Source organism: Magnolia sinica, chromosome 16, assembly GCF_029962835.1.
Source record: "Magnolia sinica isolate HGM2019 chromosome 16, MsV1, whole genome shotgun sequence".
NCBI classification, from domain to species: Eukaryota; Viridiplantae; Streptophyta; class Magnoliopsida; order Magnoliales; family Magnoliaceae; genus Magnolia; species Magnolia sinica.
Window position 1 is genome coordinate 72,403,514 of NC_080588.1, and position 144,179 is coordinate 72,547,692.

At 39.8% G+C, this 144,179-nt stretch overlaps 6 protein-coding genes and 1 pseudogene across 25 annotated transcripts; all 7 read right to left on the bottom strand.

Annotated features, from left to right (window-relative positions):
* Nucleotides 1-8,289: 8,289 nt before the first annotated feature.
* Nucleotides 8,290-10,481, bottom strand: LOC131229499 (arabinosyltransferase RRA3-like; annotated as a pseudogene).
* Nucleotides 10,482-12,319: 1,838 nt separating this feature from the next.
* LOC131229078 (HVA22-like protein k) lies at nucleotides 12,320-26,490 on the bottom strand. 3 transcript variants are annotated; one of them, XM_058224940.1, is made up of 8 exons: nucleotides 26,333-26,490; nucleotides 24,030-24,088; nucleotides 22,970-23,067; nucleotides 20,029-20,080; nucleotides 18,346-18,409; nucleotides 15,818-15,913; nucleotides 14,926-14,998; nucleotides 12,320-12,698 (listed from the first exon to the last, which is right to left on the bottom strand). In XM_058224940.1, exons 1-8 carry the CDS (start codon nucleotides 26,375-26,377, stop codon nucleotides 12,577-12,579), a joined length of 609 nt encoding a protein of 202 aa, XP_058080923.1. In that variant the 5' UTR covers nucleotides 26,378-26,490; the 3' UTR covers nucleotides 12,320-12,576. The 3 variants fall into 3 exon arrangements, with proteins under 3 accessions (XP_058080923.1, XP_058080922.1, XP_058080924.1); XM_058224939.1 differs by having other exon boundaries at nucleotides 24,030-24,103; XM_058224941.1 differs by lacking the exon at nucleotides 15,818-15,913 and having other exon boundaries at nucleotides 24,030-24,103.
* A 14,355-nt stretch (nucleotides 26,491-40,845) lies between these two features.
* LOC131229859 (probable protein phosphatase 2C 55) lies at nucleotides 40,846-52,079 on the bottom strand. 2 transcript variants are annotated; one of them, XM_058225899.1, is made up of 5 exons: nucleotides 51,867-52,079; nucleotides 50,033-50,961; nucleotides 46,039-46,363; nucleotides 45,281-45,430; nucleotides 40,846-41,416 (listed from the first exon to the last, which is right to left on the bottom strand). In XM_058225899.1, the coding sequence occupies exons 2-5, from the start codon at nucleotides 50,785-50,787 to the stop codon at nucleotides 41,120-41,122; spliced, it is 1,527 nt and encodes a 508-aa protein (XP_058081882.1). In that variant the 5' UTR covers nucleotides 50,788-50,961; nucleotides 51,867-52,079; the 3' UTR covers nucleotides 40,846-41,119. The 2 variants fall into 2 exon arrangements, with proteins under 2 accessions (XP_058081882.1, XP_058081881.1); XM_058225898.1 differs by having other exon boundaries at nucleotides 45,281-45,433; nucleotides 51,867-52,078.
* Nucleotides 52,080-57,411: 5,332 nt separating this feature from the next.
* LOC131229512 (cytochrome P450 734A1-like) lies at nucleotides 57,412-66,220 on the bottom strand. The gene is made up of 4 exons (XM_058225487.1): nucleotides 65,645-66,220; nucleotides 61,717-61,961; nucleotides 59,541-59,901; nucleotides 57,412-58,032 (listed from the first exon to the last, which is right to left on the bottom strand). The coding sequence occupies exons 1-4, from the start codon at nucleotides 66,137-66,139 to the stop codon at nucleotides 57,619-57,621; spliced, it is 1,515 nt and encodes a 504-aa protein (XP_058081470.1). The 5' UTR covers nucleotides 66,140-66,220; the 3' UTR covers nucleotides 57,412-57,618.
* Nucleotides 66,221-68,877: 2,657 nt separating this feature from the next.
* Nucleotides 68,878-87,917, bottom strand: LOC131228578 (uncharacterized). Of its 3 annotated transcripts, none has more exons than XM_058224335.1 (16): nucleotides 87,726-87,917; nucleotides 81,295-81,506; nucleotides 80,263-80,399; nucleotides 80,065-80,175; nucleotides 79,845-79,946; nucleotides 79,549-79,657; nucleotides 79,262-79,462; nucleotides 78,782-78,950; nucleotides 78,541-78,622; nucleotides 78,356-78,446; nucleotides 77,942-78,038; nucleotides 74,919-75,012; nucleotides 73,513-73,585; nucleotides 70,058-70,231; nucleotides 69,826-69,948; nucleotides 68,878-69,150 (listed from the first exon to the last, which is right to left on the bottom strand). In XM_058224335.1, exons 1-16 carry the CDS (start codon nucleotides 87,736-87,738, stop codon nucleotides 68,989-68,991), a joined length of 1,950 nt encoding a protein of 649 aa, XP_058080318.1. In that variant the 5' UTR covers nucleotides 87,739-87,917; the 3' UTR covers nucleotides 68,878-68,988. The 3 variants fall into 3 exon arrangements, with proteins under 3 accessions (XP_058080318.1, XP_058080317.1, XP_058080319.1); XM_058224334.1 differs by having other exon boundaries at nucleotides 78,356-78,449; nucleotides 87,726-87,916; XM_058224336.1 differs by lacking the exon at nucleotides 87,726-87,917 and adding an exon at nucleotides 87,432-87,558 and having other exon boundaries at nucleotides 78,356-78,449.
* Nucleotides 87,918-98,822: 10,905 nt separating this feature from the next.
* Nucleotides 98,823-117,491, bottom strand: LOC131228520 (uncharacterized). 3 transcript variants are annotated; one of them, XR_009162996.1, is made up of 5 exons: nucleotides 117,341-117,491; nucleotides 116,930-117,037; nucleotides 115,469-115,541; nucleotides 99,108-99,200; nucleotides 98,823-99,005 (listed from the first exon to the last, which is right to left on the bottom strand). XR_009162996.1 is itself a non-coding variant. In XM_058224216.1 (2 exons), the coding sequence occupies exons 1-2, from the start codon at nucleotides 117,012-117,014 to the stop codon at nucleotides 115,465-115,467; spliced, it is 162 nt and encodes a 53-aa protein (XP_058080199.1). In that variant the 5' UTR covers nucleotides 117,015-117,296. The 3 variants fall into 3 exon arrangements, 1 of the variants encoding a protein (XP_058080199.1); XR_009162995.1 differs by having other exon boundaries at nucleotides 99,118-99,200; nucleotides 117,341-117,489; XM_058224216.1 differs by lacking the exons at nucleotides 98,823-99,005; nucleotides 99,108-99,200; nucleotides 117,341-117,491 and having other exon boundaries at nucleotides 115,465-115,541; nucleotides 116,930-117,296.
* Nucleotides 117,492-122,903: 5,412 nt separating this feature from the next.
* On the bottom strand, nucleotides 122,904-135,630 carry LOC131229365 (splicing factor U2af large subunit B). 13 transcript variants are annotated; one of them, XR_009163288.1, is made up of 14 exons: nucleotides 135,223-135,630; nucleotides 133,862-134,079; nucleotides 132,901-133,038; nucleotides 129,257-129,330; nucleotides 128,593-128,663; nucleotides 128,446-128,490; nucleotides 128,287-128,346; nucleotides 127,541-127,601; nucleotides 127,345-127,457; nucleotides 126,199-126,645; nucleotides 125,068-125,203; nucleotides 124,717-124,784; nucleotides 123,722-123,800; nucleotides 123,169-123,328 (listed from the first exon to the last, which is right to left on the bottom strand). XR_009163288.1 is itself a non-coding variant. In XM_058225306.1 (14 exons), the coding sequence occupies exons 1-13, from the start codon at nucleotides 135,325-135,327 to the stop codon at nucleotides 124,324-124,326; spliced, it is 1,611 nt and encodes a 536-aa protein (XP_058081289.1). In that variant the 5' UTR covers nucleotides 135,328-135,630; the 3' UTR covers nucleotides 123,169-123,328; nucleotides 124,321-124,323. The 13 variants fall into 13 exon arrangements, 9 of the variants coding, with proteins under 9 accessions (XP_058081287.1, XP_058081288.1, XP_058081290.1 ...); XR_009163290.1 differs by having other exon boundaries at nucleotides 124,717-124,935; nucleotides 135,223-135,629; XM_058225306.1 differs by lacking the exon at nucleotides 123,722-123,800 and adding an exon at nucleotides 124,321-124,398.
* Between the last annotated feature and the right edge of the window lie 8,549 nt (nucleotides 135,631-144,179).

Sequence of the window (144,179 nt, forward strand, 5' to 3'; positions counted from 1 at the left end):
AATCTGTCCAAACTTGGAGAACCATAATCAAGTGGGTTAATGTTTGTAGAACGTTGGTTCACACCATAGAACTTTTTGGAGCCCTACTCTCATCTAGACCATTGGATCGGCAAAAGACGTTTGTGGTCAATGGTTGGCAATTGAGAATGGATCAATGGACCTAGAAAATCATGTTAATAGTTTCCGCCTACACCACCCGAATCACCTTATGAAAGGGTTGAGGGGAATATCAATGTCATGATATCCCAGTTAGATTCAAATGGTGGGCCTTTCCATCCCATTCATGTGGTGTGGCATGTTTACACCCATATATGATCAGTCAAACATCTATCCAAGGACTCTATACAGCCAACAACCAGATCAATAAAATTAGTGTATACATATATGGTCCAGATTGTAGACATGTTTCACTCTCAACATGTGTGAGATCTAGACCACTGATTGGATGCACTGTGCATTAAGAACTCAGAAGTTAAAGTCATTTCTCCACGGTATACGTGGCAGGTAGATTCACCAATCACTGCCGTCCATCTAGCAATCTTTAGTCTCTTTTTCAACAGCCACATATGGGAAAACTCTATCCGTTAATTTTTCTTTAACTGTACTGTGTCTGGAGAATGGTGAATTGGAACTGTGCAAATAGAGGTCCCTTCCACGGATGGCTCACGTTTAAAAAATCGAACCGATCAGTTGATCCTAGCTGTCCAACCATTGTCCTTGAAATTAGCAGTGAACTGAAAATGGTTAATGATCTGGATTCAACCGGGAGAAAGAAGGTAGCACCGACAGCTCGGATCTTCTTATTAGCCTGGATTTTAACTGGTGGCCATCTCAGGTGAGGCCCACTAGATGACCATCCTGATACACCACACTTTGCCACGTGTTGAGTGGAAGGTACGTTGGATGGAAGGTGAGTGGATCCACTAAATCATTCTCCTGATAACCAGACCCTACAACTAATAGCTGCTCGAGTGAACCCCACGTTTAATAAGCTACTCCGCGACGGCACTTATCTCGTAATTTCTCACAATAAGTGAGACGATGTGACCAAATTTCCACCATGACCCTGCTAATGGGGATTACAGAGTTGGATGGATGTGACCAAATCATCGCCGCTCATCCATCTAATCTGTCTTTTAGATGGGCCCTCATATCACTGTGGGCCCTAGGAAGGTTTCAACGGTGAATGCCATTTTTTCATTATTTTTTGTTATGTGGTCCACTAAAGCCTTTTGATATGCTTCAATCTTGGGCTCATACCTATAATGAGCTAGCAAAACAGATGGATGGTGTAGATAAAATCTGCTTTGAGAATTAGTGATTTAGAGATCATTAGTGATCTAAACGATCATCAACCATGATGATCAATGTTGATGATAGGATCCATCATCAATAATGATCATTAACGGTAATGATCAGATCCATCGCTAATGGACATGATAATTGGTGATGATAGAACTCTCACTCTCTTTATATCTAAGCACTTCAAAAAAATAATAATAATAATCTAAGGATAATGTTTATATGTGTGACATAATTAGGCTTGATGTGATTAGATCTAAAGCCCATTTTTCATTGAAAAATTAAAAAAATAAATAAATAAATAGTGCTAGAATGCTCCCTATATATAAAAGTTGTGCATAACCTTTTTTTTTTTTTACACACGCACACACCCCACCATACACTCACGCCGTAGTGGGATTTCACCAACTATGGGTACTCGAACCCTCAACCAGGTGTTGAAACTCCTGAGAGTCTACCACTGGAATAAGAGCAAGGACCCAGTTGTGCATAACCTAAGTGGGAGTTAATTCTGCTCCACCAAATAATGCACGCAACCTGTAATGGAATGTTGTACGTTATATAAATATATTCTTATAAAAGCATTAAATTCATCTTAAAAAGAGAACTTGATTGATCTACATCGCTTATTCAGGTATGTGGACTTTCAAATTTCGTTAAGATGTATTGACTACTTTTATACCTTAAAAAATTGAATAACATGTAGAAATGCTGATGATTAGTGTCAATACCTTAGATCATAGCTAAGTAGTGATACTTGATATAATATAGAGATGGCCACAAAAACATTAATCACTGAAAGCTCAGATGACAACAATTCGACGGTAACAACTATGAAGACTGATCCCACGCAATGTGAAGCCTTCTGGATGAGGATGACATATCTCATACACTCGATGAGGTTCAAGAGGAACCATATTGGCTGAAAATGAAAATTTAGGAGAACATAGGGCTGCAATGAACCGCTAAAATAAGTGGCGTAAACAGAATCGCTATGCCCATAATGTCCTAATTAGAACTATGCACAAAGAACTCATACCAACGTATGAAGTGCATGATACCACTAAAGGAATCTGGGAAACACTAACAAATGTCTATGTGCAGAAGTCAGATGCAAAAGTTCGGGTAATGGAATTAGAATTCCAAGAATATAGGATGTCAGTCGACTACCCTATCAAAAATCATATCCGTAAGATGTAGCAGATGATAGGTGCCCTTAAGAATGTTGGGTACAAATAGACTGAAAATCAAAAGATAATAGCAATGCACCATTTCTTGCCCGAATCTTGGGCCCCAATCAAAAGAATTCTAAACCACACTAATTCTATCACTATGTTTAGAGACTTTTGTGGCCATTTGGTATGAGAGATTGCAATTCAGTCAAGTGCGGCCAAGGCTTTTACAACAGAAACTCAAAAATGAAAAGCTAACAAGAAACGATACAAAACTCACAAGAAGGCAAAAAAGAATGACAAAGAACAAAAGTCCGCAGCACCTCCTCCAAATCTTAAGAAGGAGAAGGAGAATGGAAAGAAGCAGAAAAAGGCTAACATAATCTACTTCATCTGCGATAACTCCGACCATTATGCTCGACAGTGTGCCCATAAAAAGGCGGTAATTCTTAAGTCACTATATACTTTGTATGTAGGCGTTTATTTTGAAATCTTTTCCATTAATATCACATCTAACAAGTGAATTTTGAATTCAGGCACAACAAAGCACGTGACACGAAGTCGTCAAGGACTCGAGGAATTTCGACATATATATAATCACGGGAAGTTACAAAGTATATATGAGAAATAATGTTGTTAAAGATATTCTAGAGATTGGCGTTTATCTCCGTACAGGCATAGGGTAAACAATAATCCTCCGTGATACTCTTTATGCATCGGGCATGCATCGGAATTTAATTTCTGTTTCTAGGTTATTATTTGATGGTTTTGATATTTATTTTTCCGGGACATGAGTTTCTTTGAGACTAAATAACCTCATCTTTGTTTGAAAAATTTTAATTTCAGATTTATTTATTCTGGACATAGATAGTGATAATGCACATTTTGTTTTATCTGCTATGTCGAATGAAACTATAATATTTGAATCTCTAAAATGGCACGCGAGGTTAGATTACATCGGAAAGGATCGTATGACAAGACTGGTACGTTCTAGTCTATTAGATTCCTTATCACAAGTTGATTTGTCATTTTATGAACATTATGTGTTCAATAAAACTTCAAAGAAACCATTTCCTAAGGTGGCTAGGTCCAAGGGCCACTAGAGATAATTCATTCATATATCTGTGGACCCTTTAATGTACATGCCAGAAATGGATGTCAACACTTTGTCACTTTCATTGACGATTACTTGCGCTATGGATATTTGTATCTCATCTCATACAAATCTGAGGCTTTTGATTGTTTTCTTAAATATAAAGATGAGGTGAAAAATCAGTTTGAGAAAAAGATTAAAATCCTTTGATCTGATAGAGGTGGCGAGTATACATCTGAAACGTTCAAATCATATTGTAAAAATGTTGGCATTGGGCAGTACACAATAGCTTACATTTCACAACAAAATGGTATTGCAGAGAGAATGAATAGGACACTATTAAACATGGTTAGATTGATGATGGCATAAGTCAATCTCTCTACCACATTCTGGTGAGACGCACTACTAACAGTCGTCTACATCCTTAATAGAGTCTCATCCAAATCCATTCCTAAGACCCCATATGAGATGTGGTCTAAGAGGATTCTTTCTGTAGTCAACCTACGCTCTTGGGGATCTTTGGGATATGTTTTGTTACTTGCTTCGCATAGAGGTAAACTTGATAGGAAAACCATTGAATGCGTATTCATAAGGTACCCCATGCATTCAAAGGAATATGTTTTAGTTTATGAGGAACATGGATAATAGATTGAGATAGAATCTCAAAACGTGACTTTCGCCGAAAATAGATACCCCAGCCGAATGAAGCAAAAGGTTCCAATAGAACTTTTTGAAATACCCGATGTATCTCAGGAAAGTGGGAGTTCTGCTTATCAAAATGACAGTGAGAGAACATCTCAGCAGGCTCCTGAGTTGCGTCGAAGTGAATGAGAATTGATTTCTCAAAGATACTTCGATATTGAGGGGCAGACATTCTCTTGTATTGCGGTTGATGATGATAAACCTGATTCTTATCATAATGCATTATTATCTTCTAACTCGGCCAATTGGGTGATTGCTATGGACGAAGAGATAACTTCTATGGAAAAGAATAAAGTCTGTGAACTTTTAGATTTGTCTTCCAATCATAAAGTAATAGGTAATAAGTGGGTACTCAAGATCAAAAGAAAGACAGATAGTATAGTGGACAAGTACAAAGCATGATTAATTGCTAAAGGTTTCACACAGAAAGATAGTATTGATTACGATGAGACTTTTTCACCTGTTGCAAAGTTCTCCTCAATCCGCATAATCATGTCCATTGTCACGAGTTTAAACTTAGAGTTATATCAGATAGATGTAAAGACCGCATTATTAAATGGTGACTTGGATGAAGAGATATACATGCAACAACCCATGGGTTATGTGGATAAAAAGCATTTAAAGAAAGTCTGTAAGTTATCGAAATCTATCTATGGGCTGAAGCAATCTTCAAGACAGTGGTACATGAGGTTCCACTTAGTCATCATTACTTTTGGATTCACAATGAGTGAAGAAGATCATTGTGTATACATGAAACGGTCTGGAAGATCTTTTTTAATATTATCTCTATATGTAGACGATATCCTGCTAACTAGTAATGACATGCAATTGTTGATATTAACTAAAGATTGGCTATTCTTGAACTTTGAGATGAAAGATTTCGGTGAACCCAACTTTATTCTTGGGGTAAAAATCATCAGGAATCATCCTAAGAAATTTTTAGGCTCGTCTCAAGCCACATATATTCAAAAGATCTTAGAGCGGTTCAGGATGAAAAATTCAAAAACTGTTGAAACCCCTACAAACAAAGCTACCAAGTTAGATAGAAAATCATGTCCCCAGACTAAAGCCGAGAAACTGGTAATGTCCTTAGTACCTTATACAAGCGTAGTAAGGAGCTTAACGTATGTTATGCTTTGCACCAGACCGAATATTAACTATACAGTTGGCATAGCCAACCGTTATTAGAGTAACCCGAAACAGTCTCATTGGCAAGCCATCGAACATATATTCCACTGTCTCAGAAGAACAAAAGACCTAATGTTGTGTTATGAAAGCATGAGCCTCGAGCTCAAAGGATATTTTGATGCTGCTTGGGGTAATGACGCCGATGAAGGAAAGTCTACTTCAGGATATGTCTTCTTACTCAGAGGGAGAACTATCTCATGGTCGAGTAAAAAACAAACATGCACAGCTCTTTCCTCTATGGAGGCCGAGTACATTGCATGTTGTACTGCAATTCAGGAGTGTGTATGGGTTTGCAAATTTTTACTAGGTCTGGGTATTGTACCAAGCGTTCTTCAGCCTATATCGCTGAAGATAGATAACACTTCTGCCATTGACTTGGCAAAAGACCCTAAACACCACCAGAAGTTTAAGCACATTGAGATCAAATATCATTACGTCCGTGATCAAGTGAAAGATAAGAAGGTCGCCCTCAGCTACATTTCTACTAAAGAGATGATGGTTGATCCCATGACGAAACCTATTCTAAGAGATCTATTTCAAGTTCACGTTAGGTAGATGAGATTGAGGAAAGCTTGAGTGATAAGTTTGTATCTAGTACCTTTAATCTTTCATTAATGAATAACACATTCCATTAATTTGGTATTGAGTACTTATATTAAGTAGATAAGTAAATTATCAGCATTTACCATGAGATCATGTAGGATTTCTTTTTTTTTTTTTGTCGGCAAGCCGGTCACTCACTCGCACGAGTTGACTAACCTTAAATGTACAAGAGAAGTACATCTGAAGCGATGTTCATACACTGAGGTATGGACTTCTCTTTATTCTAAATAATAAATTATGAGGATATGAGTGAGTCATATCCGCCTACAATCCTAAAAGATTGAAGATGAAACTGATCAAGTCGAATAACATAATCACACCATTCATTTTCATGCGATCAATATTATGACCTGAATTAATAACCAGGTTGTGAGATTATAAGATGAGTCGTACCTCATGTGGAATGACCTGCATATTGTAGACCCGACATATACCTAGTATTGTCTACTTTACAATATGAATTGTAGCCACGTGCCGGGACACATTTTACCTACAGATTGCTTTGATTCGATTTAATTATTGTAACGTGGGAGTAGCGCGCCGGTCCCGTAGGTGACTCTCTGTGTCCTTGGCTACCCTCTTCTTGTGTATAGGAGGATGAGATTGAGTGTCGCTACTTTAGTATATTATGACGAAAGGTCCTTAATTGGCCAGACTTAGTTACACTAGGAAAGTAGCTTGATTGATTCCAAATTACACATCTGCGTGGGAAGATCTCATGACAGCTACACAAAGTTTCTAGAAATATGAATACGCACTTAAAGACTTATCCGTCGGCAGTATCGAGTTTTTTATTAGACTTTTGCAAACAATATTATTTTTTAAAAGTATATATATAAGTATTGTTTTAAATTAATTTTAGTTGAAGTTTATGAAAAATAGAGTTTTCAAAATAACTCGATAAGTTGGATAAGTGCGTATGTTAGCCGAGTACTCCATATCGGGAGTTGACTCCATCCGGTGCAGTTATGCGAACTAGGACAGGCATTACAAAGCTTGGGTTATTAAGTACTAGTTACGTGGTCGCTTAGTACTTATACACTTGTGAGAAGATTACGGTGATCCAGCTGGTCCCACGCCTCTTATTCTTTTGATCACGATGTTTGGCTTTACTTGTTATTAGGCGAGTTAGATGGACAATTTTTATTTTTTTATGCTTATCCCACAACGTGATTAAGTGAGAGATGTTAGACAGAGGCCAGTGGGGCCCACTGGTAGGCAATCGCTAGTGAGTGGGTCCCATGGGTTTAGGCCTCTTTCGGCCTCTTCCGTTAAAAGATGGTTTTCAAATTCAAGTTTGAATGAGGATTTAGATGAGGAAATAGGGATAAGACCGAATAATTTATGATCTCATCCAAACTCCCCATCCTTTCCTATAAATATGACATGAAAATATATTAAGGAATAACGAGAATAAAAAAATAGAAAAAGTGGTATATTGAAATTTATCTGTTTAGCTTGTCCTTGGGGCGATCTAAGCCACAGATCATAATCCGGGCCATCTATACAGTAGAATCAGAGAGGTGATTAGATCCATATACTCCAGTAGTGGTTAGGCGGACCACTAGATCTGAACCGTTCATCTTCAGCTTTGTAGAGGTTTCATATCGTGTAGATCGTCAGATCTTGAGGGCTCACTCTTCTGCACTTCTCATCAGGACGCAACAAAAATGTTGATGGAGGATCGCCTTATCACGATAGGGTGTAACTCTATGAGTATTACCCATCAGGGATGGGTGGGACATTTGGATCAGGTGACCTCCGGAAACGGTGGTCTTTTGTAAGGAAAATATATGCAATGATAGGAATTGAGATTTTTTCCAATACATTGCAGGAATTCCATGCTACAAAAATCACCCGGCACCATCTCAACTGGTGCCAGATTTCAAATCTACATTCCTAGGAATTTTTGCCGAGTTCGCTTGCATGGCCTGGCATGGTTTCAGGTTTTCCTCGAGTTCTTGATTGGCTTCTTTGATTTTTTATTTTTTATTTTTTATTTCGCTCAGATTGAACTCAGTCAAGTTCTCTGTGTTTCACAAAAATGAAGTCACCCCATTTAACTCAACCCTCGTCTTGGAGTTGAACCTAACTCAGTAGATTCAGTGTCAATTTGAATAATTGCATAGATACTCTTGCCAGGAAAAAAAAAAAACATAATATCATTTGGTGAAATCTTCTCCCTTCTAAAATGCAGAGGAAAAGAAGGATGGAAACTGCAAAAAGGAAGCTTGGTGTTTGAGCATGATGCCCTACCAGTCCGAACCGTTTGGAAAATATGTGAGTGCATCTTCCCTGCCTTCAATGTAAAACTCCAATATCGCTTCCATTCTCTGAGTCTTAACCGGTTGGAAATTCACATGCACAGCCACCGGCTTTAACTTCTGCAGTTCGGCATTCCCCCTCACAGTCTTGAACAGCACCTTGCTGTTCATGAAGAGATAGAAATCCATCTTCCGCTTCGAAGCATGGAGCCCATATACCCTGGACATGATGGGAAGAACAGCTCCACATTGAAGTCCTGTTGATCCCATATCCGCCGCTTTTGAGAGAGTCGATCGACAACACGATCTAGAAGCTCGATAAACGCAACTGTAGGCCTTATGTAAAAGAAGCCAGTGTCGTAAACCCATATCCGCATTGAATAGGTGTGCCGACCCCAACCCATTTGAGGATAGTCGAATTCCTCACCATACCCATAGGCCGTCAAGTTATCGTGGCCGTCAGTCATGCATTCCACATCAGAATCCCGGTACAGATAATCAAACGGGTTCTGCAAGTACACCACATCAACGTCGGAGAGTAGAATGCTATAGCCAAGCTGCAAAAACTCCCTCAGGATTTGGAATTTCAGTGCTGAAACTTCATGGCTGTTGCCTGTTCGACCAATCAAATTGACATTCTCATCAGAGAAGACTCATCTGGGTCTTCTCTTCTATACACCGGAACGCCATTCAATCTGCAGAAATCCGCCATTTCATCTTCCAACGCTACGACTAGATAATTCGGTATACCTGCTTTTTTAATGCTATCCATCCATATCTTGAATATCGATTTCACGTTGGAATTCACCAATGCAACAATCAGCTCTCTCCGGACAGCCACTTTCTTGAGTATGTTTGCCAGTGTAGGATTCACAGATTCGTAGGGAATGATAATTGGGTTGGTTCTTAGAGGTTTTACAGTGCTGAAAGGCTCCAACTTCTGCTGTTTCAACAATGTTAACAACTGTTTCCCTGCATGATCCTTCTCTTGTGTGGCCCACTCAAGCTTCACGGTCAGATCTCTGATATGCCTTTCCAGTTCACCATTTTTCTCTGATAATGACGCTAGTTCTGATTTCAACATGTTAATCCGCTCTGTTGATTTGTATTTGGATGGATTAAGCTAGCAACCACAGAGAAAAACAAAATAAGAAAAAGAAATCGATGCTTCCCGAGAATCGTATAATATGTACAGGTCGAGAGAAACCATTACAACCTGAACCTTAGAAAGATCACATGCGTTCGAACCCATGGTAATTACCATACACTGGAGCCATGTGGAGCCCACCATGATGTGTATGTAGAATCCAAACCGTTCATCGCGTGAGACTCCTCATCTGCACTGCATTTCCGGAGAATTATTAATCAAAAACTTAGGTGGAACACACACATGGGATCTGTACAATCATGCTGCATTCTATATATCAACTTGTTGTGGCACACTTAAATTTCTGAATCTTTTAAATTTTGTTGTATTTCTTAATACTTGATGGATGCACCTGATGAATGGGTTGGATGAAATATAAACAACATGGTGGACCCCACATTCCATATGGTAATCCATATGGTGGATGTCAATGTCCCCCATTTTCCTTTTGCGATGGCCGCCTAAGTTATGGATGAGGGTGGATTTTGAGATGAAGCCTAACATTGGGGACACATACAACTGACGGATTGGATGCCACTCAAACATCACGGTGGGCCCCACACAGCTCGAGCGTATTGTAATTCCAAGACGTTGGATGGTATGTGATCATTCCCCAGGTGCCAGCTTAGCCCGCTAATGTGAGATCCACGCCGTTCATCAGGTGAGGCCACCACGTATTTTCTTATAGTGGTGTACCCGACAAGAGGAGTGGCCTGATTTTTCGACCAGGAACATGGGCGGTGGGGCCCACCTGATGAATGGTCTTGATCTTGAAAATTGTTAAAATTACAAAAGAACCACGCACCGCAGCATGAAAGAACCGGACCTGGATAGAGGTCAAGTTCGAGATTTTGATGCTCTGGCGGATCAGACCCGATTAATCCATTCGGATACATGAAGGCAAATGCACAGCCGATGAGAGCGCCAATCACGACCACAGCAGCAATTCGCGATCCTCGAATCAACGGTCCGCTGCTTCTCATTAGTGGGCCATCGTGACGCCCCATCATCGCCTGATTTTCAAATTCCAACCAAAAAAGGCCAAATGACACTTTTTCCTAACCTCACCGGACAAAAAAGAGGGAGAGAATCATCCATTACAACTCCGATGTGTCTCCATCATGTGATGGACACGTGGACCGTTCTGATCATCCATATGGAATTTCCTGGCCCCACAGAACAACTCTGGTAGGGTAGAATTTTCGCTGTTGGATGAAGAATGTCCAAATAGAGTCAAGCGATCGTTTCTCCTTTAATAAATTAAGAATTTTTTAATACTATGGCAGATGATGATAATCTATGTGCAGGAACATACCCCACTGTACATATGGCATACATATACCCCAATCCAAACCATTCAAGTAGTGGGTCCCACTGTTTCTCATTAGCATATCACCTTAACTGCCCGATCAATGGCCACAAAATTGAAAATTAAGGTGAATGACAGGCAGCAGACTGAATTCAACCAAGACCTTAGGATCGTCTGATCGGTCCGATTTTGAAAATTTTCTCCATCTACGGTGCAGGCTAAATTTTGGACACTTTGATATACATACACGTATGCCACGTGTACGGCATCTGTGCGAATGTACATGGATGTTCGTACTCCCTCAGCATATCAAACAAATCCACTGGCAAACATTAGATGAACGGTTAATAAAGATAAACCCCTCATTAATTGATGAGTTCTGAAACGTGTGTTGCTCCATTAGGGCAAAGATTGCAGAATGGTCCACGACTGGAACCATCCATCTTCGGATGATATTGTATATGGGCCACAGTACAAAAACTCATGCTGAATGGGTAATCTGGACCATTGATATATACAGTTGAGTAGCATGTGGAAGATATTTGGTTGTATCATCTCCACATGTGGGCCCATGACCGACAAATGATCGTGGGCCTCGAATGCAACAAGCCAAAAGAGCCCTTGACTGGTATTTGCCAAGATTTGTAGGCCGCTTAAAAATCCTGCCATAATGAGGGATGAAGCTGTGACCGTAGCCTGACCCAAAAAGAGTGGGCCACTTAAATAGGTTTTATTTTCTGACCATCCAAGCAGGATTTTCGCATAATGTTTGGACAAGGTGACCACCTCCGCTGTAGGGCCACTCAATTAACGACCAGATCTCCAATGCATGCCACTTTGACAAATTGATTGGAAAATCCTTGTTCTTTGAAGATTTTTAACCGTCCATTTGTAGGCCACCAATCAGTTAAGAGGATAATTTGATCAGAGAAATGTTGTCTTTTGAACTACCCATCTCCAAAGTGGGGCCTACTAACCACCCACATTGGGGTCCACATTTGTTCTAGGTTTGCCAAGCATCAAACCATCAAATAATTCTTACCTAAATCTTTACCAAGATTTTTTTTTTTTTTTTTGGTGACGGATTTCGGGATTCTCGGACCACTGATCCCATGATTAAATGGTACAGACTGTTGATCCAGCGGACGCCAAATTGGATAAACAATGCCCTGTATATCCCCCAGATAGGAAGATCCTCACCATTCAATTTTTGGCCATCATCCATTTTGGATATTACAGTAAGTTTCTCCTTTTTAACTGCCTCTTTGGAGACGCCACCAATAGAATGGTGAAGATTTTCCTAATTAAAAGGAGATTTTTTGGATTGGGTGTTCCCTAGGTTGATCCGATGCTGATCATAAAATTCCTCTGTTAAGACTGCATTTAGTTGCACCAGATATCGTGATATTTCATTGATTAATCAGTCCAATTTGATTCAATATATCATGAAATTTATGATATTTGGTGCAACCAAACACAGCCTAATGCATTGTTATCTATATTTTGCAACTGAGAACTACTAGGAGAAATCACGACAACTTGAAAATGATGATGCGATAATGAAACTAACACATCAATTCATCTAACCCACAGGTTAGGACGTACAATGGGAGATCATCGTAGAAATATTAAACACAACCAGGCACGTGAACAAGGCACATAAACACGCATGAGCGCCTGCAACTGTAAATAAGTACAAAGACATGTTGGTTGTATTGAACAACTTCCCATCAAGGAAATTTATGGGCATGTCGTGGTGCTCCTATGCTGATCTAACAAGAAGAGGTGGGACATCATCAATCATCATGGTCAGATTCTGAGTCTTCAATCTGTCTTCTTTGTTGTCTTCTTGGGCCTTCTATTGCAGCACGTCCCGGTGGTTGTACTGGCTGGATCACATCCTTCACCATTTGATGTGCTGATTCAGAAAAATAAAATTTTATTATGTATGGATATCAAAACTAATTTTGAATTAGGGATGCTCAAGAAACTGATTTTGCATGACAACTAAATACCCACAACCCACTTGAGGTGAACTACGGCCCATTTACAAGCATCTTGCCCTAGAAAATATCAGATACTTGAGATTTTCGAGGGCAAAAGTGGGAAAAAATCAGAAGGCATTAAAAAAAATTAATATGGGCCATAGCCTATAACCATTAGTAGGTGATGGGTTATCTTTTGCCAAAGGGTACCAGAGAAATTTACACAACAAATGAAAGAAAAGAAAAAATAAATAAAAGAGAAGAAACATGGCTGTATAACAATCACAAGCACGCGCACCCACTAAAAAGGTGGGATAGGGCTCCAAATTAGGTTCGGGTCAACACGAACCTCATCAACCCAACCCGAGTTGGGTTAGGCCCAGATTGGATCAGGTTGTCATCCTCAGATTGGATTTGGGTTGGAAAACACCAACCGGATTTGAAATCGGGTTGGGTTCAGGTTGAGGAAATTCGGGCCAGGTTAGGTCGGATTGTGAATAATCACATGTATTAAGATCAGGTTGGGTTGAGTATAAAGGAATTTGGGTTGGCAACTAACCTGACCCAACCCATTGAGCTTCACCCCTAGGTGGGAAAACATTTGTTATTCAGTGCTTTTTCTTTCTTTCTTTCTTTTTTTTAAAAAAATATTTACTTCAAATTTTATTTTTTTACCTATGCCGCATTAGTGTAGTGTGGTAAACTTCACTGACCTTCACTGGCACATGTCAGTGCTGTGCTCATCGATACAATTACAGCTGAAAAAGTTGAAAACTATTGACCATCAATTAATTGACAGTGTAGGCACAACCATTGGGTCGCTTTTCCAATCTGGATTTGAGGCAATGGCCTATCAAAGAAGCTATTTTAATGGACGGCTTGGATCAATGAACACGTTCAGCTATGAAGGTTGACATATTTGCCAACATTATGAAGGTTAACAAAACCCTTATATATACCATTTTTGTATGCTTCTAAAGAATATCTATATCTAGATACAATTTCTGTCTTATGCTTTTTTATATACAATTTCTATTCATACATCGTTCAAAAAAATTCTATATCCTATGTGCTTCAGTGAATCCAGTGAGAATTCTCACCAGAATACAGTGAGAAGCCCTTTTTGGGGCAACAGTGGGCATTAGGAGGCCATTATGACTTGTACCCCTACCGTCCTAATTGGACGATCATATCCAGGCAATTACGGGCCTGCAAAATGGACCGCAAACAAGATATGGCCATACTATTGCTATCACATTTTGGAGGCTCTGATAGCAATGTTCATCTCATGAAGGTGATTTTGGAGCCATGTACAGCCAATGGGTGGGCCCCTATCTACCAGTTGACCTCTAAAGTAGGGCCATGCTCTTTGCACTGTAATAAACTGCAAAGAATTATCAATGACTAATTGCCCTCCTCTGCTGTTACTAACTGATATCTGGATAAATAAAACATATTTCAACATCATCACATGACAGTTTTTTCTTAAATAACTCGCACACTCGCACACCCCACAATGGGCACTCAAACCCATGACCTCAGTGTTAAAACTCAGAGAGTCTACTACTGAGCCAAAAGTAGGGACCCATTATCCCATGACAGTATGAAGCATAGGCATGTAAGATTTTCAGATGTTACTGTCTGACATCCCTGTGTTCCTGTAAACAACTGTCTGACTACAAAATTTCATGTGCATGATCTTGGAAAAATAGCCTCAACAAGATCCATCCATGCATCTGTCAAGGGAATGAGTTGTGTGCATGGATCGCTGTAAAATACTTGTGCAAAGATCAATCATGTAAATTTGGTAAAAATGGGTTAAGTGCTGTGTTATCAAGACCCAAGAGAACACAGCTATTGTGTGTGGGTGTAGGCATTAGAATGATAGGGTCCTTACCCTTGCCTCGGTGGTAGACTCACAAGAGTTTCAACACGAGGTCATGCGTTTGAGTACCCATTGTGGTGAAATTCCACCGTGTGGTGTGAGTGTGTGGGGTGTGAGTGCGTGTGTTATAAAAATAAAAAATAAAAATAAAAAAAAAGGCATTAGAATGATCAAAAGGTTCCATACCTGATTCATGTCCAACACGGGTAGTTGAATACGAACAAAATAACAAAGAGCAAATAAAACTAGCCATTGGAGAGGGGTCTGATGCATACCTGCTATAAAAAACCTCCCAAGCAAAGCCCTCACAAATTGGATTTCTGCCTGGTGTGCACTGACGAACTTGGCCTGAAAGTTGGAAAAATCCTTCTAGTCATTTGATTGTCATCAAATTATTTAAGGGGCATGCTCCAGTGGTACCAATACCACCATCATAGCCTTACTGTGGCACCAACCATATGCGGGTCCCAGTGATGTGTTTGTGGAATCCAACCCGTCCATCAGATGCTTACCTAGCCCCCAGAAACCAGCCCAATCCAAAACTCAGGTGGGCCATAGTACTTGGAACATGTTGAGAGGGAACACGAACCATTGATTAGAGTGGAGGGCTACTGTGTTGTATATATAGAATGCAATTTATATAAGACCCTTCATCCAGGACAAGTGAAGGTTCAGGCCAAAAATCAGGCTTGTTTTACAGTATGCCCTCGTTAAATTTGAGGGTTTGCCTTCCCTCTCAGCTTGTTTCTGGGCCACTGCAGTTTGTATCAGGATGATTATTGGGCCTTAAGTGTTTCTGACGCATCTGATTAAAGGGTTGAATGGTGCAATATATCACGTGGGCCCAACTTATAGGTACCAATATAAGGGCAGTGGTGGTACCGGTAACACTAGAGCACGCCCCATTAATACTCAAGTCAACCTAAACCCCACATAGGATACTATTTATGATTCACAGTTTTGTTTTAATATGGCTGGTGAGAATGACAAGTGGAAGAACTAGAAAGAAATAGATATGGGTTGGACATAGTTTAAACTTGAGATAGGTCAAGAAGGGAAAAACCAATGTTTTTTTGGTACCTTGGGTAGATAATAGATTGTTGCAAACCTCATTTTCCTACCATTCAGTAAATGGAAACAAATCATGGACATGTTCAAGAAGCTTACTATTTCACCAGAAGCAGAATCCACTACTTGATCAAGTCGAGCCTGATGCCTTGTGAGGAATGGGCGCAGATGCCTTGTGTACAATTGCCTTGACCCCTGACAACAAGGCAAACACATCACTGACCCGTCGAAGAATCTCTGTGGGCTCTGCCCCAATCTATCTAAAAGTTCATCTCTAACAAGTTAAATTAGAGAAACCATCGCAGAAACACAGATGGAAATAAATTGAAACAGACAGAGACTGAAGTGGAAGGGTCTAGCATCTAAATAGAACATGAAGCATGAGCCATTATCTGAAAATCTATAACTGAAACAGAAAACAGTGAAGATGTGCATTGGGCCCACCAACTGCAACTCAAATGTTTTCAATGGTGGCAATGGCATGCAGATGATTTTGGCTTTCTTGGACCCAGCAAAGGTCGAACGTACAGACCAGGAGGCCGCTTTTGCTATCAGGGAGGCCGTTAGGCTGGTCCCCAAGCAATTCCAGCAGCAGGAAATCATCATTGAATGTCTCAGTCACTGGGAGAAAGGGAAGTCTGATATTCCTTGGTCTTTATCTTCTGTTTTTAGGGTAATTAGTGGTCTATCTCAGCAGGGGCTAAACATTTTGTTTGCTCTTGCTAATCTAGAGATTTATTCATTGGTGTGGAATTTGGCATCCAAGGTGTGCATGCATCCCTTCCTTTGTATAGACTGCATCCTCTCTGATCTCTCTCCCTCTCCCTTCCTCTCTCCACGTGTTGCACATGCTATACCCTCTAGAACAATTATAAGTATCTGACAAACTTGGATAACATTTGAGTGCATCTATTGCACCCCTTGGAGAGCCAGTGCACTACGTAATACATTGAACTTCACATATTTAATCAAAAACTTTGTTTGCACACTGCTTAGCACGCTTTGCAAAACCTAGCTCTCTACCACTCCAGACTGAGGATGCTACCCTTGGCTATCTTCCGTTGCAAAGGTGCCCTAAAAGCAAACCATCCAGATCCTTAATGGGCTAACCTTCATCATACATTTGGAATTAAATCCCAAGGTGCTTCTTCACCATTCCACCCTCCTTAAGTACCTCACAAGTGACTAAATTTGAGGCGATCACAACCAATGTTCCAAATATCGGCGATATTATGGATTATATCGCCAATACTATCAGTATCGCTAGGTCAGCAACACCGAAATTGCTGGAATTGTAATATCGCCAATATTTTCAATAATATCGGTGATACTTGGCGATATTATCAATACCAGCAATACTTTGAGAAGAATCCTTTATAAAAGTTTCCTAGTATCGGCAATACCATTGATAATATCCCAAATACCAGGATCGGTAAATGGGTGCAACGAAGATGGCCGGAACTCAAAAGGTGACAAAAAAAAAAAAAAATCATAGAAACTTCCTTTTTTTTTTCAAATGTTAGTATGGATTGTAATAGAAATCCATATCTATGCATGATTCTCATGCATTGACATGGATTTGTGGGAAATAAAAAATTTTAAAAAAATAATAATAATAACATTTAAGCAAACAATGGGGAAATTGAGGAAATCTTATTTTTTTTCATTTTTATATTGAAAATTGTGTTCTTCACTCTTAATTAACGTGGAAATTTTATATATTGAGAAGTGTTGGCCAATCTATTGATTGGCTACAAATATTATATATTTATTTTATAATAATTTTATCGAAAACACATGGTTAGGCCACTATAAAATGGAAACTTACTATGCAATTTTGATTCCTATGTGCGTAAACATGTGTCTTTTAACATCTCCTGAAGTTTTACCGAAAAATTCCACCTTTTACCCAACATTACCCCAAATGTTTCCCTCAGACAATGATATTTTTTCGAGACTAATATATGTTTCTATATCCCCGGTCATCGATACATGTAATAATACCAATACTTCAAACACTGATCACAACACAATACTCGTCTTTGTTGACGTATGGGACCTGCCTGGCTGGCAACCTACCCCACCCACCTCAGTAGATACAGATGCCAGACCAGCTTGCCACTCCGGCATTGCTCTTGATAGGCATGTACAGGACCTATAATGCCTGGAAGGTGTGCTTTCTTCAACATGTGTTGTGTGCAATAGGTGTCACCCTCCCTCACTCATACCATAAAAGATTATGTACTCTGTAGTTGGCAGATAAAATCAGTATCTTAAAGGGAAGGATCACATGGTTCATTCATCTGATACACACGATTTTTACAACCATATGGATCCACCGAGAAAAGAAAGTTCCCCATGTAAAGAAAAGAATAATTAATACATTATAGATGATAAATACATGTAACTTCTCTCTGACACATCTACCATGCATTATCATCATCAACTGCCACCAATACGTCCAAACATTTAGTAAATTGTGAAATTTATAGCAGCTCTTCCATGCAACATTGAGTGAAAGAAACATCATGTTGGCTTAGTGACTTTTTTGCTTTTCTTCTTCTTCTTCTTATGTGTGTGTGTGTGTCTGGGGGGGCAGAGCATGCTCAAGGTTCAGAGAAACATACATCAGCAGGTGGAAATTGGAGCCAAACAAGAAACGCAAACTTCACATAGTAATATGGCGGAAACCTGCAAACATCACAAATAAGTGAATTTTAAAAGACCAAGTATAAAGTTCATTATCATTATAAAATATTGTCAAATACTTGAGTACAAATGCACAAGGTGAAACTACCTAAAGACAAAACCTTCACACTAGGTGAAAAGGAAATTTTTATAATTCAGGAATTGTGTAACACAGATATAGGTGAGCATGACATCATGATACAACAGCAATCAAGACCCAAATATTCATTGTGAGCAGGTTAACATTTGTTTTCCAAAATATCGATTTACCAATCAAGTAAAGAACTGTTTCAGCAAGGAACCACGAAAAGCAGTTCAAACAACTGTCTGCATCATGCCTAAGTGTTTAATTAGGCGAACTGTTGCATTTAAACCCTTCTTATTTTTTATCTAAGGCCCACCTAATAAACCCGCTATTTATGGTATTCTCAGCATAGGACTGATGGGAAGCTCTTTTAGGATCAAAGAAACATCCAACTTCTTCTCAAGTGGATTTGCACTCTTCAAAGACCAAAATTGCTAAACTTCTATGTCTTTTTAGTAAAGTCCGTAAAGAAAAAAGGTGGCCTATTTTTATTTTATATTTTTCTATTTAGTTTTCCATACCCCTAGGCCCTCTATGCTATCAATTCATTTAAACAGTAGATTGTCAACATCAAGAGGTTCAACTTTTTACATTATCATCCCTCATAGTTCATTCCTCAAGAGTCGAGAGTGTATTCATTTGACCAATAAGCTGATGCCTGATGCACACTCCTTTTTTTGTGAAAAGGACTTGCATCTGAACACCAGCAACCATGCAATTGTGCACTATATTTGGAACAGAGAGGTGATTAAAAGAACAAACTCGTTGACTGTAATAAACTTGTTGATTGTAATCAACCATGTAATAGACTATTAAATAGTGCTTGATTGCAATCAACCTATGTAATAGTCAATCACATTGCGCCTGTGGGAGTTTAATGCTCTCATCACCCGTCCCCAACGTGGAAAAAGTAGGAGGGTTGCCATAACTTCCAACATAGCCGACCCCAATTAGTTGGGGTTAAGGCTCAGATGATGATGATGTCATGAGGGGATTAGAAGGAAAATATGGGCACACCCATATAGGGTGGTTGTAAAAGAATTTTCTCAAAATAAAACTTCACAATGTATTCCAGTGAAGTTTTATGAGATTCCAGGAATATGGACGACAACCATAAGATTTTCGAGGAAGTAACGACCGATCCATCTGTCCGCAACAGAAAAGAATTGCAGACTTTAGTGCAGTTGAGTACATAATGGTAAGTGGTGAATGATTAGTCTCGAAACCCTGTCCTACAAAAATACCAAGAGATGCTTCTGATTTTCAATATACCCTGGATTCAACCAACATAAGCAGAAACCTGACGTTTGCATAACTAACTGATGTAAAATATCATGTCATTAAGAGATTGAAAACACGAAAAACCTACATGCCTGGTACAGGTTATTAAAGAACTGGCAAAAATAAGGGGCAATAGACTCATGTTGTCAGTTGCAATTAGAAGTACACAGTTACTAAGAGAAAAATGCCATCCATCCCCATGAGTTACCAAGGTCACTGACAATAGAGAATGTCAAAAAGGAACTGAGACCCATACCAGGAGAGAATTTTGTCAGAGAAAACTTCTGCAAGGCTGAAAGATCCGTATGCTGCCAATATGAAGCAGAAACAAATGTTCTATCATTATCATACAGCATGCAGGCTAGGGGCCCGTTTGGCACGTGTCATATAGCTGTGTAGATAACGTAGTCTGGATATGGCAATATTTTATGATAATTACAATTACGATGATAATATTCATCTATTGTTTGGCAGTAATACTAATAATAGCTATTGGTAAAAGCTTGTATGGTTAGTGAACAGCATTCAATAGCAGATACTGTCTCGCATCACTGCATGTGTCTCGGGCTAGAGAATTTTTTGTAATGCTCCATTGTGGCTGAGTCAACAATTTAGATGGTCTGGATTATTGTATAAGTATAACCTTGAGACATATAATTTTATGAGGGGATGTGTATCAACCATCATACTCCAAAGCTGTAATAATCCCCATGCCCTGTGAAATCAGTAAACCCAGCAACACACAATGACTTGATGATAGGCATATGGAAGCATGCCTACCTATGTCTAACATGGGGGAACTACTTATGTTCATGAGATCAACACCATCCATCAGGTGAGCCACCCCATGCTTGACCTTGACCCAAAACTTAGGTGGGCCAAACCATAGGAAACAGTGAAATTCATTCATTGAACCTTTTAATTCACCGTGGTGGACCCACCTTAGTTTTGGAATGGCCAGATATTTTGGGATTCTCTTCATCCTCATAGATCTCATCATATGAACAAATTGGATTTCATATAAACACCACGGTGGGCCACTCGCAAAACCAATGGTAGATATTCCCTTTCAAACTGTTTCCCATGGTAGGGCCCACCAAAGCTTTGGATTGGCCTGATTTTTGGGATCCATGGTGAACATGAGGCGGTGTATCCATGGCGGTTTAGATCCTACACACAACCCCTCTTCCTGCCCCCCTATGTGGCTATGCAAGGATGCTACCATGGTCATTACAAAATAGTTGGATTCACTTCTTTCTCAGAATCCAGCTATTAGTAATAATCTATAGCGTAGCAATTAACAATGAGCCTGTTTGGATTCATGGAAAGCATAGGGAAGGAAATAGTGTTTATTGGAAAACCTATTTTCTAGGAAACTGTTGGAAAGGAAACATTGTTTTCCTCTTTTTTTAAACAAGATTTTCCAAGAAAAATTTAGGATCTTCAAATTTGTTGTTTGGCAAAACAAAAGATTTCTTAGGAAAAAAAGCTCTAGGTAGTCACTAGCATGTGCCAAATTAGCACATGTAGTACACGTGGGATGCTTGAAGATGGATAGTGGCACATGGCATACGCAGCATATGTGGGCTCTTGAAGCTGAATTGTGGCATACGCAGCATATGTGGGCTCTTGAAGCTGAATTGTGGCACACGCGATACATGTGAGGTGCTTGAAGTTCTACAGTGGAACAGGTTGCACAAGACATACATTGGCACATTTGACACGTGAGCACTTGAAGCTAGATGGCAACACTTGTGCACATTGGCACCATTGGCACATGTGGCATATTAAGAGAGATTGAAGATGGATGGTGGTAGATGTGGCACATTGGCACATGTGGAGTCCTTTGCACACGTAAGGTGCAAGAAAAGATGAAAGGTGGTACATGTGGCATGTTGGCAGTAGCACGTGAGGGGCAAGAGAAGATGGATCGTGTCACATGTGGCCCCATTAGCACATGTGAGATGCTTTACACATGTGGGGCACAAGAGAAGATGGATGGTGACATGTAGCACATTAGCTCATGTGGCATAGTGGTACATGTGGGGCATAATTGAAGGTGGACAATGGCTCATTTGGCACATGTGAGGCAATTGAAGATGGACGGTGGTACATTTGGGCTTAACCCTTGAGAAACCCATTTTCGTTCCATTATAGGTAAATGCAATCATGAGGTGGGAAAATAAAGAAAGTGTTTCCCACAAAGAAAGACTTCACAAACAACAAAGAGTGAGTTTCATGGGAAACAATGTTTCACTTCCTTTCCTTTCCATGAATCCAAATTGGCCTTAAAAAAAAAAAAGGCAGGAATAATGCTATCTTACTAACCGTGCTGTCTGCATAGAGATTTTTTTTTTTTTTTTTTAAAAGATGTCCACATAGAGATTTAGCAAGCCAAACAAGAAATTGTCTGTGTTGGCAGCACTATTTCTACACGAATAGTGCTATGACGCACACCAAACGGGCCCTACAGCAAGTAAAATTAAATAAAAAGGTAGAAAGGTTTAACATGAACCTAATATCCATTTTTTGCACGCGTAATAATAATAACATGCATGGACCTCAATGCTAAAGTGAGAGGCCAAAATAACAGCAGAAGCATGAAGTATGCTATGCTACTAGTTAGCAATGTGAAGTCTTCATAAAAGGAGGCTTTTATGTTTTTTTATTGGGAACATTTTTTTATTAATATAAAATAAAACATATAAACGATAAATAAAGTCAATGGATAAGAGTTAGTAATGCATATAAAAAGAATACTTAAACCCTTGGTGAGGATATTTGTCATTTCATTCGCCTCTCTAGGAGTAAGATTAAAGGATCCCTTTAATACCTCAAGGGATTTAATCTGATTTATTTCAAAATATAATTTCCAAGGTTTGTCATATTGTAATAAAATGCAATTCGGCTAACAGATTTTTTTATTTTTATTTTTTTAAAAGGATATCTGTGCAATACTATCAGATTTATATGCTTGCTGATTGTAAATTGAGGACAATGTTGTCCCATAGGCTTATAAAACATCTTCCATGAGAACATGAATTATGGCTGCCATGGTTATGGTACACTGCCATATCCTCAAGGCTCAAGGGCCTGGCTTGTTAGCTAAAAGCACACGGTGAACCTTAGGAACATATAAGCAAGAAGATTTCCAATCTTAAGTAGAGAACCCAAAAACAACCAAGCAGACTCATCACCTGCCCAGTATACAAGCCACCGTTCTTGCTCGCTCTGATCTTTCCTCTCTATGGCCTTGAATGTAGAGTATACAGGCAAAACAATTCCCACGGTACAGCTGAAGAAGCCAAAAATAATCAATAACACCAGCTGTTATGTCATTAAAAATAAAAATAAAAATAAAAATAAAAAGCCAACCTAAAATTTCCCATGGCTACTACGATAGAAAGCATAGTATTCAAATATCAAGAGACATGCTAATTGTGAAGATTGGCATTACTCCTGATATATAATAAAAATAAAAATAAAAATAAGAACTTTAACAATAGAATAGAATGCCAATTAAAAAGTTTATAAACATATTGAGATTGCTGACCAAGAAGTTTCCCAAAATGACCACTTTCGATGCCTTGGGTTAATAGTTCATGAAAGTGGAGAGATTGAGAAGGATGTTGCCCATAGAATTCAAGCTGGTGCAAGAAATGGAGATGCAACTCTAGAGTTTTATGTGATCGTTGTTTATAGCTCAAGCTGAAAGGGAAATTTTACAGGATGATTGTAGCTATAAGACAAGTCATGCTTTATGGGACAAAATTTTAGCAGTTAAGGAACAGCATGTTCATAGGATGATTGTAGCTGAAATGAGGATGTTGAGATGGATGATGGCAAGACGAGAAAGGATAAAATCAAAAATGAATGCATTCGAGGAACCTATCAGTAGCACCGATAGAAATAAGATGAGGGAAAGTAGATTTGGATGGTTTGGTCATGTGCAATGGGGACCAAGAACCACACTAGTTAGAAGTGAGTTAACACAAGTTGAAGGCTCTAAAAGCGCAAGGGAAAGGCCCAAAAGGATGTGGATGGAGGTAGTAAGAAAAGACTTGATGACCTATGGTCTAACTGAAGGTATGGCCGTCGATGGATTGGCATGCAGAACAGGATTCATGTAGCCAACCCCAATTAATTGGGATAAGGCTTAGATAATGGTGGTGGCGGTGGTGGTATATCTTAACAATAGAATGAAGAAGATTCTTTACAAAGTTCTCTTGTTTGAAACTGCAAGAATCTAGAGCTTACCATGCAGTTCGAATAACAACATTGGAACCAAGTGGGCAGAGCAGCAACCGCAACCCAACCTGCAAAGATTGAATCTTGAAGCAAATTAAACATCAATGTGGAATATACTTTTATTGTCCATAGGTAGACTACAATAAGAACTTCAATTTCTCATCATATCACAACTCATCCACAGAAGCACCACTGGTCATCACATGTACGATATATGCTAAACTAAAACCAATTGGCATCTAATGCTACGGATATCGATTGTTGCATTTAATGATCACTTACGACTAAAAAATTCTCTTTGTTGCAAGTAGTCAAATCTAAACCAATGCAAATGAATAGAATCAATCCACTCAAGAAGAAAACAATAGCACTTAGCACTTTTTTTCTTTGTTTTTATATTTCTTCCTTCCTTTTTGTCATCTTTCTTTCTAACAAGAACCAATGTTCCATCGGTGCAGGTCCCATACAAACAACAAAAAAAACCTACAGAACTAAAATTCATTTAGTTGCAACTATTAAAACCAACCCACTTAAGAAACCAACAGCTCTTTTTTCACCTTTCTTTCTAAGGACCAATGGTCACTGGTGCAGGCTCCACACAAAGAAACACTAAAAACAATGTGTGTGCAATATGCATTTGCGACTTTACACAATTAGAACACATAAAGATCAGAACAATAAACAGCCGAGTGACAACCTCGTGATCCCTACCAATTAAAACTGGACATCCATACCGTGCATTTGGCGAGTCCCCTCTAGGTTATGGGATATCCCAGAAATCAACCGTATCGAAAACTCAAGTGGGCCATACCATCTGAAACCATGTGAAATTGTGCCTAAAACCACTTGGTGGGGCCCAACTGAGTTTTTGACATGGCTGAAACTTAATGTGACCCCCCTCAACCAAGTGAGACACACAATCGATGGGTTGGATGTCTGAACCACATCTCAAAGGGCCCTATAAATGATCATGAATGATAGGTGGGTATCCACTTTCAACTGTTGCCTGTGGTCTGGCCCACTTAAGTCATTGATTGGCCTGCTTTTTAGGCCCATGGCCCACCACTGCATCTGATTGATGGGGTGGATGTCCACAATAGATCACAGTAGGGCCCACACAGCTCGACCTCATGGGAAGCTCCCCAAATAATCAAACCAGGTACAAGAAAATCACAACAAGATCAAGAACAAGAACAACAATGTCAATAATTATGTTAGATACTAAAACCAATAATAAAAACAACAACAACAATAACAACATAGACAGCCACTACTTAACATCCACCATAGATAAACCCTTTCTTTCTACTTCTGGTAAAACAATACTATGAAAGTTAAACAACAACCTTAAAATAAGTAGAAAAACAAGGGTATATCTAATAACCAGGGTGGGTACAGATATCAATCCCCTAATAATAGAAGTGAAAAACTTTGATACTCTGGCAGAGTGTAATGATTGATACACAGGAACTTGGAAATTACTTAGAAATTGGATATATGGCATACAAGTGATTCAAACTGAGCTGTCCAAATTATGGGTCCCAGTTTAGATGTACCATGAACCAAAATTTAGACTTATTTGATTGTTTGAAAAATCAGATCGACATTTATTGGACAGTTAAAGATGAATTTAAAAAAAGGAAAAAAATCCAATAGCCATATTTTGACAAACAAGTTTCAATTGAATGAGAGGTTATTGAATCAATCTGACTTTAGGAATCTAATTTCACGTCAGTGGGTTCCACAATTTAGCCAGTTTAATTTGAGATAAGATGTCATATGTAAAATTCCAGAGTGTACCCGTATCGAGTGCCATACACAGCCACAGTATCAAAAACCTCTCCGTAACAAAGTGAAAACTGACTAGGTAACGCTGGAAGGACACTAACTTGTCGCCCAAACAGCAATTTCCAGCCAAAAGTGCCAGCTGTGTATTACGTCCGTACTTGCAAATGGTACGCCCCACCATGAAGATCATCTGGCAAAAAAATCATGCCAGTCCGCTCATGGGTGGGCCGCACCGTTCAATCGTTCGTATCATTTCACAATAGATACTGAAGAAGAAGAAGAAAAATTTAAAAAAACAAACAAGGCCAGCATTCCCACGCTCCCAAGAAACGATTACCGGGTCTTTTTTTAACCAAAATATCAGGTATTGAGAGAGAGAGAGAGAGAGAGAGAGAGAGAATCCTTCCGAATAGCAAATACAGAAAACACAAACGAACGAACTAATCAGATTCCGATTGGAGAAAACAGTGTTCGATTGCATGAAGAAATCGAGAAAGTAGAGAGGGGTTAAAAATCCAACGCACCTCGCCGGTGATTGTGGATCCGAGAAGAGCAGCAGCATTCACCATTAGATCAAATTTTCAAGAGAATATAAGGAGAAATTCTTGAGAAATCACGCGATTTTTACATGATATTCAAGGCGATTCTTCGCAAACCCTCTCTCTCTCTCTCACAGGAAAAGAAGGGAGGCGGCGACGTTGCTCGTAGCCTTCTCAGCCTGTGACGGGATTTTAATTTTGGGGGGTTAATTTATACTCTGGCGGAGTATGACGCATGATACGCAGGTACTCAAAATCTGCAAAAAGAATACATTATGGAACGCACCCTTTCTATTCATTCGTGAACAATCCTCACGTCTGATTCGTCGAAATATACCGTTGGATTTTTATCATGCATTTACCGTCCAATAAATGACCAAATCTTGGTTTCTGCTTAGATTATGTTTTTTAAATGGTATAATTACAGGGCAAGAAGAAAAAAGGTTTGTTTGTTTCAAAGAAAAGCATTGAATCCGGATCCTCTGCTTGCCACGAGCAGGAAAATATTGCTTTTGCCACATTATCACGCGACTGCATTTAATGCAATTTGACAACCTCAAAAATGATGTGGACCAATCACAATGCAAGAAAACATAATTTTCCTGTTGGTGGAGATTCTGAAACATTACCTATGTAATTTTTTAGACCTCTTTAATCGGTCTCACTTTTTCTTCTCTCCTTTTCAATTTCTTTTTATATCTCTTCTATTAAAATTTTTAAAAATTTTTACTTATTCACGTGGACTCCACCTTTAACATCCACCATCCATCATATGAGGCCAACTTTTTCATAGGTTGAAAATGCCCCTACTTTTACCCGACGCACCTTATTCACGCTATTAGCCGCATCTCCTCTCAAAAAACTGGTTTTTTCTTCTTTCCTCTCCTTGATCCTTCATCATAGTCCTCAAATCTCATTTTCTGATTACTTCTCCTCCTCTCTGACTGTCCAACCTAACAGTAAAACCCTCATTTTACTGCTTTCCTCTTTCCCCTTTATCTGGTCAATAATACACACCTACACACGTCCTTTTCGACTTTTGTAAGCCTAAGATAAGACGAAAAATGGTCCCCCCATCTAAAAAGCTTCAAACGGTAGGTATATTCAAATCCCTGCTTTCTTTTTGTGGACCCCACTGTATATTATAGTATATATGCGCACGGTCCACAATCCATTTTCAAATACTGAATGGTATGTCATGTCCTGATAAATGAGCAAAATCAATGCTTAAATGGCCCATATTGAGGGTTTTTTAAACAAAGAATGAAATAAGATGTGAAACTAAACGAAGACTGTAAAAGAGACCGAGCACCGACTGAGTTAACAGACCGAAGAGTCATACGTAAAGGTAACGGTGACAATCATTACACGTTATGGAGTCGTAAAAGCTGTAATGAATGTTATAGAAAAATGACTCATAAAAGCCATTATAGCCCTCATAACGGCCCGTTATGCTCCCCATAAAGGCCGTAACGACCCCATGTGGACCGTTATGGGGTCGATACATGTTTTTCAATTTTATTATTTTAATAAAAAAAGAGACCGTTACAACCATTACGACCCCTATAATGGCCGTTATACCCCATATCGTAAAGGTAATGGTGGCGGCCAGTACAATTACTATTACCATTACTGTTACAGAATACCTTGATGAAGAAGGCCAATGTAGGCTTATCAAATGCATTAATGTGAACATTGTTGAATTCACTTGCTAAGGAGACTCTTTGAAGCTTCACATAAACATTTGCCATTGAGGGAATATAAGCTCCTCCCAAAATTTGATCCTCGACCAATTTGTACTCTTTTGGTAGTCCAGACAAAAGTTTCACTACTTTCATATCTTCCCATTACTTCATGAGAGTTACATATGAAGTTATAAGAAGAAGGCACATGAAAAGCTCTTCCCACATTCCAGTCAATTTTGTGAAGTACTACCAGGGGGCTTATTCTTCTTTTGAAAAGAGAAGATCTCATATTAATTGATGCATATGAGATATTTTATTTTGTGGAGTACATCCTTCTTACAATATCTTAGACTCCATGTTATTTCACAACCATGATCGAATCCTCCTCATGCATCCATTGCCAGTATTTATGATCAGATTTTCTTCGGTTTTAAGATCCGTGAGGAGCTTATTATTTTTATGGGCAAAGAGGAATACCTTGACAGACTTGGCCCATAGAAGATAATTCTTCCCATTCAACTTCATAGAAGTTATTGACGCATTGAAGGAGGGTGCTTGCATTTCCCCATCTACACTTTTGGGCTTCATAGACATTTCACAATTAACTTCAACACCAATGAGGAATGTTGATCTTAGGGGAACATCCGCATACAACTACATGTCCAAAATCACATTACATTGAATTTTCAGGCCTAAATTTACCTCGTTCCATGTCAAAACCATTCCCACTATGCATGCAACTTTAGGGGTAAGAATATTCAACAAGAAACTGCATCTTACACAATGCGACCAACATAAACGAACAACTTTAAACATCACCTTACGAAAAAATCAACTAGCCTTAATTATCTGACAAGACATCTACGTTCCTTTTATGAGTGTTTCCTTCTGCTTGAAGAACGATGCAGAAAACATGTTTTTTTTTCACACAAAAAATGTGATTTCCCTTAAGGCATGATCAGTTCCCTGCGTTTCTAGAAGATCCCCAAATCTAGATCAACCACTTGGGGTGACTAGCCTTCATTATCTGGCAAGGCATCTACGCTCTTTTTATGATTGTTTCCTTCTACTTGAAGAACAATGCAGAAAACATGTTTTTTGCACACACAAAAAAAAAAGTGATTTCCCTTAAGGCATGATCAGTCCCCTATGTTTCTAGAAAATCCCCACATCTAGATAAACCACTTGGGGTGGAATGGAGAGGATTTTGGAGCCCAAACAACTTCTAACCTTGTTCTGATACCATGTAGGCTTGCGTAGAGATGGAAAAAGAAGAAAGAAAGAGCAAAGGAGAGAGAGAGAGAGAGAGAGAGAGAGAGAGAGAGAGAGAGAAGATAAGAGTAGATGGGATTAGGGTTACATGCTCCCACTCCTCTATTATATGTAAGTAATAGAAAGTAAATATGATCAAACTACCCCTAATACACTAAACATAATGTCTAGCATATCCCAAGACCAAAGACACTAAGCAACAAGTGAGTTATAGGCCCAAACCTATAACTGTTAACAATAGAGAAATGATCACATGCACGAAATGTATGTGAGATCATGCAGCCCATCTTTCCTGCCAATGTGTACTGTGATGAACACCTGAACCATGCAACCAACCATGAAGATCACTTGGGAGAGAAAGAAGATTGATATACTCAATCAGTGGCTGATACCAATTCATCACGTGTGCATGCATGTGTGTGTAGACATTACACACATAAAACATGCATACTATTAGGGGTGCACATTTAACCGGTAGAACCGTAGAACCGGACCAGAACCGACCAAACGGTCCGGTTTGGTCCGGTTCTAGAGTGCACCGGTTCCGGTTCCGGTTCCAAAAATCAAAGAACCGGTGACAACGGTTCGGTTCTCGGTTTGGGGGTATGTAGAACCGAACCGAACCGTGAACCGATCCGTAGAACCAAACCGTGGATCCGATCCGTAGAACCGAACCGTGAAACCGAACCTTGAACCGAACCGATGTATTTTTGCATATCTTATAATTATTTTCTCTAGAATAATTATTTTCATAAATGTATTTTTGAACACCTTATACAACATCTAAACCATTCATCAAATGGACCACAACATGGATGGACATGGGCTTGCAATTGGGTTGGATTATAAAAAGCCAAGAACCGTAGAACCGATCCGGAACCGAACCGGTTTTAACGGTTCGGTTCCGGTTCGGTTCTAGGGTGCCAACGGTTCGGTTCCGGTTCCAAATTTCCTAGAACCGTTAGGAACGGTTCGGTTCCGGTTTCACCCCAAAATCGGACCAAACCGAACCGTGTGTACCCCTACATACTATAGTGAAATGATCACATATATGCAATGTTGTCATATCCCATATGTGCAATGCGATCGCACAATTGCATATATATATATATATATATATATATATATATATATATAGGGAAAAAGGTTCTATACGGTCGAGCTCATGGGAACTCCCCATCGTCATCATCACCATCATCATCCGAGTCATCTTCTTCTTCCACGTACACTTCTTCTTCTTTTGGTTCTTCATCATCTATATGTACTAATACTTCATCAACACACAATGGTGGATTTTCAACTTGATCATCATCATCTCCTCATATCTCTCAATCTCTTCCACGTGTTGACTACTACTACTCACCCCTTGGCTCCCCCATACCCTTCACCTTCGAGTGGAAGTAGTACCTTCTTCAGGTGTCAATCCATATGCGACATCTTCAACTTGTACTCATGTCGGGTCCTCCCCAGCAAATATCAGGTCTTCCGCCTCTACGAGCATTTCATTATCTGTATCCAGCTCATTTAAGCAGATAGGGTCAAAGAAATGCTTTTCATTCCTAATCTGAAATCGTTATAACAATTTCTGATTGTATTGGACAAAGACTAAATCGTTGAGCTTCTTTTGCTCAAGGCAATTCCTTTTCTTGGTGCGAGTATACATGAAAGAAAGTGCATTTGTCATTAACTATTTAGTTAATTAGCTTACACTTATAACTTATAAATTGAAGTTACAAACTTACAATTACTAAATTGTAAGTCTATAACAAACTAACATATTATTATATTAACATTTTCATTTTAAACTTAACACCTCGAATGTGCTCCAGTTGCTCTTCTTGCTCTTGTAGAACGTAAATTCTTGCATTTGAACTCTTACTTAATTATTGAAAGTTGAATCTTATAAATCTTCTTGTAAGTTGTAAGTTGCAACAAACTAAAAAATATATATATATGTTTTAAGTCTCTTGACTCTTGAATGTAAAAAAAGAGAGAGAGAAAGAGAGAGTGTGTATGATTATGAATGAGCATTAAGTAATATAATAAATAAGAGAATGTAGAAAATGAAATGAGTGAGAATTATGAAATGTAAGAAATGAAATGATATTTAGAAGAAATTAAAAACAAATAGATTTAGAAAATGAAATGATATCTCGAAGAAACTAGAAAGAGATGGATGTAGAAAATGAAATGTGCGACATGTGTTGACTTGAAATTCAATTTCAATGTATTCTTGCTTGCTTTACTTTCTTGAATCTTGATTGGAACTTGAAAGAAATATGGAGCATGGGCCTTGGAGGCTTCAAATTTGAGAGTTGAAAGATGGAGAATGTAATTATGTAAGAGAGAATGAGAGATTTGAGACTTTAAGAGTGCGTGTAGTATGTAAATAGGACGATATATGTGCCTTTTTATAGGAAAAAAATGCTGTTTTTTTTAAAAAATTTTAATTCCAACGGTCAAAAAACACTCAGATTTCTAATTGTTAGCCAAGCGATCGCATATGCTGTATGCGATCACATACATCGCATATTCTCGCACGAGTGGCATATGCGATTGCATATGTGCAGAAATCACATATGCCACTGTCGCATATGCGATTTCTGCTCCAGTGTGCACATATGCGAATGTGCGGTCACACATGATAACAATCCATACACGGGATATGTGGACTTTTACATGCAGCCTTGTCTTTCCTACCAATCGTGTCACTTGTGTTGAACATTTGAACCATGCAAACGAAAGGTGAGCCAATGACGCAACAATGACGGATATGGATTGGCTCAAATCATTAAAAAAAAAAAAACAGGAGTCACTACTAGTTCTTTGGTACTGGTGTAAAGAGCTATTAGAAAAAGAAAAAAGGAAAATAGAAAAAAAGAAAAGAAGTTGTATAGTGTCACGCCCCAAACCCAAAAATCAGATTCACAGGAATCCCGATCACCGAATCTGGTGCCGACGGCCTCCGTAATACCCCATTCTCAGCTCCCAGAGCTCGTATGTCAGGTTCCGATCCTGGGATTCTACAAGGTGGATTTTTTTTCCAACGTACATTTATCTCGTAAGAAGCATAACCACAAGTTTACCCAAATCACAAAAGCAACATCATCATCACATATCCACTAATATAACCAGTTGAATACAGTGATGAAAGAGAAATACATATGTTAAAAATCAAAGCTCCATAAGTCCGCTACACGCTCCAAGCTCAATGCTGCTGCAACCTAATATTACCTGCACACATCTATCGTATCCTTATCCCTGGCCAGCGAAACTTGTAGAGATACCGATATTTCCAGTTACCAGCAATATTATCAACGATAATGATATTGTTTCCGTACCCCTGACAAGCGAAACTTGTAGAGATTGCGATACTTCGAATACTGGTCTTAGAACTTTCTCTAGCTGGAAAGCCTTACTCAAATAGTTTATGGGTTTTTATAGTTGAATGTGGACCATATGAAACTCCGGTAGATTCTAAGACAAATCCCTTGAAGTGACTGACTTGACCATGAAATGCATGGAATTAACTGTAAACAACGGGGAATTGACCATGAAATGCATGGAATTGACCGTGAAGTAAAGGGAAATGACCGTGAAATACATGGAATTGACCGTGAAGTGAAGGGAAATGACCGTGAAATGCATCGAATTGACCGTGAAGTGAAGAAGGACCACCAGAATTGACCATGAAATGCATGGAATTGACCGTGAAGTGAAGGAAAATGATCATGAAATGCATGGAATTGATCGTGAAGTGCATGGAATTGACCATGAAGTGAAGAAGTATAGCCGGAATTAACCATGAAATGCATGGAATTGACCATGAAGTAAAGGGAAATGACTGTGAAATGCATGGAATTGACCGTGAAGTGAAGGGAAATGACCGTGAAATGAATGGAAATGATCGTGAAGTGAAGGGGATTGACCGTGAAATGCATGGAATCGACCGTGAAATGAAGGAAATTCGTAATTTTAATGAAACCAAAATATGTATTACAAGAAATGTATAACATTCACAGTCGTATTACAAAAAATGTATAACATTCACATTCGTATTACAAAAAATGCACTACAAATTACATTACTCGGAGGTATTGAAAATTTGCAACTTCGACGATTATGCCCTGTTTGTTTGCAATGTCCGCATTTTTTTGTTGTTCTTTTCTCGCCACGGGAAAGGATCTGTGCCTTCGTCGGTCTTCCAACTGACCTTGTCTGTAGCGGGGGCTTGATACTCGAACAATACTCCTTGAATCCAGAAAAAAAATTCCATTGACTCTTGTCCCATAATAGGTACACGGAATCTTCATACGTGATCTAGTAATTCATCACCGTGTACAACGGGGAGCAATACGAATAATGGGGAAGATTATATTTTATACATGCTGAAAGAACATGAAAACAAGACAATCCCTTTACTTCAAACTCACGACATGTACAAGAAAGCTCATTAAGTTTGACGGTATCATTGTAATATCCCACAATATAGTATTCATCCCGAGAAATTGCATGGCAACGAACATCTCATGCCTTCGGTATGAGATCTTTTAATTATTTCTCAACCCACAGTGTCAACGGTCCAATGAATAATGACGCTGATTCTGTTCTCTTATAGAACATCTCCTCAATTTTTATTATGACTGTCTCTATCAACATAATCACGGGATATTCTCGTGCTTCTCTGAATAGAGCATTAACACACTTAGCTATGCTGTTAGTGACCAAATTAAATCTTTTACCTGGGAAGTGCAAAGATGCTCACTTTTCATAACCTATTTCCCTCAGCCATGCATGTACTGGGGGGTTGGCAAGTTCGATATCATGCATTAACTTTTCAAACTCAGCCCTCCTACAAGTCTTTACAGTTTACCAGTAGTAGATTTCTAACGACTTATCTTTGAATGTGTCTATCAAGTTTCGGTATATATGGTACGCGCAGTAGCCATGGATTGCTGCTTGGAAGACCTGGGGAACTTCTTTCATTAAAACTTTGTGCCGGTCTGATATGATCACAAGACCAGGTAGATCCCCTAACAAATCGCTGAGGTAGGTAAGGAACCAGTTCCAACTACTATTATTCTCTGATTCTCCGATACCAAAAGTAATTGGAAAGATATGATTGTCGTTATCCAAAGTCATAGTAACGAACAGAACACCCTTGTACTTACCTTTTAGATGCGTCCCATCAACGGCCAAGACCCTTCGCAGAGATGCTTGAAAACTTCTGACACACTGTCCGAGCTCAACAAAACATCTCTCGAACCTCATCGTCTGTTGATTCATAAGCAAGGTAGTCACTGTCCCTGGGTTCGCCATCCTCAACTCATGCAAGTATATCGAGAGTTCTTTGTAAGAGTATTCATAAGACTCCATTACGTGATCGATTACAATCTTTTTAGCGTGTCATACCTTCTTATAGCTAATAAGAATATTATACTTCTCTTGCATTATGAATATAATGTCCTTCGGCCTTAATCCCAGACGTTGCTTAATGCGATTGACAACCAGTTCTCTGGCCAGCTTACTGCTTGCTTGACGATGATCGCTCTTCATCCATGACATTCCACATGTATGTATGGACCTGTAAGTCTTAATCTTGAATATCCTCGCATCATTCACCCTAAATGCGTGTACTCTTCATTCACACTTATCTTTCATACACGTCACAGTGAATTTATTGGATGTGGAATACAAGACCTTGTATTGAAAGTTGTTGCGAATTGCAAATTGGCTCAAAACATACTTATACCGGCTCTTGTCCTTTAAACGTCTAGCCAACGGCTATATCAATCAGGTCATCAAGTGGATATGAATACAGTGTCAAGTCTGCATTGGTGAAACCAACATCCTCAAAAGGCACAATGGGAAGGCTGATGGTGAAGTCCGATGTTCGAGCCTGCTCAAGCAATGGAATATCGCTTCCACTTACGTTTCTGGCATTAGATGTTGGGGGCAAATCTACTCTTGTAAATGAAGGTGATGTCGTATATTGACTTTTGAGCTTGAAGTCAGCCGATGCGCTCACTTGACTTGTCATGAAGTTTGATGTCTGAGCCGGCTCTGGTACTGGAGTGTTGCTTAGAAGAACATGTGAAGGTGATGTCATATATTCATATTTCAATCCACGTTCCTCACTCAAACTTCCAACAATTAGGGCATCATGTTCGAAACTACTATAAGCCACCGGGTCTTCGAGAACTGTCTCATTAACGCGCCGCGTTTTCTCGATGAATAAAGGGATGTAGTGATCTGGATGCTTTGTGTTGTCAGGAACATTCTCACATCTTCATCGTCTTCAATTACAGCTGGAGGGACTGATTCGTTTGTGTAAGGATACAGTACTTTCAACCTTATATTATAATCCTCAGGTATACTCTTCGCAACTCTATACATTTTCGACAGAAGCTGTTCATATATACTATCAACTCCCACAATAGTAGGTTTCGAGTTTCCACCCTTGTACATGTATCGATTATTTTCGCTAACTAACTCCCCACCATATGAGCATATGATCATTACCGAAGCCATTTTCTAAAAACAAATACAATAATATAACTCGTTTAGTATTCACATGTATAAGGTGGATTTGACCGAATAGTAGGAAATCTACCATTGTACTATGTCAAATATAACAGACTTAGCGGTCGGATTTTCAAAGTTCTAAATTGCAGATATGTATGCCACTTAGTTCGCGATGATTTTCCCTTCACTTCGCAGTCAATTTCACTCACTTCTAGGGCAGGTTCACTCACTTCGTGATAAATTTCATTCATTTCTCGGTCCTGAAGTGATTGAAAATGACTGCAAAGTGAGTGAACTCACGAGCCTATCTGATTTTTGGGCTCAACTGTAATTACCGTGTAAATGGGTAACAATTATTCACCTAGGTAATTACCACATCTTTCTCAATGTAGATGTGACAGCTTACTTTTTTAACACTTAAATCGAGAAATTTACAAAATCAATGTGGAGCCCACCGTGATGTATGTGACGTATCCACACCGCTCATTTGTTATGCTAGCTGATTTTAGGGCATGATAAAAAAATGGGGCGGATCCAAAGCTTAAATGGACCACACCATAGGAAACAACGAGAATCGAACACCTACCATTAAAAACTTTTTGGGGCCTTTAAAAGTTTTGCATATAGCTAATGTGTTTTCCCCTTATCCATGTCTATGTGACCCTATGAACGGGTTAGATGATGAAAACACCTCAATATGGGCCCAGTTAAGGAAATAACTTTCAACGGTATAAGAATTATGGTCATGTTTCCTTTTGTGTGAGCCATTTGAGTGTTGGATCAGCCTCATTTTTATCTAATGCCTCAAAAAGTTATAATAAAATAGATGGACGGTGTGGATATATTATATACATTAGAGTGGGGTTCACATATTTAAGTCAACATTTTTTTGTATCGCTTTTTGAGTTGGAATTACTCTCACCTTTTCAAACTAGGTGAAAAAGTAATAATTACTTATTTACCATGATTTACATGTATCATGGAAATCAAATAGGCCATAAGGGAATTGAATTGACCATAAAGTGAAGGGGAAATGACCGTGAGAAGTGAAGGGAATTGACAGTGAAGTGAAGGGAAATGACCGTGAAACGAATGGAAATGACCGTGAAGTGAAGGGGAATCGTCGAAAATAACCATGAAATGTATGGAAATGACCGTGAAGTGAAGGGGATTGACCATGAAATGAATGGAAATGACCATGAAGTGAAGGGAATTGACCGTGAAATGAATGGAAATGACCGTGAAGTGAAGGGAATTGACCGTGAAATGCATGGAATTCACCGTGAAGTGAAGGGAATTGACCATGAAATGCATGGAATTGACCGTGAAGTGAAGGGGATTGACCATGAAATGAATTGAATTAACCGTGAAGTAAAGGGGATTCGCATGAAATTGACCGTGAAATGCATGGAATTGACCGAGAAATAAATGTCTTAATGAAAATTTGAATCGTAGTGGCAAGAAATTCACAATTTCAAAGAAAGCAACAAATGTATTTAATATATAACATTCACAGTCATATTACAAAAAAATACACTACAAATTCTTAATCGTATTACAAAAATGCATAACAATTTGACAGTAAAATACGTGAAATTGACCAAGTAGTGCATGAAGTTGACCGATCAATTCAGTATATTGACCGAGAACTAAGTGAAATTGACTGCGAAACTTCGTTGACCGCAAACTTATTAAAGTTTATTGGATAGCCACAGAGAATTGACTTAGCAATGTATGAAATTGACCATGTGAAATTGACCATAAACTTCTAGGTAAACACTTAAGAATTTACCTAGAATTTAAACTTTAAGGTAATTGACCACGAAGTCCAATCACTCCCTAACACTCAATGAAATCCATGTTCGAAAAAAAAGAATAAGAGTGCGTTGATGTAAAACACGTTCTTCAGAGAAAGGTCTTTAAGATTTCACGTTTATCAATGCATCCACGTCCTCTCAGGAAAAAATGCACTTAGGCTTGAGTAGAATATAACATAGAAGATGTAATGTGATAGTATGATGGAGATTATATGGAGATTTAATGAAGAAAATGAGTGAAAATAAGAAATACGGATGATAGAAATGACTTCGGATGTATATTTGGGCGTAACGGAGAGAATGGAGTGAAATTGATAAAGCAAGGGCATTTTCGACCTGTGAAAAGTCATCCATACATATGGGGCTTATTTTGGGGAGCTAAAAGAAGTGGGCTTAAAAAGGTTAGTGGGCCATAAATGGGTCGTACAGTAGGAAAATTCTCTTTGACTTGGGTTATTTATTATGTTGGCCCTACCTTTACCATGTCTTCAACATGAACAACCCATCATGTGGGGCCTACCTTTAACATGGACCATCCAACTAGCTTGACTCACCTTTGATGTGGGCTATTCATCAAGCATGGCCCACCTTAGATGTGGATTGTACATTGGATGCGGATCATCCATCATGCAGAGCCCATCTTTAACATAGATTGTTCATAGATTGTTCATCATGCAGGCCCAACGTCGAAGTGGGCTGCTGTCCATGCAGGACCCGCCTTGGATGTGGGTCATTCATCATTAAGGCTGATCTTTGATGTGGATTGTCCATTATATAGAGCCGCTTTGATGTGGGTCATCCATCATGTGGGGCTAACCATTATGTTAATTGCCTATCATGTGGAGCCTTCAATATCCACTACCCATCATGTGGGGCTGCCTTCAATATCCATCGCCCATCATGTGGAGCCCACTTTGATGTGGATCATTCATCTTGTTGGCCCCACCTTCGATGTGAGTTGTCCATCATGCAGGCCCACCTTGGATGTCAATCATTCATCATTAAGGGCTAGCTTTCGATGCGAATCATCCATCATATGAGGCTGAACTTGATGTGGGTTACCATCATGTGAGGGCCACTATCAATGTTAATTGTCCGCCATATGGGATCCACCTTCAATGTCCACTGCCCCATCATGTGAAGCCCACCTTTGGTAAGGACCATCCATTATCTGTGCCCTGCCCCACCTTCGACATGTGCCATCCATCATGTGAAGCCAGCCTTGGATGTGGGCCATTCATTATTAAGGACCAACTTTTGATGTGGACCATCCATTATGTGAAGCCAACCTTGATGTGGGTCATCCATCATGTCCAGCCCACCTTTAATGTTGATTGTCCATTGTGTGCCCCCACACCCAATGTGAGCTGTCTACCATGCCATGTCACCTTTGATATGAACTATCCATCACATGGAGAGATGAGAAAGAATAGGGAGTAACAGTAAGCTACTCTTTAAAAAGGTGCTAATCAAATTGACTGTTTTTAAATAAATAGTTTATCTGCGGCTATAAGCAAGAAAAGCTAATTATGGGGCTGAATTCAAACGGGTCCTAAGATCTTCGAAGGGCCCACATTATGAGCAGGATGGATGGGCAAACAACGAACACATATTGATCGTTCTCAATAGTGAGCATCCTCCTCATTGTGAGCCACTTTAGTGGTTTGCCCCGATTTCTTAGGCTAAGGTCATGTAGAGGGGGTAGTGCGACCGGCGGAGCGCATCCTCTATGAACTCTCCACAAACCATGCAGCGGTGACTCCGTCTGAATTGTCCGGACTAATCCCAGTCGACCACCTATGAGGAGCCCTTTTTTGCGTATGGTCAATCGAGGTATAGCAGGTTCGATCAGATCCAAAACCGGTGTCCATGGGATGACACACATCAGCATATTAGCCGGCATCAAACTACACGTGTGAGCATGGCATGCGTGCACAACAATGAGGCTCCCGTGAACATTACATGGCTCAAAAATCAAGCAATCTCTGATTAAAGTGGGCAGCAAGTGTTAGGATACATCATACATACTCAAAAGGAAAGGGCCAGAATGATTTTTTTATTTTTATTTTTGGACCCCCTATGAACAGGGCAGATAGCAGTTAGTCGTGTACACACAAGGAGGCATTTGAAGAAGATGGCGCATGAATGAAACTCATTGCCCACCATATGTTGATGGTCCCGCTGAAATGAACATCTAATATGACCACATCATCAGCACACACAAATGAAATAATAAAATTTGCAAAACTCCTTACCAACTGGGGAGTATCAGTGAACACTGTAATTGTCATTTGAAAAAAAAAATTATATATATATAGCTCTCAATTGGTGGCTCATCTCAATCACAAGTAACTGAAACCATCAGCTCGTGGATCTCAGTTTAGACACAGGCGGATTGCATAGTGATTTCTCCATCGCTGGGTGTGGATACTGTGGGGCCCATGATGATGCGAGTGTTTTATTCACATCGTCCATCAATTTCTCCATCTCATTCTAGGGCATGACCCAAACTTGAATCATGTCCAAGGCTCAAGTGCACCTCACCCCAGGAAGCAGTGGGAATTGAACCCCTATCCTATCATTGAAAACTTATCGAAGGCCACAAGTTTTGTATCAAGCTAATATCTTGTATTTTCCCTTCATCCGGGTCTGTGTGATCTTACACGTTGGATGACAATTGAACATCACCATGGGCCATCTGGAAGGTTTCAACATTGGCGGACGTCATCATCCACGTTTTCTGTGGTGTGTTCCACTAGAGCTCTATAGCTCTGGATATGCTTCAATTTTGAGCTCATGCCCTAAAATGAATGGTATGGAAAAAAAAAAAAACACATACATCATGGTGCTCCCCAACGGTAACCACACCACACTGCAGCGTGGTGAGCTCCTCACTACACAATCCCGTCTGGCTCTGACAAATAGCAATGGGCCAGGCCCAGTTGAACAGTAATCAATCATCCAATAGAAATAGCTGTGAAACATGAAACAATGAGATTTTAGCATCGCAGCCCATGCATCCATCCAAAGAAGCATAGCATAGATTGTAAAATAAAAAAAAAAAAAACTAAAACTTAAAACTGTAGGACACAGATTGCCTGTAACCAAGACCATGTGCGAGTGTCAAAGGTGGAGCCCAGAATGCAGAGGAATCTTTGCGGAGTCACAGGCAAATTCGTGTCCAAAACTAGGAGACAAGTAGAACAATCTTTTCTTTAGATTAATGGCAAAAAGCCTCCTAAATTGTCAAAATGCATTTGCTGTTCCAATTTTTTCAAAAAGGAAAAAGAAAAAATCACACTCCAAAAGCTCCAATTCTATACATGGAAGGGACCCATCCTATTACATCTGACATTGAGGGACTACGAGTAGCAAGAAAAAGCTCTACCCCACTGCATTCTATATACTTTCTAAAATTGAAAACTTTACATAGACATGAGCAGTAAGGAGAAAGTGATGGCAAAAGACAGAAATCATGCCGTGGAGCTGCTGGTGATGTAGGAGACAACAACAGTAATGTCGTCGAGTTTGCCGCCATAGTAACGGTACCCTGCATCTTGGGCTGCAGTCGAGAATGGCGTTTGACGATCCTTATCCTGCGCTCTCTGGCGTGCAAGGGCGGCGATCTTTTGTGCCGTCACCTGCGGCCCCAAGCCTGCTCGAACAGCATGGACGACAACAGCAGTCACCTCATTGTTATACAAGTTGTCGAACAATCCATCCGTACCCGCAATGATGACATCCCCCGGTGCGACAGGAATGGTGAATATCTGGTTTGGCAATCCAAACAAAAGATTATTCAGAAAATTAAAAGTTTCAACATGTAGCACACCTCATAATATGGGCATTCACTACCCACCGAGTCGAGCCAAGACAGGCCTAGCCTAGGGCCAAGCAAAACAAAATTTCCAAATGGGCCCAACCCTACTAATTCTAAGACCAAGCAAAACCCCACCCAAGCCCAGTAGGCTGACAGTCCTACCTCGGTCAAGCCTAAAGTTCCGAATCCAAGTCCAGAGTTGAGATTTCCCCAGGCTTTTGCTTGCCTAAAAACAGTCTCCATGAGCTATAAAGGTCAAATGACAAAGGAAAGAAAAATGGGGAGTCGAATCTCAATATGCAGCTCAGAAAGCTCAATTGACAAGGACCAACCCAGTAAAACTTTCTTGAAACAGACCAATCTTTTAGTTGAAGTCAACTTGATGAGGTTTACTTGACTCGTGCACTGCAGTAGGGGTGCAACAAGGACAGGGTCAGGTTGAGGTTGAGGGTCAACCCGAGCCCAAACTAACCTCAAGAGGACCCAACCCGCAACCTCACCCAAGTTCCAACCCGAGGTGCCCAACCCATACACACCCCGAGTACTCTATACTCGACCCAACCCAAACCAAAAATGTTACTATTCCCAAAGCAACCTAACCCGACCCAAATGTGCTCAACCCAAATGCAAGTTGGGTTGGTGTTTTGCCAACTCAAACTCAACCCAAGGACCTTCACAACCCAACCCAAACTCAGGTTGGGTCAATCGGGTGCCAGTTGACCTGAACCAAAGTTGCAGCCCTATCCAGCAGTTTGGCATTGGGTCGACTCATAGAACTCGGTCCTAAATTCCAAAAAAAAAAGAAAAAAGCCAGCAATCAGGACTTCCCTCTTATTCTGCAATTGGGTTTCAGTTGACTGATAAACATGGGTCCCAAACTCAAAAAGCATGACAAAAAACTAAAACATTTAGTTTAAAATTGTCAAAAGAAAGTGAAAAGGCTTCACCGGAACTTTCTTGAAACAGACGCTCAACCAAGTCTAGTCAATGTCAGAGTTGTCAGTATGTAGGGAAAGAGATAAATACAGTTTTCAGTATGTCAGTATATAGGCGGGCGCATGCACACACATGGATGCTCAATGGTTTAATTTAACCTATGAAGTGGATCCTTAGATAGCCTGCTTTGCTCATTAATTGCAAAAGCTCAACAGATACAAGCATTAAATCAGTACAGGCACAGTATCAAACTGTCAGTCTCTTGTGTGGTGATTTCCTTACCAAGCACTCTCACATGGAACACCACTGCACTCTTCACCACTCTGACCCGCAAGCCTTATAGGTGGAACACCCAATTCCCACCTTACTAGGGTGAACACTATCAACAGTACAGTGCTAGGGCAGACAATGGGTCAGGCTCAAGTCAGGTCCTAGAGTTCCTGTACCTGGGCTGATTGATTTGGGTCATGCCAGGTCTGGGTCTCGTTTTTTTGAGGACCCAGATCCGATCACATTTAGGTACCTGTCAGATCTTTGGACCTTGTCCCCCTTGCTTTGGAATTTTCTTCATTAGTTTTTAAACAACGAGTTGTCCAGTTGCTAAAATTAGAGAAACCAGCTCTTAGAGTTCTTTTGGTGTGAGGTCTAATACAAGATTATATCCAAATGTTTGCAATCAGTTTTTTTATGAATGAAATAAAGAAAAAAATTCTCAAGTTCGAAACCTGTAACTTTTTGTACAAGGGGCAAGAAGCTCTTGTGGTGTGGTGCATATGCACGTCTGAAGCCTGGACTTATGCATCCAGTTACATGATGAGGATGTGGGTCCACATCTGACATACAAGACTGAATCCAGATTTATGTATCCAGTTGCACCAGCTACTATGCCATGTTATTGATTAATGAAAGAAGCTTGCTTTCTTTCAGTTGGGACAAGGCTTAGATGATGATGATGAAAGAGAAGTTTGCTTTCTTTTAGTTAGAATGAGAGCCTTCTCTGTGTGAATACTACACTAGTAAGCTGGTAAGGTTAGCTCATAGGACATGAATTGGATTTGAATACCGATGATGCAGCAATCAGTTAAGGATCTGACCTCTAGTATTGGCTTGTATTTCAGATTTTATCTAATGACTTTTTGTGGTAAGGAGGTGCCTCTTCTAAGAAATTTCACCACTTAAATTGGAAAGGATTTGTTGCCCATCAGTGAAAGAGGTGCGGGAATCAGGCGTTTGGATGTCTTTAATTCAGCTTTGCTTTGCAAGTGTGTTTGACATTTTCGGTCGGAGGAGTCTAGCTAGTGGAGGCAGATTATCGCTGCAAAATATGGCCTGTCCCACATGGGCTGATGGATTAAAGATTCCTTCTTTTATCGTTCCACCTTTCTTTTGAGTCGATCCTACGGTTTTTGAAGGAACAAACTTTACTGTTGGGGGGGGGGGGCGCTCTAGGGTTCGTTTCTGGAAGGATGTTTGGTGTGGTGATGTGTCACCTCGAGCATCTTTTCCAGGATAAGCTAACCTTTGTCCCGACCTTGATATTTCAGTGGCTGGGTATTTCTCACTTCGGCTTGCAGGGAATTCTGCTCTCCCCGGGAGTGGAATCCATAGTCTGGTGTGCTTGTAAGTCTGGAGTTTTCTCAGGTCAATCTTTCTACCCATGGTTTGCCATAAAGGTCGTTACATAAAGGTAACGGTGGCAACCGTGACACATTATGGGGTCATAACAGTCATAGCAGCCGTTATGCAAAAAATGATCTGCAACTGCCGTTAACGGCCCATTACACCCCCTGTAAAGGCCATAACAATCCTGTAATGCCGTGTTATGGGGCAAATACAGGTATTTCAGGTTTTTATTTTTATTTTTTTTTCAATTAGAGAGAGAGAGAGAGAGAGAGACGGCTGTTACAGGGGCTGTGACAGCCGTTACGACCCGTATCGTAAAGGAAACAGTGGTGGCCGTTACGGCCACTGTTACCATTACGGAATACCTTGCTTCTACCAGCAGCTTTCTTCCATGGGAGCTAGGAGCGTTGATTGTCATACAGCCCCTGTGTGGTCCTACATCATCCCTCGTAAGGTTACCACTGCCTTTGCGTGGTTGGATAGCATGAACGAAGTTCTTACTATTGACAATCTTCAAAAGCGGTTCATGATTTTGCCGAATGTGTCTTCTGTTCTTCAAAATTGAGTCAGTGGATCACATGTTCATGTGTGTCTTCTATGCTCCAAAGTTGAGGAGTCAGTGGATGACGTGCTTCAAAGTTTTCCAGAATCATCTAGTGCAGTATTTTCTGATGGGAGGACGTTTCTTGGGTTATGGCTCTCTATTGTTAGTCTCTTCCAATCATGGCATGCTGAGGATGGAAGCCGGTTGCGTGGATCGAGATGGAGGGTTGCTCTACCCATGGTTCTATGGTCCCTTTGGTGCAAAAGGAATAGTTGTCACTTTCGAAATCTAAGCGGGTCTGAGCATGGGGTTTTGAGTCGGGCTCAGTTGGAAATAAGGGGGAATAGTCATTGCTTTCGAAATCTAAGCAGGTCAGCTGATGGGGTTTTGAGTCGGGCTCAGTTGGATATAAGGGAATGGGTTCCCTGATTGTAGGGTCTGGGTTTCCTCTTTGAGGCCTATAGGTTTTTCTTTTCTAGGTTTCTAGTCCTTTTTTTTCTCCTTTTCCTTTTTTTAGTTTTGGTTTTGTTTTGTGCTCTCCTTTTGTTTTCTCGTTTCTTTCTTCTTCTTTTCGGCCATTAGCCTTATACATTCATTTCTCATAAACGAATAAATAAATAAAATAATCGAGTTCTTCAAGTTGCTACATCTATGTTCATGTGCATCAAAGTCACTGGCACTTTATAGTCACATGCCAATAAGAAAACTGACCTGGCCAGCGCTCGGAGGATCACTTTCACTGCCGCTGGCAAGTTGATATGTGAAATTGAAGTCATGCTGTTGGACGGGAGAGCGAAAGATGGTGCATCCTTCTCTAACAACAAGAAAACCACTGTCACCAAGGTTGACAGCATGAAGGCCCTGCTGCAAAAGAGTAACCAGAAAGAGAAGTGAGTCAGCCAAATGCACCATACTGTATAATTAAATGAACCAATAAAGGACCCATTTGGAGACCACACAGTAAATGGAACTTGCTAAAATGTTTTCAGGCAGACAAAATATGCCATGCTTTTGGGACTTGTCCCGAACCACCAATCTACAACACTTTCAAGCATCCCCTATCCACAGTGAGGCCCATTGGATCAACAATCTGGATCATCAAGCAATGGGCCACAGAGTCCTAAGCCACCATAAATTATATCTATGCTAAGCCTCAGTACCTAGAGATTCCCTCTTTTCTTGCCATTGCATACCAAAGTCAAAAGGAATTTGTATATCTGAGCACATGGAACCTCCTATCAAGGAGACTTTGGGGGCATCTTCTACCCCCGTGGGGCCCATCAGATAAACAGTTTGGATTGTCAAACCATGAATCCCGCATATGGACTCCTGTGGCTCCTCAAACTATCGTTTGTTGGGCCTCAATACCTTAGAATTCCTCTTTCTGACCATTTGCCTCCAAAGGGCACAATTATTTTGAGTGTTTCTTACAAGAGCACATGGAAACAAGAAAGAATCAAATAACAAACCTGGTCAGTGAGTGCTACAATGCAGGCTGTTGAGGATCCCTTGGATTTTGTGCTCAGATATGCTTTTTCCAATACCCTTGCAGGATCGATGGAACCCTTGGGCTCCTCTTGAATTGCGTTTACTGAATGAGACATGAGCTCTCGAGCATATTGTCCAGAATCAATGCCCAGATCTGCCCAGCCACCAACACCATCAGCCACACCAATGGCTTGCTCATCAATACATATGAAGTGTGCATCCTCCCCACCAGTTTCTTCTTTATCTGGGTGTGGTAGGTAACATGATCCCGAAAACAGTTTCAAGGCTCTGTCACCTAGAACTTTCCTGTGAGAAAGAAATTGAACATCAGCTAGTTGAGATGGTGGGTTATTTAATTTAAAATATCTGCAATAGCAACTTCCACATTTACGAGTTAACCCATCCTTCAGACATTGCCGCATCCAAACTTTAACAACAACAAAAAATTTCTGCAATATGTTGCAGCCATCGGAATGTGTTTGGCATTCATAAACGGATATGACAAAACAGACAAGCGCATAAGCAGGCAACCAATGCGTCATTGTGGGCCATTACAGATTCAGACACCAATGGCATGCACGGCCACTCAATGCACTGTCGGAAATAAGTAGAGACTAAGTTTATGACGCAGACACAAGCAACCCCTAGAAAGATGAAAACAGGAAAGAAGCTTTGAGAAAGACGAAGATAGGAAAGGCCCTTAGACCAAATGGACTACTAATAGAGGTTTGGAATTGTATAGGAAATTGTTATTTTGGTTGACGAAATTGTTCAACAATATTGTTTACTATATAAGATCGAAGAAAAGGCCAAACGAATGGAGGAGAAGTGCCACAATACCTACTTATAAGAATAAAGGAGACATTCAAAGCTGCAATAACTATTGTGGGATTAAACTTATTAGCCATACTATGAAACTTTGGGAGAGAGTGATTGAAGAAAGATGAATATGTCAAAAAATGAGTTTCATTTCATGCCTAGTAGGTCTACCAATGAAGCTATTTTTCTACTAAGACAACGCATGGAGAGATATAGGGACGAGATGCCACATGGTCTTTATTGACTTAAAGAAAGCATATGTTAGGATTCTTAGGTAGCTAATCTAGTGGGTGTTGCGAAGGAAATGAGTTTCAAGAGATTGACGTGGTTAAGGATGCAAAAGCATGATTCTGAATATCAGTATCAGGGGAACATATCGGCCTAGCCAAAAAACTATACGATATGGGCGTCGCATATCAATATCAGTCCGTATCAAACATATCGGTCCATGTCAGTCAGAAAAAGAAAAGAAAAAAAAAAAAGGCCAAATATCAAGAAAAGAGCAAAATAACATCTTTATGAATCTTTCTTTTTCTTTTTTCTTTTTTTTTTCTTTTTTTTTTTTGTATTTTGGACATGCATACGATAGTGTATCGAACCATTCTTTAATGAGAATGTTATCTGTCGGTTTGACTTGTTGAAGGTCAACTAAATGAGCCCTAACTGAACACAAATCAAGCATGATTTGGTAAATTATGGCCCATTACATTAAAATACAACAAAAAGAAGATGAAAATATAAAAAAGAAAGTGTAACTTTACCCTTCTTTCCGATTTTTCCCATAATAATCCACTTCATTTCGATTTGTCAAATCGCATTCAAATCATTTGTTTTTAATCCCAAAATAGGTCTAGATCTAGCCTAAATTGAGTTTTTAAGCTTCCTCCATGGTTTAAATGGTAAAAAAAAAGTACACGAGACTAGTAAAATTTTGAAGAAAAACAATTCGAAATTTGGCTTTTATGGCCATGGTTTAAATGGGGGAAAAAAAGTACATAAGACAAGTAAAATTTTGAAGAAAAAAAATTCGAAATTTGGCTTTTATGGGCCTATCGACCTCATATTGTTGTCAATACACACCGTATCAGCCGATACGGGCTAGGTTTTCCGCATTAAGCCGATACAACCCCGTGTTGATCATTTCGTGTCGATATGTATACGATATGGCCGTATCAGCCGATACAATACTGATATTCAGATCTATGTATATGAGGAAGCAGTAACAAATGAGAGGACCATTAGAAAGACAAGTGAGTACCCAATTACTGTAGGCTTGCACCATGGATCAACATTGAGCCTGTACCTTTCGCAATGGTTATAAATGAGTTAACAAGCAATTTGCACGAAGAGATCCCATAGTGCATATTGTTTGCAGGTGATATAGTTTTGACTTTTGACCAACAAGATGAGGGAAGGCATAAAAATAAAACCAAATTTATAGTGCTTTAGAATCTAAAGGATTTAAAATTAGTCGAACTAAGAAAGAGTACATGGAGTGCAATTTTAGTAACAATTGGATAGAAAAGGAGGGTCGAGGTATTAGTTAAGATTCCAGAACAACAATAAGAGTTGAGATTGCCTAACTTTGCCAAGACTTTACTCTCAAGTTGGGATTGTTCGAGGATTTGAAGACAACCATTTTGGCTATCTAGTGGACATTTCGCTTTTTTTTTTTTTTTTTTTTTTGGGGGATGCTTTCGAAATGTCTAGAAAAGAAGAAGAGGTGTCTTTTAGGGCTAAATCCTTTGTTTTGGAATGGGCCTATCCTATTGTATGGTGCCTAGAAAATTGTAATTTAAGTTTTTTGGTTTGTTCAATAAATTCTTTGTTACCCTTAAAAAAACAAAAGAGAAGTTTCACAAAATGACTACTTTCAATACCTTGGGTCAGTAATTCATGAGTGGAGAGATTGAGAAAGATGTTGCCCATAGAATTCAAGCTGGGTGGAAGAAATGGATATGTGCCTCTGGAGTTTTATGTGATCATTGTGTGCCACTCAAACTGATAGAGAAATTTTATAAGATCGCTATAAGACCGACCATGCTTTACATGACATATTTTCGGTAGTTAAGGAACAACGCGTTCATTGGATGGGTGTAGCTAAAATGAGGATGTGGAGATGGATGAGTGGCAAGACATGGATAGAGTTAGAATGGATCTATTCGATTGAACTTAGGGAGTAGCACCAATAACTAATAAGATGGGAAGGTAGACTTGATGGTTTGATCATATGCAACGGAGACCAAGAACCGCTCTGTTAAGGAGTGAGTTGGTTCAAGTCAAAGGCTCTAAAATGGTAAGGGAAAGGCCCAAAAGGACATGGATGGAGGTATTATGAAAAGACCTAATAATCAATGGTCTAACTAAAGGCCCAACCCTTGATTCTTTTGAAAGGTTGGCCCTTGATAGAGTGGAATGGTTCCGGCAGATAAGGATTCATTGAGCCAACGCCAATTAAATGAGATAAGGCTTAGACGATGATGATTATGACTACTCAGCAACCCAAGAAAATAAGCGAAGATACAAAATCTGGTATTCATGAACAATATAATACAGGCAAATGGGAAGGCAACCAACACACCACTTTTAGGCCTGTTTGGGATCAAGGTTTGCATTGGATTTGGATTTGAAAAAAGCCATAGGCCGCTGTTTTGTAATGAAGCTGTGGATTTGAGGAGCATTTAATGCAATGGCTGCAAGGGCATAGCTTTTATTGCTCTTGACAGAATCATTTTGTGGATTGACTTGGGAAGATTTGGATTTGACCCAAAAATCCAAGGATTTATGGAGGTATGGAATCAGGAAATCCATGGATTTGGCCCTTAAAAAGAAAAAGGAGAGATTTTATATCTGTGGATTTCACAAATCCCTGCCAAACTTCCTCAGGCCAAACAGTCCCTTGGCTTCCACATGCCACGTTTCTATATCATCAAATCCCATTCTAAAATATTGTTCTTGACAGATTAGAGGAGAACTGAATATAATGCAGAAAAATAAAGAAGGGCATTCATGAATATGAATGACCATTGACCAATTAAGTGGATTTATGAATGCAGTTGTAACAACTGACAAGTTTGGGGGGAAAAAAACTAATACTAATCAATAAATAGATGAATAATAAAGAGAAAAACAAAACAACAAGCACAGAAAACATACTGGTCAGAAGAAACAACAGGATTGTCATTCTGATCTTCCCGTATGGAGCCATCAAATGACATATTAGGAGCTGCCCCAGCAGAAAATGGGGCAGAACACGAACTGTGAACATCCCTGGCTCCTGGCGCAACAAATGGATTGGTCTTCCAACTCCTCCTGGTTACATCAAACAAGTAATACCCATAAACCAGACTATTACCCCACAGTTCTCGATTTCCCAAACTCATGCTTGCTTTTCTGCAATAATCACGACTTTTATTGATGCAAGAAACATCAGATCGGGTCACAAGGTTTGAAGGTTGTCCGCTCTCCAAACTTAAATTTTCCAGCTGCGGAGTGCCCAATTCAGTTCTTCCCAACAAAGAACCACAAACAGCCATGAACTTCCTCTGAAACCGACTGCCAAATGAATTCCGGTGGGGATCCAAGAATTGCCGATCAATGTGATATACACAAACCTGACAAGGGGCAGACACTGAAGGAATCGCAAGTGCACGAGAAAGCACTCCAACAATTGATAGCGTCCCCCGTTTGTCGACTGCAGTAGAGTCTGATCTAGCTAAATTTGAAGTAAATTCTGAAAATAAACCCACGTCACTGACAGTTGAAAACAGCGCAAAATCAGATACTTTGGAGTTCTCAAACAGCCTTCCTCGCCCGAGTTGAAATTCTACTGGATTCTGCAGCCCTAGGATTGGTTTATGGGCTCCCGATCGGAAGGCAGCGTTTAGCCTTGAAAAAAATGTCGATGGCATCTTACCCTCATAAACAAAGCAATTCTTCTACCAAAAGACAATTACTCTTGTGAAGAAAAGGCACAGCACCACAATATAAGAACAAAAATCTCATAACTCTCAACACATCTAATTATTGTGTTCTTGATAAGTCAGAGAGCCATCCCTGATGGAAAAATTAGCAAATTTGAATACCTGACACCAAGGTAAAAAAAAAAAGGGGTTACCATCTGATTGAATTGTGTGAAACATAAGTCAAGTTGAGAAGCCAAAACTTCCATTCCAAGAATCTTCAGTCTCAAATATATCAAGAACTCTATATAAAATTCCCAAGGGAACCAAAATTTTCATGACATCATAATGAAACCAATACATAACAGATGGAAAATCTAGATTTCAAGCAAATAATCACATGAAAAACAATTGCTCCCCTGATAAAAAGAAAATTCAAGAAAAGTTAAAATCTTTGAAAAGATGGAAATATTCGTTTTACATAGTTATATGTGAAGTTATGCACACACAAGCATGTATTATCAAGCAAAATAGAAACAGAAAATAACGATTCAGACCAAAAAAGCAGAACAGAAAAGGATTAAATTTACATAAATGTAAATTTTTTTGGCGGGAAAAAACTTACCAAAGGCCTCCACACATAAATGGTTTAAAAATCGGTTTTGGCATATCGTATTGTTCACCACTGATAGAGGATCAAATTACCCCATATCGCCCTCTATCTGGCCCTCTATCTGGTTGTTTCGGGCTGATACAGGCCGATAAAGCTCATCCCGAAACAGCCGTACAGTTCATAGACGATAATGATACGAATCAAGCGATACCGTTTCCAATGACACGTTAAACCTTGTAAGCTGTAACTCAAACGGGTGAATCAAACGAGATAAGAAAAATCAAGATTCCACAAACATAGAGGCAAAATCAACACAAAAAGGGAAGAAAAGATCTCAACTACCTTAAAATTGCAGAGAAAACTCTAAAAATCTCCAGAGGGAGCAAAATAGGTATAAAAAAATCTCTACAAAAATGCAGCGATCAAATAACAAATCCAGAGATCATAAAGATACAGATATGGGATAGAAACGCACCTGGTTCAAGGGATTTCGATCGTCATCGATCGAAACCCTAACCCAAAATTTCCACAAATCAAACCCGGGATTCTCTCTCTAATAGCGGCCGAGTGGAAACGAACGCGCGAGGAAAATATCTCCTCTGTATTCGCGGTGAGAAATGAAGAGAGGTAATGAAACGCCCGTGGAGAGAATGAGATGGGTTTTGGTAAGTGGAAAACACGAGCCTCTCTGTTTCTTTCTTTAGGTTAGGTATACACGAGAATGAGATGGGCTTTGTGACACATGGCAGTCTCCAGCGGTGCCGGTACCACCAAGCATATGTGGGGTCCAATGATTTTTTTGGTAATCCAAACCGTCCATAACATGAATCACCTCACAAAATCTTTAAATTTTTATAATTATCCTGATCTAACGGTAAGATGGGCCACAGAACAGGGAACGTATTGAGAGGGAATACCTGCCGTCGGTTAGCATGAGGCTCAGCGTGTTGTATATATATAATCAAGACCGTTTATACCCTAAATCTATTTGAAGATGAAGGTTCAGAAAAATATTCAGGCAGTTTAGAGACTCAATTAAGCCCCTGTGAAGTTAAGGGTGGAAGTTCTCTCCCAGCTCGTTCCATTTTCTGTGTCCCACCTTAACTTGGATTAAGCTAAGTTCTGGAATTTAGTGGCTTTCGAAGGTGATGTATCTGATAGACTGGTTGGATTGTGTGAATACATCACCTGGTTTCTCATCAGACCGGTACGACTGTAAGGTTCTAGTCGTACCCGTTCTACGAGAACATGCCGCTATCTACCATAACTTGTGTAGGGGAACATGCCGCTACCTACCATAACTTGGGAGTCCGAGCAGGTTGGTGGGAGTCGGAGTCCTGTTTTCTTTCTTTCGTATTGTCTTTCTTTTTTACGGGGAATTTTTGAATTTCGCCGCTGCGTTTCTCGTTACGGACCGAAAGCCTTTCGCTTTTAAATATTTCCATGAAACCACGTTTCCCTTTCAGTATCTGACGAATATATCTGGTACACTAGCCCTGTTTTTTTTTTATTCGTTTTTTTTTTTTTCTGAGTTAGGTTGTTAGTACACGTGTCGTAGTCCACACATATGAAGCTAGGACTACACGGTGTTTGTGAGAATTACGCATCGTCCATCAGTTTAAATAGACGTGCACACGAGTCTCAAAACTCGGCTCAGCTCAGCCCTCGGGCTTGATTGGCCAGCTCGGCTCAATTTGGTCAGCAACTCAGCCCAGTTTGAGCTTATGTGGCATCTTCACAAATACACGGAATGCACTTTCAATTTCTTATCATATGTAAAACAACATCAGGGGTTTATGAGTATGTCATCAAACACCTTGCAGGCAACATCAAAATTTAAAAAAAATACTATTTATTTCATATACATACATTCTTTGCCAATGGTTGACAATTCATTGAGTCATTTCATCAAACACTTAATGAGCAACATCAATATTAAAGTAACCGAGTCACCGAACTAGTTTGATCGGAGCTTCATTCGAGTTGGGGTTCAATTCGAGTTGAGTCGAGCTCAGTCAAGCTTGAAAACTCAAAGTAACTGAGTCACCGAACTAGTTTGATCGGAGCTCCATTCGAGTTGGGGTTCAATCTGAGTCGAGTCAAGCTCAGTCAAGCTTGAACTCGCAATTCAAAATTTTTTCAAGCTTAAAAAATCAGCTCAGCTCAACTCAACTTAATCTCTGTTTCAAACCAAGTCGAATCGAGCTTTTCAAGCCGAGCTGAGCAAGTTAACCAAACTAACATGGATTGCGTACCGCCCTAAGTTTAACCATATCATTTTAACAAATGATCTAAAAAATAGGACAAATCTAATACAAGCTGTCCACATGATAGAAATAGTGAAGAGGAAAATGGCTTTGAGACTTTTTTTTTATCTATTGTGATTTTCATATGCCATCTAAACCGTTCATAAAAGTTGCTGGAGTAGGATGGATAGAAATCAGAAACAAACTAAACTAATCCAGAACTTTTGTGGGCCATGAGTATTTCTCCTTTGGACAGTCAACCCCCACTCTTTCCCTGTGTGCCCACTTGAGTTTTGGTGGCTCTGAACGCTCGAATGGTGGCCGTTCAATCCATTGTTTCTTGCATGTGACTCATTTGAGTTTTGGATCTTCTTCATTTTTGGACTCACCTTTTAATATAAGCTAATAAAACTGATGGAAGGAATGGATTTTTTGAATATATCATGATGGGTCCCACGAATGACTGGACTGCAGGTGTTCAATAGGCATTGTTTTCATGCCATGTAATACACTTGCGTTTTAGTCCGTCTCCTTTTTTGTCCCACACCAAAAATATCCAGCAGAAATTGGTGAACGAGGTGGAATTGTTAGAAACATCAAGGTGGGCCCGAGTGTTTTAAGGGTGGCCGTTCCATGTCCACTCATGCCATACTAAAGCATTCATGCATGAATGTTGACAGTTACTACATTGGGTCGTGCCACTACTTTATAGAGCCCACATGTTTTATCACTTTGTTCATCCATTTTGCCGGCCATTATAAGGCATGAGCCCAAAAGTGAAGCTGATCCAAAGCTCTAGTAAACCACACCAACATAAATATTGGAAAAGATGACACCATGTTGAAAGTTGGGCAAGGCCCATTATGATGTTTTTGAAAATCCTGCCCCTCCATCTATTTTGCTGGCTCATATTAGGGGGTAGACCCAAACATAAGCCAAATTCAAAGCCCAAATGAAACTTTAAGGGTCTGTTTGGACAGTGGTATTAAGTTGTATTAAATGGGATTGCATTACTAATCCCACTTTGAATTTTGAAATGACATGTTTGAAAGGAGCATGAGATGGGATTAAAATTAACCTTGTAGGCTTTAGAAAATGAGCCTTGTGTTGGAAAGTGTGAGATGAGATTACTAATCCCATCGACAGTGGATTTTTGCTTCATCCAGGTTCAATCCAAATGCAATTTGAAAGTAAAACTCGAGATTTATTTTTTAATGCATACATTCTAAACATAGTATTAGAAAACATGGGATAGAATAAACCCAATCCGAGAACAATATCTTATACATGCATTTATTGTAATTTTTACAATTTCATCCACCTTAAGCTCACCTAATGCAGCTGGCTAAACAGGCCCTAATAAGTGAGTCGCATGGCGTAAAATAGTAAGTTGGGAGGGTAATGCCCGTTGTTGAAACCTTCCTTGGTTCATTGTAATGTTTATATGACACTCAACCGCTTGACGCCATGATGTAAGTAGGGCCCACCATGATACATGTTGAGAATCCAACTTGCCCATCCGTTTTTCCAACTTATGTTAGTTGGTGGGCCCAAAATTGAGGGAAGTGTAAAGTTTAAGTGGGCTGCATTGAAGAGAACAATGGAGATTGAACGATCATGATTGAATTCTTTCCAAAGGGCCCACCATACTTTATATATGCTACCTAAACCAGTTAAATCATATGGAGAAACCGATGGACAAGGTGGATATTTCTAAACATCATTGTGGGCCCTAATGTTATTTCAACAATAGGCATTTAACGCTACCGTTTCAAGAATTGTGGCCCACATAATTGTTGGATTTGCCTTGTAATTAGGTCCACCCTATAAAATGAGTTGAAGAAAATGGTGGATGGGGATAGATTCTTCGAAAACATCATAATGGGCCACTATTGTTTCAACAATGTACATTCATTGTTTCAAGTTGTGTGGCCTACTTGAGTGTTGGATCTGTATCATATTTGGGCCCACGACCTAAAATGATCTAGTGAAATTGGTGAATAGGGCGGATTTCTCAAAATATCATGGTAGGCCACGTGTTTTTTTTTGGTGTTCCTCCATTACATGGGTTTTTTTGGTGTTTCTCCATTACATGGGCTTTTCAATACCGGTTTAAGCCATGTGGCTCACTTAAATTTTAGATCTTCATCATATTTGGACTCACTAACTAAAATGATGGATAAAAACAGGTGGAAGGGCTGATTTATCAAAACCATCACGGTGGCCACACATGGGTAGGTGTTCAATCCCACCGTTGCAAGTTGTATTGCCCACTTGAGTGTTGGATTTGCCTCGTATTTGTGCCCACCTCCTAAAATGAGCTAAAAAAATGCTGGATTGGGTGGACTGAGTGTGTTTCAACAATGAGTGTTCAATACTTATACTTTTTTGTTTTGCGGCCCTGAGTTTTGGATTTGCTTCTTTTTTGCCTCACCCCATAAAATCATTTGGAAAAATTAGTGAAGAGGGACTATTTTACAAAAATATCACATTCCGTCTCCACAACTATTTCAATAGTGGGCAGTGGGCGTTGATCAATAGCCATAGTTTCCTGAGGTTTGGCCCACTTGAATTTCTGGATACACCTCATCTTTAAGCTCATGCCCTGAAATGAACTGAAGAGACCAGTGGACGGAGGATTTCTCCTGAACGTCATGGTGGCCCCGGCTGTTTCAATGGTTGGAAAATAATATCCACTGCTGCTGTCTACCCACTTATCTCTCTCATTTTCTTGCACATGCTCTAAAATTAATCAAGGAAACTGGTGGCCCACCTAAGGCTCGAATTTTCATAATTTTTTATTAAAGTATATATTTCAATGGCCTCATTACAATCATTCTATCAAATGTAAATACTAATTTAGATTATTAATTTGATTTAATAATCAAACTAAAATTCCTGTAATTGTGCTACAATATTTCAATGCATTCCTACTTTTGGAATCGAAGACAAGCTACCAAACACCTTAATTTGTCACTTGATTTTAATGTATTTCAAATAAAAGCCCTCGGTTCCCGCAATCTACAGCCAAAAAGCAGGTTATTATTGAAGTGGAAGATGAAAAGCCCTGATCAGTTAGGTGAAGAGACACGCGGGGTTTATTCATCAGCTCACGTTTTTTTGCTTGGTCCAAATTGGAATGCATTGAAAGGACAACTAGAATCTACGATGGATCCAAAAATAAACCAGCCCAATATCAACCGGTCATTGCCTAAAATCTTCTAAACGTACTCGGATTTGGTAGTGACCCTCAGGTAGGTGCTTCAGAAGCTCCATGGGACCGTCATTATGTATGTGTTTTATCCATGCCATCCATCTCATTTTTTCATATCATTTTTAGGGTATCAACAAAAAAATGAGGCAGATCCAAGGCTCATGTGAACTTCAGAGTAGGAATTCAATTTCCAACATTAAGAACTTCCTGAGGGCCAAAGAAGTATTGAGTAAGCTGATATCTATGTTTTCACTTCATCCAGTTTTATGTTACTTTATAAATAGGTTGGATGGCAAATAAACATCACGGTGGACCTTGTGAAGGCTTCAACAGTAGGTGTCATTATCCCCACTTAATCCTAAGGTGTGGTTCACTTGTGCTTTGGATCTGCCTCATTTCTGGGATAACGCCATGAAATGACCTGAAAAAATGGATGGACAGACAGGATAGAGCAGATACATCATGGTGAGTCCCACAGAACTTATCAAGCAAAAGAAAACACGAAAGCTTTATTAATTATAGAAATACAGTACATTAATACACGGTGAGGCCCACAGAACTTATCAAGCAAAAGAAAACACGAAAGCTTTATTAATTATAGAAATACAGTACATTAATACAGGGATATGGATCCTCGACATAAACAGAAAATTTTTATTTTTCCACATCCTGATTGGTCCACATCATCACTCACACTATAGTACGATGATGTAGCTCAATCATCCTGTTTGTGGCAAGTAGAGGATCTGGATCCACACGTTGAAATTTCAAATCTTCTGGAAGAGGACGTGGACCCCATATTGCGGGTACAAGGTTATCACGAACATGGGTGCATGAGCGTATGCTGGCGAGACCGAGAACGAAAATCGACGTAGGATCATGGACAAGGCGATCTTCGACTCGACCAACGACAGATTGGGGCCCGCACAAGCCCTGGGCCCCAATCCAAACGGGAAGAATGCACCTAAATTCTTTCTTGCATCGGAAAATCTCAACGGATTGAATTCCCCTGCATCTTCTCCCCAGAGATCGGGATCGTGATGGACAGCGATCATCGGCAGGTAGATCTGCGTGCCGGCTGGGACGTCGAAGTTCCCCAGCTTCACGTCCTTGCATGTTTCTCTCATCAGCATCACTGCCGGAGGGTACAGCCTGAGAGTTTCGTTGAGTATCATGCCTACCTGCAATTGCAGTAGATTGTTTATTAATCCAGTCCATCTTTGCCAGGCCGACAGGTTGTATACTCAAGTGGGGCCCAGGTTTGGATGGCCCATGCACCAAAAACTCCAAAGAGAGAAACAATGCAAAACTTCAGTTCATATTCAAACCAATGAAACACCTGGGATCTTTCAAGCTTGAGGATTTGTGTTGCATGGTCATTCAACATCAAGGCCCATTGAATGGACGGTTTGGATAATTGAACCTTGGCCCCACCTGAATAACCTGAAAACCTTAAGAGTATCCTAAAACCCAGGAAATATGAACCTTATGTAGTGCATGGCTGCTGAGGTGGTGAATCTCTGGCAAGCAAAATCATATGATTCCACTTCAACTATTACTTAACCTGAAATCCCATTGGCCGGATACATGTACACTTGGATCTCATGTTGATTTTATCATGAATTCATGATATCGGGTGCAACCAAACGCCCCCTAGGGACTTATTTGGATACATGGATTCCATGGATAATTTAGTGATTATTAATTAATAATTTTCATGATCATGTTAGAAAACAGTACTATTATTTGGATAGCAAGTTGATTTGTCAGATTGATTAGACAACATTCATCTTATTTATTCGTGTAAGATTATTTTAAATGTGGATACGTGTAATAATTAGTGTAGGACCTTTATTAGGTGGGCCCCACATGATCATCAAGCTAGATCATATTATTGGGTTAACATAGTGGACCCCATTATATATGTCTAATTCTTATAGATAGGTACGGGTGCGGTTACACATACACTATGATCTCTATGTACAACATTTGGATGGACATGAAACCCTTAACAATACAAAGATTTTTAAAAGAAGAAGAAATTTTGATGGGCTTAACTTATTCAGGTTCTTTCCTACATCTTAATATGTTTTTAACCTCACTAATCCCTCCCATGGAAACCTTTCTTAAGGTGTGCAAGTTGTGGAAGATCCAAGCAGTTAGTTATGCACACACAAATGACTTACTAATCAGTATGATCATTTGATTCATAGCTATTTTTTTATTTGATCTCCATCATTGATGTATAGATTGCTTCATTAATTCTGCAATTTAATCTAACATTTTAGGTGGATTTCACCTATCGAGATAGTCAATTATGTATCTTGTCAGTGGAAATTTATTTTCATTTTCACATGGATTCCATGTCACGCCTTGAACATGGAGAAGATGGGCGAAAATGTAGCTGTTGTGTTTTAATCGCCAATATTCACCAGCTTTAAAATTCAATTATGTGTGTTTCAAACTGGAGTTGAAATGATTGCAAATCAGGGCTACTTGCTAATCTGTCTTGGGGTGCATCTGTTGCACCAAATATCATGATTAATCAGTCTTATTTGATGCAAGATTTTATGAAATTTCATGAGACTTGGTACAACCAAATGGTAATTTGTCTCCACTTAATTCAATAATTGCAATTTAATTCAATCAAGCATCCAAACGCAGCCTAAAAAGAGAACATGTTACTCACAGTTTTGAGGTGGTTCAAGCTCTCTATGGAAGGAGGCTCAAGGGGGCCACAAACACTGAGAACTTCTTCACGGGCCTTGCGCTGCCACTCTGGGTGCATTGCAAGGAGGAGAAGAGTCCATGTGAGAAGGTTAGCACTTGTTTCCTTCCCTGCAAAGTGGAACGTCTTGCACTCATCTATCATTTCATCGTTTCCAATTCTCTCTCCTTCAGCTTCATTTTTATTGGCCAAGATCATCACATCCAGCAGGTTCCCAGAATTTCTACTCACTTCCCCATTCTTCTGAATCAACTTTCGCAGGGAATCGCGGATTTTTGTGTCTAGCTTCCACCGCATTATGTTCTTCTTTGTAGGCAAGAACCTATAAATTGTATTTAAAAACAAAGAAAAGAAAATAGTGAAGTATTATTGGAATTTTACTGGCATTATTCTAAATACAACTTATATATTTTTGTGATTAGATTGAACTGTAAACTGGTCGAGGCCTAATTTTTGGTTTGTACCATGAAGCTGGTTTCGCTACAAAGCTTTGTAGGTTAGTCTTAACCTATAAAGCCATACGTGGGTCCCATCATCTGATATGTGTCCATTCCTGTTTCTCCTTGACATCCCATGGTTAAGCTGGTTGGTGGGCCACATTACATAAGACAATTGAGTTGGGGAAGTGCAATATTGAAATCTTCAAGACTGAGGCCAACCATCTCTTCTACATGCTATCTAATCTGCTTAAAAGATATGCTCAACCAATATGAATAGACATCCTAAAATATCAAGCTATTTCAAAACCTACTGATAAAAATGAAAAATGAAGGAATTGAAATTGAAATATTAGATAATTACTTGTTTTTCATTGACGGTAAGGTCTTGAATTTACGTAAGACAAATGACCCTAATATAAAATAATATAACAAATACAAAATCTTATTATATCTTAATGACTTATAAACAAAAGAAACAAAAATTCAAAAGAATGAATTATTTTCTTAATATACATATGAGAAATAAAGTCCTTCCTAGTACTTAGGTGCGCTAGCTATATCATGTTACATTGACCCTAAAACCTCTAAAATCATGGGGGTTCAGTTCAACATAATTTTAGATGTCGAGGAGAACATAAGGGGGTGTACATGATGAACATATTAAATGTTATTAACACATTACAATGAGCTCCATGCCTTGTTATATAATTTAATCTTAACATACAAAACTTTATAATAGATCCGCACATCATGTGGCAAATAAGATTGGCAATGGGCCGGGTCACTTAGACATTTATGGCTAGGGATTGGGCCTTAAACTTGGCATGAGTGCCGGTCTGGGCTTGAAATTTAGGTGTCGTCGCAAAAAAAAATCGACTATTTATGAATGAATTTTAAATCGTCACTAACAATTAATTTTTTTGTGATCAAGCTACAATTGTCGTCGCAAAACTTATTGCAAAAACTTGTGGTGGAAAATGCTTTTCGCAACGAGTTTCAATGGTTGTCACTAATAGCCACTTTTTTGTGATGAAATGGATTTCTCTCCACACAAAATAAATAAATAAATAAATAAAATAAAAATGCATGGATGGTTTAAAAAAAAAAAAAAAACCTTGTGAGCATATTCGATATACATGGCTATTTTAAAGGCACCCTTGGTCCATGGTCATGCTTAGATGATTAAACTTATACAAAGGGTCTCATCATGTATTGGAGGTATACGAGCCACGGCCTTTCCAGCTCGATTAAGGATAGACTAGGGCTAAGCGCCCCCATTGCCATCCACTATAAACATTAGATAAAATACGCAATCGGCCATATATTTCCAATTAAGTTATCAGGCCTGAAATCAGGCCAAATGTAATCCGTGGGCCGGCTTCTCCATGGTCAATCCAAAGATGGCCCAAAGTGGGCTGGATTTCTACTAGGAAAGCCCAGCCCATTTGTCACCTTACACAGTAATATAATACCATAGGGTCCTAAGTTGGTAGTTGATATTGTAGGCCCTACTATGAATGGACCATGCCCTAAAATCTCACAACTTTGGACGGTCCTACTCATCCATTGCGTGGCCATTTTCCTGGAGAAGACCCAATGTTACTTTACAATCGTCCCATCTTTGAGATCTTGTGACAGGGTCGACACACATTTGGGCCCATCAAATCAACGGTCTACATAAATCCTCTCCCGCTCACCTGAATCCAGGAATGTAAAGAGTGCGTAAAGCCTGTGAGACCAGGTACGTTTGCTGTCCCTGCAATTGGAAGACGAGCTTTCCCTCTTCGTAGCTGCTTCCAAAAGCCGCTTTCGAGATAACGTCGGATGTGAGATTCTGGAGCTCTCCAAACACCTCCAATTCGAATTCCCGCGCTTTTTCACCCTCTCTCTCCCATCTTTCCAGCATCTTCTCACAGCTGTCTACGATCCAAGGCACCCAACCCTGAAATAAGACGAGGGGGCGTAGTCTACGTTAATGCGTAGATTAGCATCAGGGGCACCAACCAAGTTTACTTGCCTCGTTTGGATAAGTAAATGGGGGTAAATGGAGGAAAGTGGGAGTAAACGAAGGTAAATAATATTTTAAGTGTTTGGATAAAAAATAAATATATGCAAATTAAATAAAATGAAAGTAAATAAGCTTATGAATTAAATCCTAAGAATTTGGAAATAAATGTGGTGAAATGTTTTTTTGAGCTCCCTCATCGCACGACTAAACAAAGATGGCGCTGCGCACATGTCCACTGTATATATGATATGCTATTAATGCTCGAAAATCATTCAAATACCGATTACATCACTAAAATCACACCAATAAAGTGATTCAAGCCATTTAAAGGTTGGCTATATAAATGAATGGTTGAAAAGCATTGGCAAGTTACTTGTTTGTTGTGACTTTTATATTTGTAGCCCACTTGAGTCTTAAATTTATTTTTATTTTTTTGGTAAATTATATATTTCACGTTCCAAATCTTCTTCTTCACTTCTATACAAACAAAATGTTTAAATTTTAAATGCATTTCATTTGCTCCCATCGAAACACATGCCAGGTTCATTTACCTCCAGTTTCATTTCTTGTCTACCTCCATTTATAAGCTTATGAACTAAGCTTGATATACTTTAAACTAGGCTTGGGCCAAGCTTGGCTAGTCTGGTAGTTTATTTAACACCCATCTGCCCAGCTTGTTTGGGTTTTCAAGGCCCTTTTGGGGAGCAAATTACCCCCACACGGTAAGGGTAACACACCTTGATGAATTTGTTGTATATGCACCATCCATCAGCTCATTTTATGACGTGTTCCCAAAACTTATGCAGATCCAAATCTCAAGTGGACCACGCCACTAGTGAATTATCATTAAAAAAAATTTATTTCACACAAACTTTGGATCAAACCAATCTTTGTATTTTCCCTCCATATGGGTTGGTTGACCTCATGGGTTGGATGGCAAATAAACGGTACGATGGACCCTAGGAAGATTTTAATGATGGGCATTCAATCACCACTGCTTCCTCTGGTGCGTTCCACTTGAGATTTTCTATTGTAGGCGTTCAATTCCCACTGCTTTCTATGAAGTGGCCCACTTGAGGTTTGAATTTGCTTAATTTTTTAGCTCATGCCTTAAAATCATCTCGCAAAGTGAATGGACAATATGAATATAACACATACATAATGGTGGAGATCCCCATTAGTTTGTCATATAACATGCCTCAGCCAGCCCAAACCCGGCCCGTTGACAGCCCTATGAGTAAGGGAAATACACGCGGAACCTACTACGGTTGCAAACGGGTGGGGTTGAATGGAGGGAGACCCGAACCCAATCTATTTTAGTAATTGAGTAAAGATTTTTGGCCAAGATCCAGGCCATTAAAGTTCAGGTAAGGTATGGTTTAGGTCTAAAGTAAAATAAAAAGGCTTATTTATTTAATTGGTCAGGTCTAAATATAGAAGGATCTTGACATGAGCCATTTGTCTCATGAGACGTATTTGGGTTGTGTATAAAACTTAGAAGTGGGTTTCACACAAATAATGTCGAAATATGTCAGTCATATAAGGTTCAAATCAAATGAGATCCAATAATACATAGCTTTATTCTATCAGATGAGTGCACTGTTTAGGTTTTATGGCATAAAATCAGGCATTTCACTAGGCAGCAGAATATCAAAACAAATGAATAGTAAGAAAAATATTTTAATCTTATATCTACTTTGTTAATCCAGACCGTTGGTATGTTGCATCCCACCATGCGTGGATCATGGCCATAAAATCTCCCTGATTGGACGATCCTACTCGCACCTTTTTTTTTTTTTTAATAATTGAATGTGGACCGTTTCTGTTCTTCAACCTCTATTTGCAGGGGCCACGAAATAAAAGGTTACAAACAAATCCACGTAGAGCATAGCCCATCCAGCCTGGTTACAAGAGTTGCCCCACCTTCAGAGTGGGATGCCTGAAAATTAATGCTATCCGACCATGAATTGGGCCACCACATGAATTTAGAGGTTTTATATGATAGTAGATTATTTTATATGGTGGCGCACCTAATGACTTTATAGGCCGAATATCGTTGGGACTTACATAATTACACAAGTTGCATGGCATTAAAGGGCACGTGGGCCCACTTTAGAAGAATAATGGGCAACCATCCAAAAGCTGTTAAAATTGGTGGTGGCCCACATAAGGTCGGATTAGCAGACTCTTTCTGGCCTCCAAATTTCACGGTGAGGCAAAAATATCGAACATGTCAAAAGTGCTGATAATAATGTGCTGAAAACAGTAGATAATCTTTAAAAAACAGAAAATTATATAATAAAAGTAAGAAAAAATGATTTATTTGTTTGAATCAAGGTGTGATTGAGTCACTTAGTTTGAAACCAAATTTGTCCTCCTTGATTGTGTCTGAAGAGTAATATGAATTTTGGACAACTGGCATCTAGGATACAATGACTATTACCTGGTCCCAATGATACACTCGTTAGACACAAGTTCGAATGAGATGTAAATCTTAACCAAAGTGAGCTGACTTAACAGCCTCAATTGACAAAATAACACTTGAACTTGAAAAAAATCGTTGGTTTTTTAATTAATGAATTCAGAAAAGGAGTAGGTATATATATAAACTACAATTATGTGCTTAAAACACCGTTTCAAATGGATTAGGTCTGTTGGGTTTGAATTCAATAGGTGCGACTACCTAAATAGACGTATCTCTAGTTTGAAATTTATGCAAAACAGACAAGTGTAACCCATAGATTACAGAACAAAATTGTTGGTGCGAGTGTAGCATGTGCGCACACACACGTCCACCTCCCGGCATAGCTCGGCACATGTACGTGTGGTCAATAAAATAAGTTCAGGCTAATAGCACCCCTATTGAATCAAATTCATGGGACCCTGGGAAGGACTTAAGCCTCGTGTTAAACTCATCTCTTATATACTTGATCAGTCTTTTTTCCCTTTTCAAATTAACAATAAATATATTAATATTAAAAAAATAAGAGAGAATTTTAAAATTTTGAAACACTTTGTTTTAAAATCCTTTTAAAATACAACACAATGCCCTAAACACACTTAGGTAGGCCCCACCTGCAGCCCCTCTACGATGAGTTTACTGGGATTGTAGAGGAAACGGCCTGATGAGTTGACCATTGGAAAGTCTTTTCTCAACCGCCCCTTCGTTTCATGCACTTGCAGCCGATCCTATGAGTAGACCAGGATGACGTTTGGGTATGGCCACCGCATCCATGATCTTGAACATAGATCCTTGATATTGGTTAGGAAAAGCATGGATCTTGAACATACATCCTTGCTATGGTTCCTCTGTCTACTTCATGCATGTGGAGCCCACTTCATCAACGGATGGATTAGGAACCTAGGTGGGCCCACCGTGATTTCTATACGAGCCTGATGTGCTAAGCCCATGTGCCTGGCCCATTTCCAACCTAGTTTTTTAGTTGACTCAGTAACAGGGTTTCGAGTCAAGCTGAGTTTTTGTGTTTTTAAACTATGGTAAGACGTGGCCACCATTAGACGGTGTGGAGTGGTTGCACGTGTACCACGTCTGCAACACATTCTGCAGAGAGAGAGAGAGAGAGAGAGAGAGAGAGAGAGAGAGAGAGTAATCTTACTTTGACTCGTTCCATATTCAACACCGAGTTAGCAATCTTCCTATGCTGGGCCCACTTCTCTCCCTTCAAGTTCACCACCCCATTCCCAAGCAACTGCCTTGATAGAGGATTCATGGTCAGCTTCTCGAAGGCCCCACCAGAGTTCATCAACACCTCCTTGATCAGCTCCGACTCGCCTATCGCCAGCCGTGGGGTGGTTCCAAACCAATAGATGAACGTCTTACCGTAGATCTTTGACCAGTGGTAGTATTGAGGGATGACCCTGCGCACGATGTCGTGGCCTAGAGGCAATGGGTCGGCTTGGGCTTTCGCAATCAACTCCCGAGCATCCCCTGCATTGCCGTTGATCAGACGGCGAGGTGGACCACGTAGGCCTTGCCTGATGAACTGAGCTTGTAGCCTGTATGGCACCCATATGAAGGAGTATATGGATTTAAGGAGGAGAAAAAAGAGGAGGGAAACGAAGAAGTATGTGAGAAAGAGAGAGAGATGCATTGTATGGAAATGGTGAAGTAGACACAGAGAGAGATGGGTTTTGAAGTGTAACCCAAAATGTAATATTGAATGTTTGTAATCTACTTTTTCAAATACATCTCTTATTGCTGGCAAAAGATGAAAATCTTGGAATCTCCACATGGCCCCACCTGATCCTGACAAGTTGTCAGGATTACGCTATGGTCTGTATATGGCCATGTGCGAGGTTATGTGAGCGGGATAACATAAATTAAAAAAGAAGTCTCAAACCCCATTCACTCATCAGTTAGGCCCAACTATAAAAAACAGTGTATGATATACATTTTTGCTCTAATCCGGCCCACCTAAGAAGTAGATAGAGCTGATTTTTGGTTTTATATATATATATATATATATATATATATATATATATATATATATATATATATTATCTTCTATACTCGGACCCCACAAGATGGAAGGTTGAGATCATCTGACCATTCTTGCATGTGGATCCATCACCGATGGCCAAACAAAGGGCCCTCAGCAACCATTTCCACCAAGCAGGCGGCGCTGAGTAAAATATATTTCAGATATGTAGATGATGGCTAGCTTGGGTTGCCTCAGATGTACTTTTGAGATAATGCAACCAACCAGACAGTGTGGGCCACCTATCCATGTGGATCTCGTCTTCATTCATCATGTCATGCAAAAGAATTATTAATCGTCCTTTTCAATGAAAAAAAAAAAAAAAAGTGGTCTATTTTGATCTTAATCGTATATATCGATCAATCTATCTTTCAATTATAAAAAGGGTGGACCATTCTGATCTGTCGGTGCGGCTAGGATAATCCTATCCATCCAATCGATCCATGTGGGCTGACAAACATTGGTCTAGAGGGCACTAATCAAATGGCTAAGATCGTTCGGTCCATGTCTTCTCTGTATCCTGGAGGCATCCACTGTAAGGACCACTAGACAGATGATCCGGATCATCTGATTCAAGTAGAGATCTGGATCCATAATAGGTGGGCCAATGGATAGGGGACACACCAACAGTGGGCGCGGCTTCAGTAGATCTCCGGATCCATAGAGGTGCGTGGGGCCCATCTTGATGTATGTGACTACATCCACGCTGTCCATCTGTATTGAAAACTCGTTTTAGGGCATTTTCCAAAAAACGAAGCAGGTCCAATTCTCAGATGGACCATAGTACAGGAAACAATACTAGTATTAAAAACTTCTCTCGTGGGCAGCTTTGGATCACAATGATTTTTGAGTGGTCTCTTCGTATGGTTCTTTGCTACTTTATCAACCGGTTGGATGGCAAATAAACATTCCTGTGCTGAGCTCGGCACAAGCATGGGTTCCGAGGGGTCACTGTGATATGTATTTTATTAACCAATGCAGGGCATCTTCACACCCGACTGGAGTGGGGTGGTTCGTGGGATGCAAGGGCACACTCGAGGTGGGCAGATCGTGTGAGGCGGGGGTTCGTACGAAGCAGAACCCATGTGAAGTGAAGCCCACAAAGGGGGTTTAGCTGAGGTCTTAACCCATGCGATGTGAGCCTGAGGTATGAGATAAAGGGATTGATTCGCTATGCTCTATCAGTTCAAGCTTTTAGAGCAAGTGGTTAATTGTCTTGCATGGTATTATAGTAGAGGTTATCATATGGATGTAGATGCAAAAAGGTGAGTCACACTCACGTGAGCCTTTTCAAGGCTTTAATTATGTGTTTGTGGGCAGTGTTACATGTAGCACCAATGACAAGCTTTAACTTAGGTTGAATAAATCCACATTGACTCTCCAACTTGCCAAAGTGATAACCAATCAGTGTAAGTTTTTGACAGGCAAGATCCGATTATCTTGGCAAGCCAGAAAGTATACGCTTGAACAAATTGGGTGCACAATGCTATAAATGCAAAGTCACGAATGAGGGTAAGCAAAGGGTTGAGAAGGGAATATGTATTGCACGAAGCTAATGTAAGGATAGATGAAGTTAATTGACACCCCCACACACCCATTTAGTTACACCCAAACCCAGCCCATGTCAGGCCAGTCTCGGGTGCACATTGGATGCACCCCACCCATTGACACCACCGATGATGATGATGGTAAGGATATTTATCCATATAATGCAACTGGACTATTAGGTTGCAGATCAAACCCTATCTCATTGTGCAATTTACTCTTGAACCGTCTCCAACCTTCATACCATTTATCCTCAAACCATCCACACAATGGGCCACTAGATCAATGATCAGGCAGGTCAGGCCTATTCGTTTTGACCCATCACCCCGCAGCGTTCAGGGCTACAATTTACTGTGCACTAGCTTTGTTCAGTACTCCTTGTTTGCATTCCCCATCTATCAATCTGATAATAGAATCCTGCATCAGCAAACGTGCCAGGGAGCTTTGATTTTGTGATCAATACCGCTGATCAAATGGATCACAGAAAATGCCCTGATTCAAATTTGTAGCCCCATGTGGTGCAAGTAGATGGTTAGGAATAGAATGAGCCATCCGCATTCAAGTAAAACTCAATCAAGGATCAAAATGTTCTAGATCTTTGGGCGTGGCCAATTTTTAGGTATCTCCACACATGACGGGGCCCATCAGATCATCAACCGATTCCTCAATCACATATGCCAACCTTTTCTTTTTTTCTTTTTTGGGTAACAGATAATCTCAGTATTCTCTTTGCTTCTGTAATAAGGCTTTGTTTCTTTTTCGTTTCTTTGTAAATTTATCACCTTTGAAAAATACAAAAATACAAATAAAAACCAAGTCTTCTCTTTATAAACTATAATATAATACTATCAAGATGTCCTCTATTTGTTATAATGGGAGCTAACTACAAGAAGAGGGAAAAGGAATTGCTGAGTTATTCAGGATGTGCACGTGCGGAAGATCTCAGCTCGCATGACATCAATTGCCATGTGATCAAGTGTGTAACGCTCCGGACCTAGATAGACACCCGTCTTCTCTAAGAGCGCCAGTCCTTCATCTCTACCGTACCTTGATGCATAGAGCTTTAGATATTCTATATCCTACACATCATAGATGACACAAAAGTTCCAAGTAAAGATGAGCTTTTTACCCAGGAAAATAACATGGCTAGAAATGTGGAAAGAGGGCTATTCAACCTATTCAATTTGTTAAGCAGCATAGTTTGGTAAATTGGTGGGCCATGGACATGATCTCGGCAATAGCATTCACAGCTAAAAGTGTCGACTGAGTTAATAGATTATATCTGCATTTATCGGCAACACAAACACCCACATTGGTGGGAAAAGGAGACAGCAATAGCTGCAATACAAGGAATTATATGTGATTGTCGACCTGAGCATATGCATCACATCGCTAGGCCTCAAATTAGTGCCAGTGAGGCTCATGGTTTGGTGATTCTGACGGTTGTTTTGATGGACCCTGCCATGGAGAGAACATGCCCCAAGAATCTCCGGGATCAGAATATCCAAACAATCTAGTCCTCGCCATTTTTACAGTTGAATTTTGACTACTTGTGTGTCATTTTTTAATTGTCTATGAGCGGCCACGATGGATAATTTTGGAGCGCAGTATGGGACTGATCAGATAAACCATGACCACCAAACCATGCGAACTACTTCTGCAGAAAAAGGCTGGAGGATAGTATGAATATTCCTGGGTCAATAAAATGATGCTCAAGCATCATCAATGGATTTTTATGAACCCCTGTCAAATACCTGCAAGCCGCTGAGGATGCGCTCTAGCCTGGCAGAAGCAACGGGTTGATGAGATGGGGAGAAAACCTCGCCAGGATAAAACAAGACCCCATCGCCTGGCGGAAGCCCACGCCTGAATCTTATCTGCAGCATGGACATTCGGCACCAAAAATTGGTGAATGTGAAGTAGCTTAAAGGCACCCTTTACTCATCATCATCAGAGGTGGATACAGAGTCAAAAGCCAAGCAATACCTCTGCACTCGCAACCGTTGATTTCTCATAGCAGTTGGCACCCCAATACAGGAACCCCTTGCCTCCTTCTTTCCATACTCGCCACATCACTGCACGGTGTTGTGTGCCCCGCATCCCGAGGTGCCAGTTAGGGTGAGGATCTGAAGGTCCCATGCACACGTAGGTCCACCATTCCTGCATGAAAGAACATACCTCAGCTTCCCTCCTATATACTGAGATAGATGGTTATGGATAGACTGAATACAAGGTCGAGAACTTGATATTGCTTAGGGTTAGATTCTGATTGTAAATAAGTTGTTCTGCAGTCTGTATACAGAGTTGTTATCTTGTGAATGAGAGTTCGGAGTTCGAACAGAGCTCACTTGCTTCTGCCCTCTTCTTGATGTGCAGGCCCTCTCTACTGTTCTTTCTTGAGCAGACCGAGTGTGCCCATGAAAATGATCTTGAAACCCAACTTGGCAAGTGTTTTAGTGTCTCATTAGCTTCCCTTGATACATTATACAAAAAAGATGTTCATGTGTGATGCTCAATCACTAATTCCAAGGTTCTGATATATTTGAAGAGACCTTTGCTTGATAGTGTTATGAGTCTCCTTATTTTATACCATAATTGACCGAGAAAAAAAGATGCTATGAGAATTATGAACCATGCAATCACTACAGAAGTCTGCTGGACACACACACACACACACACACAAAAAGGTTTTTAATTCCATCCACATGGATCTCCTATCCATGTCAGTCCCAAAAAGTAGTATTTTGTTTTAACGTGTTATACAGACACATGGACGTAAAAATTATAAATTCCATAGATGCAGATCAAGTTATTATAAGCCAGATGAGTGGTACACCATACAATATTTTAGTAAAGTGAATTGAAAATTTCATCCAGAACACTGTCAGCATGATTTTTAAGCAATTGCAAAAATGCATCCAGTTACTTCGCTCGGTTACAACTTAGATTTTCAAAGGCTAGCCCAGGTAAAAGCAAATACAGGTAAATTGGCACACCTTGATAACGGTGGTGGTACTCAACGTAACGCGCACCGATGGCAGAAAAAGTGAAGAAACGTGGATATAATCAGAAGCATACCAGATGTCGGGGCAAAAATCAGCCAAGCATAATTTTCTTTCTGATTGAGAAGGTTACTCAATCATGCAAAATTCCTAATCAATCATTATTGCTAAGTGGGAGAAGAAGTGGCACATGAGTAGCGAAAGGTGTCACTCCAAACCAAGGTATCCTGTATCGGTATCGGTTGGCGTAACGGTGCCCTCCAAAACCGATATGGATACGGGGGCATAACAGCCCGTAACGGCGCAATTTTATTTTTTTTTTGCCAAAAAAATATGGATTAAATCTGGAATATTCTAAGCATTCTAAATATGCATTCATTTATAAATTGGAACATGTTTATGGTGGTGTAACGGTCCACTCTTTGGTGAGAAGTTGTATCGGACTGTCTGATTAATTTTTGAACCAGGTAACCTGAATTTGACTACAAAATTCATATATTTAATTTTCTAAATATCTAATTCATATACTTAACAATTTAATATCTTTCTCCCAATAGTTCTTTAAAAAAATGAAATTAAATTCAAGTAAATGGCGTTGCCAATTTCGGGTTAACTTGGAGGACCATTTTATACCCCAAATTAGCCTCAAATTCATGCAATTTATTGCCATTATCCCACTTATGTATTGGTGGACATTTATTGGATAGTGAATCATGAAAAAAATCAAAAGGCCTTATTTTAAAAAATAAAAGTCCACAAAATAACAATTAAAACTATTCAAATAATTTGATTTTGGCATTGTGAGTTAGCAATTGCAGTTCATAATTTAATTGGTAAATTTTAAGTTAATATATATCTCGTGTACAATTTTTTAAGGGCCCGAATTAGGCGGGACTCGGATTGTGAAGTGTAGCACACGTGTCAAAGTTTTTTGGGCCCCACCCGTGATGAATGTGTTATATCTAAACCGTCCATTCATTTGACGAGATCATCTTAAGGCATGACATGAAAAATAATACAAATCTAATTATCAAGTGGACCACACTGCAAAAAGCAGTGGGGGATTGAATGTCTACCATTGAAACCTTTTTTGGGATCACAAAACTTTTGGATCAATATGAAATTTGTTTTTCCTCTTCATTCAGGTCTTTTTGACCTTATGAACGGATTGGATGGAAAATAAATGTTATGGTGGGCCTACGAATTGTTTAACGGTGAAAATCATCATCTCCGCTGCTATTTTTGGTGTGGTCCAGACGATCTTTGGATACGATTCATTTTTTGGGTAATGCACTAAAATGATATTTAAAAATAGATGAACGGTGTAGATATAATAAATACATCACTGTGGAGCCCATATAACTTTGATCTCCTTTGAACCGTTTGTACAACTCGGAGCTCGAGGAGTGTCAGCGCCCGTCTTAGCGAGACATGTACCTACAGCAGCTAAGCTGGTGTGTGGTACACCTGCAAAAAAAAAAAGCGAGAGAGGAGAGAGGGAAACCGAAAAGAAAAAAGAGGGAAAGAAGAAGAAAGAAAAGAGGGAAAGAACAGAGAGAGAGAGAGAGAGAGAGAGAGAGAGAGAAGAAGAAGAAAACGAAGGCCGCAGCCGCAGCCACAGCCGCAGCAGGGCCACAGCTGTCCGAGAAGAGGAAGAAGAAGAAGAAAGAGAAGAAGAAAGGTAAGTTTTTTTCTTTTTCCTTTTTTTTTTTTCAAGGCCTGTAACAGCCATTACGGGTCCGTAACGGCCGTTACAGTTACAATATCGGCCCATCGCCCATTACGCCCCCGTATCACGTAACGGGCCCCACCATTACCGTTACGTATCGGCCGTACGTAACCGATTTGGGATACCTTGCTCCAGACTCACTTGTTGGACCTTTTCTTACCATACCATCTGTGAGCACAACATGCACTATCTGATTTCACGGGTGAGAGCCAAAGGACCACCCTTGTCCCTTAATGGTGTTACCAAAATAACACTATTCAAGCAACCCTGATTGCCTGAGCACTTTTCTCTTTGATTGATTCACTCAAAAAGAGATGATGACCTGGATGTGATCTTCAGATTGTTGGATTAATTCCATGATGTGTCAAAAATGGTGCAGGTTTTTTACATTTAGTTGGTGTGATATTTTGCATGGTCTTTCTGGTGATCCTTGGATGAGCAGCTCAAATAATCTGAAGGATTAAGATGGGTCTCAATTTGCTTAGGTGGAGCCACTTCTACATCTTTTGTAGGGTCATGAGTTAATCAATAGCACTGGAGTTGATGTTTCACACTGGTAAACTCATCTAGTTATCCTCTATCCTTTACTATCTCTTGAACCTTTTGTCTCTCCTCTGTTTGCTCCACGCATGCCGCATGTGTGTCTTTTACTAGTAAGATATGATATATGTAACCAATGACATATAAAACAAGAACACCATAAATCTTACCTCACCATTGTCTGGCTGTATCTCTGCAATTATATCTTTAACCAAATCCTCCCGATTACCTAGAACCCACTCACTGCAGAAGTAAAACAAATCAATACCAACCATAACTGTCTTGTTGCGAATACTCATAAATGTAATGTTACTTGGATATTAGAAGTTACTACCACATCTTGTATTTTAAGCAACTACAATATCTGATAAAGAACAATAAGCCTAATGCTTGTTTGAGTAATAAAAACAAAACAAAACTTGAAAGGACATTAATCTCGCTCATTATTATGACTCACAGAAGAGCATTCATCATGGTTTTATGGGGAAGTGTAGGAATACCTGTGGTACAAAGCAACAGAACCCTGGCATCCTTCATATTTATTTGATTAATAAGAGGTATCAGAATGCAAATATTGTTTTTTATAAGTCAAATTACTTCATTAAAGGAAAAAGTAGGTACAGAATAAAAATACAGCATGGGAAGCAGTAGCAAGGCTGCCAAGATAATTAACCCAACATGCAACAACACAAACGGGAAACTTCGATTCCCTACACAAGCCCTTCCACAGCCACCTACCTTTCTTACCCCAAGCTTCGGAATACCAACTCTCAAATAACTGAGAGACATATTGGGAAGACCTGATTCCTCCCAAATTTCATTAAGACAGCTGACCAGACCTCCATATCACAGTGGATGAGGAGGTGATTAGCTAACTCCTCAGCCTTGAAGGAAATGACGCACCTAATAGGCACGCATATCCCTTTCTGTGTAACTGGTCTACTGTTAAAATTTTAACCCGCACGCAAGCCACATTAAGGCCTTAATTTCTAAATGGAACTTAGCAGACCATAGATTGCCAACAAGAAAAGGGAGGACAAAGGAACTGTCAGACAGGAGATAGGCGAGAGACTTTTTGGACAATCTGCCATCCCACTGCAGGCTCCATACGTGCGAGATGTTATAGTGTAAATATTGTTCATCAGCCTCAGGTACATAGTCCCCTACAGTTGTATTATGATAGCATAATTATCCAGTAATCATGGAAAACATCCCAAAGGATTCCCTGAAATTTGCAGTTAATACAATGGTTTTTCACTTCTCCAAAATATGTCCGGGCAGATTTGGAAGACAACCAATGATCAGAGCATATGCAATAAAGCTACCCCGCTTCACATGAAAGGTAAACAGGTTCAGAAAAGGCGGGTGGAATTCCAAACAGGCTAAAATGCAGAATATTTGTGCATAAACTCCGTGTTACAAGTCTCATAACACTGCCCATCACCCAAACCTAGATGTCGAAAGAAGTAGCAATGGGATTTCAAATATATCTTACATATGAGTAGGCAAACTATAGCACAAGAACTAAAAGATGCTGCCAATGGATAGCATGTACACAACCAAAATAAATTGGTACCTTGTACAAAATATTTGAGTATGAGGCCGTAGAAATTTTGGAACTTTAACAAAAGCCTCAAAGTTACTAGGTGCAAGAGGTGCATCACTTGGCCCTGCATTGAAGAAGAGATCCATGAAATTTATATAAGGAAAGACCATATATCCAGTTGTAGACAATCAGTTCCTGACCATCACTCATATGTAAAAGGCGAACAGTACAAGGACGTAACATGTGCAGAGTGATGTTAGTTGAAACCTGAAATTACCCCAATAGCAAGAAGCAATATTATGGTAAATCATGTTATGAGGACAGACTACGCAGTCACTGACAACCATGTTTCAAATTAAGCATGTGAGAAGAGCATTTGAATGCAAAAAAATTAACAAATATTTATGGGTCCTGTCTCATCGCTTGGCCCTGCATGGAAGAAGAGATCCATGAAACTTACAAAAGGAAAGACCATATATCCAGTTGTAGACAAATGGTTCCTTAACCATCACTCATAAGTAAAAGGTGATCAGTACAAGGATGTAAATTGTGCAGAGTGATGTTAGTTGAAACCTGAGAGTACCCCAATAGCAAGAAGCAATATTATGGTAAATCATGTTATGAGGACAGACTATGCTGACACTGACTGGCATGTTTTAATCAAGCATATGAGAAGAGCATTGGAAAGCAGAAAAATTAACAAATATTTATGAGTCCTGTCTCCCACATCCAGCCTCCTTTATAGAAACTCCTTTCTAGTTTCTAAAATATGCCAAAAGCTAAGGATTTTGAACTATATTATAATTAACTGCCTTGGAAAATGCTATAAAACACTTTTTTTCCTGAGAAGTGAGAACAAGGCTATGAAGGTTACATTACATGACCATCACCATCACCATAACCATAGCCTTTTTTTTTCTTTTTTTTTTTTTTAAAAAAAAGGTAACGGAGATTATATTAAAAAAACCGGGGGGGGGGGGGGGGCGCATTACAAAGAGGGAGGACCTTCCCGCTGAGTTTGCCTTCTTGAAGCTATTTGAAATTGCCTTTACGGATCCTGTTTCACCAATCATATCTATCCAAGGCTCTATCCTTTGTATGCAAACAAGCCTTCATATCCCTCCTCACCACCTTCATCCAAATCCTATTAGATCATTCCTCCATCCTACTTTCAGACCCTTCAAACCCAAAAGGTCCTCCTTGTTGCTGGGCCCCATCTCCAGTTCTTCTAGAACATGAATGAACTATCTCAATCTTGACTGTATCCTTCCTAGTCTTCCTACACATGGGTCCTTACTCTTGCTCTGGTGGTAGACTCTTAGGAGTTTCAACACCCGGTCAAGGGTTCGACTACCCATAGGTGATGAAATTCCACTAAGGCGTGAGTGTGTGGGGGTTATGTGTGCGTGTGTAAAAAAATAAAAATACAAAAGTCTTCCTATGCATACATCTCAACATCTCATCTACTCACGTTGCTTCCCAAGTGCCATACTAATGCAGGGGCATTTTCACACCGGGCTCAAGTGAGGTGGCTTATGGGATGTGGGGGCACACTCGGGGTGGGCGGACCATGTGAGGGCAGGCCCCACCCATGTGATGTGGGGCCTACGAGGGGGATTTGGCCGAGGACCTAACCCATTGGATGTGGGGCCTAGGCTATGAGATAAAGGGATCGATTCGCCACGCTCTATTAGTTTGAGCTTTTAGAGTAAGTGGTTAGTTGTCCCACGTCAAAGTGGTATCAGAGCAGAAGGTCCCGTGTTCGAGACTCCTCACCGAGGGTGATTAATACAGGGACATTTTCATACCAGGCTTGAGTGGGGTGGCACGTAGGAAGCAAGGGCTCACACAGGTCGCCGTGTGAGGCGGGTGGCTCATGTGATGCAGAACCCATGTGATGTAGGGCCTACAAGGAGGGTGGCTCATGTGATGCGGAACCCATGTCATGTGGGGCCTACGAGGGGGGTGGCTCGTGTGATGCAAAACCCATGTGATGTGGGGTCTACGAGGGGGGTTCCGCCGAGGACCTAACCATGGGATGTGGGGCCGGGGCTATGAGATAAAGGGATTGATATTGCCAAATATTATTGATTTTAATAAAAAGTGATCAATCAACATCTTAATATAGAACTCATCTTCCTCCATTGTTTGGTCATTTTTAAGTTGTTGAAGTAATCATTATACACTTAACTGTTAATAATAATGCAATTACTTTTTTCAGAATTATAATGCAATTAATTGCATAACTGCTTTAAAGAACTTGGTGGAGAAACAAAAACAAATGTTCTGAAATCCATATGCTTCCATCAAGGTGATGATCTAAGACGTTGTTACATTCATAAATTTCAAAGATAGTCAGGGGATCGAAAGAACAAAACTATAACTATTGTATGGGAGTTAAAAGTTTGAGACACCAAATTCAGTAGTAAGGATGTCACGAGGAAACATCCTCTCTCTGTTGATCCCTCCATTGGCCAATTCTATCATCAGTCTCCTATGGATAATAAAAATATCTAGTGAGGCTCCTCAGTTATCTCCAGCTCCAAAACCATCTCAGAAAGGTTTTTGAACTTCATGATAAAAATTAATGTATTTTATATTATTGAATAACATTAGAAGTGCCACCATGAAACCAAAGCAAGCAATAATATTGAGCGCAATGAGGATATGTAACTTCTCCCTCATGTTAGAATCTGCCCAAGGGAAAAATAAAGATTGTAATCTTGCCATCCTGGATTGTGTTTCATTGTTGTAATTTGCCGGTTTTCTCAGCTTCTTTAATATTGGTACCTTTCAAAAAAATAATTATAAAGAACAAAGCAGCAGCACCTCCAAATCACTACAAGAAAAAAGGATTTCATTTCCTCATAAGACCTCAAATTAGATAAACACCCACATTGATTCATCTGACAGTCTGAAACTGGTGGGCTACCAAATTAGTGAGCACAGAACTAAGAAAGAAAGAAAGAAATATGATCCAAATGATGATTGCAAATAGAGAAATTTCAAAAGGGAGGGATCAAAATTCAGCACAGCAGCAGAGAAACTTTTACCGCAGTAATAAGTAGTTAGAACACGAGCATCAGGTGCATACGTCCGTAGCTCAGTGGACATGCTGCGGACAGCATTATACTGCTCCATGTTTAATGGCTGGCAGGCAGTTAGGCATGCGTGTCAGATCATCAAGATAGTCAATCAAACAAATGAAAACGTATGAAGCTATTGCCCAACCATATCAAAGGACAACAAATGAACAAGGTTTGAAGAGAGGGCAATAAATCTACACCAAAAAGAGTATTTCAAGTTTTAGATTTTTTCTGGCAGGTAAGATGCAGTTAAGGCAAGTAAAAAAAAAAAAAACATGTGCCACCAGAACTCCAGTCCATGACTGTGGATTTGCAACTCAAGTCACATAAGTGACATACCCAATAGTTGTTTCAAGTTCATTTGCATCAGCATGTTCATACCTCATCCCATAAGTAGAAGTAAGCTTTCTTCCAGTGAGCTTTTTTCTTCAAGGTTTCAACTTCTTTTTGCACCACGTCTTTAGCATCATCACTACTGTTGCATGTCAAAAACAGATGCTTATCAAACCTCACACAAATTCTCAAATACAAACACCCGCAAAGTGTGAGCATGATTTGTGGCATACCGATTAAGAATTGGAGTATATGGTACAGCATATGCAGCCAGTCTTGGATCTGAATAATATTCATCTGCCTTTGGATGATCAGCTACATCAAGAAGAAATTTTGATTAAGCATTTCACAAGAAGCAGTTGACTTCACAATGATAATGCATTTGAGATCTGAAAAACTGAACTTCTATAATGTTAATAAATTAGACAGAAGTTAATAATCTACCACAAAATTATGTTTCCTTTACCAAATTACCTGGCCAGGGACAGGTGTATGTTAAGACACGCATGCTGTCTCCCCATCTGCAAAAGAATGGACTAATTCTAAATTGAAGAAGCCACTTGAAGTGCCTTTCTAATGCATCATACCACCCATCACTCCCATGTTGTACTCCAAAACGATCCTCAATCACAGTTTCGGATATCTAAAGCACAGTTAAGAAATTCACAAAGATATGGTGTCCATTTTCTCAATAATTAAGGAACAAAAGCAACCTTTAGTACAATATCTCTGTAGATTGTCTCTTGAATCTCCCATGAATCAGACTATAGTTTGTATATCTTCATAAAAATTATCTGCACAACAAACTCTTAATGCATTAAACAAGTTTAGGTGTCACATATATACCTGACCTCTTCGGTGTTTGACAATTACTCTTTTCAGTGAAAAAAAAAAAAAGAAAAAGAAAAAGGTGAAGGAATCTTTTTAAAAAGCAAAGGAATAACGAAAGGATACACCAAATACAGCTGGAAGTGAAGGAGTTAATGGAAGAATGAAGTCCCATACTGTCACACTCAATTTCACACGGATAGAAATGTTTGTCAAAGTGTCTTCATCCATCATGTCACCTGACCCATTATCTGAAGAAAACTCAGTAAATATCGGTGACAAAAGAACTGTTTTTAAAGCTACACAGGCAGATTTCACTCTTTCTACCTACAAAAAGGAAACAAATCCATAAGAACACAGAGAAGGACCAGGAGTTCTCCTATGTGTTTAAAATAAAACCAATGTAAACCCACCACTTCCTCAAATGTTCCCCCGTCTACAGGTTCCACTATTTCAAGACAATTTTTAATTTCAGTGTATACTTGATACTTCTCAGATTTAGCTAGACGTTGTGCTGAAGACCTGTAAGAAAAGAACAAATCCATGTCCACATAACGGTAAGTACAAAATATAGAAAGCAGTAACAAACGCTTTTAATGTGTAGTCAACTTAAAATAATAACTATCTGAAAGTCTCAAATATAACTAAGAGAATACTACGTGCGCAGGAAAACTAATATTTAACTGAAGAAAACGGGCTAGAATATCACTCTGCATCGGCCTTCAGAGCAGTAATGAAAATTTCCCCTTCATATTGACCAGGTGGTTGCCCAGAGGGGATGTCAACTGAAACCCAAATTGCTGTGGTTTCTCTGCAACAAAGAAATTGCCTCCACAGGATCAATGAGAGAAATAACATTCAAAACAACTTCAATCACCCTGGATAGCAGCACTACAAAAAGCAGTTTTAATATTTCATGTGAACAGTACCCAGGAATTAGGTTTATTTGAGTGACTGGTAGATCAAGAGGTACAAGAGCATCAGGCACACCTAAGATAGACACAACACGGCGCAAAGTCAACGATTGTCCTACAACCAACCTGCAGAGAAAGCCACTAAGAAAAATAAGGTTCTCAAAAACAAAAATCAAACACAGGAAGGAGCTGTATCTTCAAATATTGTCAAACCTATCACCAGAAGTGGAGCACAAGTCAGTAGAGTGTACTTGAACAACCCCTGCAATACCAATACCTCCCCAAGAAACCTTTGGACGTAAAGCAATTTGGGTGCTTTCTCTTTCATTTCTTGCCACCAGAAGAGATATCTGTAACACACAATTTCAAAAAACTCTCTCAAAAACCAACACATTATCACAACTAAAGAACAGTTAAGAACAAGAAAAATACAAGTGGTTAGCAGCTGCTGCAACATTTAATTACCATCCCCCTTTAGCATATTATTATTGATAACAAATGGAAACTGCAGTTGAGGTACATAACCAATCTTCTTTTTTTTAAGCGAGCTAACATAACCAATTTGTGCCATGGTTTCCCCAAAAACACACTATTGAACAGTATATAAGTCTTTAACGACATTTCTTGAAGATGTTTCAAGAATCAACTGTCCTTTAAAAAGAAACATCAATACTGTAGCCTCTATCCGATTCAACTTCATACAAGCTTGCTATTAAAGGATCAGTTAAATGAGTTTTATTCTTTAACGAAAGTACAATTTTATGTGAGATTTCTGATTTAATTTTTTAATGTTTCTATGCATTGGAACTTACAGAAAGTACTTAAAACTCAAAGCATTGAAATAGCATTTGAATAGGTTTCCCTCTGATGCGCCTCTACATTCCTCGCTTCACTATTAATGAACTTAGAATATTAGAAGTTGGACATCCGCCAAAAAGTCAAAACTTAAAGGGACACCCATTGGACTACCCTAAAAAACTTAACTAGTGGAACCAATGGCTTTGAAGTTAACACAAGTAACAAATCACGTGCAAATCAAATTTACATAGGTCTCCTGCTCGTTAGATGAGCTGGTAGAGACAGTGTAGCATGTGTGAATGATCCAGGGGTCAATACCTGGTAGTGTTATCTTTCAAAAGATAAACAATAATAATTAACAACAAAGAGAGTTAATTGAATGACTGGCTTAAAGGAAGTTGAAAATTAGGCCAGCAAGAACAGAAAATAAATGTCAAGCAAACTTACAGGCTCCAAAGGCCGAGGCATTTCTTGCTGTCCAATGTTTGCAGTGCTTGGCATACACCACACATGCAATAAATCTGCAGATGGAACTTTTGTAGGATCAACTACACCACCGAGAGAATTTGAACAGTTCGAGATACCATCACTCCATCCATAACCGGTCCCTCCTCCAGCAACACCTTCCACTGGAGGCATAACAACGTTCTGAGGATTCTCTGTTGAGTAGAATAAAAGGAATAAAACATGGACAAATGTCACCAGTTCTGACTATTGAACCGAAGCTGCAAATTCTCTTGCCCGAAAAACAGAAAGAAGAAAAAGCCCACTTAATGTCTTTAGAAAATGGTATCCATCTGAATACAAAAATGGCAGAAAAACCACGAGTCACTAAAGAACCCCCAAAAATGGCAGCCCGCCACCCCCCCCCCCCCCCCCCCAAAAAAATAATAATAATAATAATAATAATAATTTTTAAAGCACCAAAGGCAGCCCAAAACTGCAACACACCGACCCACCTTAACCCAAAGAGATACGATCTACAGGAACTTTCAACATAGAAGCCCACTCCAGCAAATCTGACTTCGCTTTTCTAAAAGCATCCAAAGCCGAGCCACTCTTATCCCAGAAATATCTATTATTTCTTTACCCCCACAGGGCCCAAAGACCCACTAACAAGGAGCCTCCACAAGAGTTTGCCTTCTTTCCCAAAGCCTCCACCATGACAAGCTGAAAACAAGTAATCAATTGACCCTAGAATCACCAAGAGATCTTGAAGAGGGCGAGGAATCTCTCCCAAACCAATCTGGCAACCAGACAATGACTAAACAAGTGCTTTACTGTTTATGCATCGATAAGCATGATGAACACGTTGGAAATGACCATTGACCTCTTTTGGAGATGTCACCCAATTTTTACCCACCATCAAGCAAAGGCATAACTTTTAGGGAGCACCATACAAAAGCCGTGGAGCCGAACACGAACCTGGTGGTGAATGGGCAAGCACTCTTTTGAAGGAACGAAAGGAAAATTGACCCAAACTATCCAATCTCCACACCATGGCATCCTCCTCCCCTATTACTACATGAATATCGTGAAGTTGAGCAGAGATCACAATGAACTCATCCAACTTTTCGAAAAGCAATCTTGGCTAACCTTGGGAACTCGACTTGCAAAGGCCTTTCACCTAACCACACACACCTTCCTAGAATCGGATCCTCTCCCCATCACCAAGAGAGAAGCCCAACCCCTCCTTAAACTTTGTAGCTACGCTCTCGATCGCCTTCCACATACCACAGGCCCTATATAAAGATGAACTATTGATCCATCACCCTCCAACACTAACCCCATTGATGCAATCACCCCACATCATGCATGTGTGTACAAGAAAAGAACAACTTTCCCCTTTTAGCCCATCACGACTTTTCTTTTCTTTCAAATCTCTACATTAAGAAATGTCCTTTTTTTTCACATTTTTACATTAGGCAATGAGTAATCTAAAATTTTTCTTATTTAAGTATTTTCTTATTTAGGCGTTTTCTTAATTACAATGCTTTTTTATTTAGGTAGTTTCATATTTTCTCAGATCTTGGCTAGCCATGAGTTCTATTTTTAGATTCCATTGCTTTTATTGCTGATTGTAAGGATTTATTATAAATAAGGCCAATGGCTTATGGAATAAGATAAGTTGATTGATATCTTCTGTAAGTAAATCTCTATTTCTCTACGGTAGTTGTTGAAGCCTCGAACGCATCCCAAGCCATGCAAGATTGGGTGGTTGAATGACACGTTCATCCCTGTGACTAAGAGGTGCTTAATAAACTTCTCTCTAGACTGTTATCAAGAATTGCTTTGGTGTGACATCATTCCACTAAAAAGTCACGCATATATTATTGGGGCGTCCGTGGATATACGACAGGAATATAACCCATAAGGGTCACAAGAATACATACATCTTTATGTACAAAAGAAAGCCCATTACTCTTAACCCTATGAAGGATGGAGATTTTGAAGATGCAAAGTCGGCTTCCGCAGTGTTGAGTATTGACCCGATTAGTGGAGGAGAGTCATGAACAGGAAATCATGTATGCTCTGGTAGAATGCAAAACCAATCCAGTTAGTAATGTTATTGTTCAACCTCTTGAGATTCAGGGCATTCTATCCTAGTTTTCGGATTTGGTCCTTGATGGATTGTCAAGTGAGCTTCCACCAATGCTCGACATTCAACATGTGATTAATTTGGTACCTGGAGTGCCATTATAAAATCTTCCAGCATATCAAATGAACCCGACGGAGCATGCAAAGCTTCATCGACAGGTGGAGGAATTGCTAACAAAAAGTTTCATTTGTGATAACCTCAGCCTATGTGCCATGCCGGCGTTGTTGACACTAGAGAAGGCATCTGGTGAATGTGTGCTGACAATCACCCCATCAACAAGATAACAGTAAAGTACCGCTTTCCCATTCCACGCCTAGATGACATGCTGGACATGTTAGCGAATGCTACAATCTTTTTAAAGATTGATTTACGAAGTGGATACCATCAAATAAGAATTTGTCATGGAGATTGATGGAATATTGCTTTTGACAAAAGCATGAATTATATGAATGGCTATTCATGCTTTTCGGCTTGACGAACACACCTAGTACATTCATTCAAGTGATGACACAAATTCTACGTCCATTCATTGGCAAGTTTGCCGCCGTATACTCCGAAAATATCCTCATCTATAGCCGTTCACGAGAAGATAATTTGAACAATCTTCGCCAAGTGATGAGAGTATTACGCCACGAGAAATTCTACATCAATTTGAAGAAGCATACCTTCATGAGTTCTAGCGTGTTTTTTCTGGGGCTCATCATTTCGGCAGAAGGCATGAAGGCTGATTTTGAAGAGACAAGGGCCATTGTTGATGGCCTACTCCCATAAACATTCATAAGGTTCACAGTTTTCACAGACTTACAATGTTTTATCGAAGGTTTATTCGGAACTTTAGTTCCATCATGGCGCCCATAACTGAATGGGTGAAGTTCAGTCCATTTGAGTAGACTAAAGTAGCAACAAATGCACTTCAAAAAATCAACCAGAAAATGACAGAAGCTCCAGTTCTTAGACTTCCTGATTTCAAAAAGGTGTTTGAAGTTGTCTGTGATGCATATGCATCCCACATAGGCATAGGAGGTGTCCTTAGCCAAGAAGGACATCCGGTGGCCTTTTTCAGTGAAAACCTCGATGAGGCACGAAAGAAGTATTCTACATACGACGTGGAGTTTTATGTTATTGTACAAGCTTTAAAGTATTGGCGTCATTACCTCATTTATTGGGAGTTTGTGCTCTATTCTAATCACAAAGCATTATGTTACTTGAATTCTCGAAAGAAGTTAAGCGCTAAGCATGCTAAGTGGAGTGCTTATTTTTAAGAGTTCACATTCAACCTAAAACATCACGCCAACAATGAAAATAAGGTAGTGGATGCCCTCAGTCGAAAATCACACCTATTGTCTACCTTATTAGTTTCTATTGTTGAGTTTGAAGAACTTAAAAGGGACTATGCCACAAATGATGATTTTGGAAAAGTATTTTCAACATTCATTTCCAGCACAGATGTTGAGTATCCAAGATTTAGCTTGCACGATGAATACTTATTTTATGATATGAGGTTGTGTCTTCCTAAGAGTTCCTTACGAGAGCTTGTTATATGTGAGCTTCATTTAGGTGGCCTGGGTGGTCACTTTAGTATAGATAAAACGATAACCCTGGGTGAGGACCGTTTCTACTAGCCAGGTTTGAAGAAAAATGCCAGGATCGTTGTCCGTTAATGTCGAGCGTGCCAACTGGGTAAAGGTAGCAAGCGGAATACTGGTCTTTATACGCCATTACTTGTGCCACATCCTCCATGAGAAGACGTCAGTATGGATTTCATCTTGAGATTGCCTAAGACCCAACATGGCTATGACTCTATTTATGTTGTAGTTGACAGGTTCTCAAAGATGTCTCATTTTATCCCTTGTAAGAAGACATCAGACGCCATGCACATCGCCAATGTTTTCTTCAAAGAGGTCGTTCGTCTACATGATATTCCCAAAACAAGTGTATTTGATTGTGATGTTGAGTTTATGAGCTACTTCTGTTGCACCTTTTGGTATGAAATAGGAACTAAGTTGAAGTTCTCAAGTGGTTATCATCCACAAACAAAGGGCAAAGTGAAGTCGTCAACCATAGTCTTGGAAATCTACTTTGATGTCTAGTTGGTGATCGTATCAGTTCATGGGACAGTGTTATCACAAGCTGAGTTTGCTTATAACAATTATGTGAACCGGACTGCAGGACTCTCTCCTTTTGAAATTGTGACAAGAATGCGACCGCAACAACCTATTGATTAGGTCCTACTTCCTGGTGCGACTCGATTAAGTCAGGATGCTAAAGCTTTTGCATAGCATGTTAAGGAGATACATGAAGAAGTTAAGCGAAAAATCACCCTTAGTAATGAAAATTATAAGGGACATGCAAATGTTCAACAACATTTTACACAATTCCAAGAAGGAGATAAGAGTCGTGGTGCGACTTAAGCCTGAGTGGTTTCCTACTGGCTCTTATACAAAGCTCCACTCCAGAAAAGTAGGTCCTTACTAAATTTTGAAGAAGCTGGGTGATAATGCATACCTAATCGAGCTTCCACCCAAAATGAAGATCAGTCCCATTTTTAATGTGAAAGACCTTACAATTTATCTTGGACATCACGAAAGCACGAAAGAACAGGCTATCCAGATACCTGACGCACCACGCCAACTCAAAGAAATCATTGAATACGTGTTGAATGATCAAATAGTTTCCACACACCGAAGAGGGTATCAGAAGTTTCTTGTCAAATGGAAGAGCCAACCAAGATCCGACAGCTTGTGGATTTCAACATATGATTTCAAGGGCATCAACTCAGAACTTTATGAGTACATTGCCATTATCTTGACGAAGCCGAGTTTTTTCAAGCCAAGGGGAATTGATGCAATCGCCTCACATCCCACACGTGCACGCTTTGCACATGTGTACAAGAAAATGACCACTTTTCCTTTTTAGCCCATCACTACTTTCATTTTCTTTCAAATCTCTACGTTAGGAAATTTTCCTTTCCTTTCATATCTTTATATTAGGCAATGAGTAATTTTAGATTTTTCTTATTTAAGTACTTTCTTATTTAGGCGCTTTCTTAATTATAATGTTTTCTTACTTAGGTGGTTTCTTATTTTCTCATATCTTAGCTAGTTAGGAGTTTTATTTTAAATTCAATGGCTTTTATTGCAGATTGCAATTTGCAAGAACTAATTATAAATAAGGCCAATGGCCTATGGAATAAGATAAGTTTATTGATATTTTCTTTGAGTAATTCTCTATTTCTCTATGGTAGTTGTTTGGGGGGGTGGGGAGGGGTCTGATCTCTAGTTCAAGACTACAGGACTATTGAGCTTGCTCATGGTCTTGCATTCACGGTCTCAAGCATTTGGCTAGAGGATTGTTGTGTCTGTCCCCACAATCTCTTTCTTCTTTTCTTTCATTTATTTGCTTCCCCTTTCAGGATTTGCATTACCCGTACTTGGATGCTACCATATTCCTCCATAAACTCCCTTCTTCTATACTAAATCTCCACAATCATTTTCCAAACACGGCCAAGCTTAACCCCCTCCTTCAACTTCACAGCTATGCTCTTCATTACCTTCCACATGCTAGAGGCCCTATATAAAGATGAACTTTCGAACCACCCCACTTCAATAAACCCATACTTGGATGAAACCACATTCCTCCACAAATGCCCTTCTTTTGTCCTAGATCTCCACAACCATTTTCCCAACAAGGCCAAGTTCAACCCCCTCAACCCGGACAAGCATTTTAACGAATTCTAACACAACTCCTAATCACATTGCTTTCCAAACAAGATCTACATCTTCCAATACCGTCCAAATCCATAAATTCGCAATACATTTCTAAAATCAGTTAAAATTCACATATGCTAGCTGCTTTCCGAACAAAATATACATCTTCCTATACCGTTCAAATCCACGAATTCATGATACGATCAGTTAAAATTCACATGTGCTAGCTCAGTTAAAGATAAATACCAAATCAAAAAACAAATTAACTTAAACCAAACCCAATAATCTTCAAACTGCTCAATCGAAGGATCCATTCTACTCTCCGGAACCCTAGAACACGAATCTCACAAGCTCGACGAACGAATCCGTCCACTGATAAAATAGTAAACAGCAAACAGCAAACAGCAAAAGGCAAGAAGAACGAAACAAAGGCAATAGAAAAGGAAAAGGGTATAAATAAATAAATAACCTAGAAATATGATATCTAGGGGAAAGAGATAGATATGCTGCAAATGCGCCATTTAAGCATATAAAGGAGCAGATTTTTGAGACAGGCCTTCAAATCAACTGACCTGAGTTCTCCATTTCCTTGGAATCGGAGAGAGAGAGAGAGAGAGAGAGAGAGAGAGTGGCGGTTTTGATCAGTTTTGATCAGACGATCGCGAGACGATCCGAGTTCGGTTGCAAGGGCTAGGAAATGAGCTTTTGATCTCTTTCTTGCATGTCGGCATGTATCCAATGTAACGGACCCGAAACGTCTGCACTACGCATTTTCCGCAGCGCGTAAAACACTCGAGCTCTGTTGGGCCCGTTATGGCATATATGTGAAATCCACTCCGTCAATCAGGCGAGAAGAATTATTTTAACGGCGAAATATATCATTATCTTGATATAACTTAAGGTGGGCCACATCAATGAAAAACATGTAAAATTTCTCCTAAAATCTTTAACTTCCCATGGTGCAGCCACATGAGTTTTGGATCAGTCTTATAATCTTCTCTCCATCTTGGGAGTTACGTCTGATTAACGGGTTTGATGAAAGAGAAACACGATGGTGGCCCCACACACGAACCTATGGTTGGCATCCCAACCCCATAGTGCTATGTGGTGTGGCCCTACTTAGTCGTGGATCTGGGTCATTTTTTGTTACAGGGTCTAGAGTCCAGGGAACCATACGATGGACGGATTTGATCTTAGATATACAATATGGTGGGCCCAACAGACTCGGGTATTTACGCTCTGGTAAAACAAATGTTGTAGGCTATTTCGGTCCCTATGTAACGGGACTCGCCCCTCCTTAGTGCTGGCATGCACGCATGTGGCGATTCATCAGGTGGGATCCATCATCGTGACCATGCCATGAACAGGAAATCGGACCGGTACACTTATCAGTTGGGCCGTACCGGTGCGAGGAGTACGTAAGCAGTGTTCAGCATTCAACATGTGCTTGTGGCCCACCTGATCAGTGGACCGGCGTCAGCTTTGTACTGGACGTCGATTGCGTGGTGACTCTGCCACCACCGATCTCCGTGGTGGCAGAGTTTATATATATATAGAGAGGGAGGTTGAGTAGCGACACTGCTAATGATGTGACGTCACCAAATTCTGTGGCCCCACTATAACATATGTTTGTTTTTTCATCCACGTTGCATCACGAGAGATCATTCTAGGGTAGTATTCAAAGAATGAGTTACATCCAAAGCTTCAGTGGACCCCGCCACAAAAAACAGTGGGGAGAGTGACGCAACCGTTAGAAACTTCTAAAGGTCACGGAAGTTTTGGATCAAACTTATACTTGTATTTTCTCGTATCTTTAATGTCTTTGTTAACTTTTGAACAGCTTGGATTTTGAAAAAACATCACGGTGGGCCTCAGTAAGGTTTCAATGGTGAGCATCAATCTTTCCATTGTTTTCTGTGGTGGGTTCCACTGAAGCTCTGGATCTACTGGCTCATACTTAAAATAATATCTCCAAATGGATAGACATTGCGGATACAACACATACATCATAGGTGGTCCACATAACTTGGTGACGTCACCTCAATAGTGAGTCTCGCTGCTCAACCAGTCAGTATCTAATCCGCGTCACCGTTGTGCACTTCACCTCCTATCCTCTTGGGAACTTAGATATGGTGGGCCCTATAGTAATGCGTACATGAAATCTACTCCGACCATTATGTAACTGTTGGAAATTTAGCCGTATGGCTAAGACAACAGGTAGATTTGTGATTAAGGTGGACAATACTAAAGGAAACAATGGAAAAAGGAATGCATATTATTACATTTTTACTTGGTCCATCGTATTTTTTACGTGAAATCCACTCCAACCAATAGCTTCATCGAGAAAACTCTTGCACCGGTATAACAATTATACCCATGTTTGATTTATGTGCCAAACCGAATGACACAGTTTGGATGGCGAGCATCCCCTGCCTATTCCTTTCGTGTGACTCACCGTAATTATTCATGGCGCTGATTTTTTAGCCATATAGCTAAACATTTTTGTTTTTTATTTTTGCTAACCTTACCGGCAGAGTGGATTTCATATGCACATAATGGTGCCCCACCCTGGTTGGCGTGCGGTGATGCTAACCAAGGCGGTAGCCAGAGTGGGTGTGTGCTCCAGCAAATCAAGATGGGAAGAATCTGGATGGGCCCCATAAAAATGTGTATTTGAAATCCAATCCAATTACAATGAGTGTGATGAGAATTTAGGCCACATTGGAAGAAATAGTGCAAAGAATATCCTTCATTCAATTCCTACGGTGGAAAATTTCTTAGGGACCATGTAAGTTTTGGATCAAAGTACATAACACTGTCAGTTCACACTTCAGTGTTAGCCAATTTTTTCACTTGGTGTAGCCCACATAAATCACTCATGGGCCTAACTTTTCGTCCCATATATGAATTTTCATGAAAAAGATAATAGTTGGATTGGATTTCCCATAAACATCACTATGAGCCATGTAAAAATCCAACGGTAGGCGTCCCTTCTATGATTGTTTCCCTTGGTGTGGCCCACCTGAATCATTAATCCGAATGATTTTTTAGCCCTACGGATAAATTTGCATCAATAACATAATAGTTAGAGTAAATTTCACTAACTTATTATATTACATCCACCTTGTCCAAGTTCCCAATACCACTAGGAATTGGACCACACCAAGGTATCCTGCGGGATGGTTCGCAGGAGACCATTACTCTCTCTCTCTATATATATATATATATATATATATATAAAATACTTCAAAGACCATCTGAACTCAGCTTTCTTGAAATACCAATTAGGGTTGAGCACATGGTACTCTACATCTGAGTGTCAAAGTCATGGGTTCAATCCCATCTTGCCTATAAAAGAGGAAAAAAATAAAAATAAAAATAAAAACAAAGAAAAGCTACTAATAAAAGTTAATTAGCATCATTTCCATTTAAAAATGTACTAGATTAAGTCTGCATTTGGGTGCACTAGTGAATTGAATTGCAAACATCGAGTTTAATAAAGAGAAGATGATAAAAGTAAACGATGCTCCCTGGTCTTCATAGCAAGGAAATAGCCCCAAAATTGCAGTTACGATTTGTTTCAAGTCGAACTTCAAAGTAATGTCATTGCAATTTGGATCCTAGTCTCTTTATATGAACGCTAAGGAAATCGAAATATGTTATTTCTACTTTATTAGACTAGTAACCATCAATTCAATCAGGAATCAAACGCACCCGCACCCTGAGAGATGAAGACAAAATGGGTTTTTGTTACCATGCATTGAGGTTACACTATTGTGGTGGTTTGATTATCTTGATTCTGTCATTCCCATGACCATGCTTGTCGTCTGGACCGGTTTGTTTTCTCCGGTGATCGGGGAGGCTGATTTTCGGACAATGAATGGACCACTTCCAACATCAAGATGGTATATGCAGCACAACTCTCAAAGGAAGAACTTTGTGAGTGACCACAAAATCCACTGCATGGATTTCAATTCTATTTAAGTGTCATAATATCAAGTTCCCATTTATTAGTCTTTTGTGTTGAAAGGAGGCTGGAGAGTTGGACTTGATTCAAAAGGTTGAGCAATTTGTTCCAGATGGAGATGCATAGTCCACTTTGGTCCATTGTATCCCAGCTTATGTTCTGATTGTGTATTGATCTACGTCACGCGATGCTTTTTTGTAGTTATTTAACTAATATTTTTAAGAATCTTGCAATATCTAGAGTTCTAGATATCTCAGGTTCATAGAATTGAAAATTTTTCTTTATGAATTTCTAAAACTATCTTAAGCCAGATGTTTTTCCCTATGCTATTGTGTAGCCATTTTCTATAGTAATTCGGAGCCGGACCTCAAAAAAGTTAATTTCTGGATGGTGAGTTCTTTGCTGACAATAGATGGTAACTGCATTCTTTTAAGCCATAAATTGCACTAATGATTTATGACCATGATGCAAATCCATGACTTCATATTTTTTACCACCCTAGGAAATTACGTGAACAGTGTCGTATTCTTTATTGAGTAAACATCATCATCTTCATCATAATTCATAGCCTTGTCCCAGCTATTTGGGATCGGCTTTAAGAAACCTGTCTCACAATTCGCAAGTTTTGAAACTGGAATTCATGATTGAGTGGCAAAAGTTCGATGACTAGCTGCCCACCTCACACTATCAACCCTCCTTCACCCTGGCTTGGGACTACCTTTGCCTATTGCTACCTAGCAAAATACATAGTTAACAAAATAGAAAAGTGAGCCACTATCTAGACCCACTCTGACTACAAAATCTACTCATCATTGCCACTTTTGGTCATGCACTTATACAAGTTTGTATAATTGTGTAGCCCATAGTGAAAAGATGGCTGTATTTAGCAGTCAGAGTAGGGGCCAATAGCTTTTCCCTAAGAAATAACCCTTAAGTTCTAATAATTATAAGTTTATTCCTTTGAAAGACTTAAATCTATGTAGTACACATGCCAATGTGGCACACGTGCGCAGATGAAACCAGCGCATCATTAAGCACCAGTCGATCGAGGTGATCATTGAGAAAAATAGGCAAGGAAAAGTGCGAACCATACAACGGACCATCCCATCCTGACCGATTGAGCAATGGGCTCTGTTGTTATATCAAGAATAAAATCGATTCCCACCAGATTAAACCTATCCTGATTACGAAATATACAATAGTATGCCTTGAAACCCAAAGTATGCACATCATCATCATCATCTAAGTGTTATACCAACTATGTAGATGCCATCATCTAAATGCAAATTATCCACGTGCCATTCAAAATCACAGAGAATGGATTTTTTCTCGTTTAATTTTTCTGGGAAAATAAATTCACTGAATCCATTGAGGACAAATAGCCATGTACAAGGGCTGTAGGACACATCAAAGAATAACAAAACCCTAAAATACAACATCCCTCTTGGATTAGCAAGTAAAAAGACTGGAAGTTTTATGATACATTTGTCATTTTTGCAGTGTCATTCTGTTTCCTCTAGCCATAACATTTTACATCACCTGGTGGTTCATTTGTTTTGTGGACGGCTTCTTTTCCCCAATCTATGCTCAACTTGGGATCAATGTATTTGGTATGTGTCTTCTTCTTGTGCCCACTTTTCTTGATTTGGTATTTTAAGGAGTGGTGTCAAGTTGGGCCTGTAAATATTTTCTATTTTTTGACCTTGTCCAACCAATGGAGTACCTTTATGTTACTCTCTGCACTTTGATTTTAGGAAAATCTTTCTGCGCACATGATTCAAGACAGTTCTTCAAACATCCAAGTGGATGGTTAATTTAAACATCTGTTGTGATGCAATGACAACTATTGTTTCTAAATAAAAATATTTAAAAACATCATTTCACATTTTCATTTTATCCAATGACAACTATTGTTTCTAAATAAGCATGTTTCACATCTAATAGTCAATGTGCAGTGCAGGTGGGGCAAGAGGAGGTGGGAACACAATTACCATAAATCTAAACTCTTCGAACATAATGTGATAATAATAAGAAGAAGCTGACGTGAAACTTTGGCCAGAACTTTTATCATGAATTTTGGTTGATAGAGTTGTTCAACAAGATTGTAAGAGCAAAGAAAATGCCAGACGAATGGAGGAAAAGTACTATGGTGCCTATTTCTAAGAATGAAGGAGACATGCAGAGCAAAGTGGTCAGGCAAAGATTAAGGCATCAGACAAATGTGTCAGAAAATCAGTTTGGATTCATTCTAGAAAGGTTGACCATTGAGGGTATTTTCCTCCTTGGATGATGGAGAAATATAGGGAAAGGAGGAAGGATAGACGTAGAGAAAACATATAATAGGTTCCCGAGAGAGTTATCTTGTGGGTGTTGGGAAAGAAAGGAGCCATGAGAGGAGATATTGACATGATTAAGGATACATATGAGGGAGTGGCAACAAAGGTGAGGACCACTAGTGGAGAGACAAGTGAGTTTCCAATTATGTATGCTTAAACTAGGATCAACACTCAGCCTGTGTCTTTTTGCATTGGTTACGGATGAGTTAACGAGGCATTTATAGGAAGAGGTCCCGTCTGATGTTTGCAGATGACATAGTTTTGATGAGGTGGAAGGGATAAACACAAAACTAGAGCTATGGATGGATGCTTTGGATCTAAAGGTTTTAAAACTAGTCGGACTAAAACAGATGGAATGTGGTTTGATTAACAGTAAGAGTCAAAATGAGGAATTAGTTAAGACCGTTGACCAAGAAATTCCCCTAAATGACCACTTTCAATATCATCGGTCAATAATTTAGGAGAGCGGAGAGCAATGTTACCTGGATATGTGACACAGGTGCCAAGAGACAGTGTCCTAGAGTATTCGGCTAAACAAACTTCGAAAAATCTACGCACAGGGACACTTCCGTATACAAGTAAATAATAATTTAAGTAAAATTAAATAAAGCAATAAAAACATTAGAGAAGGAAATTTGCAAGTGTTCACATAGTTCCAGTATAAACAAATTACCAATAGTTCGAACTTACAAATATTTTTTTTTCAAAAGATCAACTCACAAATAATTAATTAAAAAACATTTAAAAAATCAAGGATAATCATCTTAGAATATGGTGGTTCTTATGAACATCACTTGTTCTGTTAAAATATTGGTACTGAAACAAAAGAACAAAATGAACAAAAAAGCACCTATTTATTGGTCATGGTACCTATAATGGAAAATGAACTCGAATCTAGATAGAAAGGAAATCATTACAATTAATCTTCAAGAACAAGAGAAAGGAGGCAAGCTCGAGTTCTAACAGTGAGAGATCTTTGGCTTGACAAAAGAATTTTTTTAACCAAAAAAAAAAATCGAGGAAGGTGAAATGAAATCTTTATGCAGAAAAATATTTGGACAACTCAATTGAAGTGTCCAACACGCAGCACTTTTCGATGACATCACCCGGACACTTTGTCTGCAAATTTTGAAGTGCCATGTCCAGGAGTGTCAGCATGGCAAAATCCTAGAAAGTAGAAGTGTCTGGGTAACACTGGCAGAGAGATTGAGAAGAAGTTTGCTCATAGAATTAGAGATGAGTGGATGAAGTGGATATGTGCTCTAGACTTTTACGCGATAGCCACATCCAAATGAAATTGAAGGGAAAATTTTATAGGATAGGTAAGAGACCAGCCATTCTTTATGGTACAGAATGCTGGGTAGTCAAGGAACAACATGTTCATATGATGAGCACAGCTGAAATGAGGATGTTGAGACGGATCAGTGGAAAGACAAGGAAAGATAGAATTAGAAGATGAATGCATTCGAGGGAACTTTGAAGTAGCACTAATAAGTAATTAGATGAGGGGTAGTGTGCTTTAGATGGTTTGACCATGGGCAACAGAGACCAAGAACTACACTAGTAAGGAGTAGGGAGGTTTGAGTTGAAGGCTCTAAAAGGGCAAGGGGAAGGCCCAAAAGGATGTGAATGGAGTAAGAAAAGACTTGTTGACCTGTGGTTTAATTGGGGATATGATCCTTGATAGGGGAATGGCGGAACAAGATTTGTGTAGCTGACACCAATTAGTAGTATAAGCTTAGATGATGATGATGAGCATGCAATCAACGTTTTCCCTTGCACATTAACCAAAGAATCGTGAAATAAAGGTTATTTTTGTACAATTTGGAAAAGTAGGCATTTTCAACAAAACCCATACTTTTTCTAATACTAGCATAGATTTCCATGCATAGTACTAATAACTTGATTAGAAATCTAGATGAATATCCCAGTTGCTTTGATTATACACCAATAGTGTGGATTCATGTGATATCGTGGAGAAAGCTTCTAATGTGTGAGGGGTATGGAAATAAAGGAAGAGCAGAATCTTTTATGGTGTGATAGCAATGATGGTGAAATTTAGAGATACAATTAAAAGTTTGGTATTTGATTTCTGAATGAATTGGAAGGTGGTAGTAGTCAATAGAGGAAAGAAGACAAGACTGACTGCACAATGGAAGAATCCACAACACCTTGAAGGAAGTTAAATTTTTTGGTATTTTGATTAGAGAAATGACCCTTGGGTATTGAGGGAGTCTCAACAGATTACAAGGTAGAGATTCTTTTTTTAAAAAATTTATTGTTAATCATTTTTTTCTGTTTACTATCAAAAAGTAGAAATGATACTGGCAATTGTGCATGTCAAGTGATCAGACTAGTACAGATCTAAGTTGTTGATCTGGTGTAACAATAATCAGTCAGTGTTCAAAACTCACTGATCAACTTGGGACTTGGCCAAGTGATCTTGTTATGTCCACAAACCAAGCAGAGTATCAAAAGAAAGAAACTCCGCAAATATTTCTTCTACTCATCCAAGTTGAACTCTTGGAAATTCAAACAAGTTCTGAGTTGAATACGAGTATTCGAATGTTAATCAGTGTCATTAAAAAATCTTTGTCATCATTCAAGTCCAAAAGTGCTTGCTAACTGATTTGGGGTCCACTTGCAGGTCTAGTATTCCTTACTTCAATTACCTTCATCTTCTTGGTGGGTGTGTTCATGTCGTCGTGGTGGGGAGCTTCTGTTCTTGATCTTGGAGAATTGTTTATTAAGAAAATGCCACTCAGGAGGTAATATCTATGCTGCCTTTAAGCAAATAAGCGCAGCAATATATATATATATATATAGTGGTGGTCTCCTGCGCACCATCCCGCAGGAGACTTTCGTACGCACCAAGGCAGGCTTGCTCACACGCTGGGCTGGGGTCAGGTCCCATTGTGATGCGTTCATGAAATCCATTCTGATGATTAAGTCTGTAATGAAAAGTTAGCTAAAAAGTTGATAAACTATGCAGGTTCATGATTTAAGTGGGCCACACCAAGGAAAAGTAGGAGAGGATGCATATCATTGGATTTTTACATGGCCTACCTAAGAATTGGATCTTACTCAAGTTTGGTCTGATATCCTTAAATGATATGTATGTGAAATCAGCTCCAATCATATGGTGCATGAGGAAAACATAGCCATGGGGATTAAACATAAGACATTTATAATTTATGCTGGACCACATATGCACAAACAATGCAAGGGATGCCCACCATCCAAACTGTTTAACTTGGTGTAGCTCACATAAATCACTTATGGGCATAAATTTTGGTCCCCATACATAAATTTTCATAAGGTAGATAATGTTTGGAGTGAATTCTAGATAAACATCACAGTGGACCCTGTACAAAGTCAACAGTAGCCATCCCCCTCTCCCACTATTTCCCTTCGTGTAGCCCTCATGAATCAAGTATCAACTTTATGTTGGAGTCTCACAGCTTAATTTCTCTCACAGACCTAATGGTCGGGGTGGATTTCACGAATACATCAAAATGAGCCCACCCCAGTCCATCTGTCTAAGAAAGCCTACCTTGGTGCGTACGAAAGTCTCCTGCAGACGGTGCGCAGGAGACCACTACTCTATATATATATATATATATATATATAGCAAGGTTCGCATGTAATGACGTGTGAACCAGTGCTTTAGTCTCTATGGTTTCCTGTGATGTGGTCCACTTGAGCTTTGAATATGCTTCAATTTTGGGATGGACAGCATGAATAAATCACATACATCACGGTGGACCCCACAGAGTCCTTACACCACATAGCTAGGTGGTGTTGGGTTCACCACGCAATCCAGGTCTGGCCCATCTGTATCGAAGAGGCCGTTTTGTCATGATGGGGCTCAAATGACAATGGCCCATTTTTGGTACATGAAGATCTAAAGGTGGCCTGATTTGTGGGACATGCATATCTAAAGGTGGCCCACTTGATGAATGCTTTGAACATTTCACGCCTGTGCTGCGATCATCTCTTAGATATTATTCAGTCTATACACTGCACACGTGTACAAGACTTGACCAATCATTAGGTTGGTCCTATCATGGATGGATCTTAAAGAAAATGCAAGGGGCCAGAGTTTCCCTACCGTGGACTAGTACTCCCCGTCCATCCGTCCATGCTGAAGCCTAATGGATCTCATGCACATGCGTATGCAATGGATGCGTGTGAATAGGTGAGGATTGGCAACGGGTCATGTGTGATGAGCTCTGCAATCTATTAAAGGTTCTAACAACTAAGACCACTAGCAATGCCCAACCATTCAACAGGGTCCTTCGGCAAATACATGCATGAGGCATTTGGATCCTTGGCAAACAGGATGTTCCTATTTATTGTAATGTAATAGGGCCACATCATCACAAACTGCATTTAGTACAGTAGTGCTGAAAACATGGACCAATGATAATGCAGGAAAATATGAAAATTTTATATGTGATAAGCAGAGGATCTGGATTCATGCATGAGATACCAAGGTCTGTTCGGGCATTTAATGCCTAAATAGCGTTTTCAGCCATACCTCAGTTTAGGTTCTGTGTTTAGATGCACTTTCACAAATCCCATCTCATGCCCCCCTTGTAAAATAGGCGCTAAAACCACAACTCCAACAAAGACCATCCCTGTCGAGTCAACCAAACAAACAGGCATGAAAACCACCTTTGCAGAAACCTCCTGCAGAAGTGCATCAAAACAGGCCCTAGAATTAGATCTGAAACAGACCTTCAGATGGCTGGCAGAGTTTGGCATCTCCCACCATGCAGAAACTAAAACAGGCCCTAGAATTAGATCTGAAACAGACCTTCAGATGGCTGGCAGAGTTTGGCATCTCCCACCATGCAGAAACTAAACAGCTGATACCATACTGTGCCATGTCAAGGATTGAAAAACAGTTTCCGTGTACTGTATGGTCACCCCACCAAAATGGGTTGTACCACCATGTTTTGAGCCAATACAGCCATATCATTTATAGGCAACACTCATGCATACAGGCAATACATACTGGCTCTGGATGCTGCTTTCAACCTAATGCAACATTCCACACAGAAATATGCCGATACATCACAGGCCTTTGACTATCATGCTATCATTTGGTCATCTCCCAAGAAATATTCCTATCAAGCTTATTGGGAAACAAGTACTTATGGGAAGATTAAGGCCCAAAACAAGAAGCAAACATGCGTTCATGATGCATTGAAGCCCCCAGGCCCCACATAATAAGGATTCAGTGCCTCCAACAATGATCAAAGATTATGACATCAATGCCCAAGATGAAAAATGCTATTTTCTTCATCAATAGATAAATCTGTTTAAGCAAATCCAACGCTGCCAGAAATCACCAACCGAGGGGGCAAAAAACAGCATGCATGTATTTTTATAGCTTCAATAGATATCCTTACACAGCCATTAAGAAAACCCAAGCATACATTAATAATGGTCTGATCAGTCATTAAGCTCTACTATCATTTGGTGCTCCCATCAGCCATCAGGATGCCAGGTTCCCGCCAATCCCAAGCTTCATTTTAAGATGGCTGAAAACATGGAAAAACAAGTAATAAGAATCAAGTGACATTACAAACAGCAACAATGAAGAGAGAATAAAAAAATAAAAAAATAAAAAACCAAAACATGACCTAAGCATACATTAAGCTCTACCATCATTCTGTGCTCCCATCAGCCATCAGGATGCCAGGTTCCCGCCAATCCCGAGCTTCATTTTAAGATGGCTGAAAACATGGAAAAACAAGTGATAAGAATCAAGTGACATTACAAACAGCAACAATAAAGAGGGGAAAAAAAAAACCAAAATATGACCTAAGAGTCCAGATTTAAAATGATGTCTTGGGTCCATTTCAATCTTGTGGTTTCCTCACAATGCATCCCAATGTATTGCAAGGAGATACGTTGGGACTCTAGCATTTGAATTTGGTTTTTTTTCAATGACCCCAAACCGTTTATTTGATAGGGCTCCCATTGGATGATAGATGCCTAAAAGAAAAACTCTTGCATTGAATATTTCAACACTTTGATGATGACGATGATAGAGCCTGGTGGATGAGGCAAAGATGTGCCTCTTGAGCTTTATGCGACCATCATGTACCAGTCAAACTGAAAGGGAATTTTTATAGGATACCATAAGGCCGGGCATACTTTATGGGACAGAATGTTGGGTACTTAAGGAACAAAATGTCCATAGGATGAGTGTAAGCTGAAATGAAGATGTTGAGATGGATGAGTGACAAGACAATGAAGGATAGAATTAGAAATGAATGTATTTGAGGGAACTTAGTAGCAGTACCAATAGGAAATAAGATGAGGTAAGTAAACTTAGATGGTTTGGTCATGTGCAACGGAGACCAAGAACTGCGCTGGTCATTTGTTGATTGCATTTTTGCCTTGTGGGGATTGCTAGAATTTGACATAGATTCAAATTACCAAGACGCACGTCGTCGTCGTCGTCGTCGTCGTCATAGCCTTATCTCAGCTGTTTAGGGTGGGCTTTATAAAAATTCTCATTGTAGCTCAGCAAAAGTTTGATAAATGGCTGCCCATTTGACAACACTCCTCTTCCCAAGATACATGATGAAATAAAAATGCTGACTCCTCTAATAACTTCCTACTCATTTGTAATAAAAGAGTCTCCATGGTTCTAGACCCACAAGGGATGCCAATGAATGCCATTTTTGGAGTCAGGTTACTTGTACTCAAAGAGGTCCATGAAAAGGAACCTCTTTAAAGATCCTGAAAACCATTTATAACCACTCAGGTTTCTGCCTCAGTGGAGCCACTAAGCTCATGCCTCGCTAGAAGATAACTCAAGCTAACCTAACTCAATAAAGGACGGGCTCATTTTGAAGTACAGAAAATGGTTTACTTCTCATAAATAAAATCCGAAGAAAAATACAGGTTCATCATTAAAAGGACCAAATTGTTCTTGAATTAGTCGGTACCAAATGAAGAATACAGTCATATACTAAGAGCACATTTGAACGCAGTCCAAAAGGGCGTTTAAGGCCTAATTGCCGTTTTGATCCAAACGGAATTTTATGTTGTACATTTGGATGCACACAGTGAACTCCCATCTCATCTCCTGCTTGGAAAAATAGGCACTAAAACACCGACTCTGAAAAAACCAATCTAGTTGGTATTTGCCCCCATTTTTCAGAAACCCTCTTTTGAGGACGGCATCCAAATGAGCCGCGAGAGTTTAACTAAAATCAACATGATATAGTTGAACATAACCGCCATTAACAAATGATCATAAAGAAGAGCATTGACTAAGCCTGCTGGTCAAAAGGAAAAGGAAAAAAAAAAAAAAAAAAAAGGAAAAGAAGAAAAGGCATTTAGAATAACACTTGGATAGTCTGTCCAACAAATCAATCTGATCTGTCCATTAGGTGCAGGCACAAACTTCATGGACCACCATGTGAAAATCGCACTAATAACCTCTCACTCATATAAAAAAACAGCACACAAGCACACACTACACATAATAGTTTCCTTGCTCTCCTCATAAATCACAATAGATATGGCACACATGCACTAGTAATAACAGAGAGTTTCTTTCCTTTTTCATTTCCACTTTTACCCTTATCTGAATCTATATCACTTGAAGAAGAGTACACTTTCCATAACTTGCCACTGGATAACATATTAGAAAAGAGAGCTTGATATAACTAGAGCTTTGCTAACTGCACATGCATGTGCAATAAAGCTCGTGCACACGCCACACATGTGCCAGCATGGCACCCTAGGTCTGAGAACAAATCCATCCATAAAGACGACACCACTATATTGATGCCCTAGCCCATGAATCAGGTTGATCCACTCGTCAGGTTTCTAAATCATGCAAAAAACACTTTTCCAAGACACATAATTTTAAATTATTCCATTTTTCTATGTGTGCAACATGGTCCCAAAGCCATGCATCATGAATGCATTTGAGCTAGAAATAATGGGCTGAATATCAAGGCTTGGGCCTTATTGATGGGTTGGATTTTCCCTTTGAATTGGGCCTGCATCATTTTAGGACCCAACTGCCCTTTGCTTTTATTTTATTTCCAAAAAAAGAAGAAGAAGAAGAAGAAGAAGCTTTTCTATGGAAAATCAACCCTAGCACCCCCTAAATCAGAGATAACAGCTTATTCCTGTTAGTTTTTTGTCAATTATCCATAATACCCTCCTAAAAGCAAACACGAGTAGAAAATAGAAAGATACAAATTGAACAGATGAATCTCAATACAAGTGGCAATTTGGTACATCTAGACAATGTAGTAAACAAGCCTCCCCAAAGATCGTTACATCCATTTTCAGCTTTTTACACCTATGTTGAATATAAATTGAAAATTCATTTCTAGCAGTCAATTTTCCTCATATGATTGTAGCCTGCCTTATGAGTGGATTAGCTAGATTTATGGGAGAGGACATGTCCACTATCCTTCCCACCTAGAGAATGGTCTGGTTCTCACAGGCCAAGTGGCCACATGTTACATGATGCACCTCTTCATCCTCTCCTTGGCGGACTGTTGGAGCTTTCCACTTCTAGTAGAGTATAATTCACATCCATGCACACATACTATACACATGGAATTTATGTAACTCAAATGCAGCCATCTATCTAAATCATTGGCCAACTATAGATAGTTCATAACCCAGGAACAAAAATGAGTTGATGATCCAAACTGGTTGATTGGCGGATGTCCTATGGACAGTTGACACTAAATAGTCAACATCCCAAATTCAATCAACAAACATTCATTAGTTAGAAGATGAGATCACTCAGTCAACCTGATTTACCGCATAAGCTCCATCAACAATAGGGCACCATTTGGACTGTTTGGATTAAAGTAAATGTGTGTCCAGTGTACCGCTATTGAGTTCACACTTATACCTCATGTCCTCTGCCAGAGTATCATAGAACCACAGGAACTTTACATGATAGAACTTCTACTGTTGAGAGGGGGATAGATGATCTGCATGCATTTAGAAATTGTAAATGTGGCATATACATGCATGTGATTAAACTACTAGAATAGTTGGCCCCACTTTAGATTGTTTAAAGGATTCCCTCACTAGCCGAGAATTAATGGATATCTAAGGAATGACCAAAATAAAAAATAATCAACAGGTCAAATAGAGATTACCATAAATCAAAGATTCGGATCAGTAAATGAATTCGATTTTAGGTTTGTGACCAATTTGTAGTGTGTTGACGTTTGAGGTTGAGCTACTTATGTGCCAGGTATAAGAAAGTGAGAGAAGAAAAAGAGGGAAGGAAGAGCAGAGGAAAAAAGGGAGAGACTAACTAGCTTTTACTAAAAACAGTGAGTTGATATGGTGCTTCTCATGACTGCACTATATCAATACACCTCGATGTGTGTGTGTGTGTGTGTGTGTGTGTGTGCACTTATGTGCCAGGTATAAGAAAGTGAGAGAAGAAAAAGAGGGAAGGAAGAGCAGAGGAAAAAAGGGAGAGACTAAATAGCTTTTACTAAAAACAGTGAGTTGATATGGAGCTTCTCATGACTGCACTATATCAATACACCTCGATATATGTGTGTGTGTACATATACATATATATATATATATAAAGAGAGAGAGAGAGAGAGAGAGAGAGAGAGAGAGAGAGAGAGAGAGAGAGAGACTAACTAGCTTTAACTAAAAACAGTGAGCTGATATTGAACTTCTCATGACTGCACTACACTACACCTCAATAAAATATAGTATACCCATGATTACACAATACTACAATACTCCCTCTCAAGCTGGAGCATGGATGTCAAGCATGTCCAGCTTGTGATTAGCCCACTGAAGATGATGATGATCAATTCCTTGAGTTAAGAAATCAGAAAGTTGATCTTTGGATTTTTTTAATAAGACATGAAAACCTCCTTGGCGGACACATTCTACTAAATAAGATGACAATCAACTACATTGTGCAACACTCATCTAAGGCAACTTCAACAGTCTCAACTTATTATCAATAAGGAAGGCCCTAGCCCATGAATCAGGTTGATCCACTCGTCAGGTTTCTAAATCATGCAAAAAACACTTTTCCAAGACACATAATTTTAAATTATTCCATTTTTCTATGTGTGCAACATGGTCCCAAAGCCATGCATCATGAATGCATTTGAGCTAGAAATAATGGGCTGAATATCAAGGCTTGGGCCTTATTGATGGGTTGGATTTTCCCTTTGAATTGGGCCTGCATCATTTTAGGACCCAACTGCCCTTTGCTTTTATTTTATTTCCAAAAAAAGAAGAAGAAGAAGAAGAAGAAGCTTTTCTATGGAAAATCAACCCTAGCACCCCCTAAATCAGAGATAACAGCTTATTCCTGTTAGTTTTTTGTCAATTATCCATAATACCCTCCTAAAAGCAAACACGAGTAGAAAATAGAAAGATACAAATTGAACAGGTGAATCTCAATACAAGTGGCAATTTGGTACATCTAGACAATGTAGTAAACAAGCCTCCCCAAAGATCGTTACATCCATTTTCAGCTTTTTACACCTATGTTGAATATAAATTGAAAATTCATTTCTAGCAGTCAATTTTCCTCATATGATTGTAGCCTGCCTTATGAGTGGATTAGCTAGATTTATGGGAGAGGACATGTCCACTATCCTTCCCACCTAGAGAATGGTCTGGTTCTCACAGGCCAAGTGGCCACATGTTACATGATGCACCTCTTCATCCTCTCCTTGGCGGACTGTTGGAGCTTTCCACTTCTAGTAGAGTATAATTCACATCCATGCACACATACTATACACATGGAATTTATGTAACTCAAATGCAGCCATCTATCTAAATCATTGGCCAACTATAGATAGTTCATAACCCAGGAACAAAAATGAGTTGATGATCCAAACTGGTTGATTGGCGGATGTCCTATGGACAGTTGACACTAAATAGTCAACATCCCAAATTCAATCAACAAACATTCATTAGTTAGAAGATGAGATCACTCAGTCAACCTGATTTACCGCATAAGCTCCATCAACAATAGGGCACCATTTGGACTGTTTGGATTAAAGTAAATGTGTGTCCAGTGTACCGCTATTGAGTTCACACTTATACCTCATGTCCTCTGCCAGAGTATCATAGAACCACAGGAACTTTACATGATAGAACTTCTACTGTTGAGAGGGGGATAGATGATCTGCATGCATTTAGAAATTGTAAATGTGGCATATACATGCATGTGATTAAACTACTAGAATAGTTGGCCCCACTTTAGATTGTTTAAAGGATTCCCTCACTAGCCGAGAATTAATGGATATCTAAGGAATGACCAAAATAAAAAATAATCAACAGGTCAAATAGAGATTACCATAAATCAAAGATTCGGATCAGTAAATGAATTCGATTTTAGGTTTGTGACCAATTTGTAGTGTGTTGACGTTTGAGGTTGAGCTACTTATGTGCCAGGTATAAGAAAGTGAGAGAAGAAAAAGAGGGAAGGAAGAGCAGAGGAAAAAAGGGAGAGACTAACTAGCTTTTACTAAAAACAGTGAGTTGATATGGTGCTTCTCATGACTGCACTATATCAATACACCTCGATGTGTGTGTGTGTGTGTGTGTGTGTGTGTGCACTTATGTGCCAGGTATAAGAAAGTGAGAGAAGAAAAAGAGGGAAGGAAGAGCAGAGGAAAAAAGGGAGAGACTAAATAGCTTTTACTAAAAACAGTGAGTTGATATGGAGCTTCTCATGACTGCACTATATCAATACACCTCGATATATGTGTGTGTGTACATATACATATATATATATATATAAAGAGAGAGAGAGAGAGAGAGAGAGAGAGAGAGAGAGACTAACTAGCTTTAACTAAAAACAGTGAGCTGATATTGAACTTCTCATGACTGCACTACACTACACCTCAAAAAAATATAGTATACCCATGATTACACAATACTACAATACTCCCTCTCAAGCTGGAGCATGGATGTCAAGCATGTCCAGCTTGTGATTAGCCCACTGAAGATGATGATGATCAATTCCTTGAGTTAAGAAATCAGAAAGTTGATCTTTGGATTTTTTTAATAAGACATGAAAACCTCCTTGGCGGACACATTCTACTAAATAAGATGACAATCAACTACATTGTGCAACACTCATCTAAGGCAACTTCAACAGTCTCAACTTATTATCTTGTCTAGTTAATTTGAAGACAAATGAATCCCGTGTCAACTTGGTTTGAGTCCAGGATAGACAATTCACACTGACCACATGTTGTGATGAGTCCCCTGACTTGGATTTAGCTCTAATAGGTACCTCAGCCAAGTTTGATGTGGTGAGGTTTAGTTACATGCTGGGAATGAGGAAGATACAATTTTTGAAGAAGATTAAGGCATATCAATGCCAAAGAAGCACTGGCATAAAATAATATTAGCAACCTCAAAACATCTGTTTTGTATAATGAAATTGATAAAGCAAATTGTTTAGTGAAGAGCGGTTTGTGATAGAGCAACGCCAAACCAACAAATCTGCCAATATGCAACAAGCTGGCAATTTGCATCAACAGTTCTAGAATCGTAGCATGAAAATTCAGCAACTAATCAGAAATAAAAGAAAACTTGAAGAGAGGTCATTAGAACTCAAGATCCAATGATTCACATCCCCAAAAGATAAACCAACTCCACAATTTCCAAAAGTAATACCAATGCTCCCCTTAAACAGCCGATAATATTTATTTATAATTTATAATGGTTATAGGAAACTTCATATGATGGCTTTTTTATTTAGATGATAGCATTTGTGTCATGTATATTGCACTGTATGTATTACAGGTAACAATGATAATGCTTAGAAGTCTGGAAAGGTATTAAAGATCATGAGAGTAACATAGTAGAGATCAAATCTAGGTTTTGGCACAATCATAATATAGATGTGATAATCACTGTGAGAGAGGAGGTTTTGATTTCATAAAAAGATGAAGACTTCTTTTTTTTTCCCTTTTGGCAAGAAAAACAGGTTTTAGTGTTGGGGTTGGGTTATATTTCCGACTCTATGAGAAAAGAATAGTTCTCTTTTATGCAAACAAACAAAAAAAGAAAAGTTATTTCTTAATGAAGAGATCGAGATTTTGAAAGGAGAGGACAGAGATTAAAGAGTAGATAAGAGTACAGGAAAAGGGAAGGACAAGAACATTAGGTATGACGTATGAGAACAATAGGCCACATGATAGGAGATCAATTTGTGGATGCCAAAGGACGAAGTAGAACAGCACACCACTCCAATGAAAAAGATAATTAAGCCAAAGGACCTGCTCTGATCCATGTAAAAAACCTTGAGCATTGAGACTATTGAATCAATGGAATGAATAAAATGCATGGTACTTACAAGCTACTCTAGTCAACGTAGGAAGATTATGGAATCTTCTCACGTTTGGAGAGATCCTCTCAAGCCTATCTAGAAGATTTACATAGATTACAAAAATTCCCTCATAGTACATAGAAACGACAAGGTATGCCCTCATAGAAATTACACCACTATTTCTTAACAAGCCAATTAAATGCAGCTCTACATGGATCACCAAACTAGACCAATTTTTCAAAATAGGACAGGAATGGACAATCTGGATTTTTGGACCAAAACTCTTAACAGGCAACAAACTCTACAAAAAATAAGGTCCGAGTGACATGAAGGGTTAAATGGTAAGGCGCTTGAATGTTCCTCCATATCACAAGTCTATCAACCAAACAACAGATTTACAAAATTTCCAGGAGTTTTTACGGCAAGGCAAAGATGCCAATCAAACAAAGATTGGCCAATCCATGAGTCACCAATCTAGGATTGAACCCTCCCACAATTCATAACTCTCGGATTTGGAAGCCCCACCATCCAAACAAGACCCAGGCATTTAGGCTCACTGTCTTTTGCTTTTTCATTCAATATTTGCTTTCCATGTGTTCCAGCAAATGCACTTGAAGGCCATCTCAAGTCACATAAAATCATTTCTGCATATCTATAGACAGACACACCTGCAAGATTTATTTTGTACTCTTTCAAATTTGGTTCAGCCAACTTGGGACTTTCGAATAAATAATATATCTTACAGAGGTAAAACTATTTTGAAGGCTCTGAAAGGGCAAAAGGAAGGCCCAAAGGGACATGGGTGGGAGTAAGAAAAGACCTGATGACCTGTGGTCTAACTGAATATGTGCCCTTTGATAGAGTGGAATGGCAGAAGAGGATTCCGGTAGCTGACCCCAATCAGTTGGGATAAGGCTTAGATGATGATGATGATGATGATGATGATGATGATGACGACGACGACGACGACGACAATGATGATGATGAAAGATTAAAGTATTTTTAATTTTTTACTGATGATGAAAGATAAAAGTATTTTAATTTTTCAACCATGTGCGCTAGAAGTATTTTTTTCCCTTTGTGCATTAGAGATTTATCAAATCCCCACATAAGCCTAATTATTATTTAAATGAATGGGATGGAAATCTCATCCATCAGATGAGGTTTAAATATGGAGACACAGACGAGACCTGCAAGAAACAGCTATCGTCTGGGGAGGAATTGGAGGCATGTCAGGTTTAGCAAGCTCATCAGCTGTCCTAGTTCAAGACAAGGTCAATTTTTGGCATGATCCCGTTCAATAAAGCGCGTGAGCCCGTTTAACAAAGCCAAAATTAACTAGAATATTTCTATCAAGGGGTACCTGATACCATGCAATGATTCCAACACAATGATCTCATACTACCCAAAGATACAAGCATATGCACACCCAATTTAACAAAAAGCGAGTATTGGAAACTGAATGGCAAACAAGCCATACAAATGCAACATGTAACTGTGTGTCAGAGAAACTCAATAGAAATGAGAAAGTTTGTCACATGAAGAAGATTAGCACTAGGCCTTGAAATCCAGCCAATCCGCTCATCAAGTGGGCACATGTGCATTGAATGTGAACGCTGTCAAACTTTCACCATAGATTTTCACCAGCATCTTGCCCATCTGATAAGCAGGTGACGCAGGACAGCCCTAATTATGATGCATGCTCATGAACATAATTAAACAGCGGAAATAAAAGGAATAAATGATCTAAAATTCTAACAGTAATCATCATAACTGAGAAAATCATAAAGGAAACATGTAATGGAGCGGGCCATCACTACAACCATGGATTATGGAATTCAATTACTACTTAGGTTGGATCCGGCGAGGGATGAGACCTCCCGATCTTGCATGGTCACACCCAATCGATCAATGAAGATCACTAGTCCGAAGAACCAAGAAGTTTCTCGGATTAGGGATTTGAGAATTTGGGGGTTTAGGGTTTAGATCGGTTCTCAAGATTTTGATCGAAGAAGGATTAGCCAAAACTGGTAAATAGAATGAAGAAAATTATTACCTTGAAGAAGTTGGAGGGGCACAAGAAGAAATTAGAAGCAGAAGATCAAGGGAAGAGAAGAAGCACCATTAGAGAGAAGAGAGGAAGGAGGCAACCAAAGGGTTTACTTTTCATTAATCAATAGTTGAAAATCGAGTTTAGGGCTTTAGCCCACTTAAATAAGCAAATAAAGATATAAAATTACTAAAATACCCCTAGAATAAGCACATAAAGACATAAAATTACTAAAAGACCCCTAACTAAGTCAAAAACGCGCAAATAACATAAGTACGAAAAAGTTTGGGCGCTCGGTCTTCTTTCTCCAATCTTCCTTCACATGTGTCTTCCCTGAGTGGGGTCTTGTATATGTCCAATCACATGTGAAAGGTCTTCAGCTCCTCAATAGTCGTCTATCCATAAGGACGGCACTTGTGGTTGACGCTTTCTTCGTTGGTACACCTTGAATGCGCTTGTGTCCGCATCAATCCCCTCGGGTGAGAAAAACTCGACTCCGACGAGTTAAAACTTTTGTAGCGCTCGAGTAGATCTGGATCAATACCCTGCAATGCGTCACCCGACAGCACGTAGATTCAGACGATGGTTTGTTCTTCCACTTGACAAGATACCTTTGGAAACCCCCATCTCTCGTGGATACTATCTCGTCATCCAAGATTTCCTCAATTGCTTCTTTATGGGTAATGGGTGGAGGAGGGGGTGGAAGGGGTTGGGTAGCAAACTCAAAAAAAGGTCATGAAAGGGACGATGTATCAACAATGGGAGTATGGGCACGGACTAGATCTTCCACATTAAAAGTTGGATTAATGCTCATTTCAGGTGGAAGGTCAACCCGATACGCGTTGGACCCAACCTTTTGTAATATCTTGAATGGTCCAGCACTACGCGCTTGTAATTTCTTTGCAGATCCTTGAGAGAATCGCTCTGGCCTTATTCGCACCATTACATAGTCTCCTTCTTGAAATTCTTGCACTCTACGATGAGAATCAGCTGAAACTTTATAATCATCATTGCTTTTATTTAACCGCTGTCTAATATGTGTATGCAAATCATGAATATGGCGTGCGAATGCATAGGCTGACTCAGAAGACCTTTGGGTAACAGACATAGGTAAGAGATCTATGGGCATTCTAAGTTTATAACCACTTACAATTTCAAAAGGACTCAACCCTGTAGATCTATTAACTGACCCATTATAAGCAAGTTCAGCAGTTGGTAAAATTAGGTCCCAAGTCTTAACATGTTCACCCACTAAACAACGTAGAAGATTTCCAAGGCTACGGTTTACCACTTCAGTTTGTGGGTGGTAAGCAGTAAAAAATTGCAAACGAGTTCCCATAATATGCCACAGTGTCTTCCAAAAATAGCTAGTAAATCGAACATCACGATCAGACACTATGGTTTTAGGTAACCCATGGAGACACACCACACCATCAAAAAAGAGACGAGCAACATGAGACGCATCTGAAGTCTTCGAACATGGGAAGAAATGCGCCATTTTAGAAAAACGGTTCACGACGACAAAAACGGAATCGTGCTTTTTTATAGTCTTGGGAAACCCGAGCACGAAGTCCATATTAATGTCCTGCCACGGAGCATGTGGCACTGGCAATGGCGTGTACAGTCCGGTATTTTGATTTCTTTGCTTTGCCAGCTGACATGTTCGACACTGCCATAAAACTTTGGCTACGTCTCGCTTGAGGCTTGGCCAATAGAAACGATCTTCCACGAGGGCAATGGTCTTATCACGACCAAAATGGCCAGCTATCCCTCCTGAATGAAGTTCCCAGATGAGGAATTCACGAAGGGACATACGGGGAATACAAAGTCTGTCTCTCTTGAAAAGAAAGCCATCTTTAAGAACATATTCACCCATAATATGCTGGTCACTAGAGAGCGACGTGTAAGTACCCCCAAAATTAGGACATATGGGGTATTCATCTTTCAGTTGCTCAAATCCGACTACCTCTACACTCAAGGAGTTGAGCAACGCCACTCTCCTACTAAGGGCATCCGCTGGTTTGTTTTCAACCCCGGCCTTGTGTTTCAAAACAAACGAATATTCCTGAAGAAACGCTACCCACTTAGCATGCCTTGGGTTGAGTTTCTTCTAAGAGTGCAAATATCTCAAAGCCTCATGGTCAGAAAACAAAACGAATTCTTGTGGTAGGAGGTAGTGTCGCCAATGTCTCAGGGATTGCACTACCGCAAAAAATTCTTTGTTATAAGTGGAGTATTTTTGTTTTGCCTCATTCAGTTTCTCACTGAAATAGGCCACTGGGTGTCCTTCTTGACTCAACACTCCACCTATACCGACACCAGACGCATCGCACACTACTACAAAGACTTTAGAAAAGTCAGGTAGACGCATAACAGGAGCTTCCACCATTTTGCCCTTAATTTCTTTAAAAGCCTTGACGGCGGCTTTAGACCATACGAACTCTCCCTTTTTCATGCACTCGGTAATGGGAGCCATGATCGTGCTAAAACCCCTAATGAACCGACGATAAAAAGTTGCTAGGCCGTGAAAACTTCGCACCTCATGAATGTTCCTTGGTTCTGACCACTCAACTATGGCCCTGACTTTTTCAGGGTCTGCGCGCATCCCTTCAGATGACACTATAAATCCTAAGAACACAACTTGGCTAGACATGAATGCACATTTCTTAAGATTAGCGTACAACTTTTCCTTCCTAAGGACATTACAGACCTTCTTTAAATGTTCAAGGTGTGATTCCTTAGTGGTACTATAAATAAGAATATCGTCAAAGTACACCACTAGGAATTTTTTCATGAACGGCCTCAAAGCTTGTGTCATCACCCGCATGAAAGTACTGGGTGCGTTAGTCAAGCCGAAGGGCATGACCAACCACTCATACAACCCATCTTTCGTCTTAAACGCCGTCTTCCACTCATCTCCTGGGCGTATACGGATTTGGTGATATCCACTCTTGAGGTCTATCTTAGAGAATATAGTGGACCTGGCCAACATATCAAGCATATCAAGTCTAGGTATAGGGAACCTATACTTGACAGTAATTTTGTTTATGGCACGGCTGTCCACACACATGCGCCACGTGTCGTCTTTCTTTGGCGTCAACAATGCAAGCACGACACACGGGCTCATACTCTCTTGGATGAAACCCTTTTGCAGAAGCTCATCAACTTGCTTCTTCAACTCTGCATGCGCTGCAGGGTTCATCCTGTAGTGAGGAAGGTTCGATAGAGTAGACCCTGGGACAAGATCAATGGCATGCTCTATGTCCCTCATAGGTGGAACTCATTCGGTAAGTCTTCAGGAAATACATCACTATATTCCTTCAGGACCGAGGTCACCTCACGGGGCAACTCTGATGGAACCTCAGGTGTAATTTCTCTAGCCACAAGGGCATACACCATAGAATCCTCCTTAGCATCTTTTTCAAACTCTCTTGCGCTGATTATATGTAAAGACTTAGGTTTGGATTTCCCCATTTCTCTAGGCTCACTTGCCTTCTCATCCTTCTTCTTCCCTAGTGTATTCTCAGGTGGCATGGGATTAAGTTTGATCTTTTTACCATTATACATAAAAGTACACGCATTTGAACGGCCAAAGATCGTGACATCATTATCGAATAGCCATGGTCTACTTAGGATAACATGTCCCACGTCCATAGGTAAAACATCACACCACAGGGACTCTTTGTATGACCCAAACTCGATGGGAACTAGACATTGCTGGGTGACAGGTAGGGATGTCTTGTCAACCCAAGAAACTTTGTACGGGTCTGGATGGGGTGTGGATGTCAGTTTTAAGCGATCTAAGGTGCTAGTGGAAATCACATTATGACAACTTCCACTGTCCACTATAACCTTACAATTCTTTTCACCACACTTGGCAATAGTGTAGAAGATAGTGCTTCGACGCCAGTCAGCACTACTTCTAGACTGAGCTAACACACGCCTGACTACTGCAAGCGTTGCTTCTCCATCCACTTCTTCTTCATCAGTAAGTCCTCCTTCAGGGTGATACTCTTCAACTTCATAATCACCCTGGTCATCTCCACCCTCGTGGGACTCGCCAATAACTAAGGCTCTCCCACGGCTCTTCGTAGGACACTGATTAGACATGTGGCCAAGGTTGCCACACTCATAACACCTCACTTGGCTCATGTTACTAGGACCGGCACCAAGAACTCCTTTGCCCTTGTCCTCCCTAGGTCTAGGCGGAATGGTCGTTGTGCCCTAGGTTGATTACCAATATTAGGTCTAGTTCCTTGGGAACTAGATCTAGCACTGGAGTCTCGGGACTCAAAACGACGAACGACAGGAGCCTTTAGATATTGCTCTAACTCCTGCACGACTTGATATGCTTCATCTAAGTCCGTTAAGGACCGAGTAATAAGCTCGCGCTGAAGATCCGCACAAAGGCCAGTCTTAAAACGCGAGAGCTACTAGAGGGTCTTCTCGGATATCACACCGCATCACATACTCTTCAAATTTAGCGATGTAATCAACGGCAAACATTGACCCTTGGTGTAAGGATTGCCATTGGTCAAAGAGCTTCTGACGGTATGAGAGAGAAAGATACTTCTCCTTCAACTTCTCTTTCATCTCATACCAATGTGTGATAGGGGCTTTACCAACTCTCTCTATCCTACGCTCGGTGTTGGTCCAGAAGAGCTTGGCTTGACCCACAAGCTTCATCTTAGCAAACCGCATTTGACGGTTTTCTGACATGCCATACCACTCAAAGTAGTGGTCTATGTCAGCAACCCAGTCAAGGAATGCCTTGGGATCCAAGCGCCCATCAAAACTCGGGGCCTCAACTCTCACACTCTTCATCGCACGCTCATCTGGATCATAGCGGTCTTGATGACCACATGTGGCTCGTGCCTCTTGCACCACACCACGACCGTTACCACGATCTCTATCCTCACTACCACCACGTGTGGCAGCGCGTTCTTCCATGATTCCTTCCACTTGGGAGTGCGCATCTTCCCCTACAACGGGATTTTCCTTTTGGGACGCCTCTAGTTGCTCCACCTTAGTCATGGTAATGGTAATTTGGTTCTCAGGGCGGGCAAACTCACGCCTTTAACCCGCTTCTAAGGCGGTTATCTTTTGTATCAATTGAGCAAGTTGCTCAGATAACTGCTCGTTATTCATGGTAGGTTGAAGTCCGAAACCTCTACCTCTTCTCGTGGGCATACAATGAAGACTTGAACCAAACTCTACCTAACTAGACTACTAGGTGTTATAACTTTCAAGATGAATGCGATGAATGCAAAACTACTATGAACTGACACAATTAAGTTGAAACAGGAAACAACTCAAATCTGGAAATTTTCCAGATTAGGAACTTTCTAAAATTGGAAAGTTTCTAAAATTGAAAACTTTCTAAACCTGAAACTTTCCTAAGTTAAACCTAAAAATTAAAACCCTAATTTGATAACTCGATCTAAACAAAAAACCATGCAAGCCTAGGCTTTGATACCAAATTTGACGCAGGACAGCCCTAATTATGATGCATGCTCATGAACATAATTAAATAGCGGAAATAAAAGGAATAAATGATCTAAAATTCTAACAGTAATCATCATAACTAAGAAAATCATAAAGGAAACATGCAATGGAGCGGGCCATCACTACAACCATGGATTATGGAATTCAATTACTACTTAAGTTGGATCCGACGAGGGATGAGACCTCCCGATCTTGCATGGTCACACCCAATCAATCAATGAAGATCACTAGTCCGAAGAACCAAGAAGTTTCTCGGATTAGGGATTTGAGAATTTGGGGGTTTAGGGTTTAGATCGGTTCTCAAAATTTTGATCGAAGAAGGATTAGCCAAAACTGGAAAATAGAAGGAAGAAAATTATTACCTTGAAAAAGTTGGAGGAGCACAAGAAGAAATTAGAAGAAGAAGATCAGGGGAAGAGAAGAAGCACCATTAGAGAGAAGAGAGGAATGAGGCAACCAAAGGGTTTGCTTTTCATTAATCAATAGTTGAAAATCGAGTTTAGGGCTTTAGCCCACTTAAATAAGCAAATAAAGACATAAAATTACTAAAATACCCCTAGAATAAGCAAATAAAGACATAAAATTACTAAAAGACCCCTAACTAAGTCAAAAACACACAAATAACATAAGTACGGGAAAGTTTGGGCGCTCGGTCTTCTTTCTTCAATCTTCCTTCACATATATCTTCCCTGAGTGGGGTCTTGTATATGTCCAATCACATGTGAAAGGTCTTCAGCTCCTCAATAGTCGCCTATCCATAAGGACGGCACTTGTGGTTGACGCTTTCTTCGTTGGTACACCTTGAATGTGCTTGTGTCCGCATCAGCTGGCCAGCTTGAATTTTTCAGGCCAGCACAGACATGAGGTGGGAGCTTCTCAATGAAGGGCCCACATCTCTACAATTTAGTGGTAAATGTGCATACGAGTAGACTGCAAAGAAGTCATCCGAACAGGCCAACTGAAGAAAAGTGCAGACTTTTCACCTTCATTTTGTAAGAAACTGAGGCCATTATTCACCATACCGATGAACACAGAATATTCCCAAGAACAGAAATGAAAATACAGGGCTTAACGCCTAGAGCAACCAAACTAATAAGAACAAACCAGAGATATTTTACCTTCTATAGAACTCAGCAGCAGAGCGTGATCCGTTGTAGAAAATGAACCATAGTAACACAATCATCAATATATCTACCAAAGTTAAGAAACCACAAAAACACAAAAAGAATGAATATTGTAAGATCCTCCACCCTCAAATATGCAGTGTATTCAATCTTTCAGTTTGTAGGAGTGGGGTGCATTGTTCAGCAACACAAAACATCAGTTTGACATGACCAACGGTGGATGGACCAAATTGGCAGATCCAGCCACCAATCTTGAGCACTTTTTGCTGTTGGATGCAGACACCATAACAAGCCAATGGTCTGGATCATTGCATCACGTACCCAAGTATAATGACGATTTTCACAGATCAAGGATCATACAATTTGTCAAAACAACCTAAATTCAATCAATAATAGAATCATTAACTGCAGGCTTTACATAATATAGTCAGCATTTTCGGTTCCGACAAATGGGGCCAATGGTTCAGTGATTCAGACCATTGGTCCACTGTTCTCCACAGAGGATGGACCATGCCCCATGGATAGACATCATAACCCTTTCAACTAACCACGTCAGAAGGATGGATTGGAAGCTCTAGACTAGATGTCAGACCTCTCTTTCCTCTTGTCCAGTTCCATTAAGTAGGAGGTTGCCTGCACCTTTCAATAGAACTTGTCTTCTTTTTTTCTTTTTCTTTTTTTTTTTTCTTTTTTTTTTTTTGACCCAGTTAGATGGGAGGGACCACCCTGCCCAGTTTTGCTGATCTTCTCGGTTGCTAGATCATTGTAAGGGTTGCAAAGAACTTAATTGATCCAGATCGGTCCCTCTCGTCTAGTTGTTTGGTTGGCTTCAGGCTCTGATATTGAGATGGAAAGAATGGGGTGTCGACTGATGGAATTGATTCTTCAATACCACTTTCTGCATCTAATTCATTCTAGGATTTGGGGGTCATTATAACCACTTGACGGACATAATAGGTGGGAAGTGAAGTTAGTTTATAGGCCTACGAGTAGATGGTGGAAAGAGAGTTACAGCAATTGCCCAAATTCAACTGAGAAAAGCCCAAGATGGGTAGCTAGGATCTCCCAATCTGGAAGATTTTTGGTCCATGATCTGTCCATGATAGGACGAAAACAGACCAACAGCCTGCATTACCGACCAAGGACCGCTCTTGTCAAAACTGGAAACCAACCTAAATTTCTGGGTAAAAAAAAACCATCCAAATATCATAACAACCCATGTTTTTAGCTATACAGAAGCAAGTATAGAATTCAAAAAATCTTCTATCACCAGCTCAAAAAAGTCAAATCTATTTCACTCCAAGAACACCAGAAATATCAATCCGATTGAAATCACAAACTCGATTAGTAATACACACCCATCCATACATACATACATACATAAAACTAGGTAGGCATATATGTATGTTTCTCTCTCTCTAGAGAGAGAGAGAGAGAGAGAGAGAGAGAGGATACTGAAGAGGTAGCGCTCCCACCAATCCAACATGTAGAGACCGAACGTGACGTTGTAGAGATAGATCTTGCGCTGTATCAAATTCATCCTCTGTTGTGAAGAAAACGCACCTGAAAATCGAAGAAAATGGCGTTTGGATGAAGAACGAACTAGGATTTTTATTAGATCGGAATCGGTAGAGATCTTTCCCTCGAGGGGCTATCGCAGAAGAAAAATCAAATCCGGAGGCGCACGGGCTACACGCAGTTAGGGTCTCAACGGGCCGAGTAGGGCCGGTCCAAGCCCTGCCCGGTTTATCTGACGAGCCAAAATATTGCCGCCCGAGCCCAGTACAAAATGTTTATGTCAAAAGGCCTAACCCGGCCCGCCCAGGCCAGAGCCCGAGTGTCTTTAAATCATGGAGAGAGACGAACCTTTAGCTAGATGGTGCAACGGACACAAGCCCGAGTGGTTGGTAGATGAGAGAGAATGAGAGAGAAAGAGAAAGAGATGATGCGTAGATTATAGCTGGGAAGATGAGGGGGCGTAGATTAGAGCCGGGAAGATGAGACTGGGGTTGGAAGATGAGAGAGGGAGTAAATACTAACGATGGGGCACGGATTAGATACTGACAAGTTTGAGTAACGAGACTCGCTACTGAAGTGACGTCACTGAGTTCCGTGGGCCCGCCACGATGTATGTTTTGTATCCATGCCTTCCATCCATTTCGAGAGATCATTTCAGGGCAATGTGCAAAGAATGAGTTAAATCCAAAGCTCTAGTGGACCCAGCAAAGAAAACAGTGGAACAGTGATGCCCGCAATTAAAAACTTCTAAAGGCAACGAAAGTTTTAAATCAAGTTGATATTTGTGTTTTCCCTTATTTCATGTCTTTTTTCACTTTTGAACTGGTTAGATTTCAAATAAATATTATGGTGTGCCTTAGGATAGTTTCAACGGTTGGAATCACTCTCCTCCACTGTTTTATGTGGTGGGTCCACTGCAGCTTTTTATCGGCCTCACTCTTTGGTTCATACTTTAAAATGATATCTCAAAATTGATGAACGGTATGGATAGAACACATACATCATAGTGGGCCCATAGAACTTGGTGACGTCAAACCTATTAGTAGGGTTGTACACGAGTTAAGCTAGCTCGAAAAGCTCGCTCAATTTGGCTCAACTCAGCTCGGATTGACTCGGCTTGAAAGGCCGACTCACAGCGAGTCAAGCTTGTTTACTAAAGCTCGAGTTGAGTTCAAGCCAAGTTCAACCATGGTGTATTTCAACTCAACTCGGCTCGAGTAATATATTTTAATAATATATATTATTAAAATATTAGATATATATAAGTTTAAAAAAAGAAATTAAAATTTAAAAGTTTTTACTAAAAAACCCTACCTAACCATATCTGTCCCCATTCCCTCTTTTTCTTTCCTTTACTCTGTCGAGGTAAACTTGACTCAAACTACTAGCTCGACTCGAACTCGACTCGAACTCAACTCGAAAGCTTTGGCAAACAAACCAAGCTTCAATGTTGAGCTCGAGGGCAAACTCGGCCTCGAGCTCGAACTCAAGTATAGGATGGAAGAGTCCAGCCGAGCTTGGCCCACCTCGACTCGACTCGGCTCGATGCTCAGCCCTACCTGTCAGTATCTAATCCGCGTCCAGCAATCCCCGTAGATTGGACATGGATTGCGTCCTACCCCCACCCGGATGGTAATCCGTCAGGGCAGGGATGTGGAGCCCAACATGATGTAAGTGTTTTATCCACGCCGTTCACCGCTTTTCTCTTATCAATTTAAGGTATAGTTCTAAAAATGAGGCAGGAAGCTACACTGACACCCACAGTTGAAACCATTCTAAGGCCCAACGGGATATTATTTTTTTACCATCCAACCAATTAATAAGGTCAGGTAGATGTGGATGAAGTGAAAACACAAGTATTGGCTTGATCCCAAACTTCTCCAACTCCCAAGAAGTTTTTAATGGTGGAAGTTCAATCCCCACTTTGTGGTCCACTTAAGCCTTGTACTTGCCTCATTTTTTGGCTAATACTTAAAATAATCTTAGAAAAGCGTTGAACGGCATGGATAAAACACTTACATCATGTTGGGCCCCATGGATCCCTACAGGGGTATACGTCCGTCCAGATCCAGGAAGCGGTTTGGCCAGAACGCCAGCTATATAGTTGGTGTAGGCATGTGCCGTGCGAAGACGATCGCTGACGCTTAGAGTTGCACGAACAGTTCAAAGGATATCAAAGTTACATGACCCAATAATGATGTATTTATTATATTCACATTGTCGATACATTTTTCGTGATCATTTTAGAGTACTATCCAAAAATTGAATCATATCCAAAGTTCAACTGAACTACACCACAAATAGCAGCTGAGATAATGATTTTCACAGTTAAAAACTTCTTAGGGCCCACCATAATGTTTATTTTCCATCCAATCTGTTCATGGCATTACAAAGACCTGGATGAAAAGGAAAAACAAATTTCATATTGATCCAAAACTTATATGAACCCCAAAAGGGTTTCAATGGCAGACATTCAATCCCTGATTGCTTTTTTCAGTGTGGTCCACTGGATCATTATATATTTTTATTTTTCGTCTCAAGGCTTACAATGAGCTCAAAAAAATAGATGAACAGTTTGGATATAACACATACCTCATGATGAGACCTATAGAACTTGTCGGCATCTATAAACCAACTATATAGCTAGTATGCGGTACACTAGCCTCACCTTTTATCTAAGCGGCAACCTTTGGCTGGAAATTTGCTAGTACTAAATCACGTTCATTTAAAAATATTTTTAAAAAAAAAAAAAAAAAAAAAAAAACAATATGCTTATCATTCACTTCTCCATTGCATTATCAATTTTTTAAAGCTTTTTTTTTATTATAAAAGATTAAAAATATTTTTCTTTGGTAGGTATTACAATCTCTTTAACTTTGAAGAATGACTTGATTTTTTAGTTTTTTGTATTTTCTATTTATTTTAATCAGTTATTTATTCAATTTGTTACTCAGTACTAGACTATTGTAGCGATGGCTTCGAGGGATGTTGACAAGGCAAGATGGAGTGATTTCGACAAAAAAATTATTTATTGATTATTGTCTTGAAAAAGCACATGAGGGTGGTATGCCAAGGTCAAGCTTGACCAAAAAAACATGGAACAAATTAATAATCAAATTCAAGAAACGTGCAGTAAAAGAATTCAATCAAAAGTCATTGAAGAATTTATGAAATTATCTAAAAGTATAGGATACTACATGGATTAAATTGATAAACATAACCAGACATAGTATAATGCATTGATGGGCCAATTCGATTGGCCTGAAGAAAGATGAGATGAGTACATAATATCGATTTTTTATGAATAATGTTATTTTAATTTTCTATTAAGTACTTTACTTTATTTGAATTAAATAAAATAATTTTATTTTTAATTAATAAAAATTAATTTATTTATAATATAAAACATTTCCAAATAGGAGATAGGGGCAAATGTGTCAAATTAACATATTTTAGACATTTCATATGTTTGTTAACAAATAGATTATTTCAAATTTAGTATTTAATTTTCAAACTTCAATTATAATTATCAAACAAGTTTTTTTTAATTTCAGATTTCAAATTCAGCCTTCAGATTTCATATTCAGGCTTTAGACTTTAGATTTAACAAAGGGGGCCAAACTCTCGTGTGCAATTAGTATAGGTTCCAAACTCTTAGGCAAGGTTATGAAATTGCTTAAATGCCCCTACTAAGTACAAGGTTAGATACCAGCGTGCCCAAGCTCAAGCCCAGTAAAAGATTACTTGGGCCTGTTCTTGGTTCAATTCGTCTTCAAAATTGATCAAATCTCTATTTCCCATGGAGATATTACTAACCTATCGAGCCACGTAAATTTAGAAAATGAAACCAATGAGGTACATGTCTAAAATTAATTAAGCCTAAGCTAACCCTCAAAATTGATCAGGGTCATGCATGATATGCCCAAGCTTGGTCCACTCATAAGGATTGAGAGGTTTGTTGGGTCTCCCATTTAGTCTGCCCGCCTGTGACATGTACTTTTATCTATGATTTTCTCTAGTTCATGTGAGGATGCGATCCCAAAAATGACGTTGATAAAAAAAACTCAAGTGGGCCACATCATAAGAGTGCATTGAACACTTGGGGCATACAAGTTTTGGATAGAAAAAGTATTTGTTTTTTTTTCCCTTCCCGAGTGAGATCAATTTAAAGAGTGATGCTCGCCCTTGTTGTAGCCTATCTGAATCAATTATATGCCTGATTTTGGGTCCTATGTCTGAATTTTAGTGTGGCATCTAATGCCTGGAGTGGATTTAATATAATCATCATATGACAGTAGCTCACCAAAAAATGAAAGGTGAATGTCTCTCTTTCAACCATTTCCTTTAGTATAGGCCACATGAATTAAAGGTTAGCTTGCTTTTTTTACCCTTGGTTGGAGTAGATCTCAAATGCATACCACACTCAGCCTGTAAAAATCAAACATGGCGTCCTCTCCCAACTTACTCAAAACAGAACCAACCAAAGAAAAAGAAACAGTTGAGAGAGAGACATCCACCCTTAATTTTTATATGACTATGAGGATAATTATATAAAATTCAATCAACTATTAGATGCCACACTAAAATTTAGGCATGAGGCACAAATTTCAGTTCCAGGTGGGATCAGAGGGCCACAAAAACAGAAAATTTTTGGAGGGCATGGGTTGCCCTGGACATCGTTTCCAACCCTGTAGTCCAACTGATAATGGCTAGGGCTGATATTTGGGCCTTATCCTAAAATAGGGTTACGCACCTAGTGGCGGTGTAGATTTTCCACAAGGGTCCACCTGCCACCATCGTTACCAGCGCAGATTAGATACTGACAAGGTCAGTAGCCAAATCGCTACTGAAGTGACATCACCCAGTTATGTGGACCCCACCATGATGCGTGTGTTATAACCATACCGTCCACAATTTGGAGCAATTTGGACAGATCATTTTATGGCATGAGAAAAATAATGAGATAGATCTAAAGTTCAAGTGAACCCACCATAGAAAACAGTGGGAACAGTGACATCCACCGTTCAAAACTTCTTAAAGGCCACAGAAGTTTCCGATCAAGCTTATATTTTTGTTTTCACTTCATCTATCTCTGGATCTAAAAAATACATCATGGTGAGCCCTATAAATGTTTCTACAGTGGGTGTGACTGATCCCACGTGAAGTTTAGATCTATCTCATTCTTTTTCTCACGCCATAAAACGATCTCTACGGGTGGTTGGATGGTCAGTAGCGATTTGGCTACTGACCTTGTCAGTGTATTGCTGGAATCGGATTGGTTACTCCCCTGCCACCAACCCCGTGGCTGGTGGCCGGTGCTCTGTGGGCACCACCATGATGTATGTGTTTAATCCGTTTCATCCATTTTTAAAGATCATTTTAGGCCTTCACATCAAAAAAAAAATAAAATGAGAGGGATATAAATCAAACAATAGCGATTGGATATCCACCATTAAAAATCCTCCTAAGGCCCACTTTACTGTTTATTTGACATCCAATATGTTGATTAGGTCATACAGGCCCAGATGAAGGGAAAAAACAAAGCTCAGCTTGATCCAAAACTTTTATGGCCCAATCACTTGAGATTGGGATATACCTCATTTTTGTTCTCATACCATAAAATGATTTGGAAAAATAGATGGACAGCATGGATAAAACACATGCATCATGGTGGAACCCTAAGTCTTGAAAAGGCAATTTAAAGAGAAAAAATTTCCATACTAACTTGAAAAGAAAATTTTATAGAGAAATTTATTGAGCTCATTCACACTCACCATTAAGCCATACTCCTACCACGGTGAGAATTCAATGAAAAATCACTTAACGCTTTCCGTTAACAAACAACTCGAACATTTTCTCAATTCCACCTTAGGTACTATTTTTCGGAGTTAACATACAGGCCCCTGGTCGAGGATAGAATGAAATTTACATTTAAAACAGTGGGCCCCACAGACTTGGTCATTCCAGATGGTACATTAATCATCAGTCACCACCAGGGGCATTCATCCCTCACGGGAGGCGAATGGCCCAGAGTAAATCAAGTGGGCCCACCACCCAAATATGCTCTTTATATCCTTAGCCTAAAGGTGCGGTCTACATAATATTCAGCCATCCTCCAAAACATTCAAACAAGAAAATCCTAGCCAAAGAAATCCTAAAAAGATGGAAGAAGGAAGAGAGCTCCAAAATTTCTAGATGCTAGCCATCATATTCCGCTTGAGAAAACTTGTTCTCTGGATAAAAGACGGCAACTACATGATTCCCACCAAATTTCCTCCCGTTCAGTCCGGCCCTCGCTTTAGCAGCTCCATCAGTATCTGCATATTCCAAGAATACCTGCAAAAAAAAAAAGCTGGGATTTAGCAAACACTACATAGTGTTTGGTATAGGGGAGATGAAAACATGAACACGGACAACAAATCTTTAGAAATGTAACTGTAGATTGTTAAAATAATTTCTTATTTGATCTGTAGTACAGTTTTTTTTATGGGAATTTTAAGGGGTCAACGCTCAAACTGTGAGAGTTGTCTGCTGTAACCAAGGTTTGAAATGGATGCATACAGTAACGTATCATTCGGCACCACCTATACCGTTACATGTCACCCCCATTGGGCTATTTTGGCCAATATACCCATATCATTCATGGGTGATTCCGGTGCATATAGGGCAATAAGTACTGGTTTCAGATGATACTTCAAACCTTGGATGCAAGGTGTGCCATAAACATACCCCTTTTTCAAATTTCCCCCAAAATGGCCCACGGAGCTTTGATTCGTTAAAAACGCTTTAACCAAGAGTTTTAATCCCTCTAAGGAGGAGGAGAAATGAAAAGAATTAGAAGAAAAGTGGAAAAATGGGCATTATGACCAGTATTATTAAAAAAGGAAAAAAAAAATACCATTTTTCAACCACAATGGGGGGAAACGACCATTACGCATAACATTTGACACTTTCTTTTTTCTTTTTCTGGAAGAACTTGACATCCACATCTTTCTTATTAAAACCTAGGAATTGGAAAATGATTTCAACATTCCTATCTGTTATTTGGGAGGTATCCTGTTAACATTCCACTTGGAAGTTGGAACAGAGTGCAAATTCCACTTGGAAGTTGGAACGGAGTGCAAATTGTCATTGCACCCCCTACTGAAAAGGGGGTATGAGTTTTTCAAGTGGGTTTTGTGTTTGGAAAGTGAGGAAACTCTTCCCAGCAATGGAGAAACTGTCATACAGACTCCAAATGGTGAGCGAGTTCCACTCAGCGCAATGGTATTTGGACACGAATTGCCTGTAACCAGGACATACACCCAATGAAAAAGTTTTGCATTCACCTGTCAGCTGTGAGGCCCACATCTGAAAGGCGCAAATCCCATCCTGCTTGGCAGAATATTGTACTCTTCAAACACAACCTAAACGAGTTTTTGGACAACAAACCAAATTGAATCACATCAACTCCTCCACATCCAATGATCCTAAGTCACCCTAATGAAAATCAACAATCGACATTTAGCAGAGGATCAACAGATGGTTGGACGATATAATCAGGGAAATTCGGGACATCTCTCCTGTCCACCATGGACCCACCATTACAATAATGAATAATTTGGATCACAAAAAGGTGTGCGGCATGAACAGTTTGTTGGGCCAAACGAATGCTCAATGAAACATTGTACTTTCCTCATAAATATATTCTACAAGTGAGGACAGGTACGTATTTTCATACAAACCTTTCCAACTCCTGGAGCTGGTTCGCCATTTGGATTTGGCCGTGGGATGACAATGTTCACCAATGTACCTGCAAATATGAAATGAAAATTTTGATTTCTCCGAAATTTCAAGAAACAAATGACAAGAAAATACGGCCTCGGTAAAGAAAGAATGGAAAACTAGGAATCTTCAGTGGGTTAGGCCTGATTCTTTATAGCATATTGTCGGACTACAAAAGGCTGTAAAACAGAGAAAGGTATAAGAGGAAAACATATTAATAGATGCTAAAGAATTGCGAGAAAAGAATTCCATAACACTGGGACAGAACGGAACTATGGTGGATTATATCTGCTCTATAGCCAAGTACTTACCAAATCTTCCGCCTTCTCCTCTCATGTCTTCCATTATATCCTCATATTCCTCATCATCTTTCAACTCATCTGCACTAACCACCTGTGTTAAGCAGATGACTTTCGTTGGAAGGGCACCTGCTTGGAACACGAGCCTCTGCAACAGAAAGCACGGACGTAAATGAACCTAAAAGAACATTTCCATTGTTTAGAATTTCGATCAGTAACAAGTTTGGTCTAAGAAGAAGCCAACAGAATATGTGACTGAGATTTTAAACCATGATTAAACCCTTGCAACATTTCAAATGCAGCACTAGTCTTTGAGGGAGGGAGGGAGGGTGGGTGTACTCCGTACAAAAAGAATCAAGCCATTTCTTTTGTAATATTCTGCATTAGTTTTTACTTTTAAAGAGAAGTCCAAGGCAGATATAGTTTTACATAACAGCTTAGCATCTTGACCTGAAAATAATGGTGCTACCATAACAGTATTATTTGATGGAAATAGACCTAAAAGTCAACATTTGCTACCATAACCATTTAGCACACGCAAGGCCATAATGTAAAGTTTATAAAAACAATCTAACAAGAGTGCAATGCGCATTCAAATGAACACATGCAACACAGCACTTGAATTGAACACATGGGACAACTTGACATGGTATGATTATTCATTAAATGGGCACCACCATGGATGGACCACAATCCCCAAATCACAAGAATGGATGATTCTGTCAAACAATGGACTTTACCCATTTCAGTGCTGAAGGTTGCCGCTATTATTATGATTATTATTATTATATTTCACAGTCTATCATTTTCTACCATCCATCATTTGTAGCTGACTTATCAGAAGATCAATATCATCCAATCCATATCAGAAGATCAATATCATCTCTAGTTTGTGTGGGTGCTTACAACAAGGAGAATGGGTGCACCAAATTTATAACCTCAACAATAAAAATAAAAACAAATGAATACACGACTGCTGAACTGCTTATAACATAAATGGCAAGGTGCACTAAAAACACTGATTCTGAATATAAGAACCATGAAGGTGGGATAAATAATATTTAGCGAAGGAAAGAGATACTCAGTCAATGTAAAAGGAAAAAGAATAAAAGAAAAAGGTAACTGGCATAAATCATTCCTTACCTGTAAAGCTACCTGCTGTTGAGCCTGTAATAGCACACTCTCCTGTTCCGGTTTAGGCTGGGAAGCACCCTGGTTTGCACGCCGAACGGTGAGAGTCTTGTCTCCCATCTTGATGCCATTAAGAGCTGCACATGCAATATCTGTGACGGAGAGGTCTTGGTAAACACAAAATGCATAGCCTTTCGAGTTTCCTGTTTCTCTGTCCTTGACAAGATCAAAACCCCTGAGGGGCCCAAACGATTCCAAGAGCTCCCTAATCTGTGCTTCAGTGAAGTAATATGGTAGTCCTCCAACAAAGATGCGATCAGGTCCCTCGAGTCCACCAGCAGAACCAGGCGTTAAGCCAACTGCAGCCAGGTTCAGATTGGGGTTGGGCTGGCTTGGGCCAAGTGCTGCAGCAAGAGAAGGGTTGTAGTCACTGGGCCTCCTCACCTTTACAGGCGCCCCCTAGAGACACGAGGATCAGTAGATTCAGTACAAACAGGTCTTAGAACTAAAGCATTACATGATTTCTTCCGAATAACTGTTTTCATACAATTCCACATCTGAGGAATGTGCCATACACTATATATATATATATATATATATATAATGTGAACATTGCCATAGTGTAGAAAGAATTCAGTGTATAAAACAGGGTATAGTTTCAAGTATAGGGAGGTTCAAGTGAACAGATCAAGAGGGTCCACAGGTCGTAAGCCTACCAACAAGGACATGAAAAGCTTAGCAATATTTCAAACATATCCCATATGGATAACAGGAATACATTGTCCTTGTCTTAGTCTCATCCCAAATAATTGGGTCGGCTATAGTAATCCTGTTACGACATTCCACTATATCAAGGACAATATTCTCAGTATGCGTAACAGGAATTGTCTATCAGATATATAAACATATACAGCAGGAACTTGATCACTTAATGGGGGTATAGGAACAATTTGTGTAAATAGGCACTTGCCATTTTGAGGGGGCGAAAAAGGCATACAGTCAGTTTGAAAGTATGGAAAAACTTTAATTACCATGACATGTCCAAAATATTTTACTTCCTGAAAGAGTTTCTGGAATTTAACTTTCTTATGGAGTAGGGAAGTTATGATGCAAAAATAAATGTTGCAGACTTCTGCAAGGCCTAGAGAAATCTCAAACCTCAAATATGATGCCATCCAAGGCCATTGCATTACTGGCTTCTTCAACAGATCTCATCTCCACAAATGCAAATTTCTTTTCATGGTTTATGTATACATTAACAACTGCATCACCTGCAAAATCAACGAGAATCAATGAATAGTCAAAGACAAGGTAATATTGTAGGAGGGGGAAAATGAGAAGAGAAATTGCAAACCTGGGCCAGCAGTATTTCCTCCAATGGCAGACATAACCTGGCTGAAAAAGGTCGCTACAGACTGCAGCAAAAGAATGCAAAGATGACCAATAGTTAGCAGTGACAAATGCGATTTAAGAACCACACTTATTAAAGTTCCAAGTAGCCACCACATAAAGTTCACCAAATCAGAATGCCTTTATTCCAACCTACCTAAAATACTTCCTATGGATCATATTCATATGGATATGGGAAAAGCATTCCATAATGGCCATCAATAAAGAATAACTGTGAAAGATAGATCTGCTAGTGTATCACTTCATTAGCAAAGAAATTCCAGAACTTTTATTTTTTCTATAAAAAAAAGGGCAGGATTTTCCTCTGACAGTTCGACTGTTAAATCTAATCCCAGCATCACAGTTAACCAATCAATAAGCTGCATCATGTGGATGTGGAAAAACATCATCTGAAGGCCATCGAAGAAACTGTGAAAAGGTAGATCCAGTGGTGCATGACTCCACTAATACAGAAACTCATGAACTTCTATTTATGAAAAAGGACTTCCCCTTTGACAATTTGATTATATAGCCTATTTCAGGATCCACTTGGAAATTAATCATGTGAGTCGCAGCAAGCCACCAAAAAAAGCTGATCCATTAGGATAAATAAAATAAAATGAACCACATTAGGGCCACATATTAATGGATGTGCAACCAAATGCTCATGAAAGAACAGAGATAAAGAATCAAGCAGATGGGAAATGTAACCTGTTCGTTAGCAGTAGGGGAAAGACCTCCTACGTACACACGCCGAGCATGTCGAGTAGCCTATCAGCACAACACAATATAGCTTAGTCATAGGGATGCTATCAATAAAGTGTCAAAGGAAACAATAGATCCATAAACCATGCTTAAATTACCATGTACCTGTTGGGTCATTGCCTGGACTGGCATCACAGGGAGAGCTCCAAACTGTCCACATACAGACAAAAATATAAACCAAAACAATAAATAATAATAATAAGAGCATCTAAAATACAAGATTGCTTCAAGAAAAACAAGCAGTGGAAATACCTGCCCAGGAGCTAATGGAAACATATTTGGAAACATTCCAGGAATGGTTGGCATAGTCCCAGTCAGCTGACCTGTGGAAACTAATTAAGTTAGGTTACAATGCAAAGCTTAAAAGGCATTACTATGTGCCAATACCACAGGCAGCAAAGCTATGTGCACTGCATCCTCTTCATACGTACTCATTGCATGGCATGTGTCCTATCCTCTCCTTACAAAATTACCGAAGACACAAAAAAGGAATATATCATTTTCAAATAGTGGAGGAAATGCATGTAAAACTACCAAAAAGGCAATAGTTTCTGAGACGAACAAGATCCATCAAACCGGTGCACTGATTCCTCCTTTGTACATAAAAGCTACAGTAGTCGGCTCACACCCATTGGCAGCACAGTGGGACAAGTAGCCCAACGTTGCCTTCTTACAACAACATATAGACAAAAAAAAACAAACAAACAACCACCAAAGACAAGAAAACAACCAAAAATAGCTCTCAGTTTCAGAATTAATACACCAAATAATATAAAAAGGAATATCACCCATGCAGACATGGTAGCCTTATGGCTTACCCAAATGCCACCATGCATTTTGATGTTAACTTTCCCAGCTACCAAAAAGCAATGCAATACTATGGCCACAGCATTATTAGGAGAAAAGGGGCATGTACCTGCAGCGGCAGCAGCAGGGCCAGCCAATAGTGCAGATGGGGGGGGCGCCATGTCAAAACCACTAATTCGCTTGCTGCAACAAGCAAGTCAGTTGCAAATTGCACTGATAGCTATGTAAGGAATTCCAGAACAAGAATGTCTACTTGTGAGCAGCATAATAGAGCAAATAGGTAAAACACACACAGCAAGTTCCATCAAGCATAAGCAAATAGGCAACAGAAATGAAAGCAGACGGGCATTAGAGGCGCCACACAAAACTCCAAGACAGTTTAGGTACAGCTACACTAGTCACAAAAATCTGCATCATGAGATTGATGAAAGCTTACTGCTGTCAGAAAGTCCAGTTCCTGAAAGCAACAAGTAGACACTCAGCAGTTCCTTCAAACACAAACAAGAGAATTGTTTCCACATCGAGGTTAACATCAATAATAGCATGCACTTCCTTACTGCCAAAAGTTGTGCCGCCAAGTGCCAAGCAAATATTTCTTTCTGCACCATTGAGAGGCAGAAGAGGTTTCCATGTCAAAATAAAAATCAGTCATAGGCTCATAGCAGACAGATATTTCCTTACTCAAAAGTTGTGATGTGGAGTAAACATTTGTACGCCGCATGTATAGATAGGCCATGCTTCTCAAATTGCTTTGTGAATAGTTTAAGGGTCATATTCCAAGCTATAAAACCAACCATTTGCTTATCAACTGGTGTTGTTTCTCCATTTGGATACCATTAAGGGATGATGCAAACTAACCTGCTATGCATTCCAAATATAGTCGCTAATCATACCCCATCAATTGAAGTATATTGCATGAACCACATAATTCACATTGGAACTTTTTTAACAGAAGTCAATATGCTGAATAACATGTATCTACATCAAACTTCAACTTATAAAATTATTGTGCCCCCAGGAATGTTCAGCAAATCCCACCAGCCTGTCCAATTTATCTCCAGATATATAACCTTTTCTTTTATGGATCCATTCATCCACAAAGTCGATAATTCTCAGAATTGAGAAGAGGGGTACACAATAATTCCATAATTGAAGCTTGGCATATAGACGTTATTCAATATATTGACTTATGTTCAAAAAGCTCCAAAGCAAACCATGTGGTTTGGACTTCTTCATCATCATCCAAAGTCTCATTCCAACTAACCGGGGTCAGTTGCATGAATCATTTTCTGCCATTCCACTCTATCAAGGGCCATAATTTCAGTTAGACCATAGGTCATCAAGTCTTTTCTTACTACCTCCACCCACATCCTTTGGGCCTTCCTGTTATGCTTTTAGAGCGCCTTCAACTTGTACCAACTTGCTCCCTTCAATTGAAGGATTATCATTAGCGATCTAACTGAACCCTGGAATGTTCAGCAAATCCAACCAGCTTGTCCAATTTATCTGTAGATATGCAACCCTATTTTTTATGAATCAACTTTGACCACAAAGTCTTAGTTCTCAGAATTAGGAAGAGGGACTCTAGGGATAATAGCTGAAACTGACAGGCCCAAAAAAAAAGGAGCCTTGGGCAAGGAATAAACAGAGTATATTTCTCCTCTCAATATCTGATGATTAACTAACCTCTCAGCCACTGATGCATGGCCACTATCTAGAGGGTTGGTTGACAGTAAAATAGACGAAAGTCCATTTACAGACAACCTTAACAGAAAAATGGAAGGTAAGCACTGTCCTAATCCCCTACGTAATATAGATTCTCAGTACAACAGAGGTTGAGTTACTAATACATAATCATAGATTTTTTTTAACATTGCATTAATCATAAAGTCACATAACTTGGACTCTGGCATGACCATCAGACACAAGGGACCCTAGAAAAAACTGACAATCTGAGAAGTATGAATAGATATATGATAGCATTGTAAAATGTGTTGATATGTATTCTATTTTATTTCATGAAAGCATGTGATATAGAAAAATGTATACCTGTATCCATGCAACAGAAACTATTTTTTAGCAACAAAACGTGCATCAAGATATAGCATATAAATTCTGCTATAAACGAGAAGATATCTTAACAGCCATGTCAACCTGTGTCAGACAGGAGCATGTCCTTGTCACATGGACATGAGGCCTCAACAAGTGGATCGAGAAAAAAAAACACACACACACACAAGCACAGAAAAAGGGAACAGAAATACAGCCTCAACTAGTGGATCAAATAAGAACCCTATGCATTTAGGCCACACACATGCATGCACAACTACGGAAGGAATGATATCCCAATATATGATGACTGCCCCGGGCACCACCCTCTGGACAAAGGCATGCCCCCATACACACAACTACGGAAAAGGAGTGCTATCTCAATATATAATGACTGGGCCACGCACCCTCACTGAAGAAAGACATGCCCAATTATTATAATGCTTAGTGACAAGGGAAAACAAGAATTGTAGCCTTGCAGTTATGGCTCTAACTCCTTATCTCATCAATCAAACATGACAACCTCCATGGCTTCGAATTCTCGATCCAGTTGAGAATATTTTTTAAACCAATTTCAACAAGAAGAGGATTGAAGTGTAGGTGAGGGATGATTCATACCATACTATAATGGCTTTTCTTGTAACTACTGTGTCACAGCATACTTGTAATCATATTTTTTTAGGCTACTAAAATTTGGCATATGAAACAGCACATTTGTAATTATAGTGCTTTATATCTCCAGAATCTTTTTTGGTATTCCAGAATCTTCCTAGATCTGGTACTAGTGGTCTATAAAATTGTATGGTATATTCATTATATTTGAGGAATGAAATGCCATTAAAAAAACCAAAAATAAAATAAAAATCTTAAGAATGTCATGATAGCAGCTGTTCAAATCTTCCCTTATATGGATGACCAACAGAAAAAATGGAGAGCTTCCCTAAGCATCCTAAGGTCAGGTTCCAACAAATCAGTTGCTTCAATCAGACCCAAGTAAGGGAAATCCAATGCATTATGCACGTTTTCAATCCCTAAGAGAACTTGCAATGCCGAAGCATCCACTCTTCCACTAACTTGTAAACATGTTGCTCAACTTTTGAGATGTCTATAACTTTTTATGCGTGTGGAGAAAAAATGCCGACCAAATGTAAGTCTTTCATTGTTCTATGTATGAAGGTGAATTCCTTTGTTTCTTGGGATCTATTGGTAAAACACTTGCTTTGAAGTAGCTACGAGTTACATCCTTCCTTTTGGACAATGAATTTGCATTAAGTAATGAGATAATAAGGCACGAATCCTCAAATCCAAAGCTACAATTCGAACACCCGATGCATAACCAAGAGGATTCACAATTCTCCCAAAGTGTACTAAAAACTCAAAAAAATAATAATAAATAAATAAATAATCCTACAACTAACATTATAAACTTGGAAGTTGGAACCTTCTTTTTTTTTCCCTTTTTTGAGTATTCTTAGACATTAGAACCATGACTGCCAATGATTTTGCATTCTCAAATAGCAACACAAGTAGACTCTGATTTTACATCTCTTTAAAAAAAATTTAAAAAAAAATTTAAAATTAAAATTCTTAAACATTAGAAGTATGCTTGCCAATCATGTTCCTACATAAGCAGAGGATGATTTTATAGAGTGATAAGTGTCAAACATCTACAAACGAATTTTGACAAATAATGTAACTACTAACCTTTTTGATCGTGAACGAGACCGAGACCTTGATCTATGATCAGATTTACTCCTTGAAGGAGAATGAGACCTGTGCCTATGGCGCCCCTCTCGGTCTCTTTCATAATCCCTGTGCCTGTAAGCATATGAAATCCCATGCCTAGTGGTGAGAAAAAGAGGTTACCCTTTGTGTTCTGTAAACAGAAAAGATTCATGTAACTTGGAGCTAGAAGTTAAGTGCAGCATAGCAAAAGAACAACAGTTAGCCATTACTTATTTTATCTTTCTAATTGACCATCAGGTCAATCTGCAGCAAGGTCCGATAGCGTATCCCATCCATGCAGTTCTCAAGGTGAGCAATAATAGATTTGAAATGTTGTAGTGGGCTTTCATAGTATGATGATCAATATAACAAAAAGGCGAATCAGGATATAAAACAATGTATGAGACCTCCAACTCAGGGCATTAAATTACAGACATTTAAATACAGCAAGTTCCATCGATGCATAAGCTCTTTTTTTTTTGCAGGTTAAGGTTCATAATTTTTTTTGCAGGTTAAGGTTCGCTAATCCCATGAGTGTGTATAAGCTAAATCCTTTAAAGAAATCAGCTAAAATCCACGCAACTGTTGGGCAGGGACCCACCCTGCCAAAGAAATCAGGATGGTTGGCTCATCCAGTGGGCCAGACTCATCCTAGAAATAAATGGACAGTTTAAAAAACTTGGCCATTCTTTTCTTTGCTATTCATTCATACATGCGTGGACCACCTGATGGGAAGCTTGGATCTTGAACCTGCACGTCACATTGGCACATTTGGTGAACATAGAGGGGCTTCCTTATACACGCATATGGGATTTAGCAAACCTCTCGCAATTTCAGGTGAAATTAATTCATGGATCTGAATTTGCTAAGTAATCACTGATATAAATAGGACAGAAGATTTAAACTTCAGTTCATAAAAATGTGAGCTAAATCTATTCACCTGTCATAATCTCGACTCCGGTGATAATCAGGATCATCTCGCCCCCGGTCTCTTCTATCACTGCTATGCCTGTGGTGATCTCTATGGTGACGATCACGATCTCTGTCCCGATCCCTATCCCTATCCCTGTCCCTGTCCCTGTCCTTATCCTTTTCTCTTTCCCTGTCCCTGCTTCTCCGAGAATCTCTTTCACGTTCACGGGAACCATGAGAACCATGCTGCAATAATTCAATGATATTAATGGACACAATTTTGATAAAGCACGAGGCAAATAATTGTGTAATATATGTCAATGTATGGAGAAAGCAATCAAGAAGCAATTTCAAATTTTCACACTAAAACATGCACGTACATGATTTCATAAAGATGCAAATCATGTAAAGGCACGAGTTTGTTCAGGCCAAGGACAGATCCCAACACGCACCTCTGCACAAGGCCACCTGAGCCATGCCATCAGGCCGGCCCTACATGTAAAGGACATGGTTCAAAAATCATGTTGACTGCTCATCAGGCAGGCCCCATGTGTAATGGACATGGCCCAAAAAATCTTGTTGCCTACTCATGAGGTGGGCCCCATATGTTGTGGAGATGGCACAAAAATCAAATTGCCAGTTGATCAGGCAGCCCCACGTGTAATGATGGCCGAAAAATCACATGGCCTGCTCATCAGGCAGGTGACACTGTGATAGACACAGCCCAAAAATCACATTGGCCATTGCTTGCTCATCAGGCGGGCCTCACATGTAATAGACACAGCCCAAAAATCACACTGCCTGCTCATCAGGCGGGCCCCACGTATAATGGACATGGCCCAAAATTCACAGTGCCAGCTCATCACACAGTTCGTGCATATATTGAAAGTGGGAAACAGCAGACAGTTTTAAAACAACTGCAAATGATCTTCATGGAGAGCATACATATGGCCCACCTGATGATTTCGACACGCCCAGCAGTGCTTTGATGCACCACTCAAACGTGGCCATGTGCAGAATCATCCAGCGTGAGCATATAAGAACTCCTGAGACATAATCAAGGAGCTCAGCAAATACCAACACAAACTGTGCCAGCACACGAGCATGCTATCCAATCCGTTCCCTATGTGGGGCCCACCATCGTAGGCCCCTGTCCTAAAAGTAAAGCAAATGTACAATCCTAACCCATAACTTGATCTCTGAGTGTGGAATCTATAGTAAAAATTTGAACTTACAATTCTCTCCTCTCAAAGAATTAGGGCCGTCATCAGCCCGATTCTTTTGCATTGAGGCCTGCCTAATGAGCGAACCAGATGGAATAGCAACGAAAGAAACTGAGAAAATATGAAAAAAAAAAAAAAAAAACCGACGAAAAGAAATTTAAGATACCTGGGATTTGGAATCGCTGTGATCGTCGCCTCTGTGTGGAGGAGACGGACCGTACTCGTTGTATCCGTCACCGTTGCCGTCGTATCTTCCGCTGTACTCTGACATCTCTCTCTTTCTCTCTCTCCTTTGCTAGGGCTTGGAAGTGAATTTCCCTCTCTCTCTCTCTCTCTCGAATCGAAGGGGGTAGGTTTTCCTAGGGCTTGACAATGAATTTCGTTCCACTATATATAGTGTGGGAAGAACCGGACCGAAACGGGGGAGAAAGAGTATGAGGCGGGCCGTGCTTCGTTAATCCACGCCGTTCATCTCAGGACGCGACTTGCCTCTAGCCAGGACGCGGTTTGGCTGATGACCCCAACACAGCTACATAGTTGATGACAGGAAGCGGATTGCGTACGGAGTAAACTCGGTGGGCCCCGCGTGATTTATGTACTTCATCTGCTCCGCCCATCCATTTTATGAGATAATTTTATAGCTTCAGCCCAAAGTGAAGCATATCCAAAGCTCAAGCGGATCATACCAGGAAACACTGCTAATATTGAATGTCTACAGAAATTTTGGATCAATGTCCTATTTCTGTTTTCCATTCGTTCTTGTCTTTTTAATCTGATGAATAGGTTGGATGACAAATAAATATCATCCTAGACCTTAGGAAGGTGTCAACAATATAAATTATTATTCTCATTGTTTCCCATAGCGTGGTCCACTTGGAGCTTTCGATATGCTTCAATTAACCCATAAAATGAGCCTATTGAGTACAATTTGATGATGTCATAGCTTCAAGACCCATAAATAGCCATGGGTGCAGATGTTGATGGTAATAGCAAATATTCAAACGAAAATCTTGAAGCCCGAAGAAGGCTCCAGCCTGCAAAAATAGAGTTTTGAATAACAAAAAGGCCCAAAACATTTTAAAATCCAGGCCGAGATTAACCCCAACTCAACCTATTGGCAGCCCTAACCTTGATTTGTGTGTTTTATCCTGTTGTTCATGTATTTAGTCAGCTTATTTTAGGGCACGAGTCAGACAAATCCAAAGCTCAAGTAGACAACATCACATGAAGTAAGGGCATTGAATGTTTATCATTGAAAGCTTCTTCATGGCAACACAAGTTTTATATCAAACTGAAATTTGTATTTTTCCTTCATATCCCACTATTTTTGTGGTGCGGTCTAATTGACCGTCTCCTTCATTTTTTCCAAGGAAAATCAAAGAAAAGCAAAAAGGCCGGTATAGGGTGCATAAGCATCTCCCTGCTTCAGTGATTAACACAATATTAACAGTGTAGCTCACCGTAATATTGGGGCCCACCTATAATTGTCTAAGGTTTGAGAGCATGGTTGGCCACTCATGCTCCACAACCATCGGTCTAAAAGATCACTCGAGTAATACCTCGCTATCGGAAGTCCTCACCATCCATACTGAGAATCTTAAATTTGCAGTGTGACCAGCCTCAGTTTAATACCGGTGAGACATGCATGGTGAATGAAACATGTACATTGTTATGGGTGAAAATAGACTGATCAGATGTATAAGACGGATGAGCCGACTAGCCAGATTCGATGATTATGGATTACTTCGACCCTAACCTTGGCTGCCAACCTTGGATGACCTCATACACTGACCTTGGACTTGGGTACCAACTTTGACTTCAGATGTCGACCTCGACCTCTGGCACCAACTTCAGCATCAGATACCGACCTCAATATAGAAGAAGAGTCTCGATCACGATCAACACTTCAACTTGGTTTGTACCATTCTTGACCGGCTGACGATTCAGTTCGATTTGTAAGATCTCAACCCAACTGTCTTGGAGGTCGGTCTCTGTGAGATCCAACCCTAGTTCGCATGTGTGCATGTGTGTGTGTGAGTATGCATTTCATCCATTTTGGTCCCGCGGTCTTACCGGTCAAATTCCGGTGACCCGCAACCTTCGGATTGTGTTTGCAATCATTCTTGAGTCCGGTCACATAGGCCCGACTCGGATCGACCCTAGACCTATGCCATCTCGATCGTATCGTCGTTGCGGTTCCAACACCGCGTCTCGTGCGTAAATCCGACGTGTCCATCAAAAGTTGTAGGCCGCACATTATTTGGGCAATCGATCATGATGTGGGGCCTACTTTACCCATGCGCACATTTTTCCATGTAAGCCTACCCTAGGTTCCACGTGCCTAGCCTACCCTACACTTCCTTATAGCTAGCAATGATAGAAGTTCTCTAACCTAGGCAATGATAGCCTCTTTTCTAGAAACTCATGATGTGTTGCTCTAACCCAAGTCCTATTTTCTAGCAAAAATCTGGATTTTTCTCTTTTCAAGAGAGAAAACTCATTATTCTCCTCCTCTTTTTAGAAATCTCATCATTTCTTTACTATACCTCTCCCATTCCTCCTCTTTCTCTCTCTCTCTCTCATTCTCCTCTCCTCCTGTCAAAAACTTCCGGCTCCTTCTCCCCTCTTTTCCAGCTTTTTCTTTCTTCATTTCCTCTCCATCTATCCATTAGCAGCCCATCTACAACCTTTAATCATCTTCCTCTTGAAGCCTAGTATTTAGATCTTGGAGTTTGAAGGCATATTTGTATGTGGGTGCTCTCCTTAGCCTTTTCTCTCTTTCTTCTCTTTTTTTTATTGTCCTTGCCTGCATAGAAGCATGTAGGACCCATCAATCCATGGTGAAGGTCCTATATGGTTCCTAGGATGAGGCCATAGGCCTAAATCCTCCATATTTCTATCCATGGTGGGTTATTTCCATGGATCCACCATGATGCTTTCTCCTTCTCATTTCTTGCACCTCATGGGCCATCTAGGCCTTGCATACATGTGGAAAAAAGGATCCCTACCCTCCAGCAAGTTCCTTTAATGTATTATAACATACATATGTCATAACATAGTGGACGGTGTGGATTTGGGCGTGAGAGGTCCATTAGTGGCAGGACCTTCCACCAATGGCCGATTGCTTCTTACTTCTCTTTTTCTCTCTATTTTTCTCGTGTGTATTCTCATGATGCGTGGCCCACCAAGGAGAGGTCAGCAACACCTCAAACCCCTAGCTAGATGGGAAGTCCAAGCCCACTTTGACTAGATGTCCAAGCCCACCATGCATGCATGGTTTTGGTGACCTCCAAAATGGCTTTTTCATAGAGGTCTACGTGAGCTCATAGGTCTAGAATTTTGTTAACCCATCAAGGTGGACCCTACATGTTGAATCAGGGCCATAAACCCTTTGATCAATTTATATGGGCTAAAATATGGACAATATATGTTGCTGTCCAGATTTCAGGCCCAGTTTTAGCATGACTTTTGAACTAATGTTTGGATTTGTTTGCATACCCTTTTCTCCCAAATTTCTTTCGAGTTTTTCTAAGGCATGGACCCCACCTTGATGTAGGATAGGCCCCACATCATTTAACCCTTGATTGAGGCCTATGGGATGGGCCAAAGTGGGCTGGACGTCCAGAAATTTTTGGACAGTCCTGCAATGTTGCATGTTGGAGAAGAGCCTATTGTACCTTGAATTTGGGGAAATGGGCCGCTCCAGTGAACCCCACCTGCTGTCCTTACACGGGAGTACCAAACCCACCTATTTTCCCAGTGAATTGAGAGACCTATGCCCACCCCATGAGGTACCAATCATGGGGACAACAACATTGTGCAGTAGCAGATTTAAAAAAAAAAAACATTACTGTCCAGAATTTGTATCAATTAAACAAAATACTTCTACCACTTCAAAAATTCCAAAATTTTGCAAGGGATAGCCCATCTATAGTAGGATACACCTACAAAATTTCAGGGCCAATGGATACTTGTACTCACCATGGCAATGGCTGAACCGCCCCACTATATTTTGGTGTCCAGATCAGGCAGAATCTCAGGATAGATTGTTTTCTTAAAAATAAATTAAAATATTTATAGTTGTCCAGAAATCTTGAAATTTTGCAGAGAGGTGGCCCACTTATGGTAGGACCCACTTACAAATTTTTGGGGCTAATGGACCCCTGTGCACATCGTGGCAAGGGCTGGACCGGCCCACCACGTTGGGACGTCCAGGTCAGCCCGATCTTCTAGACAGATTGATTTCTATAAATTAATTAAAATACTTTTAGTTATCTTAAAATTACAAAATTTTGTGGAGATGTGGCCCACCCATGTAAGTGTCACCTTGCAAAATTTCAGACCCAACGGAGATTTGAACTGACCGTGGTGCGGCCGGGAGTGGCCCACCAGTCAGGGACGCCCAGGCTGAGGCGTCCATCCTGCTTCGTGGGCCCACCTTGATGTGTTGTATACCCCACCATTCATCCATGTGGGGTTCTTAGGGGATTTATCATCCTCCTCCTTTTTTCGGTATTCAATTGGGGCCCATTGGGTGGATTTTTGGGCTAGATACCCCGGCCCATGGGGCTGCCTACACATGGGACATCTCTGCCTTAGGCTACTGCTGGGCCTGCATTCCAACGGCCTGGCCCAATTAATATATGTGTTGCATATCCTCTCTCATTTGGTGGGACCCACAGTGATGTGTGTGGGCCATAAGAGATTAAATATACTAAGAAATACTTTTATTGTTGGACTCCAATCAACCTAGAAATTTGGGTGGGCTGGAATTTAGCAATGGGCCCAATGTTGCCACCCATAAATGAATTGAGGCAGCATGACCCACCAGATGTGAGGAGGACTTAGATCAGTTATCTTACCCTTTCTCCACAGCATTTTGGGGTGTGATTAGGTCCCAATTGAGGCCCACCTAAGTTGAGTTTTATTGGAATGTTGCGTGTGATTAGTTGACTAATTCCTTAGGCCTTGTGGACTAGATCCTTTTAGTAGGCCCACTGACCTTTGAGACTATACTCTTCTACCTATTGTGATGGGTTTAAGGGCTACAGTATGCAAGTAGTTGGGCCTTTTGGCTACCCATTAAATTGACCCTATACTTGGGCTAGGATGTGAGGCCCAACTTGCTTGTATTAAGTGCAAAATGGCCCATGTGAATGAACTACTGGGCCGCCCATGAGGCCCACCATAATATGTTGACTTATGATGGTTGGGGCCCAAACCTTGCTTAAGGGCCCACCATACTGTCTATGAGTTGGGCTTGTGTATAGTCCATCGGGCCACATATTGCTTGGGCCTTGGATCTTATTTTATATGCGTAGCGGGCTGCCTTTTGGGATCCAGTTGAGGTTGAATGTCCTCCTTGGTGGCCCTAAGGTAGGCCCATAAGGCCCTCATAGGTGGTTAAAGGCTCACCTTAGACCTTGTTAGGCCCGTCTCCTCCTTGAGGCTTTATGATTCTCTTAGCTTGTGAGTTATTCCAAAGTATTGGGCCCCCACTAGAGGACTTCGCTTCTCCTTAGTACCTGTCTACGTACCTAGAACTTGTCCCTCCTTAGGACGGAGGAATACATTCTACATATAGCACACTTATATCATTATGACCCATAGGCATCATCTGTATGAATTGATTGCATTGTATGATGGTCATTGAGGGATAAAGTTTATCCCCTTGTGTACATTGAGTGCCCGAAGCTTGTGCATGATTTATATGCGTGACTCTTGCATTGCCATCGCATTTCATGATGATACCGCTCTTGCTTTATCAGGGTCTTGCCTCCATGGGGATATTTGTGGATAACCGTATGTGTGGACATCGAAAAATATTACTTGAGCATACCAGGTGCATAGGATGCCCATGGGTGAAATTTTCAAAACTTCCATGGTACCAAGGATCTGCCTCAACGCCATGACCGAGTGGAAACTATGAGCGCAAGAGAGCCTTATACCGTTAGGCCGCGATTCCCACTATCGTGTAGTCGGTTGGGTAGGGACGCGGCTTATCCGCTTGTGAGGGAGGGCATTGCTAGGCTAAGTCTGACCAGCTTGTTAATGGGTCCGCTACCATCAGGTCTTGCTGGTGATTGGCTGTCCACAGACGGGTAGTGAAGTCTCTTACGCTTGTTTGACTGTGCGGGGTCTGTAGAGCGGCAGTCATTCAGTAGTGTAATAGACTCTAGTGATTTCCTTATAATTGGAAATGTATTTGACATATGGTTTGAATATGAGCACTAGCATTACTTGCATCGTTTTAACATTGACTGTATAAAGCCCCTTCATGTATTGCCTTGGTATGACGCTCAATACTCATTACATCATATTCATGATAAGCCTTGAAAAGTCTGTGCACCCTTGTTACACACTTTCACCACCCTCTAAGCTTCTATAAGCTTATGCACGATTGATGCGTGTAGGTGATCCTAGGCAGGTTCCGTAGAGCGGCAAAGTGTGAATTAGAGCTGAGCTTGAGGACCCTGTGTTGTTGACTTTCTCCCATTTTCTATTATCTTCTGTATGTCCTTTTGAACCTGATGTAAACTTGTAAATGTTCAATTTCACAGTGAATTTTGTGATGTGTGTCTTGTTATTCTCAGATATACTTGTTGTGATATTGGGTATGCTCGTATTAGAAATGATTACACTGTTATGAAAATTCTTCTTGTAAGATCCTAGGATCGGAACCTGACTGAGGAGCCGAGAATATGGTACTACGGAGGCTGTTGCGGCCAGAATTGGCAATCGGGTTCCTTGTGAGTCCGGTTACCGAATCCAGGGCGTGACAGTCTCAACCATCTACCCAGACCTCCTAAAACCCTATAAATACACCCCCTACCATGAGTAAAAGTACACACAACTAATATCTTGATGCTTCCACTACTCTTGTGAAATTACCTGACTTAGGCATTGGAGAGTACCCCTTAACTGGTGCCCCAATGTCTTTCAATAAATTACAAATACTCCGACTAACCGAAAGTGAAGCAGGATCGACTAGATTTTAGCATCAACATACACCAAGTTTGTGACAAGCCTACATCAGACCAACCCTCCCAATTTTTCAGGCGTGACCCATCATAACTCCTAATATTAAATGTGCACACCTGATGGATCCAACATGCACAAGAAACACAATGTAATGGGCCCAGCATTGGGTCGTACCCACTTTCTAAGAGAGGCGTTTTAGAGGAACCCCTGCCAATTTCTCTAGCCATCGAACTGACTTGTAACAGTGAGGCGTGAAGTGACAGTGGGTGTACTAACAAGCTAACATTAAAAAATTTTAAAAAATAAAGAGAGAGAGAGAGAGAGAGAGAGAGAGAGAGAGAGAGAGAGAGAGAGAGAGACTTGTAACATAGACCAGGGCCCACTCGAGGAGTGAAGCTACCCAATTTATGGAGGCCCATTGTACCGGGGTGCGAAGACCATGCTGGGCACACAATGATGTATTTGTTTTATCCACACCATCTATCTATTTTTCCAGCTCATTTAAAGAAATGATACCAAAATTAATCAAATCCAAAGTTTAAGGACTACACCATTGAAAAGAAAAGAAGGATGTCCACCGTTGAAACATTCCTAGGCCTTCAGTAATGTTTACTAGACATCCAACCTGTTAATAAGATCACACCTACCTAAAAAGGTGAAGGATAAAAATGCAAATATCGGCTTGATTCAAAGCCTTTCTGGCCCTAAGAAGTTTTAAACAATAAGCGTTTGATTCCCACTATTTCATCATGGTGTGGTTCACTTCGGCTTTGGATATACTTCAATTCTAGTTTCATGCCCTAAATTGAATTGCAAAAACGGATGAACCAGTGGAGATGAAACACACACATTACGGGTTATTTTCCATAGACACATTTGGTTGATGATACTAACTTCTGACTTTTGAAGTTGAATACTGGCCATTGATTTGTTTCTTTCCTTTTTTTAAATGCATCTCCAGAAAGCGGTGGTCACACACATCCGTTGGATTCTTAGCGTAAAGTGTAAAGTTCATAGCATGGACGGTTCCAATAATCCAAGCACTTATGCTGTGGGTCCCATTGGGCGTACACACTCTTTATCTAGGGCTGAAATTAAGGCAGGTTCAACCCGACAGACCTGATATTGGGCTGGGCTTGGGCAAGATCTATCGGGTTTGATCTTGGGCTTGGGTTATACAAACACCAACCCGATGAAACTTGGGTCAGGTTGAGATTGAGGTCTCAGGTTACCCGACTCAACTTGAACCTGAACCCAAACCTAATTAATACATAAGTTACTTATAAATTAAAATTGAGTGTGGATCATCCATGTTTAAGCCATAGGAAATTTCAGGGCCATTTGGTCTTATTGGTTCAAGTCATTTCCAATGACTCAAGCTAACAACATATGCCAAATTTCTCTCCCAAATAGATTGCATGTTACATAACATGACTTTTAACTGAGTAATTGCCTTATATTTTAGCTTGTTTGTTTAGAAAAAAAAAAGAAATTATTTGCTATAAATAACTACTGATATAATTAATAAAATCGTAGGTACAAAAAAATAAGATATATATTAAAATATAATAACAAAAATATTAGCATGTATCTACCGACCAATCCGACCGACCCCACTTGGATTGAGATTGGGTTGAGAATTACCAAGCCGAGGAGATTGGGTCGGGTCGGGTTGAGGTATAAGAAACTTGGGTTGGTATATCCTTGAGCACCAACGCAACGCACTTTTCAGCCTTAGCTGTATCGATCCTGAGTCAGGCGCAAGGGGAACTCTGGAAGCACGGAGAGATGGGACGTAAATTGCCTGTTGCCCCATGGTCAGAAGGTATTTAGTGCCCACAGATATGACCGTGATAAATCCACTCCGTCCATCAGTTTTTAAATCTCAGAAGAGTAGAAGACTGATAAATCAGGCGCATCCAAAAAACTCAAGTGGGCCACACAACAGGAAACACTGAAAATGGAAATGTGCACCGTTGAAACCTTCCTGAAGCTGACCGTGATGTGTATATGCCATCTAAACCGTTCATAAGGTTATTACCACTAGGATAAACTGTATGAATAAATATAATACTGATTCAAATCTTTTGTTGTCTCCAAAAAGTTCCCAAAGATAGGCCTTTAATTGCCGCTGTTTCGTGT

Excerpts from the sequence above, each read along its gene's own strand:
- LOC131229078 (XM_058224939.1), bottom strand. The coding sequence starts at position 26,377 with ATGGTGAATGCTGCTGCTCTTCTCGGATCCACAATCACCGGCGAG. Across the intron at positions 20,081-22,969 it reads GTGGCTTGTATACTGGGCAG|CATACGGATCTTTCAGCCTT; the intron begins GTGATGAGTCTG and ends TCATATTGGCAG. Across the intron at positions 14,999-15,817 it reads ATTCTGCTTCTGGTGAAATA|GCCAAGTTCGTCAGTGCACA; the intron begins GTAAGCTTCTTG and ends TCCAACTTTCAG.
- LOC131228578 (XM_058224334.1), bottom strand. Across the intron at positions 73,586-74,918 it reads ACTCAAATATTTTGTACAAG|TGAGTGGGTTCTAGGTAATC; the intron begins GTACCAATTTAT and ends TTACTTCTGCAG. Across the intron at positions 69,949-70,057 it reads CAACGGTTGCGAGTGCAGAG|ATAAGATTCAGGCGTGGGCT; the intron begins GTATTGCTTGGC and ends TCCATGCTGCAG.
- LOC131228520 (XM_058224216.1), bottom strand. The coding sequence starts at position 117,014 with ATGAATTTGATACAGCGCAAGATCTATCTCTACAACGTCACGTTCGGT. Across the intron at positions 115,542-116,929 it reads GTGGGAGCGCTACCTCTTCA|ATATATTGATGATTGTGTTA; the intron begins GTATCCTCTCTC and ends TAACTTTGGTAG.
- LOC131229859 (XM_058225898.1), bottom strand. The coding sequence starts at position 50,787 with ATGCCATCGACATTTTTTTCAAGGCTAAACGCTGCCTTCCGATCGGGA. Across the intron at positions 45,434-46,038 it reads TTGTAGCACTCACTGACCAG|CAGGGCCTTCATGCTGTCAA; the intron begins GTTTGTTATTTG and ends ACTCTTTTGCAG. Across the intron at positions 41,417-45,280 it reads ATCCTCCGAGCGCTGGCCAG|ATATTCACCATTCCTGTCGC; the intron begins GTCAGTTTTCTT and ends TTGCCAAACCAG.
- LOC131229512 (XM_058225487.1), bottom strand. The coding sequence starts at position 66,139 with ATGCATCTCTCTCTCTTTCTCACATACTTCTTCGTTTCCCTCCTCTTT. Across the intron at positions 61,962-65,644 it reads TGAATATGGAACGAGTCAAA|GGTTGGGTGCCTTGGATCGT; the intron begins GTAAGATTACTC and ends GTCTTATTTCAG. Across the intron at positions 58,033-59,540 it reads GCTTGAACCACCTCAAAACT|GTAGGCATGATACTCAACGA; the intron begins GTGAGTAACATG and ends CTGCAATTGCAG.
- LOC131229365 (XM_058225304.1), bottom strand. The coding sequence starts at position 135,327 with ATGTCAGAGTACAGCGGAAGATACGACGGCAACGGTGACGGATACAAC. Across the intron at positions 134,080-135,222 it reads ACAGCGATTCCAAATCCCAG|CATGGTTCTCATGGTTCCCG; the intron begins GTATCTTAAATT and ends GAATTATTGCAG. Across the intron at positions 126,646-127,344 it reads TGGATGGCATCATATTTGAG|GGGGCGCCTGTAAAGGTGAG; the intron begins GTTTGAGATTTC and ends TCGTGTCTCTAG.